Source organism: Coregonus lavaretus (assembly GCF_964263955.1).
Source record: "Coregonus lavaretus genome assembly, chromosome: 11".
In the NCBI taxonomy this organism is placed as follows: Eukaryota; Metazoa; Chordata; class Actinopteri; order Salmoniformes; family Salmonidae; genus Coregonus; species Coregonus lavaretus.
This window is the reverse complement of record NC_139998.1, coordinates 19,159,836-19,304,014: the sequence shown is the minus strand read 5'-3', so window position 1 is coordinate 19,304,014 and position 144,179 is coordinate 19,159,836. Positions and strand designations below refer to the sequence as shown.

The 144,179-nt window shown below is 43.5% G+C and overlaps 2 protein-coding genes across 2 annotated transcripts; both read left to right on the top strand.

The window, feature by feature from the left end:
• Window positions 1–34,035: 34,035 nt before the first annotated feature.
• LOC311137034 (guanylyl cyclase inhibitory protein-like) lies at window positions 34,036–36,821 on the top strand (the record flags this gene model as incomplete). The annotated part of the gene is made up of 5 exons (XM_084171347.1): window positions 34,036–34,106; window positions 35,314–35,446; window positions 35,872–36,021; window positions 36,339–36,444; window positions 36,676–36,821. 5 exons carry the CDS (start codon window positions 34,036–34,038, stop codon window positions 36,819–36,821), a joined length of 606 nt encoding a protein of 201 aa, XP_084027473.1.
• Window positions 36,822–38,602: 1,781 nt separating this feature from the next.
• LOC311136862 (liprin-beta-1-like) lies at window positions 38,603–115,971 on the top strand. Its single transcript, XM_084171167.1, has 26 exons — window positions 38,603–38,834; window positions 57,568–57,652; window positions 67,766–67,977; window positions 70,121–70,210; window positions 70,923–71,036; window positions 71,174–71,299; window positions 73,989–74,081; window positions 85,246–85,363; window positions 90,913–90,974; window positions 91,181–91,265; window positions 91,609–91,754; window positions 92,152–92,264; window positions 92,971–93,031; window positions 93,141–93,173; window positions 93,711–93,879; window positions 102,003–102,162; window positions 102,602–102,739; window positions 102,920–103,070; window positions 104,384–104,495; window positions 104,770–104,858; window positions 110,796–110,918; window positions 113,141–113,266; window positions 113,463–113,651; window positions 113,846–114,010; window positions 114,353–114,418; window positions 114,844–115,971. The coding sequence occupies exons 2-26, from the start codon at window positions 57,589–57,591 to the stop codon at window positions 114,925–114,927; spliced, it is 2,889 nt and encodes a 962-aa protein (XP_084027293.1). The 5' UTR covers window positions 38,603–38,834; window positions 57,568–57,588; the 3' UTR covers window positions 114,928–115,971.
• Window positions 115,972–144,179: the final 28,208 nt, after the last annotated feature.

The window sequence follows — 144,179 nt, the reverse complement described above, 5'->3', positions numbered from 1 at the left end:
TAATCCAATCAATCAATCTCTTATCTTGTAAAAACACTTATGTTTAGTTCAAACTCTGTTCTACCCAGGCTCTCCCGGGCTTGACCTGAAGACTAATTGTTGGACATGACAAGTCTATTTTTTAGGTCACCTAAGTCTTCTGTCTAGCAACAAAGAATAAAAATCTCTATGTTCATGATTAACCCAGTTATATCTAATAGCCCACCAAAAAACCTCATCATCTGTAAATCACTACCAATGTCATATCCCTCGTTACTCTCTACCATTTGGATAACATCCCTGATGTATGTATGCCTCCCTAGAGTTCCAAATTACTTTACCATGGGCTACCATTGCCTTCCCATAGATAAGATCACTTAATTTACCCGTATGCAGTACATAATGGAGTATCCAAACTTTACAGCACTTTATCATTACCAAAAAGCTCATCATTTGTTTTTTGTTTTAACGGTTTTGGCGCTTCAAATATAGCAGTTTTCCTGGATGAGTTTAACATTCGCCCCTCCTGTGTTATAGTGTGTCCTAGGTAAATGACCTCGCTCTACCAAAGTTGAAGTTTCTTTTTGCTCACTTTGTGTCCCTGTTCTGCCAGGAAGGTTAACAATTGGATTGTATCCCTCTTACATCCCTCCTGAGTGGGATTAGCCAATAGAATATCATCTACATAAACTAACATTTGCTTCCTTCCCTAGGTTCAAACTTTCCCAAATTCTTAGTTATAGCCTGGGCTAAGATTGTAAGACTTTCCGAGTAGCCTTGAGGCATCCTAGCCTAAGTCCATTTCCTTCCCTGAAAAGTAAAGCCAAACCACCCCTGACTATCCGGATGAACTTGGATACTAAAGAAAGCATTAGCTAAATCTATCACTGTAAAATAGGAGTTCTCTGGTTTCAATTGGTTCAGCAATGTATGTGGATCTGGTACACATGGAACTCTGGGAATGATATTTCTATTAACCCCCTGCAAGTCTATGACCATCCTCCAGTCGGCGCTAGGTGCCTCCTTTCTAACAGGAAATACTGGAGAGTTGCATTGTACCTCATTTCCAGGAATTATCACCCCTCCCTTAAGTAAATGCTCAAATGTGGGTGTTATCCCTTTTATTGCTTCTGGTTTCATAGTATATTGCTTTTGGTATGGTCTATTATCGAATCGAGGAATCACTTGTACTGGAGCTAACCCCTTAATTAGTCCTACATCTGCTGTCCTTGTGACCATAATTTGAACGGAATTGCTTCTAACTCAGCCTCCTGTTCCTGAGTTAAGAAAATCTATTCCTGTCATCCGTTAAAACTTATCTCCAGATGGACACTGGGCTGGGTTTTTTGCTCTCCAATTTAACTTTCTTCTATATCTCCCAGTGGAGTGGCCATACTGATCCCCATTTGGTGTATTCTGCCAGTCAGTAATGCTTTTCCCCTGTTTTATCCATTTACCTAGTGATAACCATTCCTCTGAATGTTCTTTCACTAGGGCAACATGGGGGCTCCACCTTTCTCTGTACAGCCTCTGGCTCTGTGAACCCATTTTAACCCAATTTGAAAAAACAACAATCACAAATAGCCAGGCCTCACTCAATTTGATAGCTCACTTTTATGACCTAAATACTGCCTAACTGAGATGAGCTAATCACTTTCTCCTAGTTATAATCTAAAGATGGTAGTACACACAAAACATGATAGATATTCCCAGTCTTAACCCATCAATAATTGTTTGTATCATTCTAATTCCTCCTAACTAATCCATTAAACCACTCAAAATTCCTCGAGTATACAATGATTATTTAATTGATTACCCTAACTCTGCTACATGTGATCTCATCTCAAATGATCCATTTATCAATTATTTATTCAACCCCCTAGGAAAATCTGTCTCCCCTTATATTGTTCCTGTCTCCCCTGTAAATGTCATATTTGAGTTTTTAGCCAATACAATCACGGTTACATCAAATGTTCCCTCATTTAATGGTATTTTCTTCCTAATATAACTTCCCTAAATGAGATTAAATCCCCTGCCTTCCTCTACTATCCTTATATCATTACTGGATCAATGATAATAACTATAATAACTATCAATAATAATTGTAATAACTATTTCACATTAAATTGTGTCTTTTTTCTGATAATGTTATAGTTATAGCCTATTCCATCACTTTAATTTAAAATATAAGTTTATGTAACAAATCCATAACCCACCACAGGCTGGCGCTATTCCCCAGCACAACAGCCAATGCATACTTGCATCCTAACCAAAATATATTATCGTTCTAATGGTCCATCTATCTTGTATTTTCCCGCTAACCCATTTCAGTTCGCTATTCAATTTATTTAACTGTTCTCTCTGATTAGGCCCTAATTAATAAAACAAATACTTGCTATCGTTGGTCAGCATACGCTTAATGACATTCCTACCATCTGAACTATACTGTCTCTCACCCTCCCCTTGCTCCTTCGGGGAGAGCGCATGGTAACCTTATAACATATTTTCATAGACTTTTCTAGAATACTTCTATTTAAGCTATCTAATTCAACCTTTCACATTTCTCAATCCACATAGTAATCTAGGTATATAGCCCCACTGCGAAAGCTTTGTCTACTGTCCCTACCTGTGTTCGAACCAGGGACATCGGCAGTCACTCCACACCATCTGCGATGCTCTCAAAGTAACTACTCCCAGTTCATAGAGCAAGTGACGTCACCAAATGAAAATCGCAGTAGGTTTCACCTCAACAAAAAACTCTCTCTCTCTTACCCATTCCCTATTGAATACGTGAGTTTTTCTATTTAACCCCTATACACGCTACAAATAGTCCATTCAACATTACCAAACTAAATACTCCATCGTACTCATTCAATCAACACATCAGCCGTGGAATTTACACTCATAAATGCAGATTGTTACTCCATGCCTTGAAATGATAAATAGATTTCCACCAATAGTACCATTAATGATCTCATCTTAACCTCTGACACAAAATGAAGTTCCCTCACTGTACTACGTTAGCTCTACCATGATAATTAGTTCAATTTAACCCTCTATTTGCTTTGTACTATATTATACATTACGTCTAAAACAACATTACTTATGGTCAGTTTATTCCAATCACATTATCCAACAATGCCACAATCTTAAACTCATATGGGGCGGCAGGCAGTTTAGTGACCAATAGCGCCGCGCCAACAACCGAGAGGTTCCAATCCCCGAGCCGACCAGGCGAAAAATCTGCCGATGTGCCCTCGAGCAAGGCACTCAACCCCAATTGCTCCCATAAATCGCTCTAGACAAGAGCGTCTGCCAAATTACCAAAAATGCAAATGTAAACATTCTCTACTTTCTCACCCATGACACTCGGGTGAGCAAGTTTAGAACATTTCTCGTCAGAAACCCACTTGCACCTCTCAAATAATCACCCCGTGGTGTTCCCAGCCAACTGCCAGTCTTTTCTGGCTCCAAAAGCCACACTTTCGCTCTCTCCAGCCCCTCCCCTCGCAACTCTACTTTTTGAGGAGCTGTGAGGAGCTGCTTCTCGTCCCAGCACGCCTCCAATATTCCGCCGTTACTCAAAGTACTCCAGTCCATTTATTTAAATCAAATAATTCCCACCTAATTAGTTAAAGTTGGTGCACGTTTATAAACCGAATTATTTCGGTCTAATTGTTTAACCAGTATTTTGCACGGTCAAACATCAAACGTTAAATCAAATAATAAACCAAATAGCCCAAACCAAGCACCTATAACCAGTATTATGCTATGTCAAACATCAAATGTTATATTTCAAATATATCAGTTCAAACGTTTTAGTTCAGTCACACTCATTCATCACTTTTCATTTCATATTTTCGATTGTCACTGACGGGTTATATGGTTTGAATAACCACAAATCCAACATTTATTCCCAAATTATACCGTTTGGACAGCCACAAACGTCTTTTGATTCCCAATTTGTTTTCTATCAAGGTATACAGGTTTATCATTCACACTTTCATGCATACGACAACACTCGCACTGTCTAACTTTTTTAGTACCTCCTATGGGTGTCTTTTGTTAACGTTTGCACACTTTAAACTTTATTTCCTAATTGTAATTCTCATTATTTACTGTTTTAAAATATTCTTTGTATTCACAGTCAAAAATGGTACACAGTTAAACGTAGTATACAGTTATCACACAGCAAAAATAGTACACAGTTATCGCCCTCACTCACAATACACAGTCATAATCCTATCATACAGTCAAATATGTCACACAGTCATAAATGACACCCATGTCACACAGTCATAAATGACACCCATGTCACACAGTCATAAATGACACACTTATATTCCACACACAATCTATTTGGGCACACAGCCTCTTCTACTATCTTTTAAAAAATACTCCGCTGAACCTAGCCATATCCTCGAAGTTATGGACCTTGCCAGTCGCTAGTATTTATCTAAAATTTCCCGAACATAGCCATATCTCAGTTACGGACCTTGCCGGTGTAATTCTTCGAACCTTAGTCGTACTGTCGTAGTTACGAACCTTGCCGATAGCAATTACTTAAACCAATTATTCCCTATATCTTCTGAACCATAGCCGTATTGTCGCAATTACGGACCTTGCCGGTAGATGTCAGTATTGTCTCCTGAACCTAGCCGTATCTTAACGGACCTTGCCGGTAGAACCAACACTCTCTGGTACCATGGTTTTAAACATCACATTTAGCAAAGGTTTGCATGTCACAATATTGTGCTTATCTACTCATAATAGTTTCATAATTTAGTTCACTTACATCAGACAGTTGTTTCACAAAATTAATTTGGATAAAGCCAATGTGCAGATCTTCAGTTATTTAACAATAGGTATCTGCTTACCTTTTTAGAAGCCTGGGCAGTTTGTGAAACATACGGTTCGATGAAAGAGGTGACCAAATGTGCCGGACATTACCCAGCGAAGTCCCTTCTACCAGACCGCGTCGGGGTCACCAATTGTCAAAGTCGCGTCAATTCAAATCTGGTATTAGGAACAAAAGAGGTCAACACGACTTCTAAGATATACTAGTTATTTTAATTAATGCAAAAACCTTCAATGGTAAATATGATGTTTCGTATATACGGGCTCTCTGAGATGCCTCGCAGGACACCCCAGAGAACTAAAAGACATTGTTCCAGATCCAATACTCAAATACTCTGACAGAGGGAATTTCCCGCTTCTCTGCTGGCCAATTAGAGTAGAGGCTTGAGCGTGGTTTAAACTTTACTCAGCCAATCCGTTGTTTCAGGGGTTGGTCCCATCTCCTCGGCGCCATTTGGTGCACACTTCAGCCAGGCACAAGTTTATCATAGCAACCTGTCATAGTGAGAAGAGCCAGCTCCCTTAGACATCATTCCTACGTCCAAGGAAGGTTCACAGATCACAAAGAACCAGTATAGTCTAGCATTTGAAGACACAATCCTTATCTCATTTTACCCCCTAAAACAGCTCTTCACATCAATCACAGCCTTGCCAGGTGTCACAACCTACATTAGCCCAGTCAAGAATGCATTCTTTCTAAGTTAGTCATCCCATCAATTTAGGAGAATAATAAATCCCCAATACCTTCCACAAGCTTCCCACAATAAGTTGGGTAACTTTTGGCCCATTCCTCCTGACAGAGCTGGTGTAACTGAGTCAGGTTTGTTGGCCTCCTTGCTCGCACATGCTTTTTCAGTTCTGCCCACAAATGTTCCATAGGGTTGAGGTCAGGGCTTTGTGATGGCCACACAAATACCTTGACTTTGTTGTCCTTTAGCCATTTTGCCATAACTTTGGAAGTATGCTTGGGGTCATTGTTCATTTGGAAGACCCATTTGCGACCAAGCTCTAACTTCCTGACTGGTGTGTTGAGATGTTGCTTCAATATATCCACATAATTTTCCTTCCTTATGATGCCATCTATTTTGTGAAGTGCACCAGTCCCTCCTGCAGCAAAGCACCCCACAGCATGATGCTGCCACCCCGTGCTTCACGGTTTGGATGGTGTTCTTCGGCTTGCAAAACACAGCCTTTTTCCTCCAAACATAACGATGGTCATTATGGCCAAACAGTTCTATTTTTTAAAAATCAGACCAGAGGACATTTCTCCAACAAGTACGATCTTTGTCCCCATGTGCAGTTGCAAACCGTAGTCCGTCTTTTTTATGGCGGTTTTGGAGCAGTGGCTTCTTCCTTGCTGAGCGGCCTTTCAGGTTATGTCGATATAGGACTTGTTTTACTGTGGCTATAGATACTTTTGTACCGGTTTCCTCCAGCATCTTCACAAGGTCCTTTGCTGTTGTTCTGGGATTGATTTGCACTTTTCGCACCAAAGTACGTTCATCTCTAGGAGACAGAACGCGTCTCCTTCCTGAGCGCTATGACGGCTGCGTGGTCCCATGGTATTTATACTTGCGTACTATTGTTTGTACAGATGAACGTGGTACCTTCAGGCGTTTGAAAATTGCTCTCAAGGATGAACCAGACTTGTGGAGGTCTACCATTATTTTTTCTGAGGTCTTGGCTGATTTCTTTTGATTTTCCCATGATATCAAGCAAAGAGGCACTGAGTTTGAAGGTAGGCCTTGAAATACATCCACAGATACACCTCCAATTGACTCAAATGATGTCAATTAGCCTATCAGAAGCTTCTAAAGCCATGACATCATTTTCTGGGATTTTCCAAGCTGTTTAAAGGCACAGTCAACTTAGTGTATGTAAACTTCTGACCCACCGGAATTGTGATACAGTGAATTATAAGTGAAATAATCTGTCTGTAAACAATAGTTGGAAAAATTACTTGTGTCATGCACAAAGTAGATGTCCTAACTGACTTGCCAAAACTATAGTTTGTTAACAAGAAATGTGTGGAGTGGTTGAAAAACAAGTTTTAATGACTCCAACCTAAGTGTATGTAAACTTCCGACATCAACTGTATATATCACTGGTCACCCCCAAAGCCAACACCTCCTTTGGTCGCCATTCCTTCCAGTTCTCTGTTGCAAATGACTGGAACGAACTGCAAAAATCTCTGAAGCTGGAGACACTTATCTCCCTCACTATCTTTAAGCATCAGTTGTCAGAGCAGCTACCGATCACTGCACCTGTACACAGCCCATCTGTAATTAGCCCACCCAACTACCTCATCCCCATATTGTTATTTACATTGCTATTTATTTTGCTAATTTGCACCCCAGTATCTCTATTTGCACATAATCTTCTGCACATCTATCACTCCAGTGTTAATACTAAATTATAATTGTAATTATTTTGCACTATGGCCTATTTATTGCCATACCTCCACAACTTACTACATTTGCACACACTGTATATAGATTTTATATTGTGTTATTGACTGTACGTTTTGTTTATTCCATATGTAACTCTGTGTTGTTTTTGTTTTTTCCACACTGCTTTGCTTTATCTTGGCCAGGTCGCAGTTGTAAATGAAAACTTGTTCTCAACTGGCTTACCTGGTTAAATAGGTGAAATAAATCAAATAAAATAAAAAATGTAAAAGATCATAAAGAAGTTCCTTGTCTTCGTGTTATTGTTATGGGCAGGCTGAGGGCTGCAGTGTGACAGTTATACAATATCTAGGTCAAACAGCAACACTTGTTCTATATCTATGTTAAGGTCTCTCTCCCCTCAAGCTAAGGTCTCAGGAAGTTTTGTGCACTTATGTACAGAATTGAAACTTTGCTTAGGCTACCATTTTCAACATTCAAATGCTCTAAAACGGTGGAATTGTTGACAACGTTTTGTGGGGAATATGTTAGTGTCACGCCCTGACCTATAGAACTCTTGTTTGTTGAGTCAGGGTGTGGGAAATCTATGTTATATATTCTATGTTTACGTTCTAGTTATTCTATTTCTATGTCTGGCCGGGTATGATTCCCAATCAGAGGCAGCTGTCGCTCATTGTCTCTGATTGGGGATCATACTTAGGGAGCCCATTGCCTACTGTGTATTGTGGGATCTTGTTCCGGTTAGGCTGGTATGTGTATAGCCCTTTGGACTTCACGTTACGTTGTTTCTTGTTTTGTTGAATGTTTATTTAGTTAATAAACATGTACGCTTTTCACACTGCACCTTGGTCCGACCCGTCTCTCAACGATCGTGACAGAAGATCCCACCACAAAAGGACCAAGCAGCGTGCCGAGGCGGAGCGAATAGCTTTGTCACAGGTGGGCAAATGGTGGTCATGGGAGGAGATATTCACTGGGAAATGACCCTGGGTGAAGGTACAGGCCCTGGCAAGAGAGGATCAACGACAACGCCAACGGGACCAACCGCTGAGGAAGCCCGAGAATCAACCCCAATAGAAAAATTGGGGGGGGGCTAGAAGGGTGGTCGGGGATCGAGAGAGAAGAGCCCTGACCACTGCACCCGGTGGGGTTCCAGTTGGAGTCCCTACGAACATGGGAACAGGAATGGGAACAGTTTTACACTGAGGAGTCGGAGGATGACGACGACGATGAGTTTCTGTTCCCTAACTCGTGGGGGCTCCCGGAGGAGTCCTCACTGGAGGAGGATTGGCGCGGAGAGAGAAGGACTGGAGCAGTCGTACATCTCCAATGCCAGTTCCCAGCCCGGTACACCCCGTGCCTGCTTCTCGCACCAAGCCAGTGGTGCGTGTTCCCAGTCCGGCACGGCCCGTGCCTGCTCCTCGCACCAAGCCAGTGGTGCGTGTTCCCAGTCCGGCACGACCCGTGCCTGCTCCTCGCACCAAGCCAGTGGTGCGTGTTCCCAGTCCGGCACGGCCTGTTCCAGGACAGAAACACGCACCTAAAATGGAGTCAGCAGGTACAGTCGGTCCGTCTGGATCTTTGGAGGAACGTATCCAACGGCAGGCGAGCAGGATCCAGGCTCTCGGCAGCGCAATGGAGCGCGTGGTGAGTACATTGGAGCGATGGGAGAGAGGTGGCGTTTCTACACCTCCTCCAACCACACAACTCGCCTGACCTCCAGCGACAGTCCCCTGCAGGGAGCACTTTAGCGTGTCGGTGCCCAGTCTGGGGCCGGCAACCAGCCCAACTACAGGGTTGGAAACCACCTCTGTGTCGGTGCCCAGGGTGGGCACGACGTACAGCCCCGTTTTGGAGCAGGAGCTCCTAAACGTGTCGGTGCCCAGTCTGGGGCCGGCAACCAGTCGTACTACAGGGCTGGAATTTTCCTCTGCGTCGGTGCCCAGGCTGGGCACGGCATTTAGTCCTGCTCCAGAGATGGGGATGGATACGGGTCCGGAAGTTTGCTCCACGCCAGAGCAGACCGCTCCACCGGGGTCCAGTTCAGCTCCGGTCAGCTTCTCCACTCCGGAGTCAGAGCAGTCTACTCCACCGGGGTCTAGTCCAGCTCCGGTCAGCGGCTCCACTCCGGAGCCAGAGCAATCCGCTCCACCAGTGCCTGATCCAGCTCCGGTCAGCTGCTCCACCCTGGAGCCAGAGCATTCCGCTCCACTGGGGTCCAGTCCAGCTCCGGTCAGCTGCTCTACTCCGGAGCCAGAGCAATCCGCTCCACCGGTGCCTAGTCCAGCTCCGGTCAGCGGCTCCACTCCGGAGCCAGAGCATTCCGCTTCACCGGGGTCCAGTCCAGCTCCGGTCAGCGGCTCCACTCCGGAGCCAGAGTAATCCGCTCCACCGGTGCCTGATCCAGCTCCAGTCAGCTGCTCCACCCCGGAGCCAGAGCATTCCGCTCCACCGGGGTCCAGTCCAGCTCCGGTCAGCGGCTCCACTCTGGGGCCAGAGCATTCCGCTTCACCGGGGTCCAGTCCAGCTCCGGTCAGCGGCTCCACTCCGGAGCCAGAGCATTCCGCTTCACCGGGGTCCAGTCCAGCTCCGGTCAGCGGCTCCACTCCGGAGTCAGAGCAGTCTACTCCACCGGGGTCTAGTCCAGCTCCGGTCAGCGGCTCCACTCCGGAGCCAGAGCAATCCGCTCCACCAGTGCCTGATCCAGCTCCGGTCAGCTGCTCCACCCTGGAGCCAGAGCATTCTGCTCCACTGGGGTCCAGTCCAGCTCCGGTCAGCTGCTCTACTCCGGAGCCAGAGCAATCCGCTCCACCGGTGCCTAGTCCAGCTCCGGTCAGCGGCTCCACTCCGGAGCCAGAGCATTCCGCTTCACCGGGGTCCAGTCCAGCTCCGGTCAGCGGCTCCACTCCGGAGCCAGAGTAATCCGCTCCACCGGTGCCTGATCCAGCTCCAGTCAGCTGCTCCACCCCGGAGCCAGAGCATTCCGCTCCACCGGGGTCCAGTCCAGCTCCGGTCAGCGGCTCCACTCTGGGGCCAGAGCATTCCGCTTCACCGGGGTCCAGTCCAGCTCCGGTCAGCGGCTCCACTCCGGAGCCAGAGCATTCCGCTTCACCGGGGTCCAGTCCAGCTCCGGTCAGCGGCTCCACTCCGGAGCCAGAGCAATCCGCTCCACCGGTGCCTGATCCAGCTCCGGTCAGCTGCTCTACCCCGGAGCCAGAGCATTCCGCTCCACCGGGGTCCAGTCCAGCTCCGGTCAGCTGCTCTACTCCGGAGCCAGAGCAATCCGCTCCACCGGTGCCTGATCCAGCTCCGGTCAGCTGCTCCACCCCGGAGCCAGAGCAGTCCGCTCCACCGGTGTCAAGTCCAGCTCCGGTCAGCGGCTCCACTCCGGAGCCAGAGCAATCCGCTCCACCGGGATTCAGTTCAGCTCCGGTCAGCGGCTCTACTCCGGGTCCAGACGTCAGCCCCTCTCCAGGGTCGGGGCCTCCCACACCAGGGTCCAGACAGGGCTTGGTGTATCGCGGGAGGATGGCCGATCCAAGCCCAGACGTCAGCCCCTCTCCAGGTTCGGGGTCTCCCACACCAGGGTCCAGACAGGGCTTGGTGCATCGTTGGAGGAAGGAGAGGGGAAGCATCGTGCCGAGGTCCAGACCAGACCAGGGGCGCAACGGGGAGGCAGAGAGGGAGAGGTCGTCACGCCCGGAGCCGCCACTGAAGCGGGAAGCCCACCCGGACCCTCCCCTGTCATGTCAGGTTTGTGCGCACCTTTGGGGGCGGGTACTGTCACGCCCTGACCTATAGAACTCTTGTTTGTTGAGTCAGGGTGTGGGAAATCTATGTTATATATTCTATGTTTTACGTTCTAGTTATTCTATTTCTATGTCTGGCCGGGTATGATTCCCAATCAGAGGCAGCTGTCGCTCATTGTCTCTGATTGGGGATTATACTTAGGTAGCCCATTGCCTGCTGTGTATTGTGGGATCTTGTTCCGGTTAGGCTGGTATGTGTATAGCCCTTTGGACTTCATGTTACGTTGTTTCGTTTAATGTTTATTTAGTTAATAAACATGTATGCTTTTCATGCTGCACCTTGGTCCGACCCGTCTCTCAATGATCGTGACAGTTAGCTGGAAAAGAATCTGCCACTTAGCCTTTCAGGGTAGCCTACAACATCATATTAAGTTTAATGGAGCCATTGTGGCGCCATACAATGGCTCAGAACCTTAATGGGTGCTTGCTCACACACTGCACATGAAATACAGGCCAACTTGGGTGTTTAGGACATCAGTCCTTTAGACATTCATCTATAGGCAACGTTAAAACGACCCTCTGTATGTTGACAGTAGCTGGTCAGAAGGTAAAGGCAGACATTGATGTCATAGCCTTGCAAAGGTATCATGACAGGGAGCACAGCTGTGGGTATAAACACCGCTGTCGTGACTTAACATTAATCTGATTACTGTTATTTCTCTAATTAATGAACTATGTTTAATTGTTACCCGATTAAATTAATCATATAACAATTAACTCATTAGGATTTGAACAACCACCTTGCATTTTGATAGACCGGGAGGACCTTTTACTGTATTACTTTAACTGATCCTTTCAAATCTACAAGCGTGTGGTTAGTGGGAAGGTAGCCTCAACCCAGACGGAATCACTCCATGTTTCACCATTGTTAGTGTAGTAAAACAAACGTGAAACTGAGTTGAAATCTGTCTGGATTTCCGGGATAGGGGCTTGGGAGGTTAACTTTGGCATGTTGTAAAACTTTGGTTTAAAGTTTGGTAATGTGTTTAGGTTGACTTTTTAAAAGTCTTCTTCCACTTCAATAAAACTTAAACACATGACAAATGTGTATAGAAAAAGGCTTGGTGTTATTTTACACTTGCATGTTTATTTTCAGGCAAAGGTCCCCCCCCCCCCCACCACCACCAAAATATGCCCCGAAGCACCAGAAAACCTGTGCCACTGCTACCAAGAAGTAAAAGGCTAAAACGCAGCACAAGCCACCAAGTAATGATGGTGAGGACGACCCTTCACAACGTAAGCCAACTCCGTATTCTTGATCAGTGTATTTGAGAAAGGAATTCTAATTGTAAAAACAATTAGAATAGAAATTGTATTTTATTTGTGATAATCATCTTGGTCTCTCACGTCTTAACCCTGGAGCTGAGGGCTTGAGGTCTCCTTCTGTCTTCATACTGTAATTGAGGGATCCCCCTCATCAAATCGCTGGAAAGGATCAGACCCTTTTCCTGTGACAGACGCAAGTATGAAACTCTCCATTTAGAATTTTGGTTTAAACATTTGAAATTAGATTGTGTTGCCTTTTAGGTTGCCTTACAAATGTGTGTAGAAAAATGCTGGACGTTATTTAACACTTGCATGTGTTATTTTTTTAGGCTTACCCAAGCCCCCGCTGTAATATGCTCCGAAATGCCAGAAAATAAGTAAATGGCTAAAACGCCCTGCAAGCCATCAAGTCTTGGTGGTGAGGGAAAATGGCTAACTAAAACACCACACAAGCCACCAAGTGATTATAGTGAGGAGGACCCTTCACAACATAAGCCAACCCCTTATTCTCATTCTTGATCGATGTATTTGGGAAAGGTATTCTAATTGTACCAAGAATTGCGATAATGTTGTCCAATATTTTACTGCAGAGAATCTTGAACCTTCATGCTCCAGGAATAGGTAATGTGGGAGACCGAGATCTCCTTCTGCCTCTTCAGATGAGAGATCCCCCTCACCAAAGTGCTGCAGACACAGACCCCTTTCCTATACCGGAAGCAAGTATGACATATATTTTTAAACCATTTTTAATAATATGGAAATTAGGCTGTTATACTTGGAAGTGAACAAATGTAAAATGACTTTGTTTAACTTTTTTTTTTAATCGTCCTATATCTCCTTTGTGAGATCCGTGACCTTTTAAAGGACAGATGCCTGAGCCGGTTGAGGAATTCGACAACAACCTGAATGAGACGGAGGAAGATTTACTCAAGATGGAAGTGCAGCTAATGGAGAATTATTTTCGAAAATACGAGAAATTGAATGTTTCATTGGTATGAGTTGAATGACATTATATTGACATGTAGTACTGGATGGAAAAATCCTGTACACTTGAAATGCATTAGTGTCCTTCTGTAAAATTACAGATATCTCAGATCTCAAAGCTGGGGGGAAATACTGTACATCCCGGACTGGGTGAAGAAAGCAATTTACCGGTAAACTATTACCATATTTGTTTCACTTTTAAACTAGGTCATGGTGTGTTGCTTGTAAAGTACATACTGTATTTTGTGTTCTATACAGAACTCTGACAAAATGTGACTTGTTTCAGGAAACTAGGAGCATGTCGCGCGTCACTACTTCACAGGAGAGCCATTTGAACGTAAACTTTTTTGGGCAGAAATGCCATATGGAACATGTGAACTTTCATGTGCCTTAATAACAAACTTGTATGCCATCTGTAAATACGAATAAAATTGTTAAATTACAACCCTAGTTGGTTTAGCCACAGAAAAAGGCAGCAACCTTGCCACTAGCCATGATTGGCTGAGATAATGAGTGGGCTGGACATGCCGAGAGATGAGTTCGGATTGGTCTGCCATATAGCACGCTTCTGTCTATTTGAGCTGGTCAGTATGTGCAGCAGCTTTTTTTTAAAAATATATCTTGTAGTAGAACTGCATAAGTGTTGCTCTCCACCTTCTGGAGGACCGAGTTTTGAAATCAATGGAATTAGAGTATGATAGCTAAGGAGAGGGAGAAAACACCTGTCTCCGGATTACATCTTCAAACTAAGGGCATCCATGAGAGAGGGAGAAGCGTCCATCCATATATACGGGTAAGATAGTCAAGCTAACTACATTTTCAGATATTACATGTTTCTAATTTAGTCTAAGTTGTTTTCATTTCAAGTTAAAGTGTACTGTTAGCTAGCTAGCTAGCTAATGTTAGCTGGCTGGCCTGCTACCTAACGTTATGTGTATGATCTGTGTAGGAATATTATTCGTATCTCAGAGCCATTGCTTTGCTAGTTATAGCCTAATGTTAGCTAGCTAACATTGAACCTGGTTGGTTAGCTACCTGCAGATTCATGCAGGGTAGTAACGTCATGAGTTGGGGTTATGGTTCATTGTTCATTGTCTTAACAAAAGACTCCACTATGCAAGTATCCATTTCAATAGGGTGAGTAAAATGGTCAGAGTGAGCTGTTCTCTAATTTGTGTCTGGAAGTAGCTAGCAAGCTAGCCAACGTTAGCCAGTTAGCTTGGGTGCTTGACAGCTGCTGTTAGGTCAGCTAGCTAACATTACATGTATGATCTGTGTAGTAATATTATTTGTATCTCAGAGTCATTTGCTTTGCTGGTTATAGCCTAATGTTAGCTAGCTAACATCGAACCTGGTTGGTTAGCTACCTGCAGATTCATGCGGGGTAGTAACGTCATGAGTTGGGATTATGGTTAATTGTTCATTGTCTTAACAAAAGACTCCACTATGCAAGTAACCATTTCAATAGAATGTTAATGATGTCACAGCGACAACTGTTGATAGATGGAGTTGATAAATTCACTCTGGCTATCTACTCCGATTTCAGAGCACTCTCGTCTGAGTGTGCAAGAGCACAGAATAACTGACAAATTTACGAACGCTCAACACCCGTTAAATATGGCTGTGTCAGTAAACATTGGCAAAAAAGCGTAAAGTGTTGCCAGCAGCACAGTTGCAGTCACCAATGCTCTGGATAACATAAAAACAGCATAACCAGCTCTGCTAGGGCGAGTAAAATGGTCAGAGTGAGCTGTTCTCTCATTTGTGTCTGGAAGTAGCTCGCAAGCTAGCTTGGGTGCTTGACTGCTGTTGTTAGGACAGAAAGCTCGGATCAACCCTTAGAGATGGGTGGGGCTAAAGCTTAAGAGGGTGTGAATGATGTTGAATGGGTGTAGACAAAGAAGAGGTACCAAAACATTCAAAGGCCATTTTCTCAAAAGTGAGGTTACAAGTTTATCAACTTTCAAAGCAGAATTACTTTCCCATTGTTCCTCAACTGTAGTGTACCATTTTCTAGAGTCTCTACTTTTATCCAATGTAAAAAATTTCAAATTTTGCTACATAAGACCGAATCGAGCCGGTCGGTCACAAATGGCCTCATGTCAACAGTGAATATGAAAGGAAAAAACATGAAGAGGGCCTTTGAGGACTCCAACCTTTGCAGCAAATAGAGTCAAAATCATTTCATTTTACATGACATTTGAATACTTTCTCTAGCTAATATTTGTTTTCCCCCTTTACAGCAGGTGTGAGTCTTGGCAAATCAAAGGCTACAGAGGCAGAAATACTACAGGCGACGTCAACCTCCCTGAAATATGCACCTGACTGTAAGTGGGGCAGTGGGAGGGCCAATGAGTAAGGTGATGAAAGAGTTCTTAAGAAGTTAAAAGCATCAAAGCGTGTTCCAACAGTGCCTTTTTTGGTTTAATGTACTGTATATCTATTTGTGTTTCCAGACGTCTATGCCAGGAATGCATTTTCTGACTTATTTAAGAAAATTAGTTTGTCCATCTATTTTGTGATGCAAAACTTTTTCATTTCAACCATTCTTTAATTTAATTTAAATGTTTCTATAATTTGTTTTTGCATAACAGTTTTTACATGGACAAAGGTTTACACAATGCTGTTCCAAGTTACTGGTCTAATTGTGTTACACAGAATGACAATAGCCGTATTTGTCACGACTTCCTCCGAAGCTGCCTCCTCTCCTTGTTCGGGCAGGCTTCGGCGTCCGTCGTCACCAGCCTTCTAGCCACTGCCGCTCCTCTTCTCATCATTCCATTTGTTTTGTCTTGTTTTTTACACACACCTGGTTCATAGCCCCTCATCAGTCCCTGTATAAGTATTCCCTCTGTCCCCCATGTCTTTGTGTTTGATTGTTTCCATGTGGAGGTGTCGATAGCTCGTTGGAGCATTATGTACTTTATCGCCGGGATATTCACCCGTGTGTTTTGTTTTTCCTTAAGTCGCACTGTAGTTGTTTTATGCATTGCTGCGAACTGCTGTATTGGCCGAATAAACCATTATTCTGTGATTTACACCTCCTGCGCCTGACTCCTGCACCCGCTACATAATCACACACTCAACAGCATGGAGTCAGCAGGAGCAGGGAATATGCCTGGAGTCTTTGAGCGGGTCAAGGAGCATTACAACATGTTAGCCAGCTTGGGGGAAGCGATGGATTGGGTTCTCCAGGCCGTCCAGCGCCTGGAGAGGAGAGGACCCGACCCTGCGGAACCAGCTGAGGGACCGGATCCAGCCACCCACACCCCAGCACCCAGAGGTATTCACCTGTCTCGACCGAGGGAATATGACGGGACAGCGGCCCGCTGCCAGGGTTTCCACCTGCAGCTGGACCTCTATTTCACCACCATCAGCCCTGCTCCATCGGATCGGGAGCAGGTGTCCGCCCTCGTATCCTGCCTCTCGGGGAAAGCCCTGGAGTGGGCCAACGCGGTCTGGAGTGAAGGAGGAAACGCGTTGGACAACTATGGAGAGTTCGCTCGCCTCTTCCGGGCAGTCTTTGATCATCCCCCCAAAGAAAGGCGGGCAAGCGTCTGGTCCATCTGAGGCAAGGGACGAGGACCGCGCAAGACTTTCCCTGGAGTTTAGAACTCTAGCGGCTGGGTCCGGGTGGAACGAGCGGGCCCTCATCGACCACTTCCGATGCAGCCTGCGTGAGGATGTCCGAAGGGAGCCTGCCGGGAAACCACGTTGAACTTCAACCAACTGGTGGACATGGCCATCCGGTTGAACAACCTGCTGGCTTCGAGAGGACGTCCTGGAAAGGGTCTGCCCATTTCACCCCCCTTCAACCCGGATCACGTTCCAATGGAGCTGGGTGGTGCAGCGATGCGGGAGAACAGAGGACGACAGATCCAGTGTCACTCTTGTGGCAAGAGAGGACATTCTGCTGCATGATGTCGTCAGAGTTCTTCTGGTTCTGGAGGCGGCAGGCAGGGCGCTCTCGCATCACCCCAGGTAGCGCAAACTCACACTTGTTCAGAGCCCCCTGCTGTGCATTTCACCATCCACGTCAACTTCCCTGTTTACACGGTAGTTCCCCTGTGTAAGGCGCTGTTAGATTCAGGCGCAGCTGGGAACTTTATGGACAGGTCTTTAGCTCTTAGTCTACATATTACATTGGTTCCCCTGTCCATTCCATTGCCCATCAAAGCACTTGACAGTTGACCATTAGGGTCAGGTTTTGCTAGGGAGGTTACAGCACCAGTCACTGTGATTACGCAGGAGACCCATAGGGAGCAAATCACCTTTCATGTTATTGAGTCCCCTGATTTCCCTGTTGTATTGGGCCTTCCCTGGCTAGCACTACATGACCCTACCTTTTCATGGCCGCAGAGGGTTCTCACGGGGTGGTCATGAGAGTGTCAGGGTAGGTGTCTAGCTGTTTCCGTTGGTGCAACCACAGTGGAAAGTCCATACACTGCCTCCACCGTGCGCATTCCCCCCGAATACCTCGACTTGGCGCACGCTTTTTCCAAAACGCAGGTGACACAAATTACCACCCCATCTGGCGGGGGATTGCGCGATAAACCTGTATATCCCCTGTCGCAAGCTGAAACGGAGGCTATGGAGACATACGTCTCCCAGTCCCTGCGTCAAGGGTTCATACGTCCCTCCACTTCACCCGCCTCCTCGAGTTTCTTTTTCGTGAAGAAAGACTGGGGTCGCCCTTGCATTGATTACCGTGCACTTAATGAAATTACCATTCGCTATAGTTACCCTCTACCCCTCATTTCCTCTGTTATCGAATCAATGCATGGAGCGCGCTTCTTCACGAAAATAAATCTCAGGAGTGCGTACAACCTGGTGCGTGTCCGGGAAGGGGACGAGTGGAAGACAGCATTTAGCACAACCACGGGGCATTATGAATACCTGGTGATGCCGTACGGGTTGATGAAGACATCAGTCTTCCAGTCTTTTGTGAACGAGGTGTTTCGGGACATGCTTGGTCGCGGTGTGGTGGTCTACATCGATTACATCCTGGTGTATTCCGCTACATGCGCCGAGCATGTGTCCCTGGTTTGCAGAGTGCTGGGCCGACTGTTGGAGCATGACCTGTTTGCCAAGGAAGAAAAGTGTCTGTTCATCCAACAATCCGTCTCCTTCCTCGGATACCACATCACCACCTCAGGTGTGGAGATGGAGGGAGACCGCATTTCAGCCGTGCGTAATTTGCCGACTCCAACCATGGTAAAGGAGGTGCAGCGCTTCATTGGCCTCGCCAATGACTATCGGAGGTTTATCCGGGGCTTTAGCAAAGGTTGCATCTCCCATCACCTCTCTGTTGAAGGGTGGGCCGTCCCGGCTCCGCTGGTCTGCTGAGGCTGACAGAGCTTTCAGTAACCTGAGGGCTCTGTTCACCTCAGCCCCGGTACTGGCACATCTCGATCCATCATTGCCGTTCGTAGTGGAGATGGATGTGTCTGAGGTAGGGGTAGGCGCTGTCCTATCCCAACGCTCGGGCACGCCACCCAAGCTCCGCCCCTGTGCCTTCTTCTCTAAGAAGCTCAGCCCGGCGGAGCAGAACAATGACGTTGGTGATTGGGAGCTGTTAGTTGTTGTCAGAGCCCTGACAGCGTGGAGGCACTAGCTCGAGGGGGCAAAACACCCTTTCCTCATCTGGACTGACCACCGTAACCTGGAGTACATCCGGGCAGCAAGGAGGCTGAACCCTTGCCAGGCCAGGTGGCCCTTGTTCTTCACCCGGTTTGATTTCACGCTGTCCTATATACCAGGCACAAAGTACGTGAAGGCAGACTCACTGTCACGGCTGTATGACACAGAGGAGAGGCCCATAGACAACACCCCCATACTCCTGCATTGTGGCGCCGGTGGTGTGGGCGGTGGACGCTGACATAGAGCGGGCGTTACGCACAGAGCCATCTCCACCTCAGTGCCCAGCTGGGCTGCGGTACGTGCCGTCTAGTGTCCGTGATCATCTTATCTATTAGGCACACACGTCCCCCTCCTCTGGTCACCCAGGCAGGTGCGCTGCCTTACCGGGAAGTACTGGTGGCCTATCTTGGCTAAGGACGTGAGGGTGTATGTCTCCTCCTGCTCGGTGTTCACCCAGAGTAAGGCACCTAGGCACCTTCCAGCGGGTAAGTTACATCCCTTACCAGTTCCACAACAGCCATGGTCCCACTTATCGATTGACTTTCTAACTGATCTTCCCCTCTCTCAGGCTAACACCACTCAGGGTCTGGAAGGCGTTCATGGAATGTCTGGGGGTCTCGGTCAGCCTGACCTCTGGGTTTCACCCCGAATCTAATGGGCAGGTGGAATGGGTGAATCAGGATGTGGGTAGGTTCCTGCGGTCCTACTGCCAGGACCGGCCGGTGGAGTGGTTGGTGTTCTTCCCATGGGTCGAATATGCCCAGAACTCTCTCCGCCACTCCTCCACTAACCTATCACCATTTCAATGTGTTTTAGGGTATCAGCCGGTCTTGGCACCGTGGCATCAGAGCCAGACCGAAGCTCCTGCGGTGGATGACTGGTTTCGGTGCGCGGAGGAGACGTGTAACGCCGCCCACGTCCATCTCCAGCGTGCCGTGCGTCGCCAGAAAGCCAACGCTGACCGCCAACGCAGTGAGGCCACGGTCTTTGTACCGGGTGATCGGGTCTGGCTCTCGACCCTCCGCCTGCCCCTCCGCCTGCCCTACCGGAAGCTGAGCCCACGGTTTGTGGGGCCGTTCAAAGTCCTGAGGAGAGTTAATGAGGTTACGTATAGGTTGCTGCTCCCTCCTGATTACCGTATTAACCCCTCGTTTCACTTATCTCTCCTCAGGCCGGTGGTGGCTGGTCCGCTCCAGGAGTCTGAGGTGCGGGAGGTCCCTCCGCCCCCTCTGGACATCGAGGGGGCCCCGGTGTACCCCGTCCATTCCATCCTGGATTCGAGGCATCGGGTGAGGGGCCTTCAGGACCTCGTGGAGTGGGAGTGGTACGGTCCGGAGGAGCGGTGCTGGGTCCCGGTGAAGGATGTCCTCGATCCCTCCCTGTTGCGGGATTTCCACCGTCGCCATCCGGCCTGAGGAGAGATACGAACTCACCCTGGGAGCAAAACATTTTAGCTTGACAGTGGAGAGAATAAATTTGAAGTTTTAAAGATCATTTCCTGCAATTCTACACATTTTGCCATGGAGCGTAGAGAAAATGTTGCAGTTTTAAAACAAGTTTGCTGCAATTGTACACATTTTGCCATGGGGCAGAGAGAGTATTTAGCAATTTTATAACTAATTTCATGCAATTCTACTAATTTTGCCATAGGGTGTAGAGAAATATTTAATATGATATCTGAGTGAGAGTGACTAACAAAATCAATGGGGGCCCCCCGGTCAGTAATTTGACCATGATTACTACAAGTTTAGATAGCTGGTTAGACTAACTTACCAATCTAAAAAAATGTAGCTGACATGGGCTAATTGAGTGACTGTCAGTGACTAACATAACAAGAGAATGTGATGCACACCTACATTTGTCGTAGTAAATAAAATGTTATAGCTTGGTCTGACTAAGGGGCTGTGCAAGACCCATTTTGTGTTAGGAGCTTGTTTTCAATCAAAGCTGTTCCTATGCAAGAACAATGGACAGAGGACCTGGTGGCCAAGGACAACACCCACGCCACAGGCCAAAATCATTGATGCTCCCCACGAGTTTTCCTTGAGACATACACACACTCACACACACATGACGCACACTCATTCTCATGCCTCACGAGTTCTTAGACACACAGACACTTCTCTGTGGACGAACACACAAACTCCACTTCTGTCTACTGGTCGGGTGCCAAGGGCAGAGGACTCTGCCGTGCACCAATGGGGCTTCTGCTCTGGACAGAGCAGACCCGCCTCCTACGCCTCGGGAACCAATCAGGGACTAGAAGAAGGACCCCTTCCTTTGTGTTACATTGTATAAAGTATGCTGTAAACTCTGTTTATCTATCCTTCTCAACTGTCTCCATAAGAGGCAATTGATTGGGTCCATGCATGTTAATTAGCAGGATCCCATGCATGTAGCTTGAGCAGTACCAGCTATCTCTGTGTTTAATAAACTGCCTTTTGCTTAAGCAAATTCCTCTCTGTCTAGCGTCGTTGGTTTTGTACTTCCTCTCCAATTATGGTTTCACCAACAAATTGGTAGCAGAGGATGGTTTTTAATTCGATCTAAAAGTTGGTGCGAGAGGAAAAGGCAAATCATCGATCTAAAAACAGACGGAAGAGTGATCTGAAATCCAGGAGAAATCAACTATTCGTCTTGCCTCAGGAACCTGATCAGAGAGCTCTCTTCTAAAAAGGTAAGCAGAGCCTGTTAAAACAAAATCTTGCATATTGTATTGTAGACCAATACCAAATTATGATCAGTAGTACTGAGCGTGAGTATGAATACTTGTTAAATAATTTCCATCCTAAATGAATTAAGGCATAAATGAGATATCTGGTACTGTGAACATTGAATACTGATGGTTGCATATTATGAGAGTCTTACCAGTGGCTGAAGACTGAGATTGTATCTTATGGGTTAAATTGCGATTTAACACAGTATGTGGATAAGATTTGACCCACAACTAGATTCCTAAAGGGACCCAGGTTGAACTGAGACTTTTTGCATAAATCCTATTAGGGGAGGTCCTACCCTATAGGTTGCGAGGAGGTTGAAGTCAAAACTGTGGCAGAGTTCTAGACATTAGGTGGGGGAGAATCACCGAAATTGACCAGAGGTACTAAATTCCCGGGGATGCCAGTTATCTTTGTGATTTCACAATTATGGTTGTGTGAAAGGAACAATTAAGCTGAGACTAAGTCTTTCCTAGTGATTGAGTTGTCTAAAAAAAAAAACCCAAAAAAACAAAAAAATTCCCTTGATAGGGATCCAGTTGCTTCTGTGACTTCACATAATAAAGGAGCCTTTTAAGGTTGTGTGAAGGGTGCAGGCGAACTGAGACTATGTTTTAGGACGCTCTGGTAATCTAAATTCCAGTTGCTTCTCCGACTTCACATTTTAAACCGGTCCTTACAAAAGGACGTGTGAAGGGTGGTAGTCGAACTGAGAATGTATTCAAGGACTCTTGATAGCCTGAATACATTCTAGCATTGCAATTCCAATTGGCTTTTGGCTGTGTGTTTTCATGTATTATAACGTGTAATTTTTGGCTGTGTGTTTTGATGTATTATAACGTGTAATGAATGATGGGAAGTTATAGTGAGACTTATGAAACTGAACACCAATCTGTGGAATTGAGTGAATTTGACCTAGGGTTTCAGGAACCGGGGACTGGGGAGACTGATATTGAGGTTGTGCATGATTCTAGAACAAGCGTTAGATAACTAGAGCGTGGTGTGTGCTGTGTGTGGAAATTACTGCATTGGTGTACGTGATTGGAATTCTTATTCTTATGATAAAAATTGCATTACAAATTATATAAATTAGCCTCTTTATATGCGAGGGTGTCATACATGAGATAAGTCTGTATTTGATACCGATAATACATCCTTGGAAATAAAACACCAGGGACGGGATAAGTGTATAAAGATAGAGAAAGCAAGATGGCAGGGCCAAACATAACTAAACCCAAATTTTATGAATACCTACAACAACGAATGACAGAGAGAGCAGGGGGAAAAGTACAGTATAAGAAAGTTAAAAAAGTGTGGGAGGAGGTAAAGTTAAGATGGACACAGGCAGGTTACCTTAGAGGGGGACCTCCTTCAGAGGAAGAACTCAAGATTATGAAGAAAGGACTAGAGGTGGCAGTTGAGAAAGCCGAGGAAGAGCTGAGAATAGGGACATGGGCAATAGTGGAGAGCAGGAGGGTGCAGCCAAAGACGATGTGTGTGGCCACTGAAGCAGCTTCCCCGGAGGCCAGTACCAGCACCACTCCTGGCCCCACCTCACTATACAGCCTAAAAGGCACCATGACTTTTGGCCCACAACCACAACCATGGCCTCAGCAGGGCACCCCATTAGGTCCTCCAAGAGGAGGGAACTACCTGTGTTACAATTGTGGAGGAGCTGGACATTTTAGGCGTGATTGTAAGGAACACCCACAATTTAACCATCAACCCCAATGGAGGGGAAGAGGCAGAGGTACACCACAATGGAGAGGTAGAGGAAGGGGAGGACCCCCACAACAACCATAAACCCACCTGTCTGAACACCAGGTGCCCGAAGGCGTGATCCTCATCCAATACTACTACCACCGACATCACAGATTGAACTCAACCAAGGCGATATAGCACAGTTACAGAGCTCAGCAGGACCATATGAACACTCAGTCTGGGCCCAGGAGGGGGCGGCAGAGGACAGGACGAACTCTGGAGGTGCCCAGTCCCACACATCTGGTGGCACCCTCACATGACAGAAACTGTAGACAGGTTTTCAAAATGGGTAGAGGAAATTCCTACAGAAAACTACAGAATTAGAGGATGATAGGTCAGTCATTAAGTGGCTACAAACTAAGTTAATACCCAGATATGGTATACCAAGGCAGATAAGATCTGACAACCACACATTTTAGCAACAAACACCTGAAAAAGGTGGAGGTAAGATTCGGAATCATGCACAGATTTCAGTTCAGTAACATCCACTGTCCCAACCAAACATTTAAAGCTAAAATAACAAAGGTTTGTGCAGGAACAAAATTAACATAGGTCCACCAAGGGAGGGAGGTCATATGCCCTCCCTTGATGTACAACAGATAGAAATGACTGATTATGAGATGAAATTGACGGAGCTTTCTGCAGCTCTCTTCTCAGGTGCGGAAGGCCAAAGAAGGAGAGCTGACGGGAAACACGCCACCACTGAAGGTAAAAGTGGGAGACTGGGTGAGGGTGAAAGTCCACAAAAGAAAGTGGCTGGAACCCAGGTGGACTGGACCGTACGAAGTGAAGGAGGTTACTTCACACTCAGTCCAGGTCAGAGGTAAATCAGGAGCACCCTGGCACCATCTAACACATTGCACTCCAGCCCCCACTCCTTCCAGACCATTGTCTGAAGTAAGAGCTGATTTGAGCAGCGAGAACCAATCCTGACAACACAATGAAGAAACCCTTATGGGAACAACAATCTCACTCAGGGAGAAGGAGAACTTTTTCCCCCTGGGAGAGATTGGGAGTGTCTGAATGTTTGTATGTATGTTTTCTGATATGAATTGGACTCCTGCTGGGCACTCCTTATGAGGTGTTGTTGTGTGAAGCTATTTTGAATTACTTGTTAAATTGACTTGTAATATAGAAGAGATGGCTAAGGGATTTTTAACAGTACCAACCATGGGGGGGGCAAATCCTCACAAGAGGTCCCAGAATTTACTGGGGACGAGAAATGCTTGATGTAATTAAAATGGAATCCAGGGATAGAAGAAATCTCCATTATATAACCAGGTGGAGGGAGAGGTATGGTTTTGAGGGACGTCTGGACGCAGATAAACTCGAATCCATGCTTAAAACAGATACATAAGGTGTGTAAAGGAGAAATAAGCAGTGAGAGAGAGAGAGAGAGTAGGAGGGGGCCAGTACCCACTGATAGCCTTACCTAATCTATTGGCGGGGAATGAAAGGGGCCCCAGCAACCTTTGATGTATACAGTAATAATAATAATATGCCATTTAGCAGACAGGCCATGAACACAGAGGACGTGGCCAGAGCGGTAGAAAGAATGACCCACCTCAACACAGGAATAGTAAGGTTTTGGCTGCCGTTAGAGGGCAGTGGGTTTCAGGGGATGCCCAGAGGACACTTTTGCCATGGGCCGATTACGGAGAGTATGTTGGGAAAATAACTGAATTGTGTAATAGCCTCAGAAGGACATGCAATCCATCATGAGAGAAAGTCAGACAGGAGTGAGTGGAAGTGTTACAATTGTGACAAAACGGGACATTTTGCTAGAGAATGTGAGGAACCGTGTAGTTACTGCAAGGAAAGGGCACCAGTTAAGAAACTGTAGGCAGAAGGGGAAGAGAGAAATCAGGAGTCCTCATGACCTGGCTGTTTGGTTGTTGTTTTTTAATTGGGGTTTTTCAAGTGGAAAACAACACACCTAGTATGATGTTTATAAAGCCTTGTTGTTTCAATTTTGGAGGGTTTTCAGCAGGTCAAGGGTGATAGGTCTTAGAGGAGCACACAGTGAATTTTATGGAGTTTTTTAGCTTTTGGCTGAGTTTGGGGTATATATGATTTCTTATGAGAATGAATGTCATGAGGACTTAATGAACACTTGGGATAACTAACATTTATGAAATATTTAGAATAATGGTAATGTTTAGTATACTATGGGATTAAACAGTTCGTTAAATGATTTCAATTGCCTCTGAACTCTGTTTTAACATTCTGGTGTTAATTAATCATCCACACTAGTAAATTCTAAAGGCATGAGAGGAGGACTTTAAGATAGTTTATTTTACTAAGTTGAGGGTAATTTGTAATACTGTGCAAATTGTGAAGAAGATTATAGTTTGGTAATAGTATATTTGATTTGAACCATAAAATAACAGAAGAGAGAGTGGAGGAATGGCAATTGGATAATGAATTACCAATATTACCAAAGTGATTGTTTAGGTAGGTGGTAATATTGACACATGGCCAAATCATGTGTCAAAAAGGGGGATGGATGGATTAAATATTAAATATATACGAAGGAGAGGACAAAATACTTAAAAAAAAAAAAAAACAGAAAAACATGTATGATAGTTTATTAACCACACCTGTATGTCAGAGGTTTTGTGCCCCCACAGGTGAATTAAAGGAGAAGGTGACCCACTCTATCTAACCAGGAGACTGAAGCAGGCCTGGCGGGAAGGGCCCTACCAAGTACTGCCTTTGCCAGCAGAATAGCTGAGAGATCCATCTGGGTGCAGGTCACACACTGTAAAAAGGCAAAACCAGCTACACCTGACGAACAAACACAGAGTTAGGAGAAAGATCCGATCACCACTAGGGTTCGGGGGTTGCCTCCTTAACGAAGATTCCCTTACCCTGTCTGATCATCCCTGTGTGAGTTCGATAGAAGGTAAAGCAATGGGTTGGCCTCTGGCATCTGACATGTTCTCAGGGCAAGGGTGGGGATTCACAGGTCTCCCGACGGTAGGTAGCTGTCTGATTGTGGGGGGGCCATATTCCTAACACACACGGACCCTCCTGTTTCAGCCAGAAGTGGTAGTTAACCTAACACAAGTTGAAAAGGCATAAGAGACAGCTAGACGTAGGGAAAGGGGAAATACTAGGGATTTTAGGGAAGGACATCACCAATCTCCATACACAGTTTAGGGTTGTGAAGGTAGGGAATTATCAGAAAATGGCAGTGCGACCCATATGAGGGTAGGTACTGTCTGAAAGTCTGAATTATGCTAAAACAGATTACAGACCTGACAAGTGAGATATCTTCTTCAACTGGAGAGTCTTATGGTAACTTGCACTATCTGTTTCCCCCGATAACAAAGTCATTCCGACCTGGGTTGCCTCAGTTTGAAGTCACAGGGGATTCTAATTGTTTTTCTAGGACTAGTAAGACAGGATACAGGGTAGGGCCTTTTGGCTCCTGCTCCCACACAGAGAATGTCACACCTAAAGAGACCATGACTAATCTCTCCTCTTTGTTGCAGCCAGAGGATTTTAGGAGCCAAAAACCAGACCCGTGCTGACATCTGATTGATGTGTGGTGATAACTGATTGTGAACTCACCTAAATACGCAAACAATCTAACGTGTCAGAGACTGGTGAGTTGTCACATAGAAAGTAGGACCTCCTCCCGGGATCCTTTGATGAAAGGATATATATTGATGGGATCCACAATCAGATCGCAGCTGGGTTTGAATCAAGTCTTTTCTGGTGGTCAACAATTAATAAAAATGTAGATTGGATAAATTATATTTAATATAACCAGCAAAATATTTATAAACCACACTCGTGATGCAATAAAGGGATTAGCTGAGCAGACAGCGGCAACTAGCTTAATGACATGGCAGAATAGAATAGCTTTAGATATGCTTTTGGCTGAGCGGGACGGGGTTTGTGTTCTGTTTGGATATATGTGCTGTACTTTCATCTCCAAACAATACTGCTGCAGATGGAAGTTTGACAATTGCTCTAGAAGGTTTGAGGACTCTTAATGGCAGAATGAAAGATCATTCTGGGGTTGATACCTCTATCTGGGATTCCTGGATGGATGTTTTTGGTAAATATAAAACCCTTATTTCATCTGTATTGATTTCTATTGCTGTTTTTCTATCAATTCTTACATTGTGTGGATGTTGTTGTATTCCCTGTGCTCGCACTCTGATTAACCGTATAATATCCACTGCTATTGCACCAATTCACAATGACCAAGCCCAGATGTATCCGCTTTTGGGAACTAATGATTTGGAACTGGACGATTTTGAAAGTGACTATCCTCCCTTATATAATATTAAAGGTGGATGGGCCTGTCATGATTACAAACCTGAACAGCGACAATTGGAGCTTAGCGATTTCGAAGACCAACTCTGATTGTTGTAGTCACTCACTAGAGGGGGACTAACATTGTTTAATTAACTAGCCATATAATCACTCACTAGAGGGGGACTAACATTGTTTAATTAACTGCCCATATAATTAGTATGCTAGAGGGGGATGGTTGAAATTTTTTACCATTGCATTATGCGTTATCAAGTTTTGTTTTCTTTCCTTCATTACTGTTTTTCTTTTAAGACTGATTCAATTATGCTTAATGCCAACATAATTAATGGATCACGTCTAGTAGACGTGAAGAGGGGGATTTGTCGTAGTAAATAAAATGTTATAGCTTGGTCTGACTAAGGGGCTGTGCAAGACCCATTTTGTGTTAGGAGCTTGTTTTCAATCAAAGTTGTTCCTATGCAAGAACAATGGACAGAGGACCTGGTGGCCAAGGACAACACCCACGCCACAGGCCAAAATCATTGATGCTCCCCACGAGTTTTCCTTGAGACATACACACACTCACACACACATGACGCACACTCATTCTCATGCCTCACGAGTTCTTAGACACACAGACACTTCTCTGTGGACGAACACACAAACTCCACTTCTGTCTACTGGTCGGGTGCCAAGGGCAGAGGACTCTGCCGTGCACCAATGGGGCTTCTGCTCTGGACAGAGCAGACCCGCCTCCTACGCCTCGGGAACCAATCAGGGACTAGAAGAAGGACCCCTTCCTTTGTGTTACATTGTATAAAGTATGCTGTAAACTCTGTTTATCTATCCTTCTCAACTGTCTCCATAAGAGGCAATTGATTGGGTCCATGCATGTTAATTAGCAGGATCCCATGCATGTAGCTTGAGCAGTACCAGCTATCTCTGTGTTTAATAAACTGCCTTTTGCTTAAGCAAATTCCTCTCTGTCTAGCGTCGTTGGTTTTGTACTTCCTCTCCAATTATGGTTTCACCAACACATTTCAATATTGCTCTTTACTATTCTAACTCTCAACAGTAAGTTGAGATGCCGACTGAGTTCCGATTTTTAAAAAATAAATACAATGATCTTTGGAAATTGATCTGCAGGCATACAAAAGGGGTATGCCAGTTTTCCATCCCTGAAGTGGTTAGTACCGCTACACTGGATGTATTGTTTCCATTTGGCATTGTAGCCACTGTACCAATTCAAAGCAGTAACAAACCTCAGAAATGCCTGAGGTGTGATTTTGAGTTTGGTACCCATGACTGCAGATTTGGTCCCTGAAAGGTTGAATTTGACAGCTAGGGGTTTACCCTCGCACGTGATTATGACTATACAGTTGGCGATTGCGTTCTCTACGAGAGGGTTATATACATATACTGTAAGTGGCACGAGTTCGGGGGTTGGTGTCAGGTTATTAAAGGAGTTCCTTCTTTTCAGAGCTCTTTGGTGGACATTTTGATGTTCATGCAAGAAATTCTTGAGCAGGGCCTTTCTTTTTCCACATTGAAGGTTTATATGACAGCCATCTCAGCGTGTCATGTAGGGATTGACGGCCCCAGGGTCTCATCCTCTGATGGTGCGGTTCCTGAAAGGCGTGTGTCGACTCAGACCAGTAAGCTTATGGCACAGACCTGGGACCTGGCTTTGGTCCTGGACACTCTGTGTGAGCCTCCGTTTGAACCATTGGAGTCTGTGGACCTGAAGGTCCTTTCCTACAAGACTGCCCTGCGCATGGCCTTGGTATCAGCCAAGCCCGTTGGGGATCTCCATGTGCTATCAGTACACCCTTCCTGTTTGGAGTTCTCGCCTGGCGACGCCAAAGTGATGTCCTAATGCAGCATTTGCTCCCAAGGTTATGCCTATGTCTTACAGGTCCCTATGTCTTACAGGTCCCTGGCTTTCGAGCTGTTCCCTTTCTCACCCCCTCTGTTTGCTTAAGTGAACAACAGAGATTGCATGTCCTGTGTCTGGTGAGCGCTTTACACACGTATATGGGTAGGACCAAGGATAATCGAGTTTGAGACCAGCTTTTTGTCTGTTTCGCTAATCCAGCTCAGGGCAGGGTGCTTTCTAAGCAACGTCTTTCTCATTGGATTGTGGAGGCTCCCTGGCGTATGTAAGCAAAGTACAATGGTTGCCTAGCATTGTGCGTGCTCACTCCACTTGGGGTGTGACGACTGCTTGGGCATTGTTCAGGGGCATGACGATTGGTGATATATGTGCTGCAGCGAGTTGGGGTTCCCGACATGCCTTTATTGCTTGGATGTAACTGCTCCCAGTGTAGCTGATCGTGTTCTTATGGCTGGGTCCGGGAGTGGGTGTTAGGAAGCGCGCAGTTTGCGCATTTATCCTGGTTACCACAATTCCCTGTGGGTTTGAGCCGGGCTGCCTTGAGGTGTGGCAGCTCGTAAAGTGTGCATTATCAGGGTTACCACAGCTTCCTGTGGGTTTGAGCCTTGGGCTGCCGTGGCAGCGTGCGAGTACACAGTTTCCAGGTTACTGCAGGTTTCCTGTGGGTTTGAACCTCGGGCTGCCGTGGTTAATCGACTCTGGTCGATGCTATGCAGAGTGCGTCAGGTCACGACAGGTGTTCTGTTGTTTTGGACTTGCGGTTCCTTGTATGAGTTCTGACATTTCAAGCTCGCAAGGTAAGTATTGTTCTTGGAACCGTGGGGCTTGGATGCAGTGCAGTGGCAGTGTGTCAGTGTGCATAGCCAAGTTGCAGCAGGTTCTGGTTCCCTATATGGGGCTCTGACAGTTAAGGCCTCATGAGGCTTTGACGGGGGAACCTGTGTGTGCTTGGGCTGGTGTAGGCCTCCTAGTTTGGTACCCTCTGAGCCTGCTTTGGGTGTGATTTTATGTCCCCATAGTATGTTATACTGAGTGACCGACTGAAAGGGAATGTACAGTTATGAGAAAGCAACTGTTCCCTGAAGGAGGGAACAAGGTATAACATATTTTGGCCCCTGCGCCGTCAGGGGATTTGGGCTCGCTGAAGAACAGTACTGAATTAAGGAAAGGGATGCGAGCCCCGGTATTATAGCCAGGAAGGTGGGGCTTCCGAGGACGGACCTAGGAAGAAACCTAGAGCGGAACCAGGCTCTGAGGGGGGGAGATTATAAGAGTACATGGCCGTTAAGGCCAGATTGTTCTTCAAGATGTTGAAACGTTCATAGGTGACCAGCAGGGTCAAATAATAAGCACAGTGGTTGTAGAGGGTGCAACAGGTCAGTACCTCAGGAGTAAATGTCATAGCCGAGCATTCAGAGGTCGAGACAGCAGGTGCGGTAGAGAGACAGAGTCGAAAACAGCAGGTCCGGGACAAGGTAGTATGTCCGGTGAACAGGTCAGGGTTCAATAGCCGAAGGCAGCACAGTTAAAACTGGAGCAGCAGCACGACCAGGTGGACTGGAGACAGCCAGGAGTCATCAGGCCAGGTAGTCCTGAGGCATTGTCCTAGGGCTCAGGTCCTCTGGGAGGGGAGGTAGAGACGGTGAGAGTGAGTACTAGAGGGAGCATACTTAAATTCACACAGGACACCAGATAAGACAGGAGAATTACACCAGATATAACAGACTGACACTAGCTCCCCGGCACATAGAATATTGCAGAATAGATACTGGAAGCTGAGACATGGAGGGTCAGGGGACACTGTGGCCCCGTCCGACGATACCCCCAGACAGGGCCAACCAGGCAGGATATAACCCCATCCACTTTGCCAAAGCACAGCCCCAACACCACTAGAGGGATATTAACAGACCACCAACTTACTACCCTGAGATAAGGCTGAGTATAGCCCACGAAGATCTCCTCCACCGCACGAGCCCAAGGGGGCACAAAACCGGACAGGAAGATCACGTCAGTGATTCAATCCACTCAAGTGACGCACCCCTCCTAGGGATGTCATGGAGGAGCACTAGTAAGCCAGTGACTCATCCCCCGTAATAGGGTCAGAGGCAGAGAATCGCAGTGGAGTGAAGGGAGCGGGGGCGGTTCGTCGCTCCAGTGCCTTGCCATTCACCTTCGCACCCGTGGGCCAGACTACACTCAATCATAGGACCTACTGAAGAGATGAGTCTTCAGTAAAGACTTAAAGGTCAAGACGTGAGTCTGCGTCTCTCACATGGATAGGCAGACCATTCCATAAAAATGTAGCTCTATAGGAGAAAGCCCTGCCTCCAGCTGTTTGCTTAGAAATTCTAGGGACAATAAGGAGGCCTGCGTCTTGTGACGTAGCGTATGTGTAGATCTGTACGGCAGGACCAAATCGGAGAGATAGGTAGGAGCAAGTCCATGTAATGCTTTGTAGGTTAGCAGTAAAACCTTGAAATCAGCCCTAGCCTTAACAGGAAGCCAGAGGCTACCACTGGAGTAATATGATCAAATTTTTTGGTTGTAGTCAAGATTCTAGCAGCCTTGTTTAGCACTAACTGAAGTTTATTTAGTGCTTTATCCGAGTAGCCGGAGAGTAGAGCATTGCAGGAGTCTAATCTAGAAGTGACAAAAGCATGGATTAGTTTTTCTGCATCATTGGTGGCCTTTAAATATTATTGATATGTTCGTCAAAAGAGAGATCAGGGTCCAGAGTAACACTGAGGTCCTTCACTGTTTTATTTGACACAACTGTACAACCATCAAGATTAATAGTCAGATCTAACAGCAGATCTCTTTGTTTCTTGGGACCTAGAACTAGCATCTCCGAGTTTAAAAGTAAAGAATTTGCTACCATCCACTTCCTGAGACTCACAAACCATCAATCCCACCTCACTTCTCAACACATTGAATAGAAGGTCATTTCCCCTATCGACTGTTTATTGAATCATAGGATCATTCAGAGATGTTACACGATTGGTTGCAACTTGCACGTCAAATCCAGCCAATCACAAGCCTGATCAGAGATTATGGCACGAACAGTAGAGCCATGGTAGAGCCTTATTCAACAGTGCTCATTCTCAACAAGCAAACAAACTGCGAGCTGTGAAAACATGTGCCATAAATACAGGCTGTTCCTAAGAAAGGCAAAATATTTGATTATATCTGTTTTAGTTTTAAATCTGAGTTTTTTTTCTAAAATCATTGTACTGTATTTGTGAATGCCCTGAATTGAGACTGTTTAAGTGTGAGTTTGTACAGTAGGCCTACAGCCCACCCTATTGTTGTTGTGTGGTGGCACTGAGTGGAAGTGAAATACTGTTCTGTGGTTTGGTTAGAGTCAACCTCAATTGCTCCTGTCCCAGTTTGAAATATCAAATCTTATCCAGGGTAGATTTTTAGATGTAGTTTTTTTTTCGTTCCTTTTCTGCCCTGCTCAGCTATCTCATTGCATGCAGCTTTTCTATCCTTTTAATTGTTTGTTTTTCTACTTTTCTTGGACAATGATCGGACTAAGGTGTTTTTTGCCATTAAGACAGACAGGTGTGTGTGTGTAGGCGTGTGAATGAGTAGCCTAACCATCAACCATAAACTGTTGTCTGTGGATTGATAAGGCTACTGGTAGCCTGTTAGCCTAGCCACACATAAGCGAGGCCATTTACCTGTGGGCTCTAGAAGCGCTATTTGTTAGCAAGGGAGGCTAGTCAGTGACACATTCACATGTCATCTACATCTTCACAATCACCGTTGTCAGTTTGTATTTATTTTTTAGATCTGTTTTGTTTGTTTTATTGGTGGGCTTATTACGAGACACTTAAATGTTCATGGCATTATTGCTGCTACAACAGTTATGGTTTGTGGCAGAGAAGACATCTCTCCAAGCTGTCTTGTAAGAAAGGTTTTTAATAAACATTAATTTCCATTTACTTCACAGTGGTGTTTTGGTACACGTGCACACGTGCACACTACATATGAAATCAATGTTGTTGTTTCCTGTCTGTACAAATGTCCTCTTTCAATCCATAGCCTTACTTCATCAATTTCCCTGTAAAGCTAATGACTAGGTCACTCATGACTACAGCTGCTTTTTGGGTAATTACATTTATCTCAACCTTACTCATTCCCACTCCTCCTTTTTGCCCCCTACTAGAGGGATTACATGTCCCTAATTTCTCAAATGTGATGATAGGGCACTGGTAAGTGTGATTAAGTGTGCCCAGGGTAAGCTGGGATAGTCCTGTATTCATAAAGCATCTCAGAGTAGGAGTGCTGATCTAGGACCAGTTTTGCCTTCCAAATCATGATGAATACAATTACATAGACGGGAGGGACCTGATCCTAGGTCAGCGGTACTACTCTAAGATGCTTTGTGAATACAGGCCCAGGTGTATATATAAAGTCGACACTGTGGAGGATCCATTCTGTTGAGGATGGGACAAGCTGCCTCTCTACCCTGCAGGAGAGGAACCACCTATGTCACAGAGCTCTATGAGTGGTTTAGGTAAGACTTGTATCTCATTTTATCTACATTCAAAATATTAATTTGTGTTTTAAAGATCTTAATTGATTGTTTTTTTCTAAACATCCTGACGTGTTTTACAAAGACTGCTGAAGTTCAATATTGAATTTGTCTTGTTCATGAATGATCGCAATCAACTATAGATGGGTTGGTTGTTTAGCAACAAAACTGATGCGTGCTCAACTATGGGGCAAAACAGACAGGATTGGCTTTGATTGTTGACAACATGTAAACTATATTTAGTCTCCAATGTTTATTGAAAACATAAATAAATGTGCACAATGAGCACTTGTTGTCTCTCAAATACATCGTTACAGTTGTTGGTTAGCTAGCTAGTACATTTTTTGCCATATTAGCATAGATGTGAAATCAGTCAAAACACCTCAAAACAAGACATGGTATCAAGAACAACAAAAAACGAGCTAAAACTAGCTACCTACGAGTCTCCACCTTGCAACTTCTTGTCATTGTTGCTAGCTATCTGGCCATCCAGAATCACAACAACACACAGACTTCTGCCCCATTGAAGTGTGTGCATTGTTTTCGTGACTTTGTCAGCTAACCCGTCTATAGATAACCACTTAGAAAAGTGACCATAAAAGTTCATTCAACTAAAGGCAAGAAAAGCAATCTACTATATTACACATTGAAACTAATGTAAATTTAGAAATCCATTGAACATTTTTAGGACAAAAGTATTTAAAAGGATAAAAGTCTATTTCAGAGAATGCTTTCTACGCTTCTGTTAAAAGTCTCAAATAGCTACCATTGTTTGACATTTTCGATCAATCTTTTGCTGGACGGCTTAAGTAGAAGTGTCCTGAAATGGCTTCCCACTGGGCACACACTGGTTGAATCAACGTTGTTTCCACTTCATTTCAATGAAGTAACGTTGAACCAACATAGAATAGACGTTGAATTGACGTCTGTGCCCAGTGGGTTATCAGTGATAGTTTAGCCTAATTACCCTGACACTCACCTGCTAGGATGTAAACAAGCTTTCAACCATATTAAACCACTCCAAGTTATTAAAGAATCACTGTTAAAGCTGTTTTAAATCCATTACCCACAATACAGCTGAATCTATATAATTTTACACGACTGATACCTTTATAATTTAGAGGAGAAACTATTTTAATTTAAAACATTTCTGTCTGTGTTCTTCTTTGGTTGTTTCTATTTGTGATAGAACATTTATGAATGAGTGCCCCAGTGGACTGATCACTCTGCATGAGTTCCGGAGACACTTCTGTAAGGGTACTGTGGGCAATGAGTCCGCTGAGTATGCAGAGCAGATATTCCGCACCTTGGATAATAATGGGGTAGGCACCAAAAACAAACTTTTCTCATCTTTAAGTCTTTATATTTACGTTTCTTATCTTTAATTTTTTTCTGTCATAAATCTGAAAAGCATTGGCCATACTTAAAACACATCAGCACTGTATACGTGCACTGTTATTGGCATATTTCTTTACAAAATACTGGCAATAATTTACATTGTGTACCTATGTAGGATCACACTAACTATTCTATAACAAAATTGTATTAATATGTTGCCAGTAAGTTAGAAATGTACTGCAGATCATTTCTTGGTAATTGCATAGTAGTGGAATTAAACATGATTTGGTTAAACACAAGTGGAATAGGGAACAGGCATTTCAACACAGGTATAAGAGCAATTTAATGCAAAGTGTTACTGGAATGCTTAACACTGTGTGTGAGACTGAGGTTCTGTGGTTATCCACAGGATGGGGTTGTTGACTTCCGGGAGTATGTGAAAGCCATCAGCATGCTGATTGAAGGTACCCCAGTGGAGAAACTACGCTGGTCCTTTAAACTCTACGATAAAGACAAAGATGGTGCCATATCACGCGGGGAGATGCTGGAGATCATGCAGGTAGGTCCTAACCATAGATATACGATATAATACATTATATTTCATTATGTGGTTCCAACAGGCAGGTGCAATGCTAGGACACAGGTGAGAGGATGCAAATTGAACAGTGTTACTGTTCTTTGCCTTTCCTCAAAAATCTTTGCTCAAGATCAGATTACCTATCAGGATAATTCATTAGTGGAATTTGTGTGGGTGCTGTGGGAGCCTACTGGCACTGCATTGCACTGGCAGTGGCACTTGCCCTAGCTGCACTCGTAGCAGACATTACTGTGCTAGATGTCCAATTTCACAACAATGTGTATGGTCTCTGTTTACAGGCTGTGTACAAGATGAGCGTGGCAGCCTCACTCACCAAGCCTAACCTGCTTACAGCTGAGGAGTGCACCAACAGGATATTTGCAAGATTGGATAAAGACAACAATGGTGAGGACTACACAGAAACCATTCCAAAATACACATCATCCTAATTGAAGGTTATAAAACCTACAGCATCCTCAGCTGGTTACCTATTGTTGCAGTTATTCTGCTTCTACTGTAATCATCCAGCCCTACCTTGAACTCTATGTTCTGGGACTTGTGATTGTAACTTAGTCTTGTGAGTGTACAGCCAATACAAGGCTGTAAACATAATTGTTATTATTCTATTCTATTCAGCCATCATCAGTCTGGAGGAGTTCATCGAGGGGGCCCTGGATGATGAGTGGATCAGGGAGATGCTGGAGTGTGACCCCAACACTGTGAAGGTTGAGAGGCTCCCCAAGGGCCACATCGTGCTTGAGGAAGGACAGACAGAGAGGTGATGTGGATCCAGAGCTTCATTTCATTCTACCTGGGATGTCAGCTGATGAATTGAACTGGACATATGAGCTGAGACAATACCTGTATTCTAGCTATCTTTGTGATGCTTCAACAGTTTCCAAAAGCCAAGACTACATCAAAGTGTTTATATGGTGTTACAGGTCTTGAGCGCATTACTATAGCCTACTCCAATTTCTGAACAAAATGCCATTCTATTAATTAGGTCTAAGATGTGTTTCTTTCTTACTTTGTGTAGGGTATACATATTTATTAGATTTTTTGTCGTTTTATTCTCTCCTCACATTATTTTAAAAAGCTCATTAATGTTTTCTAGCTCACATTTCTTTCACATTATGTAGTTTACTCTGTCCTCTTGTATAACAACACTTATTTTAGCAGTGGCTGAGTCTGAGACATAATAAAAGCCAAATAAAATGTGTGGGAAAGGGCATCTTAGTTATCCCTTATATTTATGAGTGGAAAGAAGGACAATAAACTTGAAAAGTAATGATGAAATACATTTAACAGACAATTTCACTTAGGCTACTTGTGTGCCACCTACAGACCACATGGGAACATCTCGCTTTTTCAAAAGTGATTGGCAGGCACCTCCCAAACTCTGAAAAGATCCCAGAGAAATTCCTCTTCCCAAACCAATCCAATCGGGATTGTGGGAAGTAGATGTTGTAGAGATGAAAAATATTCCTGGAGTGATTGATGCACGTCGGATAAATCGTGTGGTGAATGAAGAAAAAGTGAAGAGTCTATCTGTTCTTTTGTTTTTTGATATGGAGTCTCTCCCTACTCAAGTGCAGTTAGCGTATATTAACTACAGAGTCAGAGCATTTATCCCAAGACCAATGCAGTGTGATCATTGTAAAGCTTTTGGTCATGTCAAGTGTTTGCAGAAGGGAGAAGCCGAGATGTCCAAGTTGTGGAAAAGATAATATTATGTGTTATAAAAGTGATGGAAATGTGACATGTTGCAATTGTGGTGGGAACCATGAAGCCACGTCTTTCGAATGCCCCACAAGGGTGAAAGAGAATGAGGTGGCCAAAGTCAGGGCTATCCAGAGCATATCATATGCAGCAGCTGTTAAAAGGGTTGAGGTTTGAATGGTGCTCCTGAAGAGTCCATGGTGGTGGATAGGCCTTCAATGCTAAATGGCATATTATCATATTATTAATGCAAGCTGCAGGGGTTGCCTTTAACCAAGATGATCCGGACATTTTAAAGGTTAAAAAGGTGGACTTTGTGGCTGTAGGCCTTTATCGCAATGGTGATTAATGGCACTGCCAAGGTGGAGAAAATATGTAGGAAGATAGAAATCATTATGGTTGCGGCTGAACGGTTCCTGGGGCTGAAAGATTTCTCAGCAAAAGAGTTACATGGAATATTGTCAAAAGCCGTACCACCATCTCAGGCCCTAGAGACTGAGAAGGGAGATATGGAGATTTAAAAGAAGGAAGAAATGGGAGTTTTGTTTTGTAAATGTACTATTTTATTTGGGTGGATTTAGTTAGTTTCCCTATTCTTTTGTTACATGGAATATTAGCAAAAGCCGTATCACTCTCTCAGGACCTAGAGCCTGAGAAGGGAGATATGGAGAACTAAACGAAGGAAGAAATGGGACTTTTGGTAATGTACTATTTTTATTAGGGTGGAGTAAGTTAGTATCACTATTAAGTATGGATGTATTTTTTATTTTATATATTTTGTGGTTTCAAACCATCCAGTTGGTGGCGGCAATACAACTTTAGGATGTAGTCCGCCATAAAACCCACAGAAGAAGAAGAAAAAAGCAGCAGCAACAGCAGCAGCAGCGTCGTTTCCACTTTCCAACTTTCCACTCCACTCCCATTTTCGACATGGCATAGGCAAGAGGCAACGCAGCAGGCTGACATTGTAGTGGGAAAACCGTGATAAGTTGATAAAGTAGAGAAATGTCTATGTCTTTATTTCAGTAGGTTGATATACATTTACAAGTTGTAACGAAGATTCAAGCAAAGTTTAGGTAAGTGCGACATTTACGCAGTTTTGTATCTAACTCTGTCTCATTGCGTAGCGTCTGCTGTGATTCAACGTAGAAGTTGGCAACAACGTTGACAGACGTAATGGTACTTTTATCCAACTCATTGTAATCTTTGCCATTTTAATCATGACATTGTTGCAATATTATCTTTGCACGTTGATTTCGTTGCAAGGGAACTTTCGAGTAAGTGCTTCTACAGTTATTTTCCTTCAGACAATTTTCAGACAGCATTTATTTTGTTCCAGTGAATGCATTTAGCCTAGGTCAAAGGAGTTTGTTCCAGTGAAACGTTATAATAATTAAAACCTAACAGATACAATGTAGCCAGCAACGTGGCTTCTCCCTACATTGTAACTTTTAGGTTTGAAGTATTATAACATTTCTCTACAGAGGGCTACAGACAGCTGTGTGATGCTTTCAAACACTTGCTGCCATTCATCAATCGCATGTTTCCGATTTCGCAACACAAACAACAGCGTTTTTACAGATTGCCACGAATGTTCTCACACAGATTCAGCTTGATAAATAGTTTTCTCTAACCTTACAGGGTATAATTTACAGACCTAGACACTCGATCTCAACTGTAGCTAATGCTTTTCATGGTTTGTTTTGGTTGATTGCTCATTGCGCCTATCCTCACAGCAGACGAGTCAACTGTGAAATTGACTTTGTCTATTCTGTTCTATTTTAAAAAACAAAAACATTTTTCTTCTTTTAACATAGGCTTTTCTGAGAGAGAATGCATCTTAAAAGGAGGCTACTGCAGCTAATAGCCAAATAGAGTTAAAGACAACACACTTTTGTCACTCACAGATTTAGGTAATGATTAGTTTGCCCCTTGTTCAGAGCACTGCTCTCCTCTTGTGTTTTTCCACAGATGTTCAACCCTGGTTCAAATGTCAGGGAACCCCTTGAGCCCTTCTTGTCAGAGCTTGCGCTCCTCTCCAATGCACAATAGCAAACATCTTACAATGGAATAGAAGTCGATGGTAAAATCAATCAGTTTATGAATGTTCAGTGGCATCATTGGTATGTTCTCTTCTTATCAGGCATAGGTTACTTGGCTTTTGAGTATGACCTGTTCTAGAAAGGACCAAATTGGAATGCTATTTTCTTATTCCTAGCTTGAACAACTGCTGAGTAATGTTAAAATAATGTGTGGTTCATGCTACCTAAAATAGGAACTGTAAGTCCTCCAACCAACTGAACAAGGCATGCATGTGGCGAAACATGGACACTTAAGAACTTCATTAAAAAACGTATTCAGATGCTTGTAATCACATTCAAACTATTTATTTTAGCTCACAGCAGCCTTTGATTGTGTCTGAAACTTCATACTTTTTTTCCTTGTTGCTCTTGTCTTGCACCATGTGCATATAAAAATGCCATAGAGATGCAGTATTTTTACAGTAAGCTAAGATATATATATATATATATATATATATATAGACATAGGGGAAGGCCCCTTTGGCCATTCGCTTTTAACCATTCACATAGTTGTGTGGGGTATAAAATGTGTGATATGTTTTGCCCCCTCACCCAGACCCAGGTTTGAAATAGCTGGGGGTTTATTTCAGATCAGCCAGAGGCTGCCTGCCCTGGATGGCTCAAATGCATCTGCTGCCTGTGGAGAATAGGAATGCCATGATCACATGCAGGTGGGAATAACTCTGGACAGCTCTGAACTTGAGGACATCACGTCACAGGTGTAAATAGCAACGGGTTGGCATACTGACACTGTGTGTGGCACGTACATTGACATGTATAAATGGGGCATGTACAATAGAGAAATATAATAAAGAAAATCACATTGATTTATTGGGGAACCAAACGTACAGTAAAGACATAGAGCTAGACCACAGCTAATACTGCATACTAGAAGAAGATGCTGCAAGAGGATGGCACGAAGTGAAAAATAACTTTTCTGACAGTCAAGATCCAGGTAACCTCTAGTGCACTGTCACGTAATATCGCGATTACCTTCTCTGTCATTCATCCTCAGTACAGCAGTCTGTCTTTGCTATTTCCTGTGCTGGGGTGTACATTCCTGCTTTGAGCTAAGAGGAGACGATCATATGGTAAGAAAGCAAGGCTCAGAATGGTTCAAACAGATTGCGTGTTCTCTGTTGTAAAAGGGGCATAACCCATGAAGGTGAAAAGGGGTTTAGTCAAGGCATATGACTCAAGAAATCAAATCCTATGAGGAAAAGTCAAGCGACTCTATGAGCAACGTCTTTGGTGGATCCAGCTCTGGCTGAATCAGATGTTTATGATTGTCTTTAGATTTTACCATTGATTGGTAAACAGTACTGTCTGTCCCTCCCTCCCTGGCTGTCTGGCAGAAGACTGTGCTGCACACATGGGGATCGGTGCCAAGATCGTAAATTCCTCTCGCCATGGCGAGCTCTTTATTGCCAGAGAAACAACACATCGCAATGCGTTTCAGCTTGGTCTCTTGGGATTCAGAGCCAGCTCCCAGAGTTGCTTGGCTGCCATAAATGCTTATTTTCTTCCTAGACGAGTGGCCCTCAGGCCAGTGTTTTTCTGAAGCATGTGCCAGGAAAGGGTTTTCTGTTAGTCAGGCAGGCAGGCAGAGTTCAGCATAGGACAGGAGTTTGTATGCCAGGGTCGTGCTCATCAGGGCACGCAGTGGAAAACGTTTTAAAACGTTTCGCAAATGAAATTAAAATGAGCATTTCTTATTGTCCAGGTTGTCCCTTCTTGTTTCAATCCATTTTCTTCCGTTTGGTGCCTAATGAATACAACCCAGGATGAGCTTAGTGCTATTTGATGTGCAGAGGATGGGTTGTGATGCTTTCTCAGCCTGAAGGGCCCAAAGCTGATGGATCTCAAAAGCCATTAGAGAGGCTCTCCCTTGAACTCATTACTCTGTCCCAGTGGATTACATGCCTGACGTTGCCTCTTGAGGACAATAGTGTTTGTGAGTGACTGTTGAGTAATGTTTTTACTCGTACAGTAGGTCTGAAAAGCATATTCAATCAGACAACTGCCATTATTGTGCAGTGTGTTGCGGCTTGATATTGTCATTTGATTTCTTGCAACCGTCCCTACAGTCTTTCTGTGTTTTTCAGTTCAAACCCCCTTCAGCATCAACAACAGCTGATTGTGTCTTCTTGCACTTAGTAGAAATGGCGCTTATGGAACACACTGGGTGTTTCTCAATATGCATGCTACCGTGCACCACACTCTCATTCTCCGAGTACGTTCTCTTGAGTACGTTCTTGTGAGGATGAGAGTGTGGAGAAAGCATAAAACATTACATTTGAGAAGCACTCGCACTCCCCCTACTGTATTACCTCACTCTGCACCTCCCCATTCACTGGGTAGCCAGATACCAATTATTTGTGGCTAGCCAGTTAGCCCTATTGACTTGCTATGGACTTACCCATTCACTGAACCTTCTTCCAGCCAGGACAATGGCAACAATAGAGACAAAACATTATATAGACAAAGCAAATGTTTTACTTCACAACTATCAGCTAGTTATATGTGAATCGTAATAAAGTAGCTAACCAGATAGTTTAAAAGGGAAAAATGACCTAAAACGAATGTTATGCAAGGTAGATGTCAATTCTTCGTGGGTAGCTAACTAACAATTATTTGTGGCTATCTGGCAAGCTAACAGTAGTAGCTAGCCAGTTAGCCCTATTGACTTACTATGGGCTTGCGTTCTACGCACAATACAGTGGGTATTGTAGGCAGGTAAAGATGTCAAAATTTAAAATGGCATGTATTTATGAACATATAAAGATCAAATATTGTAGTCAGGCAACATATGAGATGTGAATAGGCAACATTTCATTCCGAAGTCGGAGTGTATATTCTCTCGCTTAAACTCAAATAATGGCCGCCATTGATTTCAAGAAATGTTGCGTCATTTTTTACGTGGTTTAGTCATATTTCTGGGCATACTTTCCGTTGAAGTTAGAATCAATGCTTGCTTCAATATGATCACACTCAGTACACATTCGAGAATTGCCCTCCGTGCGCTGTTTCGCATACTTTGGTTTGGACTCGTACTCCGACCCGCCCGTGCTCCAATTTGCGTGCTCGGAGCACGGTAGTATGCATTTTGAGAAACACCCGCTTAGGCTTGATATGGTTGGCTACTAAATTTATCTTTTCAGACATCCTTTCTGAACATTCCGGTTTGATGTCAAGATGCGTTACCTCAAAGACCTTACAGACGCATAGACAACTTTTAAATGATTTCAAATAGTATTTGAACCCATGTCTTGTAAAGGCTGGCTGCAGACAGTTGTTTATGAGCAATGAGTGGAACATAGCTGCAGAGTAAGCATTACTGCCATGCAAGGCCAGCCATGCTCAGTTGGAGTACACCCTCTGTTTACACATGACTAGACAATGGAGGCATTCCAAGACTCCAAGACCAGGGCTGAGAGCTGTGGTTGTCTGTAATTAAACATGCTTTGTTAGGAAGTCTTGTCAAATTTGTCGAGCCGTTGCGTACACAGCACTAACACGTTGAATGCATAGAGGCCTTGGAGGGTGATGCAATGTCCGGACCGCTCAGATTAAAGTGTTCAGACATGATTCCTGAACCTGTGAACTTAAAGTGGATGACAAGTGGGCAGCAGGCTTCAGAGCAGTGAGCACATCTGGTGTGGAGATGCCTGTCTGTTTGAAGTGTGTTGAGGGGCCAAGTGTTTGGCAGGTGTCAGCTAGGCATGCCACTATTTGTCTTCAGGGATGTGCTGAATTAGGCTAGGGGTTTTGAGTGGGGTTGTAGGGCTACATCTCAGATAGTGTCTTTGACTTTGATTGAATAGCATCATGAGACGCTGTAAACAAATTGCTCCTGCAGAAAGGATGCAGGACATGTGTAGTCTTAGCTGTGGATTGTTACGGCTGTTGGTTTTGTGATGTTCTGTGACGTTGTGGCTTAATAGATCATAGCCTTACTGTTAATCGTCCTGATTCTAGTTTTTCCATGGTTCCTCCAATGCACTGCGAGAGCACTGCTATCACTAACAGAATATTTGCCTCAACCTTGAAGATTTCATGGTCTTTCTGGATTGTGCTGAGTCGAGTGCAGTCTATCATCTACGTTGGCTGTCTAAATGTGAAAAGACAAAATAAAAGCAGACTTGTGGACAATTTCCTCGATGAGACAAGTCAAGTTGTGGTCCTCTGTAGCTCAGCTGGTAGAGCACGGCGCTTGTAACGCCAAGGTAGTGGGTTCGATCCCCGGGACCACCAATACACAAAAATGTATGCATGCATGACTGTAAGTCGCTTTGGATAAAAGCGTCTGCTAAATGGCTTATTATTATTATTTATTATTATTAAGTTAAATCTCCACTTTCTCTCCGATCTCTGAAGCCTTGAATGTCTGCAGCTTAGGCTACATCAGTGAAGATGCAACTTCTTACAAATAAACAGGACTGACTTTAGTTTTATGCTTTATCGACCGTTTTGTGTCACTGATGTTGATTTTCTTTGGCTCTGCCATATGATTAGTCCTATTTTTGGCCACCTGAGTTTTGGGTTATTTTTGCTTTTGAAATTACTTCAACCATGGGCCTAATACAAATCCAAACTACACTGCTCAAAAAAATAAAGGGAACACTTAAACAACACATCCTAGATCTGAATGAATGAAATAATCTTATTAAATACTTTTTTCTTTACATAGTTGAATGTGCTGACAATAAAATCACACAAATTATCAATGGAAATCAAATTTATCAACCCATTGAGGTCTGGATTTGGAGTCACCCTCAAAATTAAAGTGGAAAACCACACTACAGGCTGATCCAACTTTGATGTAATGTCCTTAAAACAAGTCAAAATGAGGCTCAGTAGTGTGTGTGTGGCCTCCACGTGCCTGTATGACCTCCCTACAACGCCTGGGCATGCTCCTGATGAGGTGGCGGATGGTCTCCTGAGGGATCTCCTCCCATACCTGGACTAAAGCATCCGCCAACTCCTGGACAGTCTGTGGTGCAACGTGGCGTTGGTGGATGGAGCGAGACATGATGTCCCAGATGTGCTCAATTGGATTCAGGTCTGGGGAACGGGCGGGCCAGTCCATAGCATCAATGCCTTCCTCTTGCAGGAACTACTGACACACTCCAGCCACATGAGGTCTAGCATTGTCTTGCATTAGGAGGAACCCAGGGCCAACCGCACCAGCATATGGTCTCACAAGGGGTCTGAGGATCTCATCTCGGTACCTAATGGCAGTCAGGCTACCGCTGGCGAGCACATGGAGGGCTGTGCGGCCCCCCAAAGAAATGCCACCCCACACCATGACTGACCCACCGCCAAACCGGTCATGCTGGAGGATGTTGCAGGCAGCAGAACGTTCTCCACGGCGTCTCCAGACTCTGTCACGTCTGTCACGTGCTCAGTGTGAACCTGCTTTCATTTGTGAAGAGCACAGGGCGCCAGTGGCGAATTTGCCAATCTTGGTGTTCTCTGGCAAATGCCAAACGTCCTGCACGGTGTTGGGCTGTAAGCACAACCCCCACCTGTGGACGTCGGGCCCTCATACCACCCTCATGGAGTCTGTTTCTGACCGTTTGAGCAGACACATGCACATTTGTGGCCTGCTGGAGGTCATTTTGCAGGGCTCTGGCAGTGCTCCCCCTGCTCCTCCTTGTACAAAGGCGGAGGTAGCGGTCCTGCTGCTGGGTTGTTGCCCTCCTACGGCCTCCTCCACGTCTCCTGATGTACTGGCCTGTCTCCTGGTAGCGCCTCCATGCTCTGGACACTACGCTGACAGACACAGCAATTCTTCTTGCCACAGCTCGCATTGATGTGCCATCCTGGATGAGCTGCACTACCTGAGCCACTTGTGTGGGTTGTAGACTCCGTCTCATGCTACCACTAGAGTGAAAGCACCGCCAGCATTCAAAAGTGACCAAAACATCAGCCAGGAAGCATAGGAACTGAGAAGTGGTCTGTGGTCACCACCTGCAAAACCACTTCTTTATTGGGGGTGTCTTGCTAATTGCCTATAATTTCCACCTGTTGTCTATTCCATTTGCACAACAGCATGTGAAATGTATTGTCAGTGTTGCTTCCTAAGTGGACAGTTTGATTTCACAGAAGTGTGATTGACTTGGAGTTACATTGTGTTGTTTAAGTGTTCCCTTTATTTTTTTGAGCAGTGTATTTAGAAATGCGTATGCTTCTGAAAGTTAATCATTTGAGTTACCAGAAACGGGGGGAGATGAAAGGGTTTTACGCTCTTAAAGTATTTAAAGTAATTCAAAGGATTTCTGTCAAACTTGCTGATTAGCCCCAAATTACAGTGCCTTCAGAAGTATTCACACCCCTTGACCTTTTCCACATTTTGTTGTTACAGCCTGAATTTTAAAATTGATTGATTAAATTGAGACATTCACCTTTCAGCAGGACATTAACCTAAAACACAAGGCCAAATCTACACTGGAGTTGCTTACCAAGACGACATTGAATGTTCCTGAGTGGCATAGTTACAGTTTTGACTTAAATCGGCTTGGAAATCTATGGCAAGACTTGAAAATGGCTGTCTAGCAATGATCAACAACCAACTTCACAGAGCTTGAAGAATTTTTTAAAAGAATAATTTGCAAATATTGTACAAACTAGGTGTGCAAAGCTCTTAGACTTACAGCTGTAATTGCTGCCAAAGATGACTCTAACATTTATTGACTCGGGTGTGAATACCTAATGTAAATGAGATATTTCTGTATTTCATTTCAATATATCTGCAAACATTTCTAAAAACATGTTTTCACTTTTTCATTATGGGGTATGGTGTGTAGATGGGTGAGAAATCAATTTAATAAATTTTGAATTCAGGCTGCAACAACAAAATGTGGAATGAGTCAAGGGTTATGAATACTTTCTGAAGGCACTGTAACACTTTTTCTGGGGGGGAAAATAGTTACTTTGGAGGTGACTACAACTTGAAAACAGATCCTAAAAAAGTACTACTTTTTTAAAACGATTTGAATACAGATCTCAAAGTGACTACTTTTAAAAAACACTTCCCTAAAACTATTGGATTAGCTGCCTTCAACTAATGGCAGGGCTGTATCTGCATGTTGAAGATAGAAATATAATGAATAGAGCACACACAATCCCCTATACTATTCCAATCTATCTGTCATAATGGATCTACACAATACGTTTCTATTCTCCTGAATGTCCATTGCCCCAGGTGTAAATAATCAAGTCTAACCAGTTATATTTTGTACATATACGTATAAATAAGTTGTGACGCTCAACTACTGTATGACTCTTTCAACATGCCACTGAAAAGGTTGAACGCTGCAATACTGCAGAGTAATTCAAAGCCATTTGCAAACATTGCAAATAGCAAGTTGGATGCTTAGCAAAAACAACTTTGAATGTCTTTGTCCGTCTGAGGGTAAGTGTTCTTCTTTCAAACACACACTGTACCATCTTTAAAGGGATAGTTTACTCAGAATACAAACTAACATGATATTCCACCTACCTTGGCTGTAGTTGATTCAATAAGGCAGTTTTGGGATATTTAGTTTCCTTTCGACACTTAATAGCCATATTTTGTTATGTTAGCATTCACAGTAACACTTAACATTAACCTGTTCTTGTGCATGTTACAATATTTTTGTAATTGCATTTTAATACCATAATAATGAGCTGAGTTGTTACTACTGAGTAATAGTGACTGTTCCTTATACCACATGTAATAACTCCATTATTATGCAATAATAAAGCAATTTCCAAAGTCCTATGTAACAACAATGTTGATATTGTAATAATCAGTTACTACACATGTACACTACCGTTCAAAGTTTGGGGTCACTTAGACATTTCCTTGTTTTCGAAAGAAAAGCAATTTTTTTGTCCATTTTAAAATAACATCAAATTGATCAGAAATACAGTGTAGACATTGTTAATGTTGTAAATGGCTATTGTAGCTGGAAACGGCAAATTTTTTTATGGAATATCTACATAGGCATACAGAGGCCCATTATCAGCAACCATCAGGCCTGTGTTCCAATGGCACGTTGTGTTTGCTAATCCAAGTTTATCATTTTAAAAGGCTAATTGATCATAAGAAAACCGTTTTGCAATTATGTTAGCACAGCTGAAAACTGTTGTGCTGATTTAAAGAAGCAATAAAACTGGCCTTCTTGAGACTAGTTGAGTATCTGGAGCATGAGCAATTGTGGGTTCGATTACAGGCTCAAAATGGCCAGAAACAAATAACTTTCTTCTGAAACTCGTCAGTCTATTCTTGTTCTGAGAAATTAAGGCTATTCCATGCGAGAAATTTCCAAGAAACTGAAGATCTCGTACAACGCTGTGTAATACACCCTTCACAGAACAGTGCAAACTGGCTCTAACCAGAATAGAAAGAGGAGTGGGAGGCCCCTGTGCACAACTGAGCAAGAGGACAAATACATTAGAGTGTCTAGTTTGAGAAACAGACGCCTCACAGGTCCTCAACTGGCAGCTTCATTAAATAGTAGCCGCAAAACCCCAGTCTCAACGTCAACAGTGAAGAGGCGACTCCGGGATGCTGACCTTCTAGGCAGAGTTGCAAAGAAAAAGCCATATCTCAGACTGGCCAATAAAAATAAAAGATTAAGATGGGCAAAAGAACACAGACACTGGACAGAGGAAGATTGGAAAAAAGTGTTGTGGACAGACGAATCGAAGTTTGAGGTGTTCGGATCACAAAGAAGAACATTTGTGAGACGCAGGCCAAATGAAAAGATGCTGGAGGAGCGCTTGATGCCATCTGTCAAGCATGGTGGAGGCAATGTGATGGTCTTGGGGTGCTTTGGTGGTGGTAAAGTGGGATATTTGTACAGGGTAAAAGGGATCTTGAAGGAAGGCCATCACTCCATTTTGCAACGCCATACCCTGTGGACGGCGCTTGATTTGAGCCAATTTCCTCCTACAACAGGACAATGACCGAATGCACAGCTCCAAACTATGCAAGAACTATTTAGGGAAGAAGCAGTCAGCTGGTATTCTGTCTATAATGGAGTGGCCAGCACAGTCACCGGATCTCAACCCTATTGAGCTGTTGTGGGAGCAGCTTGACCGTATGGTACGTAAGAAGTGCCCATCAAGCCAATCCAATTTGTGGGAGGTGCTTCAGGGAGCATGGGGTGAAATCTCTTCAGATTACCTCAACAAATGGACAGCTAGAATGCCAAAGGTCTGCAAGGCTGTAATTGCTGCAAATGGAGGATTCTTTGACGAAAGCAAAGTTTGAAGGACACTATTATTTCAATTAAAAATCATTATTTCTAACCTTGTCAATGACTACATTTCCTATTCAAACTAATTTCATGTATGTTTTCATGGAAAACAAGGACATTTCTATGTGACCCTAAACTTTTGAACGGTAGTATGTGTGTGTGTGTGTGTGTGTATATATATATATATATACACACAGTAGATGGAAAAATATACTACTAACGCCTATATTAAGTTCTACAAAGGGAATACTTGCATATGGTGTGTTTGGGTGGTGCAGTGAGGTGTTCGGAGTCACTTTGCTACAAGGGCAGACTGTTGTTATGGGGCCTTTTACATCTCCTCTTGAGTCATCAACTTTGTATTCAAGCGGTATTGTCTGTGTGAGAGAAACGAAAATGCTATTAGACATAAATGGGTAGTTGTGTACTCTGTATTTCTACTTTAGCAGTATGATGTAGAATGAGACATCTCACAGACACGTTAGCTAGCTAGCTACAACACACAGGTATAGTTACTCAGACTAATATCAAATCAAATTTTATTTGCCACATGCGCCGAATACAACACGTGTAGACATTACCGTGAAATGCTTACTTACAGCCCTTAACCAACAATGCATTTATTTTTTAATAAATAAATAAATAAAACAACAACAAAAGTGTTGAGAGAAAAAAAGAGCAGAAGTAAAATAAAATAACAGTAGGGAGGCTATATACAGGGGGGTACCGGTGCAGAGTCAATGTGCAGGGGCACCGGCTAGTTGAGGTAGTTGAAGTAATATGTACATGTGGGTAGAGTTAAAGTGACTATGCATAAATAATTAACAGAGTAGCAGCAGCGTAAAAAGATGGGGTGGGGGCAGTGCAAATAGTCCGGGTAGCCATGATTAGCTGTTCAGGAGTCTTATTGCTTGGGGGTAGAAGCTGTTGAGAAGTCTTTTGGACCTAGACTTGGCGCTCCGGTACCGCTTGCCGTGCGGTAGCAGAGAGAACAGTCTATGACTAGGGTGGCTGGAGTCTTTGACAATTTTGAGGGCCTTCCTCTGACATCGCCTGGTATAGTGGTCCTGGATGGCAGGAAGCTTGGCCCCAGTGATGTACTGGGCCATATGCACTACCCTCTGTAGTGCCTTGCGGTCGGAGGCCGAGCAGTTGCCATACCAGGCGGTGATGCAACCAGTCAGGATGCTCTCGATGGTGCAGCTGTAGAACTTTTTGAGGATCTGAGGACCCATGCCAAATCTTTTCAGTCTCCTGAGGGGGAATAGGCTTTGTCGTGCCCTCTTCACGACTGTCTTGGTGTGTTTGGACCATGATAGTTAGTTGGTGATGTGGACACCAAGGAACTTGAAGCTCTCAACCTGTTCCACTACAGCCCTGTCGATGAGAATGGGGGCGTGCTCAGTCCTCTTTTTATTTTTCCTGTAGTCCACAATCATCTCCTTTGTCTTGGTCACGTTGAGGGAGAGGTTGTTATCCTGAAACCACACGGCCAGGTCTCTGACCTCCTCTCTATAGGCTGTCTCATCGTTGTCGGTGATCAGGCCTACCACTGTTGTGTCGTCGGAAAACTTAATGATGGTGTTGGAGTCGTGCTTGGCCATGCAGTCATGAGTGAACAGGGAGTACAGGAGGGGACTGAGCACGCACCCCTGAGGGGCCCCCGTGTTGAGGATCAGCGTGGCAGTGTTGTTACCTACCCTTACCACCTGGGGGCGGCCCGTCAGTATGTCCAGGATCCAGTTGCAGAGGGAGGTGTTTAGTCCCAGGATCCTCAGCGTCATAAGGCCAAAGTCATTCCTTTACTCTTCATCAACATTCTTATCCAGTTTTGCTCCTAATGAGATGCACTTAGGCTAGTTGGCTAGCTAGCTATAACGTTAGACTACAGTACATTTTAGGTATACAAACTAAGCTAGCTAGATAAGCTTGGCTTGTAGTGCTACTAGCAAGCCCCGTTACGGCCGAATCGATCACAAAATTGTACTGTACTGAACAACACTGCCTCGTATAAAAAGAGGGCTTATATTTCTAGCTAGATACCGACTGCAAAACAACTTACACTGCTCAAAAAAATAAAGGGAACACTTAAACAACACAATGTAACTCCAAGTCAATCACACTTCTGTGAAATCACTGTCCACTTAGGAAGCAACACTGATTGACAATAAATTTCACATGCTGTTGTGCTAATGGAATAGACAACAGGTGGAAATTATAGGCAATTAGCAAGACACCCCCAATAAAGAAGTGGTTCTGCAGGTGGTGACCACAGACCACTTCTCAGTTCCTATGCTTCCTGGCTGATGTTTTGGTCACTTTTGAATGCTGGCGGTGCTTTCACTCTAGTGGTAGCATGAGACGGAGTCTACAATCCACACAAGTGGCTCAGGTAGTGCAGCTCATCCAGGATGGCACATCAATGCGAGCTGTGGCAAGAAGGTTTGCTGTGTCTGTCAGCGTAGTGTCCAGAGCATGGAGGCGCTACCAGGAGACAGGCCAGTACATCAGGAGACGTGGAGGAGGCCGTAGGAGGGCAACAACCCAGCAGCAGGACCACTACCTCCGCCTTTGTACAAGGAGGAGCAGGAGGAGCACTGCCAGAGCCCTGCAAAATGACCTCCAGCAGGCCACAAATGTGCATGTGTCTGCTCAAACGGTCAGAAACAGACTCCATGAGGGTGGTATGAGGGCCCGACGTCCACAGGTGGGGGTTGTGCTTACAGCCCAACACCGTGCAGGACGTTTGGCATTTGCCAGAGAACACCAAGATTGGCAAATTCGCCACTGGCACCCTGTGCTCTTCACAGATGAAAGCAGGTTCACACTGAGCACATGACAGACGTGACAGAGTCTGGAGACGCCGTGGAGAACGTTCTGCTGCCTGCAACATCCTCCAGCATGACCGGTTTGGCGGTGGGTCAGTCATGGTGTGGGGTGGCATTTCTTTGGGAGACCGCACAGCCCTTCATGTGCTCGCCAGAGGTAGCCTGACTGCCATTAGGTACCGAGATGAGATCCTCAGACCCCTTGTGAGACCATATGCTGGTGCGGTTGGCCCTGGGTTCCTTCTAATGCAAGACAATGCTAGACCTCATGTGGCTGGAGTGTGTCAGCAGTTCCTGCAAGAGGAAGGCATTGATGCTATGGAAGTTGGATCAGCCTGTAGTGTGGTTTTCCACTTTAATTTTGAGGGTGACTCCAAATCCAGACCTCCATGGGTTGATAAATTTGATTTCTATTGATAATTTTTGTGTGATTTTGTTGTCAGCACATTCAACTATGTAAAGAAAAAAGTATTTAATAAGATGATTTCATTCATTCAGATCTAGGATGTGTTGTTTAAGTGTTCCCTTTATTTTTTTGAGCAGTGTACTAGTTTGTCATTTGCCCTCCTGGTCCAGTTGGTCTTGGCTGCCGCTGCCAGTTGATCTAGGAGGTTCTAATTTAACTAACTGTTGTAGTTTTTGGTTCTTCATCAAATATTTGGCAGCCATCAAATACATGTTTTTTCGGATTCAAATAACTTGCATATATTCAAATACTTTCAAATGATTTGTTTTTCTGAGACCTGTATTTGAATGTCAAGGAAAATTGTAGCCTTTTATTTGAAACTATATATAAACTATATTCGACTACCTCAAGCATTTGAAGAGTTGGTATTTTCAAATTAACTACAACTATTTTCTGCCCAGGTCTGGTGCCAAGTAGTCGGACAAAACGAGTATCGTACTGGATATGGGCAATTGTCCTGATACCATTATGATCAGAGTATTTTTTTTTTGTATTGTCGTTGATCAGGATAAAAGTAATTTTCGTGTGCTAGCGTGCGTCTTTCAATCAAGTGTAAGGTGATACGTGGTCTAAAATAACTCAACTGGCTAGTTTGCCTGTCTGTAAAGAGAAGGGCAGGCTGTACGTTGATCCTGCTACTCTGATTAGATAAAGCGAAGCTATATTTCTCTGTCCACTCGTTTCGCTTCGTAATTTCACCTGATCACTTCTCCTCGCATGTTTCGGGCTGATCATTTTGATTGCTGCTGCCTCCTTTTAGCCTGCTACTATGATACAACAAATGGTGAGGACATTTGCTAGTAGCAAGCCAAGCTGTCAATGTGCATAGTATCTAACAAGCGAGGCAAGGTTAGGGAAAAAGATAAAACACTGACTGGGTGACAGCAAACTTTTCTGCCCGCTGGAAGTTGAGGACACAGACACTCCGCGTGCTGTTCTTAATCCTCAGCTTCCTTTTTTAAATCTATAAACGTGCAGGGAGAATATTTTGCCAACATCTATTTAGGCATATTAAAACACTTCTGTGTTTTACAATCATGAGTGTCATCCAATCCGACTATCAACTGTCATTACGGATACGATTACGAATATGAGTATGGCTAGGTCGAGACACCCCTAGTAAGGCAACAGCCGGTGAAGGAAAGCTCTCAGGACTGTGTGACTCAGGAGTGGAGTTTACCTTGGCCCAGGCTCTGGAGAACACTGCACTGTGTGAGTGGGTCAGTGGGATGATTGTCTAAGAGGTGGGCAGGACCATATGGACTCAAATTGTAAAGCAGTTTCGTACTCATGCTGGACAGTTGTAGCTGAAAATGTGAGAATGTATTTTGACATAGAAAGGCCTGTATTGTTACTTGCATTGATGAAGATTGTCAGAGCTGATCTATCGTGTATGTGTGCAGCCTTTTGATCGAGAAGCTAGACTGAAGAATGGACCTGCTGTGCTTTTTGGGCATTTGTCCAATCTACAGCCCAGAAGATGTTAACTCACTGGTCTCCAAAACAAAGTGTCCAGTGTCCATAGCGGCAGCTCACTCTCTGTGCCAATAAGTGGGGTAAATGGCTTAATTATTATTCTAAATGTGTGTCCAATGACCCACACCTGACAGGGTTACCTAGGGAACACAGGAAGGGCTTAACATTGGCCAACATTTCACCCCAAGCACAACAAGGCAATCATATTTCTCATTTGCATATGAACCACACCTGCTGCCTGTATTAAAACAAATGTATGCATGTTTGGATAGAAGCAACCACTACAAAAGTGGGGAGAAAAGGGGGTACTTTTGATGTTGCCTCACGACACTTACAAATTGTGTTAAATCCTCCTTATGTGAGGGTCTTGCTCCAGCCAAAACAGTGTGCGAGTTTTCGTTTCCTTTTTGATTAATTATGATTCTTAAACATGCGCACCCGTTGAAAAAAAACTCCCTATTACTGATTTGTTATTATATGCAGTCTAATTCAACCTGGAGTGCTTCTCACAACACTACACGTCTTCTCTTCCTTGCCTAACTCTCTAACAGTATAGCCTACACTTATGTGTATACTTGTTGGCAATGGGCATATCAGGAATACACCACAATCATGAATGTATTTATTGTGGTGCTGAGCGATTGGTGCATTTTGAGGTCGGTTCTGTTTCGATTATTACAAAAGAATCACGATTTCTATCCCTCTCAATCGTGCGTTCTTCTGTCTCTTCACTCCCCCTCCGTGTCTGCTCCACACAGACTAGACAAGTAGGCATTCAATGGATTATGGTCATTGTACTTAATTACCATGTTTTCTGTGCTAAACTATGTAGAATATTGGCCTGTTGGAAACTACAACCCACTTCACATTGCACATTTCGGGCTTGATCTGATTTATTTCTAGAGAAACTGTGCAGCTCACAGAAAATAACAGAACAAAATGTAATTCAAATAATTGAACCATTGGCTGAACTTTTTTTGCAAGAGCACTTGTGGGCCTAAGTTGAAAAATGTAGGTGCTCACAAAGAACATTTGGAGCACAATGAAAAATGATTTAGGTAATAAAGCTAGACTCCTTCATATTTCTTGGCGCACTGGTGCTCCTAAATTAAAATTCCAGGTCGCACAGCAAAATATTTTGGCACATATGCGAGTAAAACGGTCGCACTGTAGAGCCCTGTGTTGTGGAGAAAATTCCATGTGAGATGCAGACTAGCTATGGATGACCTTTCTCTAACTTGATGATGCTCCATTTGTCATGTCTCCGCCATGACATGCCATTATTAACTGCAAGTCTGCACTTACATCTTTTTGTCCCCTCAAGACTTTATTCCAGACAGTTAATGTCTGCTTAGTGTAAACTATTATACCCAACCATGTCATTTCATGACAGGCTATATTGTCAGTAGGCATGTTTGACCAAGAGGAATAGTTTAAGTTCTTATTGTATTCTTCTTGCAAGGCTATGTCCAGCTAGGTTTCTTGGCTAGGTTTTGGCTGTGTCCTTGCATATTCTGTCTCTTCGTGATCTCATAGAATGGCTTTTGTGTCAGCAAGCCAGTAATGAGATTTTCCTGTGAAACACTGAGCCGACTGTTGATAAGAAACAGTCACACATTTTAATGCAGGGTTTTCCTCTACTCACTTCCTACCCTTTTAGACTCTAGCTTAGCTTCCCCAGGGTTTGTTTTCATTTCATTACATTATTTTTTACTTTTGCTATAAAATACTTCAAAATCTATTTAAATGCTCTTGCTCTAGTGATGTAGAGATTTCATTTTTAAAGTAAGTAGGTGTAAGTAGGCCTACGAGCCTATACTTATGACCAGCAGTTTTTTCTGATCACAGCTCAGTTGATAAGAGCATGACACTAGCAATGCCACGGTCATGGGTTCTATTCCCACAGGGATCACACAAATGCAAAACATTTATGCACTCACTGCAATGTAAGTAAATAGTGGCATGTATTACCTAACCCTAGTGGGTCAGGAAAAATGCCTATCCCTAATTATATGTATCCTAAAGGCGTCCACATGCTTCACATCCGAAACATTTCGTGCACATATAATGACATTCTGTGACGTTTTGGTCTTCGGCAAGGTTTTCTTCTGCAGTTCGTGCACACTTTCTTTTTTTTCTTGAGGCAAGCTGAAGTTCGGAGCCGATGTCTACACCCCTTCGTCAGTCGTTGGTCAACAGTAGGGATTCTTCAATGAAGTGTTTGTCATTTATTGATAGACGACTCGTTTTCATGCAAATTTTTTCGCTTGAGAAATACTGCACCAAACATACTTTTAGTCATGTAGTGTATGTGGACACCCGCTCGTCGAACGTCTCATTCCAAAATTATGGGCATTAATATGGAGTTGGTTGCCCTTTGATGCTTTAACAGCCTCCACTCTTCTGGGAAGGCTTTCTTGAAACATTGCTGCGGGGACTTGCTTCCATTCAGCCACAAGCATTATTGAGGTCGGCACTGATGTTTGGCAATTAGGCCTGGCTCGCAGTCGGCGTACCAATTCATCCGAAAGGTATTCGATGGGGTCAAGTTCTTCCACACCGATCTCGACAAACCATTTTGTGCACGGGGTCATTGTCATGCTGAAACAGGAAATGGCCTTCCCCAAACTGTTGCCACAAAGTTGGAAGCACAGAATCGTCCAGTATGTCATTGTATGCTGTAGTGTTAAGATTTCCCTTCGCTGGAACTAAGGGGCCTAGCCCGAACCATGAATAACAGCCCCAGACCATTATTCCTCCTCCACCAAACTTTACAGCTGGCACTGTGCATTGGGGCATGTAGCGTTCTCCTGGCATCCACCAAGCCCAGATTCGTCCGTCGGACTGCCAGAAGGTGAAGCGTGATTCATCACTCCAGAGAACGCGTTTCCACTGCTCCAGAGTCCAATGGCGGCGAGCTTTACACCAATCCAGCCGACGCTTGCTATTGCGCATGGTGATCTTAGGCTTGTGTGCGGTTGCTCGGCCATGGAAACCCATTTCATGAAGCTCCCGACAAACAGTTATTGTGCTGACATTGCTTCCAGAGGCAGTTTGGAACTCGGGAGTGAGTGTTGCAACCGAGGACAGACGTTTTTTTACGCGCTTCAGCACTTGGCGTTCCCGTTCTGTGAGCTTGTGTGGCCTACCACTTTGCGGCTGAGCCGTTGTTGCTACTAGACATTTCCACTTCACAATAACAGCACTTCCAGTTGACCGGGGCTGCTCTAGCAGGGCAGAAATTTGACGAACTGACTTGTTGAAAAGGTGGTCACTGAGTTCTTCAGTAAGGCCATTCTAAAATGTAAATGTAAATGTAAATGTACTGCCAATCTTTGTCTATGGAGATTGCATAGCTTTGCTCAATTTTATACACCTGTCAGGAACGGGTGTGGCTGAAATAGCCGAATCCACTTATTTGAAGGGGTGTCCACGTACTTTTGTATATATTGTAGTCAAATGTAAAATTGCATGACTAAGATCTCCTCAAAACGTCAACTCAAGAAATTGTCATTAAATGTTATCTTAGACGAATTCTGACTATTTTGAAGAAGTCTCAAGATGAACAAACAGTATTATTGCCGCTTTTTCAAAAATGTCAATGAAGGTATTTTTAAGGGAGTATGCTAGCACACTCGTTCTGTTCGCCAAGCCGACCCGAAGCATATTAAAGCCTTAATGGTTCATTGTCCTTTCTTTTTCTCTCCCAGGGTGCCCACTAAGTGTTGAAGATGATGTCTGATGCCAGTGACATGTTGGCAGCAGCCTTGGAGCAGATGGATGGGATAATAGCAGGTAAGGATCTCTGTCGCATTGACATGAGGAAGAACAAGGACTGATCTCTCAACATCACATTCACTGGCGCCACACTATCAGAATTGGATAGTAAGACTTGGGACTGTATTCACAAAGAGTCTCAGAGTAGGAGTGCTGATTCAGGAATGTTTTACCTTTTTAGATCATCATGAATAAGATTATATGGACAGGGGGGGACCTGATCCTCTCTAGATCAGCACTCCTTCGCTGAGAAGCTTGATAAATACGGTTATTAATTTACAGTAAAATATGCGTCTCAATGCTCACTTATGGCTTGTTGGTCATACCTGGCCAAACCAATGTAGTTCTACAACACATATTTCAACATGAGGAAGAACATTTTCAGACTGATAAATTAACCTTTTTACACGTGAGTTCCAAATATCTCTAACGGTCGCCTCCAGTGTGAGTTTTTTTTTTTAATGAGCGTGATGTCAGAATACACTGTTCCATAATGTGATTGTTAAGCAACAGGACAGTTAACCCACACTGCCCTCAAGCCAAGGCACGCTGCCTGCTTATTATCTATAGGCTATGTTTCAACTTGTCAATTGAAAATTAATTTCTAACCATTTGTATTTTCTAATAACAGTTTGAATTGAAGTGTGTTCCAGCTCCTCATTAACACATAGAAGCCCATTTCACAATTTATGTTTGAGGCTTTACTGAGCCAGACAAACTTCTCTCTTCAACAATACTTTTTCCCCCTGGCACATTTTCCTGCTGGCACCCGCATTGCCTTTGTTATTTTCCTTACTAATAATACCTTTGGCATTCCTATCAAAGTAAGTGCCTTATTACGTTATCATTATAATTTCTGTATATCGTGTCGTCGTTTCTACTGTATCACACCATATGTATGTATGGAGCATAATGTATTTACTGACTTATTCACATGTTTTCAAGTACTGGTGACAAATCATGCATTCTTGCATAGATTGTAATAGACATATGATGTGTGTAAAATACTTTTTGAAAGTTTGTAGTGATTTATGATGAGCTAATGCTAAGCTAAATGCCAGCTATGTGTGGCGCCATGTTTGTTGACATCATACAATGCATTCTGGTTGTCACGTACAGTGGGGGAGAACAAGTATTTGATACACTGCCGATTTTGCAGGTTTTCCTACTTACAAAGCATGTAGAGATCTGTAATTTGTATCATAGGTACACTTCAACTGTGAGAGACGGAATGTAAAATCCAGAAAATCACATTGTATGATTTTTAAGTAATTAATTTGCATTTTATTGCATGACATAAGTATTTGATCACCTACCAACCAGTAAGAATTCCGGCTCTCACAGACCTGTTCGTTTTTCTTTAAGAAGCCCTCCTGTTCTCCACTCATTACCTGTATTAACTGCACCTGTTTGAACTTGTTACCTGTATAAAAGACACCTGTCCACACACTCAATCAAACAGACTCCAACCTCTCCACAATGGCCAAGACCAGAGAGCTGTGTAAGGACATCAGGGATAAAATTGTAGACCTGCACAAGGCTGGGATGGGCTACAGGACATTAGGCAAGCAGCTTGGTGAGAAGGCAACAACTGTTGGCGCAATTATTAGAAAATGGAAGAAGTTCAAGATGACGGTCAATCACCCTCGGTCTGGGGCTCCATGCAAGATCTCACCTCGTGGGGCATCAATGATCATGAGGAAGGTGAGGGATCTGCCCAGAACTACACGGCAGGACCTGGTCATTGACCTGAAGAGAGCTGGGACCACAGTCTCAAAGAAAACCATTAGTAACACACTACGCCATCATGGATTAAAATCCTGCAGTGCACGCAAGGTCCCCCTGCTCAAGCCAGCGCATGTCCAGGCCCGTCTGAAGTTTGCCAATGACCATCTGGATGATCCAGAGGAGGAATGGGAGAAGGTCATGTGGTCTGATGAGCCAGAAATAGAGCTTTTTGGTCTAAATTCCACTCGCCGTGTTTGGAGGAAGAAGAAGGATGAGTACAACCCCAAGAACACCATCCCAACCGTGAAGCATGGAGGTGGAAACATCATTCTTTGGGGATGCTTTTCTGCAAAGGGGACAGGATGACTGCACCGTATTGAGGGGAGGATGGATGGGGCCATGTATCGCGAGATCTTGGCCAACAACCTCCTTCCCTCAGTAAGAGCGTTGAAGATGGGTCATGGCTGGGTCTTCCAGCATGACAACGACCCGAAACACACAGCCAGGGCAACTAAGGAGTGGCTCCGTAAGAAGCATCTCAAGGTCCTGGAGTGGCCTAGCCAGTCACCAGACCTGAACCCAATAGAAAATCTTTGGAGGGAGCTGAAAGTCCGTATTGCCCAGCGACAGCCCCAAAACCTGAAGGATCTGGAGAAGGTCTGTATGGAGGAGTGGGACAAAATCCCTGCTGCAGTGTGTGCAAACCTGGTCAAGACCTACAGGAAACGTATGATCTCTGTAATTGCAAACAAAGGTTTCTCTACCAAAAATTAAGTTCTGCTTTTCTGATGTATCATATACTTATGTCATGCAATAAAATGCAAATTAATTACTTAAAAATCATACAATGTGATTTTCTGGATTTTTGTTTTAGATTCCGTCTCTCACAGTTGAAATGTACCTATGATAAAAATTACAGACCTCTACATGCTTTGTAAGTAAGAACCTGCAAAATCAGCAGTGTATCAAATACTTGTTCTCCCCACTGTAAATGTCTATCAGATCAAAGATGTTATAACAAAACAAGGTGAAGGGATGGTTCACTCAACTGACTTAGATTGTATCTATCGTTACTCAGGGTTGCTAGCTCAGACCCCCCTTTCCAGGGGTCTATTTTTATTTAGCTTATACACTTCTCATGTGTTTTTTCCCCCATTTTATAGATAAATCACCCATCATAGTAATATTTCCTGCATCATATCCCCCCACGATACCTTTTCCCATTTCAACCCCCTATGGACTTAAAATCCCCCACAAAATAACTTGTCATGTGTTCCGGTTCTTGTGTATACAGTGGGGGAAAAAAGTATTTAGTCAGCCACCAATTGTGCAAGTTCTCCCACTTAAAAAGATGAGAGAGGCCTGTAATTTATCATAGGTACACGTCAACTATGACAGACAAAATGAGATTTTTTTTCTCCAGAAAATCAAAAATGTATTTGCAAATTATGGTGGAAAATAAGTATTTGGTCAATAACAAAAGTTTCTCAATACTTTGTTATATACCCTTTGTTGGCAATGACACAGGTCAAACGTTTTCTGTAAGTCTTCACAAGGTTTTCACACACTGTTGCTGGTATTTTGGCCCATTCCTCCTTGCAGAGCTCTAGAGCAGTGATGTTTTGGGGCTGTCGCTGGGCAACACAGACTTTCAACTCCCTCCAAAGATTTTCTATGGGGTTGAGATCTGGCTGGCTAGGCCACTCCAGGACCTTGAAATGCTTCTTACGAAGCCACTCCTTCGTTGCCCGGGCGGTGTGTTTGGGATCATTGTCATGCTGAAAGACCCAGCCACGTTTCATCTTCAATGCCCTTGCTGATGGAAGGAGGTTTTCACTCAAAATCTCACGATACATGGCCCCATTCATTCTTTCCTTTACACGGATCAGTCGTCCTGGTCCCTTTGCAGAAAAACAGCCCAAAAGCATGATGTTTCCACCCCCATGCTTCACAGTAGGTATGGTATTCTTTGGCTGCAACTCAGCATTCTTTGTCCTCCAAACACGACGAGTTGAGTTTTTACCAAAAAGTTCTATTTTGGTTTCATCTGACCATATGACATTCTCCCAATCCTCTTCTGGATCATCCAAATGCACTCTAGCAAACTTCAGACGGGCCTGGACATGTACTAGCTTAAGCAGGGGGACACGTCTGGCATTGCAGGATTTGAGTCCCTGGCGGCGTAGTGTGTTACTGATGGTAGGCTTTGTTACTTTGGTCCCAGCTCTCTGCAGGTCATTCACTAGGTCCCCCCGTGTGGTTCTGGGATTTTTGCTCACCGTTCTTGTGATCATTTTGACCCCACGGGGTGAGATCTTGCGTGGAGCCCCAGATCGAGGGAGATTATCAGTGGTCTTGTATGTCTTCCATTTCCTAATAATTGCTCCCACAGTTGATTTCTTCAAACCAAGCTGCTTACCTATTGCAGATTCAGTCTTCCCAGCCTGGTGCAGGTCTACAATTTTGTTCCTTTGACATCTCTTTGATCTTGGCCATAGTGGAGTTTGGAGTGTGACTGTTTGAGGTTGTGGACAGGTGTCTTTTATACTGATAACAAGTTAAAACAGGTGCCATTAATACAGGTAACGAGTGGAGGACAGAGGAGCCTCTTAAAGAAGAAGTTACAGGTCTGTGAGAGCCAGAAATCTTGCTTTTTTGTAGGTGACCAAATACTTATTTTCCACCATTATTTGCAAATAAATTCATAAAAAATCCTACAATGTGATTTTCTGGAAAAAAAAATCTCAATTTGTCTGTCATAGTTGACGTGTACCTATGATGAAAATTGCAGGCCTCATCTTTTTAAGTGGGAGAACTTGCACAATTGGTGGCTGACTAAATACTTTTTTCCCCACTGTAGAAGATTTGTAATATGCTGAAAAGTGGCCAAACTAAGTTCATATTTTTCAGGCAATGGGCGCAGCCATCTTTGACTTGGCATCTAGTGAATGGCATTCTGAGATTAGGCAGTTTTCGCTTGTCAAACATAAACAAACATGGCTGCCATCATAAAGCAAGTTTGGTAGGCTACTAATGACCAGCAGCAGCATCAGAGCTTGGAGAAGCCTAATTACCGTGACTAAATGGTAATGTGGAATTTGACTGTCTTCATGACTAGTGACCGCCGGTCTGGCGGTAATACGGTCACCGCAACAGTCCTAATCACTACACGCAAATACGAGCGTTTCTGCATCTCACCGGTAGAAATGGGTCATATACATTTCCTGGTTGTAAACAAACCACAATATCCAGACTTCATAGTGATTTAAGGACGTGGTACCACCCCGGTGGAGGTGGATCCAGTTGATGTGAATACTCCCGTGGAGAAATATCAAAGTGTACGTGTTTGTAGCCAGCACTTTCAGCCAGAGGATTTATAAACAGACCTGAAGTCTCAACTGATGGGGTTGCCAGGTTGTCCAAAGTTGAAAAGTGATACTATTCATAGATTTTCCCCCTTCACTTCAATGAGTAAGTCATCCGATCAGCCAACATCAGTGCAGCAGAAAATAAGTTGAGCTGAGGTAACGTAGCTAATGTTACCTAGCTAACTAGCTAGCTAGCGAACTACAGTGGTTGATCTAAAACAAAATCTAGCTGGCTAGCTTTCATAATACACTGGCCAGACATTCCAAATCAATGTAATTAGCCAGCTGCTATCAGGTGATGTCATTTGTAACTTTGCAAGCTAACGTTAGCTACAGCCTACCGGACCGTATCTAACCGTTAGCTAGCTAGCTAACTATCGCAGAGGCTAACGTGACTATGTGTTCTATTTAGAGTCTGATCCCATCAACATCAGCAGCGGCATCAACTTAAAGCTCCGCACCAGTAACTAGTGTAAGTCACCTTTACTAAATCTTTCCATGACTCCATGAGCAAGTACATGTACTGGAGCTAGGCATAAACATGTGTTTACAGGTAGGCTACAACTTCTACTGTAGTTTTCTTTCTCTCTGCATTATGGAGTTGACAGTTCATGCAAGGCTTGAAGTCTAAATTGGAGTGAAGCAGAAGTATTAGTAAGGAGGGGATGGTGTCGGTGACTGGTGTATGTTGGGGGTGTATGTGGAGATTAGTATGCATGATCTATTGACAGGAGTGGGTATAGTACCTTGTTTGAGTGTGTATTGATGGGGACAGAGTATTAATATTGGCTAATCACTGACTAATGTGTGTCCTACAGACTAATCCTGCTGCTGCTGATGACGATGACCTTGACACCAGCTTTAGTAGTACAGAGCCTGGAGACCAGGGGTCTCCAACACGTAGCCCACATATGAGTAGCTCGCCAATCAATTCTGAATTCTGTGTTCCATCGCAAACTGTCATAAACATCAGTGTCATAAACATCAAACTGTCATAAACATCAGTGTTCGAGTCCATAACCCACCACTTCAGGGAGAAGCTTATCCAACTGGCTCTGGAGTGCAGAAAGGACCAGACGGTTGTCTACAAGGAGCCAGAGTCACAGCTCCCCAAACCCAACATCCCTGACAACATCGCCAAAGCCTGCTAAACCAGCTACCGTTACCCAACACAAGATGAGGCTAACCAGCTGAAGAACATTCTGGAACTTGCCTGTGACATTCAATCAACACAACATCCGTATAGAATGCCTAGTTTGCTCACAACTTCATTGTGCTATATCGCTAGCTCTTGTACATACAATATGTATATAATGTTGTTTGATAAAATGTTTTATATAATATAATATAATGTTTTACAAGTGTACTGACAAGTGATTAAATCATTCTAGCTGCATCAGAAACCAATAAGTGTTGACTTCAACCTCTGGATCAATTCATTGTGAAATTCATGAAATGTATTTGGATAAACTAGCTCAAATTTGACATTTAAGAAGGCACACCTGTTAATACACATACAATAAACATACATACAGTTGAAGTCGGAAGTTTACATACACCTTAGCCAAATACATTTAAACTCAGGTTTTCACAATTCCTGACATTTAATCCTAGTAAAAATTCCCTGTCTTAGGTCAGTTAGGATCACAACTTTTATTTTTGTGAAAACCTGAGTCAGAATAATAGTAGAGAGAACTATTTATTTCAGCTTTTATTTCTTTCATCACATTCCCAGTGGGTCAGACGTTTACATACACTCAATTAGTATTTGGTAGCATTGCCTTTAAATTGTTTAACTTGGGTCAAACGTTTCGGGTAGCCTTCCACAAGCTTCCCACAATAAGTTGGGTGAATTTTGGCGCATTCCTCCTGACAGAGCTGGTGTAACTGAGTCTGGTTTGTAGGCCTCCTTGCTCGCACACGCTTTTTCATTTCTGCCCACAAATTTTCTATAGGATTGAGGTCAGGGCTTTGTGATGGCCACTCCAATACCTTGACTTTGTTGTACTTAAGCCATTTTGCCACAACTTTGGAAGTATGCTTGGGGTCATTGTCCATTTGGAAGACCCTTTTGCGACCAAGCTTTAACTTCAGGCCAAATGAAAAGATGCTGGAGGAGAGCTTGATGCCATCTGTCAAGCATGGTGGAGGCAATGTGATGGTCTGAGGGTGCTTTGGTGGTGGTAAAGTGGGATATTTGTACAGGGTAAAAGGGATCTTGAAGGAAGGCTATCACTCCATTTTGCAACGCCATGCCATACCCTGTGGACGGCGCTTGATTGGAGCCAATTTCCTCCTACAACAGGACAATGACCCAAAGCACAGCTCCAAACTATGCAATAACTATTTAGGGAAGAAGCAGTCAGCTGGTATTCTGTCTATAATGGAGTGGCCAGCACAGTCACCTGATCTCAACCCTATTGAGCTGTTGTGGGAGCAGCTTGACCGTATGGTACATAAGAAGTGCCCATCAAGCCAATCCAACTTGTGGGAGGTGCTTCAGGAAGCATGGGGTGAAATCTCTTCAGATCACCTCAACAAATTGACAACTAGAATGCCAAAGGTCTGCAAGGCTGTAATTGCTGCAAATGGAGGATTCTTTGACGAAAGCAAAGTTTGAAGGACACAATTATTATTTCTATGACTACATTTCCTATTCATTTTGCTATATTTCCTATTCAAACTCATGTATTTTTTCATGGAAAACAAGGACATTTCTAAGTGACCCTAAACTTTTGAACGGTAGTGTATATAATGTGTGTATACATGTATTTATACATGTGTATATATATGTGTATGTATGTATGTATATACAGTAGAATAAAAATATACTACTAACGCCTATAATAAATTCTACAGTTCTACAAAGGGAATACTGGCATATGGTGTGTTTGGGTGTTGCATTGAGGTGTTCGGAGTCACTTTGCTACAAGGGCAGACTGTTGTTATGGGGCCTTTTACATCTCCTCTTGAGTCATCAACTTCTTTGTATTCAAGCGGTATTGTCTGTGTGAGAGAGACAAAAACGCTATTAGACATTCATGGGTAGTTGTGTTCTGTCTGTTTTCCTACTTTAGCAGCATGATGTATAATGAGAAATCTCAGACACGTTAGCTAGCTAGCTACAACACACAGGTATAGTTACTCAGACTAATATGAGTCATAAGGCCTAAGTCATCACTTTACGCTTCATCAAACATTTCTCCAGTTTTGCTCCTAACGAGATGCACTTAGGCTAGTTAGCTAGCTAGCTATAACGTTAGACTACAGTACCTTTTAGGTATACAAACGAAGCTAGCTAGATATACTTGACTAGCTTGGCTTGTAGTGGTACTAGCAAGCCCTGTTACGGCTGAATTGTACTAAATTGTACTATACTGAACAACCCTGCCTCGTATAAAAAGAGGGCTTATATTTCTAGCTAGATACCGACTGCAAAACAACTAACTAGTTTGTCATTTGGCCTCCTGGTCCAGTTGGTCTAGGCTGCCGCCAGCACCCCTCTATGTGTGTGTCGAAACTTTGATGATCTGTCACACACACACGATCCATGGGGTCTGCAGTGACCCTCTCCAGTAAGAACTGTCCGTGATCTAATTTGTTGCAGCACAGACATTCCTCCTCTGTCGGCATGGCTAGACAGCACCCGCATAGGCCCACCAGTCGGTTTCTGACAGTGGCTCCCCAGTATTAGGAGCGGGGGCGGCTGCAGCGGTCGCTGCTTGCTGGTCTCGCAATTATTTATCTTGCTCCCGTGAACCTGTAGAAACTAGTACTGCCCCCGTTTTTAAAAGCCTGCCTTCAAGGGTGGGAACGCAATTGGACAAGGAAGTAGGGCTCCTGTCAGGCTGTAGTATTTACAAAGGCAGGGAAAATGAGTCAACCTAGATATCCTGCAATGTCCTGGCATATTCGAACATCGTTGCAAAGTCCAATGGCTCTATTGAACAAGTACACCATATCTACTCCCTGCTAGTGTGATTGTGCAATCAGGCGAAACACAAAGGCCACAATAATTGCTACAAAACATGACTCCATTCATTTTTAGATCAGATGGCAGGCTCAATCAACCGATGATGTCATTGGTTGAACTCTCCCTGTGCGAAAACAAAATACCGCTATAGTGCATAATTATGTCTGAAACACCTCTCATCGCTCAGATTTATGTAGGGAGACTGGGAAAAACACCCCAAATAGTGTGTAGCTGTGAAGTTTCCCTTTAACTGTTTTGAATGATTATCATGTTTTCAGGCCAGAACTGTTGTCAGGCTGATTCCCTAAAGGTTTCTCTTCAGGAAGTGGACATTTCCCATTTCTTTGGTTGTGTTTTCATAGATTAATTTAACATGCAGCAGTTACATTTAGTAGCTGATAGGAATGAATGTGAAGCCCATTTCAGTCATGTTAATGCCCAGAGTCAGCAAGGACCTGTTTTTCTGCATTGGGTTAATTATAGGCCTGACATTTCAGTTAACTTTCCGATCACATGAAGTCCACGTTTCCCATGTAACTCTTTCTACTGTCCTCATTCAAGTTCTCTCTCTTTCTCCCTCTCTCTCTTGATCTCTCTGTCTACCGTAGCTGTGTATTCCTGTAGAGTCTTGTGTAAAGCGTTTTAGCTTTAAGTAGCTAGATTTCCTCACTTGTCGTGTCGGCTAATTCCTGTAACAGGGAGCATGATTTAATGGTCTAACCAAGAGTTACTTTCCACTTCATTGATGTTTGGCCTGTGCTTCCTGCATTGATTAGAAATGCAGGGCTGGCATTCACCCATTATATGTACCATACGCTGCAGAATGATTGCACAGAATTTCCTCTTTCTTTGGCTAAAATAAACTCCCCATTGTTATGTGGGTATAACATCGATACTGGGCACAAATAATCAATTGATTAGCTTATACCATTAACCTACAGTAGACCTTACGAATGACTGAACCATTGTCCCTCTTTCATGGAGAGGCTAGTTGCAAATAGAGCATCTTTCTCCATCTTTAAACTATGGAAACTGTCTAATTGAGTGTCCCCACCACCCCAGGCTCCAAGTCCATGGACTACTCCAACGGCCTGTTTGACTGCCAGTCACCCACCTCTCCCTTCATGGGCAGCTTACGGGCGCTGCACCTGCTGGAGGACCTCCGGGGCGTGCTGGAGCTGATGGACACCGAGGAGAGGGAGGGCCTGCGCTGCCAGATCCCCGATGCCACCGCAGACAGCCTGGTGGACTGGCTGCAGCAAGGACACCTGGTGGTAAGACCAGTCAAAAGTAGTGCACTATATAGGGAATAGGGTGCTGTTTCGGATGTATCCACTCATGATCATAATGATAATCTCAGTGGGTCAATTTGGTTTAATGTATCGCATTGTGAGGACTGCAAAGTCTTCCTGGTTTCGCTGGTGAAAGAACATTTACTTTGATATCTAGCACCTACTATAAGCCATGTATATTAACTTTAAATCCCTTGTCACACCTAATGTGAGAGACACACACAAATCTGTGATTAGATTTTTAAAAAAGGAGAGGACTAAGAGAATGTCATAAAGACAGACGTACTGTACACAGACATGGGAGACGAATGTTACATTCCGTTAAAGTTCATGTTCAGCTCTGATGACATCCCCCTTGTCACATCAGTCTCCACAGCGGTGTCGCGCTACGGCTTGTGTTTGTCCAGACATGTCATGGTGTGTGTAAATATAGGCCTGCTGTTGCTGTGTCCTGATTTAGGGTGTGAAAAGGTTATAACCACACAGTGGACATCTTTTGTTGTGGCGTCTGAGTTATTCCCTCCTGTGTCACTACAGACAACCTGTTAGAAACCTGTCTGAGACTGTCGTGGGGAATCTGGGATGGTATCTTGATGAGCTCTACTGCTATTTAAAGGATACGAACGGTATGGTATGAGGGGATACATTATCACAGACATTTCCTGGTCAGGTTTGGTAGCAGAGTAGCAATATAGAAACCCTCTAAATATTGGTGAGGGGCAATGTTGGTTGGGGTTGAAGTGCCATAGGACTGCTAGAGGATCTCGCTGTACAGCAAACCAGCCAACATGCCCTTAACAAAAAAGGCAACTGGTTCGAAATGTTGGGTCTTTGTGCCGGCTAATAATAATAAATTAACGATTAAGCCTATACATTTAGCTCTCTGTGTGTGCTCTCCATTCCATTCGGTTTTGCAGCTGATTTACAGTGAAAATGTTTCTTGAACAGTCTTGGTTCAAACAAACTAGATGAAGCCCATCTGGTACATGATCAGCCTGCTCACAGTTCTTCAGCCTATCCTCACTTTGAATGTTTCAAAAACACCTCTAATATCAGGCTGCGTTGTCCAAGAACAGTGTCTCTGAATGTACAAAGCAAATATCTCCCTGAACTCTTACTGTATGATGTAGTTAGTATTCCCCTGGAAATGTGAGATAAAACCCAGGTGTTGTCACAGACCGCTGTGAGAAACAACCCACTGATATGTTGGGATTGGGAACCAACAACATGTTGCCGAGACAGCACTGAGATTTGGGCTCTGGGCCAGGGAAATGCCTGCGCTTGTGTGTAATCCTATAACTAGTCTCTGAAAATGGTCCCCTCTTCGACCATTTGAAGGTGTTGTTGGCAAAGGAAAGGGAAAATGCAACATCAATCACGCTAGCTGTCACTCGAAGACTCTCATGTTCGATTGTTGTGCGATAATTGTCCGTGTTCAAGGTACTTCAAATATGCCCTGTTCACCCTTGAAAATACTTCCGTGACCAATGGTGCCACAACACCACTCTTTAGGTTTATCTGACTTTATCTTGATACATGAAAGTAACAAAATGTCACTTTTTGGGCGACCCGACCAAATTCACATAGAAATGTGAGTTACAAAGCTATCATTCTACTTGAAAGTAAGTCTCTAAGAAATGATAGATATGTGCTATATCTATGCTTCCCATTCTTAAGTTTTGTTTTTACATCTTTTACTTTCGGTTTTGTACACCAGCTTCACACAGCTGGAACAACAATACTTTTCATTATGGAATATATATTTCATAGCGGTTTAGATGGTACAATGATTCTCTACACTATACTTGCTTTTTTTGTCACATAATCTGAAATTAGGCAAACTATTAAGAGTTTTAGCAACCAGGAAATTGCACAGCGATTTCTGCATAGTGCAACGTTAAGCACTGAGGATGTCACCAGCCTTACCAGTGTAGTAGAGGCTTAATCTTAGAACCCAAAACCACATCTTGCGTCCACGCTGGCCAGCTACTCATAACTTAATTAACATTGATGTTAAGTCTGTCACTAGGGACTATTGGAGTCTGAATGTTAACACTCACAGACCAATCCCATGTGTCACTCTCTCACTGACTCTCCATGTTGTCTTCTCTATGCCTGCCTGCAGTCCAATGGCCACCACATCTCCATGGGTGGTGACCTCTACCAGGAGAGACTGTCTCGACTGGAGGGTGACAAGGAATCCCTGGTGCTTCAGGTACTGTACAGTACACAACAACATGCCGTAGCTAGTAGCTATCCTACCCAGGCAGCATTAATGGCTCATTAAATTATGTTACAATAGTATTAATAATAATAATAATAATGTGCCATTTAGCAGATGCTTTTATCCAAAGCGACTTACAGTCATGCGTGCATACATTTTTGTGTATGGGTGGTCCCGGGGATCGAACCCACTACCTTGGCGTTACAAGCGCTGTGCTCTACCAGCTGAGCTACAGAGGACCAAGTATTGATTGGTCTAGGCTGCCGCCGTCAGTTGATCTAGGAGGTTCTGAACGTCTCCAGCACCCCTCTATCCGTGCATCGATGGTCTGTCACACACGATCCATGGGGTCTGCAGTGACGTTCTTCAGTAAGAACTGTCCTCGATCAAATTATAAGTGGCCTTTTTAGTGCAATGAAGTGAAATGAACGTAGCCTGGTCCCAGATCTGTTTGTGCTATAAGCCAAATCACAACATTGTTTGGGCATGACAACCACCATAGGAGTTGGCTATACAGCACAAACAGATCTGGGACAGGGCTATATAATGAACTTGGTGTAATAACAAAAACTCTATCAACTCCATTACTTTTCAAATACAAAGCACTATGCACCATAATAATGTTAATGTTACAATTGTAATGACAGCGTAACTACACAGGTATTAGAGTTACTTAAAGTGTTACCCTTGTGTTCCTGTGCAGGTGAGTGTGTTGACAGACCAGGTGGAGGCGCAGGGGGAGAAGATAAGGGACTTGGACATGTGTCTGGATGAACACCAGGAGAAACTGAACGCCACTGAGGAGATGCTACAACAGGTCAGTTTGGATGAGAACGGCCCCTGAAAAATGGGTCTCTGTTGAAGTTATATCGTCAACACTGCTGAACAACAAAACCCAGCAAGCAAGCCAAGCTGTGTATGTGTTTATATTTGGCGTGTTTTGTGATTTCACAGGAGCTCCTGTGCAGAACGACTCTAGAGACTCAGAAACTGGACCTAATGGCTGAGGTGTCCAACTTGAAACTGAAGCTGAACTCATTTGAGAAGGACAGACTACACTTTGACCTCAGGGACAGTGAGGTATGGGATGGGAGGCCTCTGTTTAAGGACTGATTCTTCTTACGGTCTTTCTCTCTCCCTCTCTCTTTCTGACACACACACATATACACACACACACTTACCCTTTCATGCTGCCTGACACCTGTGTGGGGGAGGGAAGGCTTGCGTCATCATGTGCTCAAAGCCGCAGTGTGTGTGTTGGGGCAATAAAAGAGACCATTCACTTCCAAGGGAATGCCAGACTTGCTATGGCCAGACGCACTGTAATTGTGTTTTGTTTGAAGGTATGAATGAGTTGCTCTTATAAGAACGTGAAGCTTCAGGGTTTTAATAATAGGAAATTGGAAGTATTTTTCCTCTGGTTGTATGGTTGCAAACAATGAACAAAAGGTTATGTTCATATCTTGTTTACGTGGAAGTTTGGAGCAAGTTTGGGGGGGGGGGGTGTATTTGGACTCCAATGAACTGTGGTGGATTCTTGGACGGCTCTCAAACATGTCATGTTATTGTTGTTATGGCACAGCTTCTCTTCCAGTCCACTGGAACAGTGAGCTGCTGTCCATTATGTTCCACTTCACAGCCTATCTGGGAGAGCAGAGCACAGAGGCACTCCCCACCAGAGGCACTTTCCTCTCACATCTCCAAACCTGCTCTGGGATTTCTACTGTCCCTGGAAAGCAGTCCCTCCAGAACACGATATGTTCTCCATGGGGATCAGTAGTAGGCCTTGGAGAATGTAGGAGAAAATTATAATATGGTTCTCGGGATAGGCTTCTTTTGATAAAAAAAAAAAAAAAAGTAACCATTTACTTTAATAAGGAGAAGCCACACACTAATGGCTCCGATGCAATAAATGTAATAAACTAACGTTTCGACAAATAAGCTGCCTTCATCAGGGTTCAAAATACTTTTTTTTTATAAAATGAAAACCAAGGCCAAGTTTTAAAGTGGAACTGGAATTCTCCAATTAACCTACAACATTGTTTTACATGTCGATGTTAGGTAAACTTGTTGAACGTGATGAAAATGCTTTTAGAACATATTAGATGTTTTTTTGAGCGCCTAGTACAAGCTAAGAGAGATATGGCCGCAGCCATATTGAAACAATGTCATGGTAATGGTAGAGCATCCGCGCACCTACTTTACTCATGGCATTTTAATTAAGACTGATCAAGAAGTGAATAAACTAAAAGCTAAAACTACCAATTTTGAGATGGGAAAAACAATAAAATACTAACAATCATGTTAACAAGCCTGTATAGTCCGGTCAAAAATCCCCTTGCATTCGTTTTTGAGCTCATTCAGCTTTAGGCTACATTACATTGATTTTAACATGGGCAGGGACATCAGATCTACTGTTACCCGACATTAACATTAGTAAGCTAGCTAAATGTCCAAAATAACAAAGCAGGTAGCTAGCATCATCAAGCCTGTATAGTCCAGTCAAAACCCCACTTGCACATGTTTTTGTGTTCATTCAGCAACAAGGTCTAGCTGTGTTAAACATTACAGTAGTTTTGACATGGTCATCGGATCGTATTGTGTTAGCCGAAGTTAGCCAGCAAGCTAGCTAACAGCAAACAAGGTTAGTAAGTTAGCTAACTGCATGGTAATGCCAACAATAATAAATAATAATATGCCATTTAGCAGACGCTTTTATCCAAAGCGACTTAGTCATGTGCGCATACATTCTTACGTATGGGTGGTCCCGGGGATCGAACCCACTACCCTGGCGTTACAAGTGCCATGCTCTACCAATTGAGCTACAGAGTACCACAATAATAGTCACATTTGCAGGCAGATTGTGTACACTATGCATAAAATAGTATTCAATATGGTTTGCAGTGAGGGACTTCAAATGTGCCAAACCTAGGAGAGGCTATCTAGCTTGATGGGCTAGAAAAACTAGTTTTCAGTCAATGCAAGCTAGCTAGCTAGTTAAGTGTCTGTTCTGAAAGAGTTAGCTGCAGACGTGTAGGTATGTTAAGTGTCTACTCCTATTAATTCAATTGCAGCTAGTTGTGATATTTACCAAATGATGCTGCCAATGTCCATAGTAAAATTCATAATCCATTGTAAAATCCTGCGCTGTAGCAAGCTGTTCTGCTAACGTCACTAGCTAGCAAAATATCCATCAATGATAGCAGAGCTTGCCGGGGTTTTGAACTAGTTGGCTAGATATGATAGCCCACCTTGCACAGTATAAATGTTTTTGTCAATTTAGCGTTCATGCCATTTTACAAAGCACTTATTTTCATATTTTTTGTTGTAAAAATAAAGACATTCTCAATGAGGCTACTAACATGCATTGTAATCTGGGCTGCCTTTCAGACGAACCATTCAAGTGATGCCATTGATGACATGTTATCAAGATGGCGGCATGCAGTAGTCAGATGAGGCCATTTTCAAAAGTTTTTACATAAATGAGTTTTTCAGTAAGGGTAGGAACATACTTTATCACATTTGGTTATCAAAATCACCTTAACTTACTAAAATGTTTCAGTTCGTCTTTAACGTATGTTACATAGCACATGATCCCAGAGGAACAAGCAATCTTACTGTATCTTACTGGTTTATCAAGCGATCAGGGTGACTGTTGCTCTATGACTCCTTTTACTTCTGAGAAAATCTCTGATTTAACAAGCATGTATACAGCTTCCCTCCTTCCCCAGTGCACTGTGGGTAATGCAGTCTTTCTCTCCCCTCTTAGGACATGGGTCTGGAGATTAATGAGCTGAGGTACAGAGTGACCGAGATGGAGAGTGAAAGACTTCAGTATGAGAAGAAACTGAAATCCACTAAGGTTAGTTATCATTAAGTAGGGTTGGGCTACCTACACTGCAGTATGTAAGCATAATTCTGCAGATAATTATCTACTTCCAAAAGGAAAACTTTTCACTGTAGCCATTTATTCTTTATACTTATATCCTCTTCTTTTGACTACTTGTCAACTCTTGGGTATCGTTGTGGCAAATTCGTCCTTATACTGATCAAAGAACCAAAGTATTTCCAGAGTTTTTGTAGAATTAAGATAGACTTTATTACAATGGACAAAGCTGAGTGGTCTGCAGAGCATCTCCTTTTCCACCTCCCAGCTCTCAGTTTATATAGTCATTTTACATACATTTTAGCTTAACCCCTCCCTCTTGGGTTGCCCCACCACTGTCTCCAGTTTCCACCTCTTGACCGCTCCGGTCTGACTTCTCTATGTATTCAGTTTGGAAACAATGGTGGTGCGACCAATCAAGCCTTGTCATGCAAAATAATGTTCAGTTTGAACTTTGTTCAACCCCGGCTCACCCTGGCTTGACCTGGAGATTGACTGTGGACATGGCAGGTCCACAATCAATCTCTCAAACATACCCAAGCCCAACCCCTCTCTCCCACCCCGTCTTGCTGTAATTAATCTAGAAGATGCCCAAGGAGAGACAAAGGGTTTAGCCTAAACTCTGGTCAACCCCGGCTCGTTCCCGGAATATGCCTAAGGAGAGCCACAGGGTCACAGTCTGGTTTCAGTCACTGATAAGATAAGACAACTGTAGAATCTGACCAGAACACGAACACAGGTCAGATGCCCATTTCACACACACAAACCCAGTGAGAGGAACCAATTCAGTTCTTGCCTAGCAACAGAGATGTACCCATGTTTAACCCTGGCTCCGTGTTCGTCATGCTGTGATTAACTTTGTTTATCTTATAGTTTACTGAAAAATCCTCATCATATCCCCCCTCTGGGACTTCATAGGTCCCACATCCTTACAAAAGTATACAGTTGAAGTCGGAAGTTTACATACACCATTTTTACTGTTGTTTTGATCAACAGGGATTTCAGCAACGGCAACACACAGCAAAAAACTATTCCCATTACTACCAGTGCTATGCTTATTATCATTGCCAGTTTAGTGAACATTGCTCCCCATTTTCCAAAAGTTAAGTCCAACCAATCCCAGGCACGTGCGTCCTGCCCAGCATTGTTCTTGACTTCCTGTCTCAATCCTTTAAGCTTGATCATTGCCTCAGAGAATGTTCCTCCTGGGGCAGTATTATTAGGAATAAACGTGCAGCACTCGCTTCCAAACATAACACAGACTCCTCCTTTTTCTGCTAGGAGCCAATCGAGAGCCTGTCTATTTTGCCAGGTCATTCTACTTGCTGCCTGTACTTGTTCTTCCAGCGCTGACAATGCTGAGGCAGTATAATTTATGAACCTCTTTTGATTGTAATATATGTAATTGATCCATTCCAAATTTTTATTAGGAATTATCCAAAGAAGTATTGGTTCAAATCCTGATTTAATCTCACTCCTAGCTTTAAATTAATTGGGAATTCCTCTAGGTTGGCCTATAGCATATATTTGTATGTTCAGATTGGCTTCATATGCCCTTTTTGATCTTTGTATTTTAGTATCTTGTATATCAACTTTTAAAGCCTTCCAGTCAACTATTACAACTTTTTGTATTAGCTGTACTCTGGCACAGATCCCTTTCCATCCTTTTGGTAATAATGTCCTTAGTTGCCCCTGACAGACCCAGAATCTGCAATGGCCACTGACTGATCCTCATATGGAGCGATTAGCGGTAATGCCAGTATCTGATTTTCGTATATTTCCGGGGTAACTATTACCCCAGTACTTGACCCTACTGCCTGATAGATTTTTAATTGAGGGGTGTTTGCATTCCAAAGGCTATCTGTATCTAGGTGCCATGTAGTTTCACATTCTCCTTTGAATTCTCCCAAATTATATAACTCGATTGTTTTATTGTAACACTCATATTTTTGCTCATATTCTATTTGATATTTCTCTGGTGCTTCCCTTTTCCTTGTTTCTATTTTAATGTCTAATTGCTTACAGTTCTCTCCCCATCCTGGTTGATTATAAAATTGTTTATATTTAGGATTTCCTAAATATGACAAACATTCTGCTGGGCAATACGGTCTTTCCGAGTTCCTTAGATGACAGAAGTTGTGGTTGAACGTAGCACAGTCCTGGTAACTGGGGATTTGGAACTACTGTTAAATCCTTTAAAGGAGATGAAGTGCATATTCGACAGTTTTCTTTCTTTAATTTTAATGTAGCATATTGTGCCCATCTATACCAGTCATTGTTTAGCACCTCATTCCATTCCCTTTCTTCTGCGTCTGGTGAGGCTCTAACAGGTAAGGGGTTTAGTGCACTTTCCCAAGGAATAACTACTTCAACAACCCTGCCCCCTGGAAATGTAGCACTTATAAGTACTACATTAAATTGTTTATCTAAGTCTTGGGCTGTTATCCTTATGTCTATGATCCACCTGTCTTTTTCTTTTATTATCTTGAGGTCACAGTTAACCCATGTGATTTCCCCATAATCCTTGTGCTGGTTCCTCCCACACCAATAATAATTTGACCCTCGTACTTAATAGCGATCCCTTTCTGTACTTCAGTTGTGGTTCCTGCTTGGGCAGGAATATACATTCTAATCTTGTCTTTCTCTTCTCTGTCTTGTTCTTGTGCTCTTTACTATAGTCAGTATGCCATTTTCCTTATTCAACTGTTCTGGTTTCCAATTTCTGTTAGGGGACTAGTCAAGGGTAGAGAAATCAACGGTGGGGAAATCTGGTGAGTCTTGGTTGTCTTGTAGGTTATTGGAGGTCTGGGATGTCTTGGAGGTCTTTTGGAGGCCAATGTTAATGTCACCTTTTAGAATCCACTGTCTTTGACTCTCGCAAAGATTCTCCAACCCCACTAAATGTAATACTTTTTCCTGTCGCAAATATAGTCAATTTCTCAGCGTAAGGAATCAGTGATATTTTATCCCAAGCATCTATTAAAAAGTAGTTTGAGACGTAGTCTCCTACATCGCCCTTAACATACATACTGTAGGGGACTTCATCAATCCTGGAAGAAAGAGTCCTACTCAAGACACATCATATAATACCGTGTTCAATTAAGAGGAAAAGACACCTTATAAAATAAACAAACCAAAAACCCCTTTCGGATAATCCAATCATTGCAACCAGTGATCTGGGTCAACAGCATCAATGTAACAGTTTTGCTTCCGTCCCTACCTGGGCTTGAACCAGGGACCCTCTGCACACATCGAAAACAATCACCCTCGAAGCACTGTTACCCATCGCTCCACAAAAGCCACGGCCTTTGCAAAGCAAGGGAAACAACTACTTCAGGGTCTCAGAGCGAGTGACTTCACCGATTGAAACGCTACTAGTGCGCACCGCTAACTAGCTAGCCATTTCACACCGGTTAAACTCACCCCCCTTTGACCTCCTCCTTTTCCGCAGCAACCTGTGATCACAGGCTAAAACATGGAAACTCTTCTATTCTTACTAGTAGACAAAAAATAAAACCCATTCTCAAACAGCGTTCTGCGTTTACCTCTATCGTAGGGTTAAAAAACTAACTTGACAACTTTCACAATCCTAGATTGCTGTTGTAGCTTTATGTTTTGGTTCAGTGTCTCTGTTAGGGTGTTGGGTCAGTAATATTTCTGTAGTGATCTCAGCTAAAAGTTTTTATATTCCTCAGTTAATGGTATCTTTCTCCCTAATATATCTTCGTACTCTGCTTCTTTCCCAAAATGCATTTTTATCCCTTGTGTTCCTTTTTAATATTATTTTATTCTCTGTTCTCTCGTCTCATTTCGCTAGACCACCCCCTATTTTACCCTAATAATATTCACGTTTCCATTTTCGTACTCTAGGTATCCCGTATCCAAATCCCTATACCTTCTTTTCCTGTCCTTCAGTATGTCTATATCATACGTTATTATTTTTATGTTTGCTGTCACTGTGTAATCCGCTATTGTATATCCCCTTATCCTATACTTAAATGCGGCTGGTTCTCGTTCTAATCTTAAAAATAAAAAAATAAAATAAATTGGTCATTTAGCAGACGCTCTTATCCAGAGCGACTTACAGGAGCAATAAGGGTTAAGTGCCTTGCTCAAGGGCACATCGACAGGTTTTTCACCTAGTCGGCTCGGGGATTAGAACCAGCGACCTTTCGGTTACTGGCACAACGCTCTTAACCACTAAGCTACCTGCCGCCCCATCTTCGTCTTGGCATTTATTCCCTAACTTTTCCTTCTTAGTTTTTCTCTTTTACTTGTCTATATCTGGACGCCTAGTTCATATCCTAAAATCTCCTACCTTCTATGTGATTACTATTTGTTTCCTTATTACTGCTCGTTTTGGAATAACCCACTGAAATTCTCTCAATACTATAGACACTTCTAATTGAGCTTCTCTTATTGTTTTCCTGTACCTACATTTTTATATATGTTCTCTCTTTCCTTCCATATATATACCTCATACGCATCCAATCCACCTTTATTGATTTGGAAATAGATCTGACGAGTTTAATCAAATGGATTATGTTTTCCCTTGCGACATAATGAAATCCCTTTACTATTATTATTATTATTTTTTTTTTTTTTTTTTTTTTTTTTAGTCATTTAGCAGACGCTCTTATCCAGAGCGACTTACAGGAGCAATTAGGGTTAAGTGCCTTGCTCAAGGGCACATCGACAGATTTTTCACCTAGTTGGCTCGGGGATTAGAACCAGCGACCTTTCGGTTACTGGCACAACGCTCTTACCCACTAAGCTACCTGCCGCCCTTACCCACTAAGCTACTACACCACCTTAGCTCCGCAATGAGTGACAGTCATATAATGCTTAACCTTATCTCTATCAAATGATCTATGTATTCTTTCCCACCCCTCACGTACGTCTGTTTTGAGTGCGCAAGTTAGTATATTTAATATTATTCCACTTATTACTTCATCAAATCTCTAGTAATCGATTACACGCACATAAAATTCACCATATCGTCATATATTCACATCAACCAATCAATTTGCGTTTTTAATGATTCTCCATTGCCACACATCCACTTATCACAATCTACTCCCAGCCGAACCAAAAACAACACTTCAGATTGCGAATCATTTTCCACATTTATACCACTCCCATATCACATTCACACAATGTTATTCTCAAACACACTTAATCACTATTTGTATAACCTGCAGGAATATATTCTTCTATAAAAGGCCCCAAATTTGGAATGTCAACCCTATCACATTTACCATTTTACTATAATCAATTTTACCATCCTAAATCCCATCTAAGTTTTCCAAATCGAATGGCCGAAACAAACTCTAAAAGATTGGCCGAAATACAATGTCTAGATGTCATACAACCACACCAGTACAGATAAGCAGCCGCTCGTGCCAACATGAATCGAACAGAATGGCCAGCAGGATGAACAAATTAATCAAATGAATTGAACAAATGCACCAGACGAACAACCAAGTGACCTCGATGAATTGAATGGCCGAATTTAGTCAGACCAGTTGACCAAGATGAACGGATTGCTTTCGCAAACTCGAACAGGTCCAATAAAACCAGTATAAAAAAGTATTTGATCCCCTGCTGATTTTGTACGTTTGCCCACTGACAAAGAAATTATCAGTCTATAATTTTAATGGTATGTTTATTTGAACAGTGAGAGACAGAATAACAACAAAACAATCCAGAAAAATGCATGTCAAAAATGTTATGAATTGATTTGCATTTTAATGAGGGAAATAAGTATTTGACCCCCTCTCAATCAGAAAGATTTCTGGCTCCCAGGTGTCTTTTATACACGTAACGAGCTGAGATTAGGAGCACACACTTAAAGGGAGTGCTCCTAATCTCAGTTTGTTACCTGTATAAAAGACACCTGTCCACAGAAGCAATCAATCAGATTTCAAACTCTCCACCATGGCCAAGACCAAAGAGCTCTCCAAGGATGTCAAGGACAAGATTGTAGACCTACACAAGGCTGGAATGGGCTACAAGACCATCGCCAAGCAGCTTGGTGAGAAGGTGACAACAGTTGGTGCGATTATTCGCAAATGGAAGAAACACAAAATAACTGTCAATCTCCCTCGGCCTGGGGCTCCATGCAAGTTCTCACCTCGTGGAGTTGCAATGATCATGAGAATGGTGAGGAATCAGCCCAGAACTACACAGATCTTGTCAATGATCTCAAGGCAGCTGGATCATAGTCACCAAGAAAACGATTGGTAACACACTATGCCGCGAAGGACTGAAATCCTGCAGCGCCCGCAAGGTCCCCCTGCTCAAGAAAGCACATATACAGGCCCGTCTGAAGTTTGCCAATGAAAATCTGAATGATTCAGAGGAGAACTGGGTGAAAGTGTTGTGGTCAGATGAGACCAAAATGGAGCTCTTTGGCATCAACTCAACTTGCCGTGTTTGGAGGAGGAGGAATGCTGCCTATGACCCCAAGAACACCATCCCCACCGTCAAACATGGAGGTGGAAACATTATGCTTTGGGGGTGTTTTTCTGCTAAGGGGACAGGACAAGAAGTGGCTCAAGAAGAAGCACATTAAGGTCCTGGAGTGGCCTAGACAGTCTCCAGACCTTAATCCCATAGAAAATCTGTGGAGGGAGCTGAAGGTTCGAGTTGCCAAACGTCAGGCTCGAAACCTTAATGACTTGGAGAAGATCTGCAAAGACGAGTGGGACAAAATCCCTCCTGAGATGTGTGCAAACCTGGTGGCCAACTACAAGAAAAGTCTGACCTCTGTGATTGCCAACAAGGGTTTTGCCAACAAGTACTAAGTCATGTTTTGCAGAGGGGTCAAATACTTATTTTCCTCATTAAAATGCAAATCAATTTATAACATTTTTGACATGCGTTTTTTTGGATTTTTTTTGTTGTTATTCTGTCTCTCACTGTTCAAATAAACCTACCATTAAAATTATAGACTGATCATGTCTTTGTCAGTGGGCAAACGTGCAAAATCAGCTTGGGATCAAATACTTTTTTCCCTCACTGTACAAATACTATTCCCCGTTCATTCAGTCCTCTGGTTTTTACACCAAAGCTGTATCCACGGTCCTTATATAGAAATACTTATCTTACAATAACACCTACCCGTATAACCCCCTTCCTGATACACACAGAGACGGCTATATCCATAGGACGTCACTTATCTTACAATGCCTACCCGTGCAGTCCGCTATCGATACTTCTTCTAACACAATAGTGCGGTAGCCATAGGACGTAACTCATATACAAAAATCAAAATCAACATTGCATGCATGCTTATTTCTCATTCGAACAAAAACTCTGTACTTTTCCTAAACTTAGCCCATAATTCTGGAGAGACCCGGTACCTGACATTCAGAATCAGCCGAGTGAACCACACAATTTCTATACTAAAAGTAAGAACTCTGCTTACCTCTGTTTACAGTGGGCTCTGTGGTTGTGTGATTCGTTCAGCCTCCTTCCAAATAGCGCAGCAACCCTATGGTTTCTTTTTCCAGTCCCTTCGTGGTCGGCAATTATGTTCAAATTCGTTCTTATACTGATCAAAGAAACAAAGTATTTCCAGAGTTTTTGTAGAATTAAGATAGACTTTATTACAATGGACAAAGCCGAGTGGTCTGCAGAGCATCTCCTTTTCCACCTCCCAGCTCTCAGTTTACATAGTCATTTTACATATATTTTAGCTTAACCCCTCCCTCTTGGGTTCCCCCACCACTGTCTCCAGTTTCCACCTCTTGACCACTCTGCCCACTTCCTTAGTTTATGATAGTGGCAAAATCTGACTTCTCCTCTATGTATTCAGTTTGGAAACAATGGTGGTGTGACCAATCAAGCCTTGTCATGCAAAATCATGATCAGTTTGAACTCTGTTCAACTCCGGCTCACCCTGGCTTGACCTGGAGATTGACTGTGGACATGGCAGGTCCACAATCAATCTCTCAAACATACCCAAGCCCAACCCCTCTCTCCCACCCCGTCTTGCTGTAATTAATCAAGAAGACGCCCAAGGAGAGACAAAGGGTTTAGCCTGAACTCTGTTCAACCCCGGCTCGTTCCCGGAATATGCCTAAGGAGACCCACAGGGTCACAGTCTGGTTTCAGTCACTGATCAGATAAGACAACTGTAGAATCTGACCAGAACACGAACACAGGTCAGATGCCCATTTCACACACACACAAACCCAGTGAGAGGAACCAATTCAGTTCTTGCCTAGCAACAGAGATGTACCCATGTTTAACCCTGGATCCGTGTTCGTCATATTGTGATTAACTTTGTTTATCTTATAGTTTACTGAAAATTCCTCATCAGTATCCCCTCCTCCTTTTTGGTGTCTCTTCTCTTATGACATCTCTCTTTTTCTCTCTCTTTCCTTGGTTTACCTCCCTCTCCACTGCTACTAGTCGTTAATGGCTAAGCTTTCTAGCCTGAAAATCAAAGTGGGCCAGATGCAGTATGAAAAACAGAGGAAGGAGCACAAACTACAGGCACTGAAGGTTGGCTTCTCCCAGGGTTTCTGCTTGTTGCCATCTGATATGGGGTTTTGGTCTTTCTACTTTTTACTTTGGTTTAGTTTTTGTTTTTTGAGCAAGAATCTTTCAACTGGTGTTTTTTGTGTTTTGTTTTTACATATTTCCAGATGAGAAAATGTACAGTCTTTTTTGGTGCCAGTGAAAAAGCCAAAGAACTTAAACATATCAATGTAAACCCTGAAATACACCTTCCTTTAGGTGACACCCACAAGGCACCAGTTTAAGCATACTGTGCATTCGGAAAGTATTCAGACCCCTTGACTTTTTTCACATTTTGTTATGTTACAGCCTTATTCTAAAATGGATTAAATAAAACATTTACCTCATCAATCTACACACAATACCCCATAATGATAAAGCAAAAACAGGTTTTTAGAAATGTTTGCAAATGTTTTAAAAAATAAAAAAAGATACGTTCTTGCCATAAGTATTCAGACCCTTTGCTATGAGCCTCGAAATTGAGCTTGGGTGCATCCTGTTTCCATTGATCATCCTTGAGATGTTTCTACAACTTGATTGGAGTCCACCTGTGGTAAATTCAATTGATTGGACATGATTTGAAAAGGTACACATCTGTCTATATAAGGTCCCACAGTTGACCGTGCATGTCAGAGCAAAAACCAAGCCATGAGGTTGAAGGAATTGTCTGTAGAGCTCCGAGACAGGATTGTGTCGAGGCACAGATCTGGTGAAGGGTACCAAAACATGTCTACAGCATTGAAGGTCCCCAAGATCACACAGTGGCCTCCATCATTCTTAAATGGAAGAAGTTTGGAACCACCAAGACTCTTCCTCGAGCTGGCCGCTTGGCCAAACTGAGCAATCGGGGGAGAAGGACCTTGGTCAGGGAGGTGACTAAGAACCCGATGGTCACTCTGACAGAGCTCCAGAGTTCCTCTGTGGAGATGTGAGAACCTTCCAGAAGGACAACCATCTCTGCAGCAGTCCACCAATCATGCCTTTATGGTAGAGTGGCCAGACGGAAGCCACTCCTCAGTAAAAGGCACATGACACCCCGCTTCGAGTTTGCCAAAAGGTAGCTAAAGGACTCTCAGACCATGAGAAACAAGATTCTCTGGTCTGATGAAACAAAGATTGAACTCTTTGGCCTGAATGCCAAGCGTCACGTCTGGAGGAAACCCCTATGATGAAGCATGGTGGTGGCAGCATCATGCTGTGGGGATGTTTTTCAGCTAGTTAGGATCAAGGGGAAAGATGAACGGAGCAAAGTACAGAGAGATCCTTAATGAAAACCTGCTCCAGAGCGCTCAGGACCTCAGACTGGGGCGAATGTTCACCTTTCAACAGGACAACGACCCTAAGCACCCAGCCAAGACTACACAGGAGTGGCTTCGGGACAAGTCTCTGAATGTCCTTGAGTGGCCCAGCCAGAGCCCAAACTTGAACCCGATCTAACATCTCTGGAGAGACCTGAAAATAGCTGTGCAGCGATGCTCCCCATCCAACCTGACAGATCTTGAGAGGATCTGCAGAAAATAATGGGAGAAACTCCCCAAATACAGGTGTGCCAAGCTTGTAGCGTCATTCCCAAGAAGATTTGAGGCTGTAATTGCTGCCAAAGGTGCTTCAACAAAGTACTGAGTAAAGGTTCTGAATACTTATGTAAATGTGATTTTTCCGTTTTTTATTTTCAATACATTTGCAAAAATGTCTAAAAACCTTGCTTTGCTTTGTCATTATGGGGTATTGTGTGTAGATTGATGAGGTGATATATTTTTTTTACACCATTTTAGAATAAGCCTGTAAGGTAACAAAATGTGGAAAAAGTCAAGGGGTCTGAATACTTTCTGAATGCGCTGTATACTGTAGCACATGTAAACCACAGGTATGTCTTAATTGTAGCTTTCTTTGCCCTCATTTGGAAGTCTGTTTAGCTGTTTCTTTCTTTCTTTTCCTCCCTCCCTTTTTCTCATGGATGAAATGTCATCTGAAAAATCGTTTACTTTATCCATTTCCTGTTTAGTTTTTTAGTTTTTAAAGAATCCATGCTTGGTGTTCTATCCCATGCCTGGTCTCAGATCTGTTTGTGCTGTTTTGCCAACACCTGTTGTCATTGTCACGTCAATTGAGTTGGCAAGACGACACACACAGGCCTGGGACCAGGCTATTTTGACACTGCCATGTAAAACGGCTCCTCCAGCACTTGCTGAGACATCAACCACACCAGTCCATTGCACTAACCACCTCATCCACACCTCCCCCTCTCAAACACACACACACACACCCAGAGCAGGTGTGATCGTCATTGTCAAGTCAGCATCTGAATGATTGTTGTGGTTTGTTTGTGGTGGTGGGTGTTGGGGGTAGAAGAGGGGGAGATGTTAAGTCAGTGGCCACATTCCTGGCTGACTATGTTGCAGACGCCTGCCAGATCTCACAACGCCTGCATAGGTGGTTAACATATCAGTTAACCGCACCATATGACATAGTAATCTGATGCTCTACTGCACAGTCGATGACGTGGCACACAACCATTGGTTGATGCAATGCAACGTCTGCAATTTAGTCGGTCTGGAACGCAACAAGTGTTTTTTGGGAGGATGTCCCTGAGTAACTGTTGTGTGTTGAACAGGAGGAGCTGGCGACGCTGAGGAGGCAGTTGGAGGGAAGGGACGGAGAGCTGAGGAGGTTACACGGTGAGACTGGGTTCAGAGCCATCACGCCGGGTGGCATGGACAGTGGAGACAGAGGTGGGATTATGGACCATAGTTCACTGTTTCTCTCTGTCTGTGTCTTTACTCTATGGGGCGTTTCCCGGACACAGATTAAGCCTAGTCCTAGACTAAAAGCATGAAGGGCGGCAGGTAGTCTACGGTTAAGAGCATTGGGCCAGTAACCAAAAGGTTGTTGGTTCGAATCCCCAAGCCAACTAGGTGAAAAATCTGTCTGAGCCCTTGAGCAAGGCACTTAACCCTAATTGCTCCAGGGTCGCCGTCAACAATGGCTGATCCCTGGCCATGACCCCACTCTCCACGAGTGTTTCAAGTAGTGGGATATGCAAAAAAACATAAAAAATCCAATAGGACAATGTAAGCACCCACCTAATTATTATAATACTGTATTATTATTATTATGTATTTCGAAAGTGGTTCTTTGTCCAAGACTAGCCTAAATCTGTGTCTGGGAAACCAACCCTATAAGACAAACATATACCAGTTCCATTAAGCACAGATGATAACATTTTGGTAACACTTTACTTAAAGCCGACAGTTATAATGCATTATAACGTGTTATAAGCATGTCTTATTATGCTTAAAAAATATTGTCTCTGAAAAATCTGTGTCATATTTTGTAACCAATCAACATTATTTAAAATATTCCAGTCTTGACCGAAGTCGTGATGGACAGTCTTCAGAAACTGCAGCCAGTTTTTGTTTCATACAGTAATTCTGTGTCCTGTTTAGTCTCTCACCCAGATGAAACTCTTAAAAAGAGGCTGAAAGAGAAACGTAAGGTTATGGGTTTTATCAATGCTTGTATTTATTATTATTTGCTCTTGCACAACTGTCACTGTTGCATGTATGGGCATGAATGACCCATCTGAACCTTGCTTGTCCATAACCCATTGGAAAGCTATTTAATACAGTGTATACTCTTTGAAATCGTTTTATTATCAGTTCAGCCACCGGTATTTTAGAACTCAAAGAAGTGAATGAAAAGATGACATCAGTGGTTTATATTGCAGAAAGGTTGGCCTCTATGTACTGTAAGAATGGTAAAGTAAGTTGACTTAATGGAAATATCTTAAAGGTGAAATCTGTTAGTTTTCTGTCCTCCGTGGCAACCAGATGAAGTTCAAATGCAAAGAGTGAAACGCAACCTACACACAACAACAAGAAATATATGCTGTTCAAATTAATTAACCTGCGCCTCTTTGGTATTGTGATTTCAACTGCCTCAAAAACTTTCTACACGACATATTGATTACAATGCGAATCAAACTTCCGGATTGTGCCTTTAAGACTGCCCTAAGGAATAAGAAAGACACTCTCTTACGTATTTATTTGGAAATAAAACGTTTTATTTATACTCCAGCATTTTGGATTTGAGATCAAATGTTTTATATGAGGCGACAGTACAGAATTTCACCTTTATTTGAGGATATTTTGATACATACAGTGCATTCGGAAAGTATTCACACCCCTTGACTTTTTCCACATTTTGTTAGATTACAGCCTTATTCTAAAATGGATTAAATTAATTTTTTTCTCATCAATCTACACACAATACCCCATTATGACAAAGTGAAAACAGGTTTTCAGACCCTTTGCTATGAGCCTCGAAATCTAGCTCAGGTGCATCCTGTTTCCATTGATCATCCTTGAGATGTTTCTACAACCTGATTGGAGTCCACCTGTGGTAAATTCAATTGATTGGACATGATTTGGAAAGGCACACACCTGTCTATATAAGGTCCCACAGTTGACAGTGCATGTCAGAGCAAGAACTAAGCCATGAGGTCAAAGGAATTGTCTGTAGAGCTCTTAGAGAGGATTGTGTCAAGGCACAGATCTGGGGAAGGGTGCCAAAACATTTCTGCAGCATTGAAGGTCCCCAAGAACACAGTGGCCTCCATCATTCTTAAATGGTAGAAGTCTTCCTAGAGCAGGCAGCCTGGCCAAACTAAGCAATCGGGGGAGAAGGGCCTTGGTCAAGTAGGTGACCAAGAACCCGATGGTCACTCTGACAGAGCTCCAGAGTTCCTCTGTGTAGATGGGAGAACCTTCCAGAAGGACAATCATCTCTGCAGCACTCCACCAATCAGGCCTTAATGGTAGAGTAGCCAGACAGCAGCCACTCCTCAGTAAAAAGCACATGACAGCCCGCTTGGAGTTTGTCAAAAGGCACCTAAAGACTCAGACCATCAGAAACAAGATTGTCTGGTCTGATGAAACCAAGATTGGCCTGAATGCCAAGCGTCATGTCTGGAGGAAGCCTGGCACCATCCCTAGGGTGAAGCATGGTGGTGGCAGGATCATGCTGTGGGGATATTTTTCAGCGGCAGGGACTGGGAGACTAGTCAGGATCGAGGGAAAGATGAACGGAGCCAAGTACAGAGAGATCCTTGAAGAAAACCTGCTCAGGACCTCAGACTGGGGCGAAGGTTCACCTTCCAACAGGACCTAAGCACACAGCCAGGACAACGCAGGAGTGGCTTCAGGACAAGTCTCTTAGAATTTTTCAATTTAAATTATTATATAAAATTCTTGCTACCAATAGAATGTTATTTATATGGGGGATACAATCTTCCCAGCTCTGCAGATTTTGCTGCGAAGAGACAATCAATAGGTCATTTGTTTTGGTACTGTCCATTTGTAGCTTGTTTTTGGACACAGGTCCAGGAATGGCTAAAGGATTGCAACATTTACCTGGAGCTAACCCTGCAGATAGCATTACTGGGTGGTCTGAAAAGTCAATCGATCAATAATATAATAATACTTTTAGCAAAAATGTTTATTTTCAATTTACATCTGTAGAAAGAATGAGAATAGAAAGGGTCAGAACTTTTGTAAAACATCACAGTACAGTTGAAAAATATATGGCAAATAGAAATCCAATATGGATGGTGTTAAGAGATGGGTGGTGTTGAAGGATGGGACTTTTAACAACTAACAACAACTAATAACAACAAGATAACTAATAATGTAAGCATACTATGTCCATAATAAGTATATAGGTTATAGGTTGAGAGCTTTTGTGAAAGAGCACAGTTAGAAAGATGCAAAGAAGCAAACCGGATGGACATCATGAAAATGATCGGAGAGGTTGAGGGTAGAGGAAGTTCAGGAGTAAAAACAAACAAAATATAATTATTGTAAAATTGACTGTGTCCATAAAATGTATGTATAAGCTGGAAGTAGAGGCCTAAGCATTGTTGCTTACTCCAATTAGGGAAGGGGTGGTGGGGTTGGAAAGTAATAAAGGGAAATATATTTTTTAAAGGAAATGTATATGTATGTACATTTGTGAGGGGAAAAAAGTATTTGATCCCCTGCTGATTTTGTACGTTTGCCCACTGACAAAGAAATGATCAGTCTATAATTTTAATGGTAGGTTTATGTGAACAGTGAGAGACAGAATAACAACAAAAAAATCCAGAAAAACGCATGTCAAAAATGTTGGAAAGTAATGAAGGGAAATGTATTTAAAAAAAGGAAATATGGGGGATTGGAAGTGATGCAGACAATTACATTGATGGAAGTTACAATCTATCTGCAATATTAGAGCTGATCTACCCCCTAATAAAAATAAAAAAATTAAAAAGTATTTGAATGTCCTTGAGTGGCCCAGCCAGAGGCCGGACTTGAACCCGATCGAACATCTCTGGAGAGACCTGAAAATATTTGTGCAGCGATGCTCCCCATCCAACCTGACAGAGCTTCAGAGGATCTGCAGAGAAGAATGGGAGAAACTCCCCAAATATAGATGTGCCAAGCTTGTAGCGTCATACCCAAGAAGACTCAAGGCTGTAATCGCTGCCAAAGGTACTTCAACAAAGTACTGAGTAAAGGGTCAGAATACTTATGTAAATGTGATCTTTCAGTTTTTATTTTTGCTTAGTCATTATGGGGTATTGTTTGTAGATTGATGAGGGGAATTATTATTTTTTGAATCCATTTTAGAATAAGGCTTTAACGTAACAACATGTAGGAAAAGGTCAAGGGGTCTGAATACTTTCAGAATGAACTGTATCCATTTTACCGTTCAGAAATTAAGCACTGTATGTGGAGCGGCAGGTAGCCTAGCGGTTAGAGCGTTGGGCCAGTAACCGAAAGGTTGCTGGTTTGAATACCCGAGCCGACAAGGTGAAAAATCTGTCGATGTCCCCTCGAGCAAGGCACTTAACCCTAATTTGCTCCAGGGGCACGGTACTAATATGGCTGACCCTGTAAAACAACACATCACTGCACCCATCAGCGACTATAAAACATGTTTTATTATTGTACCTAGTGCCTCCATTTTTGAAGGTATCATAAGTATTTGGACAAATTCACTTATAGTGTATAACATTTTGGAATACGTTTAGTATTTGGTCCCATATTCCTAGCACGCAATGACTACATCAAGCTTGTTTGTGACTCTACAAACTTGCTGGATGCATTTGCAGTTTGTTTTGGTTGTGTTTCAGATGATGTTGTGCCCAATATAAATGAATGGTAAATAATGTATTGTGTCATTTTGGAGTCACTTTTATTGTAAATAAGAATAGAATATGTACCTGAACACTTCTACATTTAATGTGGATGCTACCATGATTACGGATAGTCATGAATGAATCGTGAATACTGATGAGTGAGAAGATGACAGAGGCATAAATATCACAACCGAAACAAACTGCAAATTCATCCAACAAGTTTGTAGATTCACAAGCTTAATTTAGTCATTGCGTGCTAGGAATATGGGACCAAATACTAAACTTTTGACTAAATGTTATACACTATAAGTGAATTTGTCCAAATACTTATGATACCTTCAAAAAGGGAGGCACTAGGTACAATAATAAAACATGTTTTATAGTCACTGATGGGTGCAGTGATGTGTTGTTTTACAGGGTCAGCCATATTAGTACCGTGCCCCTGGAGCAAATTACTGTCCAAATAAACACGTAGGGGAGTGTCTATAAGATGATTTCCTGTCTACATGTCAAAAACGTCCCTTTCTGCCACCTGTCATGTCATGGATGCCAGCTCACTGTTCATTCTGTGCTGTCATCCTCCTGCTTTCTCCTACAACCAACAATAATCACCTCCTTTTAACACAGGCCTCTCCTCCTCACCCTTTCCGTACCCCACTCTCACCACTTGCTCCCTCCATCAACACCCAGCATGCTGTCTGCTAACCCTCATAATCATCCTTGTCCTCTTCACAATGTCTCCTCTCATCATGTCTTTATTGTGACGGCTATAGAACAGCACATTGATATGGCTGTACCCACCAAGTCCAAATCATCCACCTCAAGGTTCCCTCAACTGTGTTAGATGTGGTGCTTATCTCACTGTGAGACTAGGAAGTGGTTAGACTACATGGACAGGGAGCCAAAATGTCCCTCAGGAGCTATCCCTGTCTGTTTAGATAGTACTGTTGCAGACAGAGACCCCACTCTGAATAGAGATATACTGTTGTACCATAGATCACTATGGATGAGTCAGTCAGGGGACCCCAGACATACCTTTGCCCAGAGTTGACCCTGTTGACTGCTATATATTCTCTGGCTGAAATCCTGTTCTTTACCCTCCAGATGTGGAAGTGCAGAGAATGAAAAAAGCGGTGGAGTCACTGATGGCAGCCAATGAGGAGAAGGTACAGTGAACTACAGTTGACCCCCCCCCCCCACCCCATCTCATTACTCTCGGATAGTTTGTCTTGTCAAGTTTAATGTGACAGGCCAAAGAAGAGGTTACAACCTCTCCGAACCTCTGTGCCCCTAAAAAGAAGGAAAATAAACTCTCTGTACCTTGTGACCTGGCTTGACCTTTGACCTTTATGTGACCCCTCTGCACCTGTAGGATCGTAAGATTGAGGAGCTGAGGCAGTCGCTGCTGCACTACAAGAAGGTCCAGGACATGGTGATGTCAGTGCAAGAGAAGAAAGGTTCGAGAAACAATGTTCTATTTCTTAAACCATGTTCTATCACATTGTTTTATCTCTGAGAGAAACACTTGTGTTCATTAGGTTTATGTGTCTAAGATCAAAGAAGTAACTGCAAACAATGCTGACCCTGTGAATGATCAGTCAGTTTCAGTTTAAGTAATGATACAGAAGTGATTTGTAAGAGCAGATAGAAGTGTTCTTAAGGTCAATATGTAAAAAAATGTCAACTTCAAAGCTTCACATTTCTGACAGTGGACTCTAATAGAATGCCCAACTCTGAACTCTCTCCTAGGCTACATAAAAATCTGACTGCTCAAAATAACTCTTTCATCTTCAATTCCAGACAAAACCAAAGATGGTGAGAGTGACGAGAGTAACAGCGACAACTCCCTCTCCATGATGTCAACGACGACCACCCCGGTTGCCCTGGAGTCGGAGAGGCACGCGCTAGCCGGAGTCGAGGAAGTAGCAGGGAAGAGCCCAGACGAGGTACAGGATTACATGATGATTTATAGATTGACTATAACAGGCCAAGGCCCTCAGATCACAGGAACAAATTATATTTCTATGAATGAATGTGTCATCCGCATTAGACCTTTTCAAAAAGCCTTCAGATGTCCTCCAGCCAATGAAACAGCCAATAATGACACATGCTGTGATTTAGATTTCACACTTCTGAACCAGGTGTTGAGTCACTTTGTCAAATTAGTCTGATAACATTCAAGGTAACTTTGCAGTGACACTTTGGATGGTTGTCTGTTTGAATTATGACAAGCACCATTGTCTTGACTGCTCGTTACCCTTAATCTACTAAATCGTGAAAACACCTTGACACGACAGAGAAACGTAACATATGAGGTTGATGGCCCTCTCCTTCAATGCGTAGCTGGAGACGCACTATGGAGCTACTGAAGTGTCTTCGCCCACACCCAGCCCTACAGTCCTGTCAGCCTGCGATCTACAGAGGGGGCCAGAGCTTGACCAAGCTGAACCTGAGAGGTGAGCTGAACGAGATGTTTATTTATAGTCTTTGAAATGGGCTTCGGCTAAACCTGTGGGACAATTCCCACATTTCCTCCAGCACAACATTAGTGTTTGGTTTTGGGTGTCTGTCCAGTGCTGTTTTTCTTTTTACTAGGAACCAAACGGGACAAAACGGGAACGGACCTACGTGAATTTCTCCAATAAAAGCTACTGTGTGCACTAATACACTCCTGTTGATGAACAAAGTTAGTTTGTCCCTGAGCAAAGTGAGCTGACTAGGAAAGAGAGATGTTGTGAATGGTGTGTAAACCTACCTCCTGAAATGAGACCGGGCTAAGGAAAAGGTCAATACCTAGGCAAGATATCATGCCTCATCTTGCCTTAGCGTGGTAAATGGGGCATAATTGATGACATTTGGACACCACAAGGTCCAAGGTGTCCCACAAGGGTGTCTACATCAGCTTGACTGAAAAATAAGGCTTCCTATGACAAATATCTATAGCCTCCCCTCCCAGGTTTGACCAGGTGTCCCACAAGGTGTCCCACAGTGTAGCATGCAGCAGGCAGCTCACAGCATGTCATCCTTTTGCTTCAAGCTTCTGCTTTCTGTCAGAATTCCTTCCTGCCAGTGGTTCAGTACCGTACATTGACCACACCACTTTGGCACATTGACCAGGTCCAAGTGTTGTAGTATTCATTGTGTTGAGCTTTGTCATTTCAGGACCCTGGATATCCCAAAGTCAGGGAGTCAGGATAACTTGTATGTCAGCAACAGCGAAAAGGTAAAGATATTTCTGAATTCCCTTGAAGGGGCAGTCATCATCCCTCAGTTCTAAAGTCATCATTGAATTTCATCATTAACACTAAATCCCATATCATCATCTGTGCCAGATTACATTGGTGATTAAAGAAAAGCCAACAGAGGTGAGTCTATTCTCAACAGTCTTTTTTCCATATTTCGGGGTCAGACACTTCATTCTTTGCTTATCCTCTCTATCATTTACATTATTTTCCTCCTTGGCCTCATCCGTCTTGTTAGAAGGCTGACAATCTATTCCTCCTTCTGAAGGTTAGCATCCTCAGTAAGGCTAGTGTGTGTGTGCACGTGTCATCTTGGTTTCATTGCATGCGTTTGATTGCCTTTTATCATGTTGAATTGAAATTGATCAATCACCCTTTTCACTTAAAGCCAACTCTGCACTGTCAGTTATTTTCAAATGCAATTTCCTACAAATTGTTTTATTTATTACTGCATGTGTGTGATGTGACATGGTTCTGGCATTGTGTGAACTGATTTTGCAGATAGAGGTTTTTACTTGCAATGACTGTGATATGTGTTTGTTTTTTACCTACTGTACCTTAGTTGAATGCACTGATTGTAAGTCACTCTGGATAAGAGCGTCCGCTAAATGACTAAAATGTCAAATTGACGTGTCAACTCTGTATTTTGCTACTGTTCAGAATAAGGCTGTGGAGGAGATCAGTAAGATCAGCGAGCGCCCGCCAAAGTCTCCCTCTTCATCTCGCCCGGAGGACGACAGCTTTGGTACCAAGAAGGCTCGCTCCTCCTTCGGCCGAGGCTTCTTCAAGATCAAGGGGGGCAAGAGGACAGCCAGCGCCCCTAACCTGGGTAAGAGAGGGTGGATGGATGGCCTAGTGTGCGTGAATGGGCTGTGGGTCTCAGGTGGAAGCTTTTTGGGAACAGGTCCCATATTCACAAACGACTGAGGATCAGGTCCTGCCCGTCCATATATACATTTACATTTACATTTTAGTCATTTAGCAGACGCTCTTATCCAGAGCGACTTACAGGAGCAATTAGGGTTAAGTGCCTTGCTCAAGGGCACATTAACGTCATTTAGCAGACGCTCTTAGCCAGAGCGACTCACAAATTGGTGCGTTCACCCTATAGCCAGTGGGATAACCACTTTACAATTTGGGGGGGGTTAGAAGGAACACTTTATCCTATCCCAGGTATTCCTTAAAGAGGTGGGGTTTCAAATGTCTCCGGAAGGTGGTGAGTGACTCCGCTGTCCTGGCGTCGTGAGGGAGCTTGTTCCACCATTGGGGTGCCAGAGCAGCGAACAGTTTTGACTGGGCTGAGCGGGAGCTATGCTTCCGCAGAGGAAGGGGAGCCAGCAGGCCAGAGGTGGATGAACGCAATGCCCTCGTTTGGGTGTAGGGACTGATCAGAGCCTGAAGGTACAGAGGTGCCGTTCCCCTCACTGCTCCATAGGCAAGCACCATGGTCTTGTAGCGGATGCGAGCTTCAACTGGAAGCCAGTGGAGTGTGCGGAGGAGGGGGGTGACGTGAGAGAACTTGGGAAGGTTGAACACCAGACGGGCTGCGGCATTCTGGATGAGTTGTAGGGGTTTAATGGCACAGGCAGGGAGGCCAGCCAACAGCGAGTTGCAGTAGTCCAGACGGGAGATGACAAGTGCCTGGATTAGGACCTGTGCCGCTTCCTGTGTAAGGCAGGGTCGTACTCTCCGAATGTTGTAGAGCATGAACCTGCAGGAGCGGGTCACCGCCTTGATGTTGGCGGAGAACGACAGGGTGTTGTCCAGGGTCACGCCTAGGCTCTTCGCACTCTGGGAGGAGGACACAGCGGAGTTGTCAACCGTGATGGCGAGATCATGGAACGGGCAGTCCTTCCCCGGGAGGAAGAGCAGCTCCGTCTTGCCAGGGTTCAGCTTGAGGTGGTGATCCGTCATCCATACTGATATGTCTGCCAGACATGCAGAGATGCGATTCGCCACCTGGTTATCAGAAGGGGGAAAGGAGATATATAATCGTGTTCATTATTATATATATATAATCGTGTTCATTATTATCTTAAAGGCAAAACTGATCCTAGATCTGCACTCTTACTCTGAGATGCTTTTTAAATACGGGCCCAAATATAACACTGCTACTCAATGGTTTCTGACGGTTATTTTGCTTCTTTTGGGCTATTTTGACTTGTATGGTGTGGTATGTTGTGCATTTTGACCAGTTTGACATGTATAATTAGGGATATTGTAGTCTTTGTGTTATTCTTTGTTTTTAAATATATATACAGTATATATACACAACAACATTTCTTTCTCTGAGCAATTGTATTAGTATAGAATAATGTAATTTCCACATTTGTTGGAGCATAGAATATAGCCCAGTATTTGAATTATTTATTTTATACAGTCATTGCTCATCTTTATCAAGGGTGTCAATAAATTCGGACCCCACATGTTTCTGACACTTAATTCAGACAGTAAGGAAATTAGAGGGGTAGAAAGGCAAGTGGGAGAAACTATGGAAAGGGTTTACACAGGGAGTCATATCTGACATGCAGGGGAGTGGTACCACACCGGCTCTGCACGTTCTTTGTTTTAATGCTGAAGACTGAGCGGTTCTTTCCAAAGAGCTTGGTTTTTCGATGTAGCTTTTAGTTGTTTTTCTATGTTCCCCAAACCACACCCATAGTTAAAATACATACATACACCATAATTACTAGTCCCATAAATTGTTCTCCCTGTCTGATTATGAAAATGTAGTCTAGTAGCCTAGTGTGTGTGCTTTGTATGTATGTATGTATGTATGTATGTATGTATGTGTGTGTGTGTGTGTGTGTGTTATATATGTGTCTTATCTGTCTCCTGCCCCTACCATCATACTATGAATCTCCCCTGTTGTTTTTTCCCATCGGTAACCTTTGGCCTCTTTTTGTGCTTTGTGTAACGCATTGTGAAGACCGCAGCCAGATTGCGTGTGCCCCAATGCTAGGTTCAGAATAATGGAGCCATTATGTCCTCAGGGCAAGGCAGGGCTGCAGTATGGCCTCTGGAGGAATGACCACTACTGGATATGACCCCTGACATAACATTCCCCCCACCCCCTTCCTTCCCAAACCCGCTCAACCAACTTCTCAACCTCAACCAACTGTTGACTTTCTACTTTCACCTAACTCACAAACGTGTTGTGTAAACTGAAGGGTCCTTTGTAATTCAATTTCAGAAATCATGATTCTCCCAATACTTAGAAATACATTGTAGGTTTTGAACTCTCTTGGGTGCCCACTCTATATGGAATATGAGTTGAAGGTGACTTCTATATTCCAAGACGTATTCCATAAGCATGCTTGTGACGTGTTGATGGAAAGTAAGGGTAGGAATTTCTGTTCTCTATAATACAATTTCAGAAATCATGATTCACCCAAGTCTTATAAATCTTGGTGGTGACCTCTTTGTTCCAAGACTTAATGAAACATGATGATTTTGATGTAACTTAGGAGTTCATGCATAGAGAAGAAAGGGTTTGAATTTCCACTCTAGACTTTAGACATTTGAATAGAGGTTACTCTCAGGCCACCATGAACCCATGGCAAAGCACTGTCGTGGCTGCTATTGTGGGCGTCAGTTTAGTATATAATTCTACAGTAGCTACACTAGACTTCCTTGTATACAACCACACCCATGTTACCAGCGGTTGTTCCTCGCCAAACTGCTTTTTACGAGCACCACTGCTGGATAGCATTAAAGCTGATAGACTCATCCCGAGTGGCGCATCGGTCTAAGGCACTGCATCGCAGTGCTAGAGGCGTCACTACAGATCCGTGCTCGATCCCGGGCTGTGTCGCAGCCGGCTGCGACCGGGAGACCCATGAGGCGGCGCACAATTGGCCCAGCGTCGTCCGGGTTAGGGGAGGGTTTGACCAGCTGGGATGTCCTTGTCCCATCGCGCTCTAGCGACTCCTTGTGGCGGCCAGGCGCATGCGCGCTGACTTGGGTCGCCAGCTGTACGGTGTTTCCTCCGACACATTGGTGCGTCTGGCTTCCGGGTTAAGGGAGCAGTGTGTCAAGAAGCAGTGCGGCTTGGCGGGGTCTTGTTTCAGAGGACTCATGGCTCTTGACCTTCGCCTCTCCCAAGTCCGTACGGGAGTTGCAGCGATGGGACAATGTAACTACCAAGTGGATATCACGAAATTGGGGCTAAAAAGTACAAAAAATTATATATATAAAAAAATACTGAGACAGCGTTTTGTATGTTTGTTCTGTGCGTCTGCAAACTCTGCATGTACATGTGCTCTTTTCTATTTCTCCCCTCACACCAAACCATATCTGGGTCTTATGACCAGTTGATTTAATCTGCAATGATGCCCCCCTATACAGTTTCTTCTTGAAGTTCCTTTCTTTCAAAAAATATGATGTTCTTCTTGAGATGTTTTGACTTGTATTAGTTTATCCGCTGTTCACTTTTCCTGATGTTCCTGACTACAGCTAAATATAAAAATAGCCTTTTCCTTAAACCCTCTAAACACGGTCAGATCCTGACTGTTGTTTCTAAAGTTAGACCACCTCACTCTCCCATGTAACACGTTCAGCTCAGTGAGTCTCATTTAGGAATGTGTGTTTGCGCGAATTACCCTCTGTTTAAGTCTAATAATGAAATGTGAATTGTATACATTTCAGTCCTGTTTTGTCTTTACACCAGTGCATAACTAGTCTTTGAATTATGTAAGGCCTACAACTAAAAGAAAAGCACTCTATATATATATATATATATATATATATATATATATATATATATATATATATATATATATATATATATATATTTCTTTTCTTTTTTTTAAGTCTTCGATAAAATTTTTAATTTGGCCTTTAGTGCTATAGCCCAAATAAACACATTGAATAACATTCATAAATGGCACAAATAAATCATAAGGAATAAGGTTTTTGAGTGTCTGTTCTATATCTAGGAGATATAAGAAAGCTCAGGAATATAAAATATTTAACCCCTTTTTGAGGAGGGGACACAAAACGACTTCCATACTTCCATAAATTGTTTTAAACCGGTACCGGATTACATTCAGACGAGTCCCGTGGGTCTTGTGGGGGTCGTAGAACAAAACGGAGAGCACCATCGTGTTCGCCAGAGCCTCATCTTTCCATAGAGTGCAGACCAATATTTTAGAAAATATTGATCAACTTTATTTTTAAGGAAATATATTCCGTATACCCAATAGCAGTAGTGTAAATTTACTGACTATTATAAACAATCGTTTTTAATCCTTGACTCCATCTCCTTCAACATGCTCCCTTTGATGCTATAACGTTAGCATGATCTGTATCTGTAGCCTAGTATGCATAGTGCTCTGGCTATACATTTTATCCGGTTTACAAAGATACGAAAACGATGCTAAAAGCCATAATCTCTGCTGAAATTAACTACCAAATATCATTCTTGGTGAGCTGCACTGCTGCAACTGCGTGATAGTGGTTGGGCGTCGACTCCAAAATAATAAATTCCTTGCCCGTCAAGCTTAGATTCCGTTAGGAATCGACTCCTAAGATTGAGTATTTTTGCAAAAGAGGAAACTATTTGCCCTAGTCTACTTCGAGAACACAAACTCTCTCATTTTTCACAGCAAAGAAAGAGCGAGCTAGTGAGGGAGACAGAGAGATGGGAGGGGCACAGCCAGGTATAGGTAGGCATGTCTGCCAATAGGCAGACAGTCAGAACCGTGCATTGGTAATCAGAAGACGCAATGCTGTATTTCTCAACTTCTTGGCTTGCAATGTCTCGCACAAGTTCACTAAAGTAGGGGCTATCAATGAGTAGGCTGAGCTATTTTACACCCAAAAAGTTTAGCGGGTATGCCCTGCTTTGCAATCTATTTATTACCTAGGACAGAGCTCTACAATCCTGTAGGTTTTCACTCCAACCCTAATCTAGCACATCTGATTCAATAATTAGCTGGTTGATAAACTGAATCAGGTTAGTTACAACTGGGGTTGGAGTGAAAACCTACAGGAAGGTAGCTCTCCATGAACAGGGTTGGAGAGCCCTGACCTAGGACATCAACAGCCATCCAGGGTTTCATTAAATAAACTATAGGCACACTACCTTTTACTGCACATTTAGGCCTAATTACACTGAAACGTTTGGCGATGTGTGTAGAATCGCTCAGCCTACTCATTGATAGCCCCTACTTTAGTGAACTTGCGCGAGACATTGCAAGCCAACAAATTGAGATACAGCATTGCGATAGCCTATAAATCTTTTGATTACCGATGCACGGTTCTGACTGTATGCCTGGTGGTCAACATGCCTACCTATGACTGGCTCTGCCCCTCCCCTCTCTCTCCCTCCCTCGCTCACTCTTTGTTTGCTGTAAAATGAGCAAGAGTCTGTATTCTCGAAAGTAGCCAATGGCAACTACAGTGGATATACAGTGAGGGAAAAAAGTATTTGATCCCCTGCTGATTTTGTACGTTTGCCCACTGACAAAGAAATGATCAGTCTATAATTGTAATGGTAGGTTTATTTGAACAGTGAGAGACAGAATAACAACAAAAAAATCCAGAAAAACGCATGTCAAGAATGTTATAAATTGATTTGCATTTTAATGAGGGAAATAAGTATTTGACCCCTCTGCAAAACATGACTTAGTACTTGGTGGCAAAACCCTTGTTGGCAATCAGAGGTCAGACGTTTCTTGTAGTTGGCCACCAGGTTTGCACACATCTCAGGAGGGAAAATAAAAACCTTACAATAACCTGGTTGCATAAGTGTGCACACCCTCTTATAACTGGGGATGTGGCTGTGTTCAGAATTAACCAATCACATTCAAACTCATGTTAAATAGAAGTCATTACACACCTGCCATCATTTAAAGTGACTCTGATTAATCACAAATAAAGTTCAGCTGTTCTAGTAGGATTTTCCTGACATTTTCTTAGTTGCATCTCAGAGCAAAAGCCATGGTCCGCAGAGCTTCCAAGGCATCAGAGGGATCTCATTGTTGAAAGATATCAGTCAGGAGAAGGGTACAAAATAATTTCCAAAGCATTACATATACCATGGAACACAGTGAAGACAGTCATCATCAAGTGGAGAAAATATGGCACAACAGAGACATTACCAAGAACTGGACGTCCCTCCATAATTTATGAAAAGACGAGAAAACTGGTCAGGGAGGCTTCCAAGAGAACTACAGCAACATTAAAGGAACTGCAGGAATTTCTGGCAAGTACTGGCTGTGTGCTGCTTGTGACAACAATCTCCCGTATTCTTCATATGAATGGGCTATGGGGTAGGGTGGCAAGACGGAAGCCTTTTCTTACAAAGAAAAACATCCAAGCCCGGCTGAAGTTTGCAAAAACAAACATCAAGTCCCCCAAAAGCACGTGGGAAAATGTGTTATGGTCTGATGAAACCAAGGTTGAACTTTTTGGCCATAATTCCAAAAGGTATGTTTGGTGCAAAAACAACACTGAACACCATACCCACAGTGAAGCATGGTGGTGGCAGCATCATGCTTTGGGGCTGTTTTTCTTCAGCTGGAACCGGGGCCTTAGTCAGGGTGGAGGGAATTATGAACAGTTCCAAATACCAGGCAATTTTGGCACAAAACCTTCAGGCGTCCGTTAGAAAGCTGAAGATGAAGAGGAAGTTCACCTTTCAGCACGACAACGACCCAAAGCACACATCCAAATCCACAAAAGCATGGCTTCACCAGAAGAAGATTAACGTTTTGGAATAGCCCAGCCAGAGCCCAGACCTGAATCCAATTGAACATCTCTGGGGTGATCTGAAGAGGGCTGTGCACAGGAGATGTCCTCGCAATCGGACAGATTTGGAGCGCTTTTGCAAAGAGTGGGCAAATATTGCCACGTCAAGATGTGCCATGCTAATAGACTCCTAACCAAAAGACTGAGTGCTGTAATAAAATCAAAAGGTGCTTCAACAAAGTATTAGTTTAAGGGTGTGCACACTTATGCAACCAGGTTATTGTGAGTTATTTTTTATTTTTTTTCTCAAATATTTCAGTTTGTTTCTCAATTGAATTGTTCATGTTATAGGTCACATTAAAGGTGGAAAAAGTTCTGACATGATTTATCTTTGTCTCATTCTTTTACATCACAAAAACCTGGCATTTTAACAGGGGTGTGTAGACTTTTTATATCCACTGTAGTTATCTCCTTTGCAAAAATACTGAATCTTAGGAGTCGAGGAGTTGATTCCTTGCGGAATTTCGAGTAACAGTTCCTTGCGGAATCGACGCTTGACACCCAGAAATGGGAGTCGACAGGCAAGGAGTCGAGGAATCTATTATTATGGAGAGTAGAGGAGAAAATCAGAGTGCCTTAATTTTGCTATTTGAATGGTTATACCAGTGACCGTGGACATTTGCCTGACAAATAACTGTTACTCGAAATTCCATAACTGTCACAGCCCTATCGGACGCTACAGACGTTTTTGTGACATGTCTCCTGGTCTGACAAACAGCGCTGTAGCTCTGCCACTTTACACCGCAGGTGCGGAAGGCCGACATCGGCGGATGCGATTGATTGAGACGTAGCCCATGCAAATCTCTAGTTTAAACAGACAGATTTTTATGGGGATTAAAAACACGGGTGCGGGTGCGTCAATCAACTCTAGGGGGTTATAACAGACCAGACTGTCAGGGTATTAGTGTTGATACCATCCCCATGATCTCGCTGTCTGGGAGTTGTCATGTGGCTGGCTTTAGGGTGTTTCTTGGTCACAGCCTCTGGCCCTGGGAAGCAGATATCTGTGCATGGTTTTGTCTGAAATGGCACCCTATTCCCTATATTGTGTACTACTAACCAGAGCCCTGGACAAAAGTAGTGCGCTACACAGGAAATAGGGTGCAATTTTGGACGCACCCCATGGCTGTCACCTCAGTCACCATGGTAGTATGGCGGTGCTGATGCCCTGTGGTCATTGCTGATGTCCTGTTTGTACAGCTGAGACCGAGCGAGAGGGGGGTACTGACCATCTGGACCTGGCCGGGCTACCCCAGAAGTCAGCCATCAGCGACAGCACCAACACACTGACCAGTGTGACCTCCAATACCTTTCCCGAGGGCAAGAAGAAGTCCAGGGGAATCAAGGCGCTCTTTGGAAAGTGAGTGTTAAAGATGATTGGTACAGAACTCTTGATGACACTGGCCTAAGACATCAAGATTGAGTTTGGGATGCCTGGGTCATATTCATGATGCACCAAACAGAAAGAAACTAACTGAAAGGGAGCGACTACTTGAACTTGTCCAATACAAAATGCTTGTTTTCGTTTTCTGTTGCAAAACAATTAGCTATGGTGTGCGCTAATGAATACAACCCTGGTTAATCTTAATCTGATTTAGCACTCTGAAATATATCAGACTTTTGAAGAGCCTGATCAATTAAGCTTGCAATATAAGAAACAGAAACATGGGGATGTATTATTTTATTAAAAATAGCTTTCAGCAGTGGTAACCCCACCACTACCATTAGTTTGGAGTCATAAGTGCACAACTTTCAACCATGACTAGACTTAATTTATGTATCGTTTTTTTCCTTTTAAGGCTGAGGAGAAGTCAATCCACAACGTTCAACCTGGATGACAACCTATCAGAGCCGGTTGAGTTCAAGAGAGGCGGAGTCCGAGCCACAGCTGGTCCCAGACTGGGCTGGTCCCGTGACCTACAGCAATCACCCAACAAGTTAGTGTGCATGTGGACTCACCTTGAATTAATGAGAAGCAAAAAGTTAGTGTGCGCAGTGCACTCCCCTAGAATAATGATGATAAGGAAGTTAAGTCTAAACTAGTTGGGTGTTGCGCACTACAATGTTCAAGTCATTCAGAAATATAAGCCAGTGTGTCCTAATTATCTCGCTTGTAGTGACCTGGACACCCCGTTTGCCCGCTGGTCCAAGGAGCAGGTGTGTGACTGGCTGCAGGAGCAGGGACTGGGGCTCTATCTGAACATGGCACACATGTGGATCTCTTCTGGACAGACTCTGCTGCAGGCCTCACAGCAGGATCTAGAAAGGGTGAGTACTGAGCAGGAGAGATTGTATCTCAATGAGACTAACCTGTATGAATAAAGGTTAAATGAAACAAAAAAACACCTGGACACTGCAGTACAGCCAGATGTCATTTGTTATTGATCCCCTGAGACATTTTCGCCCCATTAGACTCAGAGTTGACGCAACCCTGGTTTAAAACACCTATAGGTGAAGTCAAAGCCAGAGTCTATGTATTATTGTACCGTACATTAAGGGCCTTAAAAATCAGACAAATAATCCTGTAAGGCAGCAATTCTCAACTGGTGGGTCAGAACCCAAATTTGAGTCGTGGGACATTTTGAATGGATCGCGGGTGTTTGAGTAAAAAGTTAGAGTATTAAAAGAATACTCCAGTCTGAACTTAGACTAAACAACTAAAACCAGGAAGAAAGTGATTAAATAATTGAATCTCTGAACTATTTTTCTTCAATCACAGTATTTTCAATATACACTGAGTGTACAAAACATTAGGAACTCCTTTCTAATATTTAGTTGTCCCCCCTTTTGCCCTCAACAGCCTCAGTTCGTTGGGGCATGGACTCTACAAGGTGTCGAAAGTGTTCGACAGGGATGCTGGCCCATGTTGACTCCAATGCTTCCCACAGTTGTCTCAAGTTGGCTCGATGTCCTTTGGGTGGTGGACCAATCTTGAAACACACGGGAAACTGTTGAGCGTGAAAAACTTAGGAGCGTTGCAGTTCTTGACACAGACCGGTGCGCCTGGCACCTACTACCATACCCCGTTCAAAGGCACTTTAATCTTCTGTCTTGCCCATTCACCCTCTGAATGGCACACATACACAATCCATGTCTCAAGGCTTATAAATCCTTCATTAACCTGTCTCCTCCCCTTCATCTACACTGATTGAATTGGATTTAACAAGTGACATCAATAAGGGATCATAGCTTTCACCTGCATTCACCTGGTCAGTCTATGTCATGGAAAGAGCAGGTGTTCTTAATGTTTTGTATACTCAGTGTAATTCATTCATTCATATAAAAGTATTCTATATTATGGCAGAATTGTTGAAGCATGGTGCATCTCAGCATCAGATTTCATGTTCAGATTCCATACATGCCATCAAATATTCACAGCACTTTATTTTGAACCTTCCTCTGTTTGAACTATGTAGCCACTCTGGCAAAACATACTGTACTTGGTAAGCTGTTGAAAGCAGTTCATCAAATGGATGGAAATAATCCTTGTTGTCAAGCTAACTGTGTCTCTGTTCTGGCCTGGGGGTGTGGGGTATAATACACTGACTCTGGGTGGTTGTTATCTGTGTGTGTGTGTTTAGGAGCTGGGCATCAAACACCTGCTGCACAGGAAGAAGCTCCAACTGGCCCTGCAGGCTCTGGGATCTGAGGAGGACGACAACAAGGGCAAACTGAACTACAACTGGGTGACCAGTGAGTAGATGAATGGCAGTCAAGGTTTTATACTGGGGTTTCACTATGCCTTACGTCATCTCATGTTGTCTAAATGATATGGTGGGCGTTTCGAATGAATTGTAATCTAGTTAACTAGTTATACATTTGATTAAAGTGCTCTCAAAATGCAAGTTTGATTGTTTGATTTCTAATGGCGAAATTGACTGGCAGGTTGGCAGATCCCCTCTCACCCCCTCACCCTTCCTCACCCTCTCTCTCGCCTCCTCTCCCCTTCTCTCGTCTCCTTCCTCAGGGTGGCTGGATGACATTGGCCTGCCTCAGTATAAGACCCAGTTTGATGAGGGGAGGGTGGACGGCCGCATGCTGCACTACATGACAGTAGTGAGTGTCACACACACACAAACATTCCTGTCCTCAGGCCATGCATGGATGGGTCTGATCAGAGCCAAAGATAGAGATATATACCGTATGGCTCTGGGCCTAATGATCACACTGCTAGTTCACATTAGGCTGAACAGACTGTACAGCATGGATTAGTAACACTGGAGAAGGCCTCGTCTCACCCTGTATGGACACAATCACTACACAATGGCTTGATATAAGACGGCTCACAAAAACACTAGCCATGCACCACACTACAATTCGGTTTTTTTTCAATCGCTTTCGTTCAATTTTCACAAGTATGTGGTGCATTTTTACAACGCTTAATACAAAACTCAAAACAGATCATCAAACCGTCACTTTTTCACCAAACTTAATCATTGTTTCATCTAGAAATACATGTTTCACATTGCAATACATGTTCATATAAAGTTATTACTTTTCGCAATGCTCACATTACTTTTGATATGATTGTCTTCTCATTTGTGAAAATACATTTTGCTATTATTTAATCTGACTGCTCTTAAAGCTGTAATATGTAACTTTTTGGGCGACCTGACCAAATCCGCATAGAAATGTTAGTTATAGATCCATTCTTCTCATTGAACGAAAGTCTAAGATGTGGTAGATCTGTTCTATGTGAGCTATTTCTATGCTTCCCTTAAGTTTCGTTTTTGCGTCTTCTACTTTTGGTTTTGTACACCAGCTTCAAACAGCTGAATTGACAATATTTGTAGTTATTAAAAAGGTATTTCACAGTGTTTTAGATGGTACAATGATTCTCTATACTATACATTTCTTGTTTTGTCACAAACTGAAATTAGGCAAACTATTAGAATTTTTGCAACCAGGAAATGGCTGAATGATTTCTGCATATTACACCTTTCACCTTTTAATTTATAATAACTAAACCACTTGGTAAACATATTAGGCTTGGGTGGTATCCAGATTGTCATACATTCATACAGACCTTGTGCCATACTGGGATATTTGGTAATACTGTCACTGAACACAAGGGGCGGTGTTTTCAAACAACTGAGTCGCTGTAATCCAAAGGTTAGCAATGCTAATAGGTACATGTAAAATCCCATCGAGAATGCTAACTAAATGCTAATGAGTGCATTGTGAACATTTTATACAGTGGGGGAAAAAAGTATTTAGTCAGCCACTAATTGTGCAAGTTCTCCCACTTAAAAAGATGAGAGAGACCTGTACTTTTCATCATAGGTACATGTCAACTATGACACACAAAATGAGAAAAAAAAATCAAGAAAATCACATTGTAGGATTTTTTATGAATTTATTTGCAAATTATGGTGGAAAATAAGTATTTGGTCAATAACAAAAGTTTCTCAATACTTAGTTATATACGCTTTGTTGGCAATGACACAGGTCAGACGTTTTCTGTAAGTCTTCACAAGGTTTTCACACACTGTTGCTGGTATTTTGGCCCATTCCTCCATGCAGATCTCCTCTAGAGCAGTGATGTTTTGGGGCTGTCGCTGGGCAACACGGACTTTCAACTCCCTCCAAATATTTTCTATGGTGTTGAGATCTGGAGACTGGCTTGGCCACTCCAGGACCTTGAAATGCTTCTTACGAAGCCACTCCTTCGTTGCCCCGGCGGTGTGTTTGGGATCATTGTCATGCTGAAAGACCCAGCCACGTTTCATCTTCAATGCCCTTGCTGATGGAAGGAGGTTTTCAATGCCCTTCACTGATGGATGGGTTTTTGGCCCCATTCATTCTTTCCTTTACACGGATCAGTCGTCCTGGTCCCTTTGCAGAAAAACAGACCCAAAGCATGATGTTTCCACCCCCATGCTTCACAGTAGGTATGGTGTTCTTTGGATGCAACTCAGCATTCTTTGTCCTCCAAACACGACGAGTTGAGTTTTTACCAAAAAGTTATATTTTGGTTTCATCTGACCATATGACATTCTCCCAATCCTCCTCTGGTTCATCCAGATGGTCATTGGCAAACTTCAGACGGGCCTGGACATGCGCTGGCTTGAGCAGGGGGACCTTGCGTGCGCTGCAGGATTTTAATCCATGACGGCGTAGTGTGTTACTAATGGTTTTCTTTGAGAATGTGTTCCCAGCTCTCTTCAGGTCATTGACCAGGTCCTGCCGAGTAGTTCTGGGCTGATCCCTCACCTTCCTCATGATCATTGATGCCCCACAAGGTGAGATCTTGCATGGAGCCGCAGACCGAGGGTGATTGACCGTCATCTTGAACTTCTTCCATTTTCTAATAATTGTGCCAACAGTTGATGCCTTCTCACCAAGCTGCTTGCCTATTGTCCTGTAGCCCATCCTAGCCTTGTGCAGGTCTACAATTGTATCCCTGATGTCCTTACACAGCTCTCTGGTCTTGGCCATTGTGGAGAGGTTGGAGTCTGTTTGATTGAGTGTGTGGACAGGTGTCTTTTATACAGGTAACGAGTTTAAACAGGTGCAGTTAATACAGGTAATGAGTGGAGAACAGGAGGGCTTCTTAAAGAAAAACTAACAGGTCTGTGAGAGCCGGAATTCTTACTGGTTGGTAGGTGATCAAATACTTATGTCATGCAATAAAATGCAAATTAATTACTTAAAAATCATACAATGTGATTTTCTGGATTTTTGTTTTAGATTCCGTCTCTCACAGTTGAAGTGTACGTATGATAAAATATACAGACCTCTACATGCTTTGTAAGTAGGAAAACCTAATGTACTATTATGATGATGACTATTATGATTTTACTGGTTTAAAGAAATCTGATATCAACAAGATCTTTATGTAACAAATGCATCCCCTATACAGTAAACATCAATCCAAAATTGAGTTGCTGGGGTGTTTTTGATGGGGGGGTTTACACTGCTTTACTCAAATGTAATTGGCCAATACAGTACTTTAATACTGTAAAATATGCCATTTACTTAGGAGATGCTTTTATCCAAAGGGACAACAGTGAGTCCATACACTTTCGTATGGAAATCATAAGTACAATACTGTAAAATACACTGCTCAAAAAAATTAAGGGAACACTAAAATAACACATCCTAGATCTGAATGAATGAAATAATCTTATTAAATACTTTTTTCTTTACATAGTTGAATGTGCTGACAACAAAATCACACAAAAATTATCAATGGAAATCAAATGTATCAACCCATGGAGGTCTGGATGTGGAGTCACCCTCAAAATTAAAGTGGAAAACCACACTACAGGCTGATCCAACTTTGATGTAATGTCCTTAAAACAAGTCAAAATGAGGCTCAGTAGTGTGTTTGGCCTCCACGTGCCTGTATGACCTCCCTACAACGCCTGGGCATGCTCCTGATGAGGTGGCGGATGGTCTCCTGAGGGATTTCCTCCCAGACCTGGACTAAAGCATCCGCCAACTCCTGGACAGTCTGTGGTGCAACGTGGCGTTGGTGGATGGAGCGAGACATGATGTCCCAGATGTGCTCAATTGGATTCAGGTCTGGGAAACGGGCGGGCCAGTCCATAGCATCAATGCCTTCCTCTTGCAGGAACTGCTGACACACTCCAGCCACATGAGGTCTAGCATTGTCTTGCATTAGGAGGAACCCAGGGCCAACCACACCAGCATATGGTCTCACAAGGGGTCTGAGGATCTCATTTCGGTACCTAATGGCAGTCAGGCTACCTCTGGCGAGCACATGGAGGGCTGTGCGGCCCCCCAAAGAAATGCCACCCCACACCATGACTGACCCACCGCCAAACCGGTCATGCTGGAGGATGTTGCAGGCAGCAGAATGTTCTCCACTGCGTCTCCAGACTCTGTCACGTCTGTCACGTGCTCAGTGTGAACCTGCTTTCATCTGTGAAGAGCACAGGGCGCCAGTGGCGAATTTGCCAATCTTGGTGTTCTCTGGTAAATGCCAAACGTCCTGCACGGTGTTGGGCTGTAAGCACAACCCCCACCTGTGGACGTCGGGCCCTCATACCACCCTCATGGAGTCTGTGTCTGACCGTTTGAGCAGACACATGCACATTTGTGGCCTGCTGGAGGTCATTTTGCAGGGCTCTGGCAGTACTCCTCCTGCTCCTCCTTGCACAAAGGCAGAGGTAGCAGTCCTGCTGCTGGGTTGTTGCCCTCCTACGGCCTCCTCCACGTCTCCTGATGTACTGGCCTGTCTCCTGGTAGCGCCTCCATGCTCTGGACACTACGCTGACAGACACAGCAAACCTTCTTGCCACAGCTCGCATTGATGTGCCATCCTGGATGAGCTGCACTACCTGAGCCACTTGTGTGGGTTGTAGACTCCGTCTCATGCTACCACTAGAGTGAAAGCACCGCCAGCATTCAAAAGTGACCAAAACATCAGCCAGGAAGCATAGGAACTGAGAAGTGGTCTGTGGTCACCAACTGCAAAACCAGTCCTTTATTGGGGGTGTCTTGCTAATTGCCTATAATTTCCACCTGTGGTCTATTCCATTTGCACAACAGCATGTGAAATGTATTGTCAATCAGTGTTGCTTCCTAAGTGGACAGTTTAATTTCACAGAAGTGTGATTGACTTGGAGTTACATTTGTGTTGTTTAAGTGTTCCCTTTATTTTTTTGAGCAGTGTACAATGCATGATTACAATCCAGGTAGAAGGTGTATGATTGCCATCCCTATTAGCGGGCGACCCTCCTCCAGGCCATGGGTGAGGCATGCAATGACATCAATCCAGATCAATGTCAGGCTTGGATTCGCCATGCCAAAAGGTTTTTCCCCAGGTGAATGAACAATGTGGACATTGACTGCAATGTCGATGAGAACCTATGGCAGAGAGTAGCGTTAGAGTGCTTGATGCAAACTAGTGCCTGCTAAACGTTATGTTTCTTTCATTCCTTTCATTTGTTTAATGTGTTACAGTACACCTATGTTGCAATTATACACTAGGTGTACAAAACATTATGAACACCTGCTCTTTCCATGACATAGACTGACCAGGTGAATCCAGGTGAAAGCTATAATCCCTTATTGATGTCACTTGTTAAATCCACTTCAATCAGTGTAGATGAAGGGGAGGACACAAGTTAAAGAAGGATTTTTAAGCCTTGAGACAATTGAAACATGGATAGTGTATGCATGCCATTCAGAGGGTGAATGGGCAAGACAAAAGATTTAAGTGCCTTTGAACGGTGTATGGTAGTAGGTGTCAGGTGCACCGGTTTGTGTCAAGAACTGCAACACTGCTGGGTTTTCACACTCAACAGTTTCCCATTTGTATCAAGAATGGTCCACCACCCAATGGACATCTCATTAGGAAGGTGTTCTTAATGTTTTGTACACTCAGTGTATCTGAACAATACATCAAAAAAATTTGCATCAATGATTGTGAAAGATGTCTTTAAAGACCACACGTTTGATCACACATGGGATAGAAATTATGGAAATTATATTTTCAGTCAATTTTGATGGGTAGTGCAAGTGTATTGCCTACAGTGATAACAGTGTAATATACTATAAGTTGCAGTACTGTAGCATGTTACATTCAAAGGGCAATTTTCAAAGATGTAGCTTTTATTTTTTGTTATTGGATTAACTCGTTAAAACAACTAAATTGAGAAAATTGTTGTGTTTCAGTGACTAAATCAATCTTCTCATGGTATTTCACAGTAAACCTATATTTTGAACATAAGACTCGCTGCGTTACAAGTGTTACCAGTTTGGCATTTTGTACTAAGAGTTTTGAAGATTCACCGAATACTTGTGAAAATGGCACCAAAGCGATTGAAAAAAAACGGTTATCTTGATATTACTTCGGTCAAGACAATCAAGTAGAATCTCATCAGATTATATGACTTTACCTGCTGGGTGGTTGTTTTTTCTTTGCACAATGAAAAACTCATCACTAACTCCTGACAGCTTTTTCCGTCTGACCTGACATATTACTCTTGTTAACATTTCTTGTTCCTGTGTGTCCTCTGTCAGGATGACCTGCTGTCTCTGAAGGTGGGCAGTGTGCTCCACCACCTCAGCATCAAGAGAGCCATTCAGGTGCTGCGCCTCAACAACTACGAGCCCAACTGCCTGCGCCGACGGCCCTCCGATGAGGTAGGGCCACTGGACCACTGGTAGTTTTCATTAAGCAACAAACCAAAGAAAACGGACTGAAACAGGGCTGATTTTTGCTTTCCGTTGCAAATGTTTTAAATCGTTTTCTGGTGTGTGCCCTAATGAACACAACCCTGGTTCCAGGCATTCATGAACACTTGTCAATGCTACTGTTACTGTTGTGAAGGCTCATGTCCTCACCCATAACCTCTGGCCATGTCCCTCCCTTGCCACTCACCTCACCTGTCTTCACTTTGCTCATTAGCACCCTTGACTATTTAAGCAGCAGTTTCTCCCTCCAGTATTCCTTATTACTGTTGGTGAATGCATGGGGCAGCCAACTTGTTTTTTCCTTTTCTATGTTGTGCGTGATGGACAATAAACATGTTGAGCTCCTGTTGGAGAAACTCCCCACTGAGCAGTTTAGCGAATTCAAGCATTTAATCTGTATATCCAACACAGGTGCTATATCCTACAACCTACCAGACTTTGCCACCTGGCTCCAGGCAGAGGTGCCTGCATAGACACAGAACAGCGTCAGGTCAACAGCGTCAGGTCAACAGCGTCACTCAGGGCAACACCATCACTCCCCTCGCAGGTCCATCCAAGGCACTAAATCTTCCATACCAGACTGGTCAGCCATCATCACCCCGTATACCCACATGTGCACACTGCTATTCTGCTGATCACCTCATTAGTAGATGTGCACACTTCAGCCAGATGACCAATGACCAGAAGGAAAACTGCATCCAGAACCTCAAGAGATGCTGACGCTGTGCCCGAAACCATCAAGCTTCAAAATGCGACCTATCCACAACATTATCCTGCATCCTTTAAATGAAATCAAAAAAAAAAAAAAATTGCCACATGCGCCGAATACAACAGGTGTAGACATTACAGTGAAATGCTTACTTACAAGCCCTTAACCAACAATGCATTTTTTAAAGATTTTTTTATAAGTGTAAAGTAAAAACAAATTAAGCAAATAACTAAAGGGGGGGGGGGGGGGTTACCGGTGCAGAGTCAATGTGCGGGGGCACCGGCTAGTCGAGGTAATTTAGGTAATATGTACATGTGGGTAAAGTTAAAGTGACTGCATAAATAATAAACAGAGTAGCAGCAGCGTAAAAGGTGGGGGTGGGGGGGCAGTGCAAATAGTCTGGGTAGCAATGATTAGCTGTTCAGGAGTCTTATGGCTTGGGGGTAGAAGCTGTTGAGAAGCCTTTTGGACCTAGACTTGGCGCTCCGGTACCGCATGCCGTGCGGTAGCAAAGAGAACAGTCTATGACTAGGGTGGCTGGAGTCTTTGACAATTTTGACACTGCCTGGTATAGAGGTCCTGGATGGCAGGAAGCTTGGCCCCAGTGATGTACTGGGCCGTACGCACTACCCTCTGTAGTGCCTTGCGGTCGGAGGCCGAGCAGTTGCCATACCAGGCGGTGATGCAACCAGTCAGGATGCTCTCGATGGTGCAGCTGTATAACTTTTTGAGGATCTGAGGACCCATGCCAAATCTTTTCAGTCTCCTGAGGGGGAATAGGCTTTGTCGTGCCCTCTTCACGACTGTCTTGGTGTGTTTGGACCATGATAGTTCGTTGGTGATGTGCACACCAAGGAACTTGAAGCTCTCAACCTGTTCCACTACAGCCCTGTCGATGAGAATGGGGGCGTGCTCAGTCCTCTTTTTTTCCCCCTGTAGTCCACAATCATCTCCTTTGTCTTGATCATGCTGAGGGAGAGGTTGTTATCCTGGCACCACACGGCCAGGTCTCTGACCTCCTCTCTATAGGCTGTCTCATCGTTGTCGGTGATCAGGCCTACCACTGTTTTGTCGTCAGCAAACTTAATGATGGTGTTGGAGTCGTGCCTGGCCATGCAGTCATGGGTGAACAGGGAGTACAGGAGGGGACTGAGCACGCACCTCTGAGGGGCCCCCGTGTTGAGGATCAGCGTGGCAGATGTGTTGTTACCTACCCCATGTGCTCATGTGTTTGTGTGCAATAAAACCCCACTATTTGGATTCCTGCGTCATCTCGTTTCATCTGCATTCTTATCGATGCGCCATGGTGGCACTTTGAACCTTCCACCGTTTCTATAGTTACTGTACCGTCCCCTTTTTGTCGTTCTCCACTTCTTCAAGCTACACAAGTGTTATCAAATCCTGTCGCTCAGTCATTTGTTCTGTTGATAAACATTATTTTCTCTGTCTCCTGATTGGTCAGAACAACATCACACCAGCAGAGATCTCCCAGTGGACCAATCACAGAGTAATGGAGTGGCTGAGATCAGTAGACCTGGCGGAGTACGCCCCCAACCTGAGGGGCAGCGGCGTCCACGGGGGACTCATGGTGAGAAAGAATGATCCAATTCTTTTTTCTTTTTTTCTTTTTTTACTGCTTCAGTTTAAACTTTAATGACTAAAACCAGATAGACTGCGTAGAAATTACAGTGGGTTATTTCATCATTGAAACGTTGAATATTTTTTATTTTATCTTACAATGAGAAAATCTATCCCACATCTCACAATGTTGCCTCTTCCCCCAGGTGCTGGAGCCTCGGTTCAACGTGGAGACCATGGCCCTGCTGCTGAACATTCCCCCCAACAAGACACTGCTGCGGAGGCACCTGGCCACCCACTTCAACCTGCTGGTGGGCTCTGAGGCCCAGGGGCTCAAACAGGAGTGTCTGGAGAACCCTGACTACACCCTGCTCACCGCCACCGCCAAGGTCAAGGTAGGGGTCAAAAGTAGTGCACAATATAGGAAATAGGGTGCCATTTTGGATGCAGCCATGGTTTTACTGTAGGTGAGGAGTGATGGAGAAGGGGAAGACGTCGGTTTGGCTGTGGTAAGAATGGTTCTCATGTGTTTGATCTGGTTTTGGTTATGAACTTTAGTCTCAGTTGAGAAATAATCTGTTCCCACCAGCCGAGGAAGATGTCGTTTGGGAGCTTCGGCAGCCTGAGAAAGAAAAGGCAGGATGACAGTGAGGAGTATGTCTGCCCCATGGACGTGGAGATGCCAAAGGGACGTAGCTTCCAGAAAGGCTATGAACTCCAGCTCTACGAGGATGACCTGGACCGGCTAGAGCAGGTCAACTACTGGTCTGGTCCCAGATCTTTTTGTGCTGTCTTGCCAACTCCTATGCTCATTGTTGGCAAGACATTTCTCTGTAGTGGTGGCATTGTGCTCAGTACACATAACAAGTCATCACATCAATACTTACATTCAACCTCCACCTTTAGATTGTTCTCTACTCAATGTTTAGAGTTTGCCTGTATTACATAGACCTTTCTGGTCATTCACTACCGTGACAGGAGATGGCAGCACTGTGCCTAGTTTGTGTATTCTTTCAGAGCAGCTGAACACTAACAGGGTTACTAACAGGTCTTCTTAGTAGTGGTGTTGAGTGTCAAACCTTATCTGTTATTATAGATGGAGGACTCAGAGGGAACTGTGAGGCAGATCGGAGCCTTCTCTGAGGGCATCCAAAACTTGACGGTATGAAGGAATCTATCTTATTTTTTTCCTGTTTTAACTGTGCTTGAGTGTTATGCTGATATGGTTTGTGGCTAACAGTAGGTCACACTATATTTGGATAGTCCCATATAGATGATCTACAGATGTTCATACAATCAACAAACTATCTGTTGATAAGCAACTGCTTGCTAAGGTAACGGTTAAGTTTAGGGTAAGGGTTAAGGTTGAGGCTTAGGGTTAGTGGATAGTTAGTTCAAATGTTGTTGACAGAGTATTGAACATCTCTAAAACATCTAGGGACTATCCAAATAGTTGTACCTAACAATATTTTAGGGTATAAGAGGCCTTTGTGACATAAATATAACTATGGGCATATTTCAGTGGGGTTCTTACATTTCTTCTCTAGTATTAATTCCTCTTTTCCTGCATTTCCTGACTGTTTCCAGAGCATGCTGAAAGATGATGAATTCTTCAAAGAGATCTCTAACTCTCCCAACCCCAGCGTAACAGATGACGATTCCAACGTGTGAGGCCAGCGCCATGGGACTAGCAGACCGGGATTAAAATACTATTTGAAACAATTTAAAATACTTTAGCTGTGCTTGATTGAGCTTGCCTGTTGGAATGGAATGCAATGGGAATAGAAAAGTCCCAAAAGTGGCACTCCACTCAAAGTATTTGAAAGAGTTCATGTATTTGAACCCAGGTCTGCCACTAGCACACACTCAGACTCCACCGTACCCCCCAACAAGCACCAGATCTCCTTTTAGTATTTTAGATTAGGCATAATATTTCTTAATTTTTTAAGGAATTAAAAAGTCCATGTGAACTGATACACTCCTCTTGTTTTTTTTAAGGTGCTGTCAAAGCTAAAATACCACCACTGTAGGATTAACAATTCAACTCGCCCCTGCCTACCCAATAGCAGGTCAGTTATCAATCCTCATTAATCCCTACAGATCTGATAGATGCCGCTCTGCCTTACCACTGAGCTAGCCTACAGCTAGGGACTGTTCCTCAAGCTCAACAGTAAGGGCCTTACAGTAAAGTGGGCCATCCCCGAAGTAGAGTGCTTATGCTCCCTAACCCTGAACCTTATAAACCCGGCGCCTTCTCAGGATCGTCCGGGCCAGAGTGTCAACTTCGGCACACTATGAGCAGGTCACCATCCTCTGGGTTGGCTTTTAGCCCAGAGACCCCTCCCTACAACTCCTACCAATGAACTCAGTACCTATAGTCCCAATCAATCACAAATCAATAATAAGCAAAAATTGACAGTAAATTAAATTGATAGACAACCTTCAGCGCCCTTAACTAAACCCCTGTTGGGGTGTGCCAATAAAATGTTTTTTGTCTGTGACAGTTTTATGAGAAGCACAATATTTAATAACAAGAAACTGTTTTTTACCTAAACAGTTTTTTGACTCCCCCCTCAGGATGATCAGTCCCTCAGACGGCATCTAGAAACTCTAACAGCTACTTTACCACACCTCTATCAATGAGGTAACCTTAAGGATTCCTCCTAGAATTTTACTTTTAACTGGGTATAATACAAATGTCAATATAAGTATACTAAAAAAAAAAACATTGTAGGCTAAAAGGCTAAAGCAAAAATCTTCTTCCAGCAGTCAACAGACTATTCTGGCAAGCTCAAAGAGAGTCCTTCTCTCCCAAAAATCATAGCTGTTTTATACCCTCCCTTTTTCTTTCTGCTAACTCATTGTGGTTAACGCCTACCCCAATGACGCATCCAGTGGTTAACACCTAATGCGGCCATCGTTAAAAAAGGTGCTTTTTCAGCCCCCTTAACTCCCACTTTTTTTTTCACCTAAGCAGGACGTCCATCCGCTTCACCCCTAACCGTTCTAACTTGGAGATTTCCAGGTCAAGCTAACATCCTTAATATACCTTATTAACCTAACATTTTTTAACATTACCATTCCCCACTTGGCCCCATTACAATCCCTCTCCAACCTAACTAATTACTCCCATTACCTCTTAAATATCCAACAAATTGAACATTTAATCATTACAACATTTCAACATTATAGCCTTCCATTATCAACCTCCTACAGGCCCTAAGGCCTTGTTCCTCTAAGCTTAACAAACAGTCTGTATGCATCATACCTTAAAGCAAACAACATTATAACATTAACTATTTTACTGCATTACTTTAATCACACATTGTTAACCCTCTTACTGCATTACTCTAATCACCCTTTAATAATATCTTCCACTATATATTTCCCCATGATTTCAAAATGTAACATATTTAACCTTTAATCATCAATTTATTTATTTTACTTATTTTCCTTAGTCAATGTCAATTCTCTCTCAATGTTCATCCTTTGTGCTCTGTGTGAGTGTGTGTGTGGGCGTATGCAAATGTCTCTCTAAAATGTCACAGAGAACTGGGCCTTAGCCTACTACTCTTGACAGTGCAATTCCATTTTAACTGGCCTGTTGGGAGAGGAATTATTTCAGAGCAATATGCCACCATAGTTTGCCTACCAGCTGGATACTGGAGACATTTGTACTCATTGTTTTTATACTGGCCATCTTTCTGTGGAATTTAAATATTAAAGTGAGCCATATCAATATCTGAAACCCTTTTTTTACATTAAGATGTACTGTAATTTTAAAGAATATGTTTGGCTTTTTAACGGAGTCACTGTCAGAGAAAAAAAATATAGTTATATGCTGGCAAGATTTGCCCAAGTTAAATTAATGCCCCAAAACAGCTGATATTTATATTTAACTAGGCAAGTCAGTTAAGAACAAATTCTTATTTACAATGATGGCCTACACCGGCCAAACCCGGACAACGCTGGGCCAATTGTGCACCGCCCTATGGGACTCCCAATCACGGCCGGATGTGATACAGCCTGCAATCGAACCAGGGGGTCTGTAGTGACACCTCAAGCACTGAGATGCAGTGCCTTAGACCGCTGCGCCACTCGGGAGCAGAAAATAAGACTAATTTAGCTGCAACATTTCTTTCAACATATCCTGCCATATCCTAGACAATCACAGTAATGGTATTTCTTTGAATGCATTTGCACCGATAATGTACAGTTCAATGCATATAATTCCTTTTTAAGTCTCATCATTGCATGTTATTGAAGCCTTTCTTGTAGCCAAAATGTAGTACACCTGCTAACGGAATATGGACTTTTGGTTTATTATCATTTGTACTGAGATAACTATTCATAAATATTGCCAGATAGCATAGTTATTTTGAGAATACTGTAGCTATCTTAGGTGCCAGTCTGTTTCTGCTCTCTTGCCAACTCCTTATGGAATTGGATTGGCAAGAGAACAGAAAGTGACTGGCACCCAGGCTAAGTTGTAGCATGTTCAAAGAGTTGAGCGATGAAGCAATGCAAGAATGTCTCAAAAGCAATGACACTGTTATGCAACACCCTAACCACATGAGAAGAAAGTTTGTACTATACTGGTTGAGTTTTTACCCATTTCTAAGTCAATAAATTAATTTAAACGGTCTGATGTTTGTCTAATTTCTCAAGTAGGCTTGGAAATGTAGAACATAACGCATATAGGTTTGTTTTGCAGTGCAGATTCATTACCATTTAAAAGCCTTTGCCTCTCCATGTTTGTACCGACCCTTATTTTTGTTAACACCAAGCAAATAAAGGGATACTTTACAGTCGCAGAACATTTGTACAGTAGTTGCCCAACTTGAACAACTTTGTATGCTGTTTCCTACTCTTTGTGCACTTTAAGTTAAAGGTTTGACAAGCCACTATTTGCAGAATGATGAACAGATGAACATAAACACATCTACACAGATATTAAAAGCAAAATAGAGGGTCAGGACAGGAGCATTGCAGCTCTCTCAGTTCTGTTCAGGCAGAAGTAGAGAAGGCTGCTTGCTGTGCAATGTTCTTCATGTAAAACTATAACTGAGCCACCTCATTCACAGCTGGCTGCTCTTGATGTAGTCTGGACAATGTATTTTACATGGCAATCACCTTGATCTTCCATCATGATACAGTGGCTTGCGAAAGTATTCACCCCCCTTGGCATTTTTCCTATTTTGTTGCCTTACAACCTGGAATTAAAATAGATTTTTTGGGGGTTTGTATCATTTGATTTATACAACATGCCTACCAATTTGAAGATGTGAAACAAACAAGAAATAAGAAGAAGAAAAAACAGAACTTGAGCGTGCATAACTATTCAAATTGATTAATTAAATGAATGTTTGAGTGGTCTGTCCTGATTTATTTCATTTGGCAATGGGTTAAGAATAAAACTGTGAATGAGGATTCATACCTGTACTGTATTATAGTGGTGGAGATCAGCCATTTGCCTTGCATTTGAACAGTTGTTGAATTATGTGAAAACATGGGTAAGGCCAATTTACTGTAACTGATTTTAATGTGTTATTATAAGTGCTCTAAGTAAAGCATTCAATTTCAAATATATATTATCTGTCACAATGTGTTTTCCCAAATTTGTACAGATTATATCAACAAGTTAAATGTTACTAAATGTAATCGAAAATGTAATCTCCAAAAGTAATTATTTATAATGAGAGGGCCATAAACAATAATTCGCAATGCTGCACACTCAAAGAAAGGGTAAAATCTAAACTTTCTGGTAAAAATAGTTATAAATTGCTGAGGTGTAGTCACTTTTGAGGACACAAGCTCAACTACACAGTACAAATATGATGAAAATATGAAATATTTGATGTATTTCCTATTCAACAAAACTGTATGCATAAGGCTTGAAATTACTTAGTGGGGAGAACAAGTATTTGATACACTGCCGATTTTGCAGGTTTTCCTACTTACAAAGCATGTAGAGGTCTGTAGTTTTTATCATAGGTACACTTCAATGACCATCTGGATGATCCAGAGGAGGAATGGGAGAAGGTCATGTGGTCTGATGAGACAAAAATATAGCTTTTTGGTCTAAACTCCACTCGCCTTGTTTGGAGGAAGAAGAAGGATGAGTACAACCCCAAGAACACCATCCCAACCGTGAAGAATGGAGGTGGAAACATCATTCTTTGGGGATGCTTTTCTGCAAAGGGGACAGGACGACTGCACCGTATTGAGGGGAGGATGGATGGGGCCATGTATCGCGAGATCTTGGCCAACAACCTCCTTCCCTCAGTAAGAGCATTGAAAATGGGTCGTGGCTGGGTCTTCCAGCATGACAACGACCCGAAACACACAGCCAGGGCAACTAAGGAGTGGCTCTGTAAGAGGCATCTCAAGGTCCTGGAGTGGCCTAGCCAGTCTCCAGACCTGAACCCAATATAACATCTTTGGAGGGAGCTGAAAGTCCGTATTGCCCAGCGACAGCCCCGAAAACTGAAGGATCTGGAGAAGGTCTGTATGGAGGAGTGGGCCAAAATCCCTGCTGCAGTGTGTGCAATCCTGGTCAAGACCTACAGGAAACGTATGATCTCTGTAATTGCAAACAAAGGTTTCTGTACCAACTATTAAGTTCTGCTTTTCTGATGTATCAAATACTTATGTCATGCAATAAAATGCAAATTAATTACTTAAAAATCATACAATGTGATTTTCTGGATTTTTGTTTTAGATTCCGTCTCTCACAGTTGAAGTGTACCTATGATAAAAATGACAGACCTCTACATGCTTTGTAAGTAGGAAAACCTGCAAAATCGGCAGTGTATCAAATACTTGTTCTCCCCAATGTATGTGTATATATATATATATATATATATATATATATATACACACACATACATATACACACACACTACATGACCAAAAGTATATGGACACCTGCTCGTCGAACATCTCATTCCAAAATCATGGGCATTAATATGTAGTTGGTCCCCCCTTTGCTCCTATGACAGCCCCCAATCTTCTGGGAAGGCTTTGGAACATTGCTGCGGGGACTTGCTTCCATTCAACCACGAGTATTCGTGAGGTCGGGCACTGATGTTAGGCGATTAGGCCTGGCTAGCAGTCGTCGTTCCAATTCATCCCAAAGATGTTTGATGGGGTTGAGGTCAGAGCTCTGTGCAGGCCAGTCAAGGTCTTCCACACTGATCTCGACAAATCATTTCTGTATGGACCTCGTATATCATCAGTGCGGATGGTGTGGCTACAGATCCTGAGAAAGCCATTACAGGTGTGACGGAAGCTGACCTGATGGAAGACAGAATTGACATCCCCTCAGAAGAAACAGAGGTCCTCGGGATGGTGATGTATTACCAACAGTTCATTGAAGGCTACTCGACCATCGCAAAGCCTCTCTTTGGGTTGACAACTGGGCACAAGCTCCACCCTGCAAGATGAAGCGACGCTCACCTGTCAGGAAGTTGACTGTAGCTGACTGGACAGAGTGCAAGCAGGCCTTCCTCCAGCTAAAGCAAGCCTTGCTGGACAAGGTCGTTGGCCCATCCCAACTTCGACGAACCCTTCCTATGCTCTGTTGTTGCGTCCAGCAATGGCCTAGGGGCTGTGCTGTACCAGGTACAAAAAAGGGGGATCTACAGCAAGACCAATAGCCTTCGTGAGCAAGTCACTCAGTTATGCGCAGTCAATGTATCCTGCACACAGTTTGAGTTCTTTGCCATGAAATGGGCTATCTGCGACAAGTTCCACCATTGGCTACGGGGGCAGCAGCTCACCATTTAGACAGATAACAATCCCCTGATATACATCCTGACAAAAGCGAAGCTCGATGCTTGTGAGCAAAGACTGGTTGCCAAGCTGGCATCGTACGAGTTTGACATCAAGTACGTCCCTGGTCCCCAAAATGTTGTTGCAGATGCCCTGAGCAGAGAGCCCTTCGTACGACCCAGTGCACTCCATTGCCTGATGAGGGTTTCATACGAGACATTACTAGCCGAAGCTAATGCTGTGCGCACAGACCGAGTGCAAGATTTGTTTCGCTGGTCCATCCATCCCTTTGACAAAGCCTCAAATGCCAACGAGGTAGTCATTAACTGCCAGTCTGCTGTTGACATCCCATCTGGTGCTTTATCAAGACAGGAAGTTGCTGCTGTTCTTCACTCACACAGGCGCTGTGTGGGGGATGTGAGTTCCTGTGCACTGCTGTTGCCACAGCTTCCACAGGCTGTGATGCCATCAGAGCAGTCCGATGTCGATGTCCTGCCACACGACCAACTGATGAGTAAGCAGCGTGATGACGACGTGATAAGCAGAGTGATCTTCTTTGTGGAGAAGGGGGCGAAGACCACCACGGAGAGAGCGTCCTCACGAGTCTGTTGAGGTTACGCGTCTTCTCAGAAGTTGGGACACGTTGACCATTAAGATGGATGTATTGCATTGTGTTTCGAAGAACGTGGTTACAAAGAGGAAAACTTACCTGTATGTGGTCCCAGTCTCCATGAGAGCAATGGTGTTGAATGGTGTCCATGATGAAGCTGGCCACCAGGGACAACAGAGGACTATGTACCTGACAAGACAGAGGTTCTTCTGGCATGGTCTGGAGAGGGATGCCAAGGAGTATGTGTGGTGCTGCAGGAGATGTGTCATGAGCAAGACTCCTGATCCGGAGGCCAGAGCTCCACTTGAGAGCATAATCGCAACTGAGCCTCTTGAACTAGTGTGTATTGACGTTTGGTCTGCAAAAGATTCCATAAACAAGTCCATGGATGTGCTCATTGTTACTGACCACTTTACCAAGTTGTCTCATGCCTAATTTTGTCAAAACCAGTTTGCTAAGTCTGTGGCTCACCAGTTCTGGAACAACTACTTCTGTGTCTACTGGTTGCCTCACCATATACACTCAGATCAGGGAGCCAACTTTGAGAGCATACTAATCGCCGAGCTTTAGAGCGTTGCAGGCATCCAGAAGTCCCACACCACACCATACCATCCGATGGGCAAAGGGTCCTGTGAAAGGATGAATAGGACTTTGGGGAACACGATCCAGGCCCTGCTGGTGAGAGCAAAGCACAGATGGCCTCAGGCGCTGAAGTCTCTTATGTTTGTGTACAACTGTACAATCAATGAGACCACAGGCTTTGTCCCTTTCCTGCTGATGTTCGGGAGGACACCAAGACTGCCTGTTGATATAGTCTTTGGCTCTGTCCTAGGGAACCTGGAGGTTGTCAACCATGACCAGTATGTTCAGTCCTTGAGGAGAGATCTGAAGGAGGCCAGGGATATGGCACAGGCATCTGCAGTAAAGCAGTTGAAGAGGCATGCTGACCTGTACGTCAGAAGAGTCAGAGGAGTATCAGTGGAGATTGGTGATCGAGTGTTGCTGGCCAACAAGGGGGAGCGTGGAAAGCGGAAGCTCACTGACCGCTGGGAGAATGCTGACAGTCACACTTTTAAGATTCAGAAGAGCTCCACTGGCCAGGCAAAGACGGTACATCGCAACCTGATAATGCCAGTCAACTTCCTCCCTCTTCCCCATGCTGCATCCGATAACGAAACAAACATGTCTGGATTAACCGAGTCTGAGGACATAAATGATGGCCTTATGGCCTCAGCTGCCATTGACGCTGCAGTGGATGATGATGCTGCTGAGTATAGAACAAAAGTGTGGGTGTCGGAGCTGCCCTCTGAAGGAACAGGTGACATGAGCCTGGAGGATGATGTGCGATCCTTGGATGCTCAGGACATTTCACTTCTTGATTCTGTTCAAGCTGTATTGCAGCCTGAGGGCCTGCCTCATTCAGAGAGTCCTCGAGACTCTGGCTCAGAACTTAACAGTGTAGTGAGTGAGCACAATGACCAGTCTCATTCTAACCATCCCCATACTGACCTACCAAACTCTGACCATTCCTTACCTGACCAGTTACACACTGACTGTGTTGACGCACCTACTAATATCAAGGCACACAACACTGTCACCCCTTGTGTAGTTGAAGGTTCTCTGGGTCGTATTAGGTCAAGGGCAGGGAGACTACTTAAACCTGTGTCAAGATTTGAGATTATGAATCAGCAGAGAGTTAGAGATTGAAAGGTTTTCATACCTATGTGGGGGTATCTCTCTTATGAGTATTTTGTTTTCTTAAAGGCTAATATGTGGATACAGAGGGTCAAAGGTATTTACATATTTTATTTGTGGTTGTTTTTCACAACACTGTGGACATGGTTAGATGTCACAGGACAAGAATGAGACGAGTCTCTTATTGTGTTTTTATTTTTATTTGAGGTCCTTTCAAGTCACTGAGTGTACTTAACATGTGACAGACATATTTACCTATGAGGGCTAAGGGGACTGATCAACCTCTTTTTACTCTAATTCTCGTGGAAATAGTCTGACGACTGGAATATTTAGTGACTGTTTTAGAAGCAGGGTCTGCATCCTCAATACACATCTCTACCTTTTGTTTTTCTCTTCTAAGTGGTCCCCCAAAATATCTGCATAATTCTGTACATAAACTCAGCAAAAAAAGAAACGTCCTCTCACTGTCAACTGCGCTTATTTTCAGCAAACAAAACGTGTAAATATTTGTATGAACATAAGATTCAACAACTGAGACATAAACTGAACAAGTTCCACAGACATGTGACTAACAGAAATTGAATAATGTGTCCCTGAACAAAGGGGGGGGTCAAAATCAAAAGTAACAGTCAGTATCTGATGTGGCCACCAGCTGCATTAAGTACTGCAGTGCATCTCCTCCTCATGGACTGCACCAGATTTGCCAGTTCTTGCTGTGAGATGTTACCCCACTCTTCCACCAAGGCACCTGCAAGTTCCCTGACATTTCTGGGGGGATTGGCCCTAGCCCTCACCCTCCGACCCTCCGATCCAACAGGTCCCAGACGTGCTCAATGGGATTGAGATCCGGGCTCTTTGCTGGCCATGACAGAACACTGACATTCCTGTCTTGCAGGAAATCACGCACAGAACAAGCAGTATGGCTGGTGGCATTGTCATGCTGGAGGGTCATGTCAGGATGAGCCTGCAGGAAGGGTACCACATGAGGGAGGAGGATGTCTTCCCTGTAACGCACAGCGTTGACATTGCCTGCAATGACAAAAAGCTCAGTCCGATGATGCTGTGACACACCGCCCCAGACCATGACAGACCCTCCACCTCCAAATCGATCCCGCTCCAGTGTACAAGCCTCGGTGTAACGCTCATTCCTTCGACGATAAACGTGAATCCGACCATCACCCCTGGTGAGACAAAACCGCGACTCGTCAGTGAAGAGCACTTTTTGCCAGTCCTGTCTGGTCCAGCGACGGTGGGATTGTGCCGAAGGGTGACGTTATTGCCAGTGATGTCTGGTGAGGACCTGCCTTACAACTGGCCTACAAGCCCTCAGTTCAGCCTCTCTCAGCCTATTGCGGACAGTCTGAGCACTGATGGAGGGATTGTGCGTTCCTGGTGTAACTCGGGCAGTCGTTGTTGCCATCCTGTACCTGTCCCGCAGGTGTGATGTTCGGATATACCGATCCTGTGCAGATGTTGTTACAAGTAGTCTGCCACTGCGAGGACGATCAGCTGTCCGTCCTGTCTCCCTGTAACGCTGTCTTAGGCGTCTCACAGTACGGACATTGCAATTTATTGCCCTGGCCACATCTGCAGTCCTCATGCCTCCTTGCAGCATGCCTAAGGCACGTTCACGCAGATGAGCAGGGACCCTGGGCATCTTTCTTTTGGTGTTTTTCAGAGTCAGTAGAAAGGCCTCTTTAGTGTCCTAAGTTTTCATAACTGTGACCTTAATTGCCTACCGTCTGTAAGCTGTTAGTGTCTTAACGACCGTTCCACAGGTGCATGTTCATTAATTGTTTATGGTTGATTGAACAAGCATGGGAAACAATGTTTAAACCCTTTACAATGAAGATCTGTGAAGTTATTTGGTTTCTTTTTTTTGCTGAGTTTATGTTGAGTGTTCCTGTACCTGGTATGTTTGCATAGTGCAGTTGTGTATTTTCTGTTTATTGGAATTCAGTAGGAGGGAGTGTAACGGAGTTATTATTGGTGATTCCCCTTGCACTCTATTGTAAGCCCATAGGTTTTTTTGTTTTTGTTTTGTCTTGCCTTCACTTACTCAACATGGAATCTTACTGGCTGGTTTGCGTGGCTTGCTTACGAGGGGCGGTGTTTGAGTTAGAATCGTCCCAGTCATCAAGCGCCAAACCAGAGCTAAGTTAACTGTTGCAAAGCATTGTACATCAAAAGTGATTTGTATGCTCTTACGGTGCATTCGGAAAGTATTCAGACCCCTTGACTTTTTGCACATTTAGTTACGTTACAGCCTTACTCTAAAGTTGATTAAATTGTTTTTAATCTATACACAATACCCCATAATGACAAAGCAAAAACAGGTTGTTGTTTTTTTTGCAAGTTTATTTCAAATCAAAAAATTGAAATATCACATTTACATAAGTATTCAGACCCTTTACTCAGTACTTTGTTGAAGCACCTTTGGCAGCGATTAGAGCCTCAAGTCTTCTTGGGTATGACGCTACAAGCTTGGTAAACCTGTATTTGGGGAGTTTCTCCCATTCTTCTCTGCAGATCCTCTCAAGCTCTGTCAGGTTGGATGGGGAGCATTGCTGCACAGCTTTTTTCAGGTCTCTCCAGAGATGTTCGAATAGGTTCAAGTCTGGGCTCAGGCTGGGCCACTCAAGGACATTAAGAGACTTGTCCCGAAGCCACTCCTGCATTGTCTTGGCTGTGTGCTTAGGGTCATTGTCCTGTTGGAAGGTGAACCTTCACCCTAGTCTGAGGTCCTGAGCGCGCTGGAGCAGGTTTTCATCAAGGACCTCTGTACTTTGATCCATTCATCTTTCCCTCGATTCTGACTAGTCTCCCAGTCCCTGCCGCTGAAAAATATCCCCACAGCATGATGCTGCCACCATCATGCTTCACCATAGGGATGGTGGCTGGTTTCCTCCAGATGTGACTCTTGGCATTCAGCCCAAAGAGTTGGATCTTGGTGTCATCAGACCAGAGAATCTTGTTTAACATGGTCTGAGAGTCCTTTAGGTGCCTTTTGGCGAACTTCAAGCGGGCTGTCATGTTCCTGAGGAGTGGCTTCCGTCTGGCCACTCTACCATAAAGGCCTGATTGGTGGAGTGCTGCAGCGATGGTTGTCCTTCTGGAAGGTTCTCCCATCTCCACAGAGGATCTCTGGAGCTCTGTCAGAGTGACCATCAGGTTCTTGGTCACCTCCCTGACCAAGGCCCTTCTCCCCCGATTGCTCCATTTGGCCGGGCGGCCAGCTCTAGGAAAGCCTTGGTGGTTCCTCCTGTAGCTCAGTTGGTAGAGCATGGCGCTTGCAACGCCAGGGTTGTGGGTTCGATTCCCACGGGGGGCCAGTATGAACAATGTATACACTCACTAACTGTAAGTCGCTCTGGTTAAGAGCGTTTGCTAAATGACTAAAATGTAAATGTAAAAATTTTCCAAACTTCTTCCATTTAAGAATGATGGAGGCTACTCTGTTCTTGGGGACCTTCAATGCTGCAGAAATGTTTTGGTACCCTTCCCCAGATCTGTGCCTCGGAGCTCTATGGACAATTCCTTCGACCTCATGGCTTGGTCTTGGCTCTGACATGCACTGTCAACTGTGTGACCTTATATAGACAGGTGTGGGCCTTTCCAAATCATGTCCAATCAATCGAATTTACCACAGGTGGAATCCAATCAAGTTGTAGAAACATCAAGGATGATCAATGGGAACAGGACTCAATTACGAGTCTCATAGCAAAGGGTCTGAATACTTATGTAAATGTAATATCCGTTTTTTATATATATATATATATATATATATATATATATATATATATATATATATAAAAAACGGATATTACATTTACATAAGTATATATATATATATATCAATGTGCAAAAATTTATAGAAACCTGTTTTTGCTTTGTCATGGGGTATTGTGTGTAGATTGACAAGGGGAAAAAAGAATTTAATCCATTTTAGAATAAGGCTGTAACGTAAGAAAATGTGGAAAAAGTGAAGGGGTCTGAATACTTAACGAATGCACAAGTTATATCAATTTGTATGTAAACACCTTCTCTGCTAGCAGGTCCTGTTTGTTCAAAAAGAGGAGGACAGGACGGTCCATTTTCCGCATGCTGTTCCAGAGGTTCTTGAAGAGGTCTAGTGCCTCCTGCAGTTGGTTGGTCTGATTGTCTTCCTGACACACCATATCATAGCTGCTGCTGTCCACCACTAAAATATACAGTGAGGGAAAAAAGTATTTGATCCCCTGCTGATTTTGTACGTTTGCCCACTGACAAAGACATGATCAGTCTATAATTTGAATGGTAGGTTTATTTGAACAGTGAGAGACAGAATAACAACAAAAAGATCCAGAAAAACGCATGTCAAAAATGTTATAAATTGATTTGCATTTTAATGAGGGAAATAAGTATTTGACCCCTCTGCAAAACATGACTTAGTACTTGGTGGCAAAACCCGTCAGACGTTTCTTGTAGTTGGCCACCAGGTTTGCACACATCTCAGGAGGGATTTTGTCCCACTCCTCTTTGCAGATCTTCTCCAAGTCATTAAGGTTTCGAGGCTGACGTTTGGCAACTCGAACCTTCAGCTCCCTCCACAGATTTTCTATGGGATTAAGGTCTGGAGACTGTCTAGGCCACTCCAGGACCTTAATGTGCTTCTTCTTGAGCCACTCCTTTGTTGCCTTGGCCGTGTGTTTTGGGTCATTGTCATGCTGGAATACCCATCCACGACCCATTTTCAATGCCCTGACTGAGGGAAGGAGGGTCTCACCCAAAATTTGACGGTACATGGCCCCGTCCATCGTCCCTTTGATGCGGTGAAGTTGTCCTGTCCCCTTAGCAGAAAACACCCCCAAAGCATAATGTTTCCACCTCCATGTTTGACGGTGGGGATGGTGTTCTTGGGGTCATAGGCAGCATTCCTCCTCCTCCAAACACGGCGAGTTGAGTTGATGCCAAAGAGCTCGATTTTGGTCTCATCTGACCACAACACTTTCACCCAGTTCTCCTCTGAATCATTCAGATGTTCATTGGCAAACTTCAGACGGCCCTGTATATGTGCTTTCTTGAGCAGGGGGACCTTGCGGGCGCTGCAGGATTTCAGTCCTTCACGGCGTAGTGTGTTACCAATTGTTTTCTTGGTGACTATGGTCCAGCTGCCTTGAGATCATTGACAAGATCCTCCCGTGTAGTTCTGGGCTGATTCCTCACCATTCTCATGATCATTGCAACTCCACAAGGTGAGATCTTGAATTGAGCTCCAGGGCGAGGGAGACTGACAGTTATTTTGTGTTTCTTCCATTTGCGAATAATCGCACCAACTGTTGTCACCTTCTCACCAAGCTGCTTGGCGATGGTCTTGTAGCCCATTCCAGCCTTGTGTAGGTCTACAATCTTGTCCCTGACATCCTTGGAGAGCTATTTGGTCTTGGCCATGGTGGAGAGTTTGGAATCTGATTGATTGATTAATAATATAATAATATGCCATTTAGCAGACGCTTTTATCCAAAGCGATTTACAGTCATGCGTGCATACATTTTTGTGTATGGGTGGTCCCGGGGATCGAACCCACTACCTTGGCGTTACAAGCGCCGTGCTCTACCAGCTGAGCTACAGAGGACCACATTTCTGATTGCTTCTGTGGACAGGTGTCTTTTATACAGGTAACAAACTGAGATTAGGAGCACTCCCTTTAAGAGTGTGCTCCTAATCTCAGCTCGTTACCTGTATAAAAGACACCTGGGAGCCAGAAATCTTTCTGATTGAGAGGGGGTCAAATAATTATTTCCCTCACTGTAAGCCGACTGCTCACAAAACACTCTCCGTCTGCATCCCCACCCACCTCTGACATTAAACAAATAAAGAATGTATTCGTCTACTCTGAAATATGTCTCAGAAATGCCTGAAGCTTTTTTGTGTTGCAAGTATTGCATTAACTTCTCCTCCGCAGTTCATTCTGTGTCCAACAATCGCATCTGATTGAATATTGTGCTTTTCCCCGAGTCACCAGCTCCTAGTAGTAGGAGCCTGTGAGATTTACGGTATTGCTGTTTATCTTTTTTAAGCTGTTTCTCAATCCTTTTGTTTGCTTCTCTCCGTGCCTTCTCCTCTTCTTCTCCACATTGGTAGTTGGTCTTATTCCCAATGCCAAAACAAGCCATCTTCCTAAAATAATACAATAAAAGGAGGTAAAGTAATAAGTAGCCTTGTCTGAGACAGAAAGGCCCATAGGGCAGGAACCTGTTTCTGTAGTGTGAGGCAGCTTGATGTACAAGTACACCCCGGATAGGACGCTAGTCTATTGCAGGGCCTTCCCCCTAATCCATTTAATGAGTGCCAAGCAATAAAAGGGAGGGGAGATAGTAAATTAATAATACTAATTGCTAGACTGGTCCAAGAAAAAAACACCTTCCTCAAAATTAGTGACAGGCGTAAAAGAAAAACATGTTCTTCAATCAGATTATGAGGAATTGAGAAAATGGGCCAAAAAAATTACAACAGACCCCACCCTCCCCGACAATATCACTCCGGAACACTGTTTGGGTGTAAGACGTTTTCACCAAAGATGTTCTATTCTTCTTTAGAATTTTTTTTGTAGTTCTAAAAACCGATACGCCCTCCACCACATCCAGATAGGCAAAACAACTGGAATATCACAGCAGGTGAATTAGACCTAACGGTATCTTTCTCTGTTCCGTACATATGTGGGCAACAGCGGCATTCAAACTAGGCTGCAATGAAAACTAATGGGACAGTAGCGATTGTTTTGGCATCAAAATCCGGGGTGTGAACTAAGTTTCTATTCAGCGATTATTGACATGGTAATGGACCAATCGTATTGGAGAAAAGTTGAAAAAACTGACCCCGCTGACGCTGTACGTTAAAGTGTGACATGTCACGACGTAACGTGCGGCACGCATTATTCAACTCATTCTGTGCCGTACAGCCTCTTTCCACCAGGTGTAGCGCTTCTCTCGCAGATTAAAAACAATAAATGATCAATGGTGAGTGTAAAGTTAATTACTCGTGAGTTCATCAATAGTTAATTCAATCAATTGTAAATGTTTTGCGTAATCACTGCGAGCCATCATGACTCTCAAAAACTGTGACACACACAGTTTAATTGTGAAGATACATTTAGCGCCGCCCTAAACACCCTATTCAAATTCTACACAAACCTTCAAATAGGTATGTAATGAGACATTATATAAACTCTTTATAGTGTTTAATTAACATTTTAGAGGTGATAAATTGGACAAATCTGGTGAAAAAAGCTGGTTCCCCACACAACATATCTCCCCCTTTTACTATGACGCAGTAGCTTTCGCTTCCCCACCCGCCATTTTGAAAAAGACCCGGCGGAGCTCCATTGCTTTCGTCAGTCATGCAGAGTCGGGCAGCATTTTGCTGGAAAGGGGAGAAATTGTGCTTTACAATGGTATTCATATTACAGTTGACCTGGAAGTACTACATTTTTGGGGCGCTAAAATGAGGTCAAATGTACAGAACAGCGCGATGTACAAAAGTGCCTTAGCTACCGTTAGCTCTAGTCCAGGGCGCCGTTTGGCTGCGCTCTCTCACGAACAGAGGCAATTTGTTGTTGTTGTGGCGCAATGTACCAAAGCAAATTTTGACCAAGCTTCCTTCTTCTTCTGAATGTTTTGTTGTAGCCTAACCTCGTCATCCTGGTTAAGTCACACTTTTATTTCCACTCCTTGTCACGTTGTTTGATTTTGGGATTAGTCTAGAAGCGGTAATTGTTTTAGAATATGAATCAAGACATATGGTCCAAAGTAGCCTGTGTACCAGTCTGTTTAGCCACTATAACATTCAACTCCTTGCTCTCTGTGTCATTTGCTCTCTCATTTATTTAACATATTTAGAAATGCAATGGCCTTATTCAAAATAGCCCATGTTTTGGTCCTTAAATGCAAGTAGGCCGACTGTATAACAAATAAAACATCAAGAAATGTCTTATCTTCAGAACTTTGGCGGGAGAGGGCAATCCATTTGAAATCTCATAGATGTGCACGCTTCAATGGGGCAGAAGTCTGTTAGTTGTTGTGATTCTGGATGGCCAGATAGCTACCAACAATGACAAGAAACTGCCATGTGGGGAATCGTAAGTGACTCGTTTCAGCTAGTTTAATCTTGTTATTTTTTGTGTGTACTTTTTACCCCATTTTCTCCCCAATTGGTAGTTACAGTCTTGTCCCATCACTGCAACTCCCCTACGGACTCAGGAGAGGCGACGGTCAAGAGCCATGCGTCCTCCGAAACACGACCCTGCCAAGCCACACCGCTTGTGAGTGCATACATTTTCATACTGGCCCCCCGTGGGAATCGAACCCACAACCCTGGCGTTGCAAGCGCCATGCTCTATCAACTGAGCTACAAGGAGGCCACACTTCTTGACACACTGCTCGCTTAACCCGGAAGCCAGCCGCACCAATGTGAAGGAGGAAACACCGTCCAGCTGGCGACCGAAGTCAGCTTGCAGGCACCCGGCCCGCCAAAAGGAGTGGCTAGAGCGCAATGGGACAAGGAAATCCCAGCCGGCCAAACCCTCCCCTAACCCGGACGATGCTGGACCAATTGTGAGCCACCTCATGGGTCTCCCGGTCACAGCCGGCTGTGACACAGCCTGGGATCGAACCCGGGTCTGTAGTTACGCCTCAAGCCTTAGACCGCTGCGCCACTCGGGAGGCCCGTTTCATCTTGTTCTTGATACCATAGCTGTGTTCGAATACCCATACTAACATACTGTATACTTAATGAGTATATACTATATACTATTAGTTCATTTTAGTATATTGTAAACGAACAGTATCCTTTCAGTTGAGTGTACTAGTGCTTCGCCTGTCTACCGGACGTTTATGCTGTTGCTATGCAACTTCTTGCTAACTTGTTACAACGACTATACCTCTTAGCTAAGCTAAGAATGATGTGAATAATCAAGTTAATAAACGTTGGGTAGTTAGTTAGATAGCATGTAGTTAATATACTGGCAAGCTCGATGTATTAGTAGCCAACTAACGTTAGGTAGCTAGCTAACATACCGGTACATACAAGCAACTGCTTTAATGATATGCAATGCAGTTCGTAAGGCTAGCGTAGCTAACAAATTGTCAGCCAACATAACCTGCAACGAAACTTATTTGAGAAGTCGTTAATTTATTACATTGCACAACATTTTCTTAACGTGTCCTAATTAGTTAAAGCAAGGAATTTGTATCCGCTCTCGTCGGACTTCAGCTGCAAATTTTCTAAAAATCTGAACATGTTGTGAAGTCACGCCCATTAGCTGTACATTTCTGTCTGGTCTTGGAACTGTGACAACAGGCAGCCTCTCCCTGCTTGGCTCATGGGATATGTAGTGATTTTGCCAACACAGCCAAATATGTACACAGTCTTGTACCCTTACCCTTTTTAAACCGACTATATTTGTTTACTGATTAGGACTTTATTAATATAATGAGTAATCCAGGAATGCCACGAGTTAATTGACATGAGATAACTCGAGAAAATAGCAACTCTACAGAGCGCAATGACGACAATGAATGGATAAATTACTTTCGGACATGAAGGGTCCGCTGAGCTCCTCCTCTTCCCCACTTGCATACTGTAAGCGCTAGTCGGACAATTTTTATCCTCATAATGCAACACACTTTGAAAGGCGACTTGACAAAAGTGATCTGATCGAACGGGCTCAATGAATTGTCTCTTACAAAATAATTGACAACAGAGCCTACACTTCAGCCTATGTTTTGTTTGCTCTCGAGAACCCTTATCTCAAGGGTTCTCAGCTATAAGCACCGTTTACCGTTGGGACGATAAATTACAATCCCAACACTCTGTTTTAATGTTTAGAAACGTAAATAATCATCACTTACTTTACAGTTTTCTAAATATATGGAACTTATCTTTCATATCAACAAGAAATAATATTTCAAATAAAAAAGATGCACAGATTCATCGAACTACGCTTCCGCTCTACATCCTGCCCAGTTAGGCTTACACACAGGGGTGTATTACTTACTTCTTCTTCTTCAGTGGGGTTTATCGGCGGTTGGCATCCAACGTTATGGTGCATTACTGCCACCTACCGTACTGGAGTATGGGCCAGAGACAGAGATAAACTAAATCCTACCTGCCAACCCCGTTTCTCTTCAAAAAGATAACAAAATATTTGAGACTATATCTAATGACGCTCTACTCAATATACTAATTTTCTGTTTCCCATTCTCCCTCATACTAAATATCATCCTCTCTCTTTCCCTCTGATACTGCCCACACTGTAGCAATACATGCTCCATAGTCTCTATTTCCTGACAATAATCACACTTTCCTGATGGATGCTTTCCTATCACGTTTAATGTCTTATTCAACTTGCTGTGTCCCACCCTTAATCTTGTAAAAAATAGCCTCCTCTCTTCTGACCCTTCCTGCCGTCCTCCCCGACTTTCCTCTGTACTTGAAATAAATGCCTTCCCTTATTATTTCTATTCCACTGCTCCTGCCATCTCTTCACAATAACTCTATATATATCAGTATTTTTGCCTCTGCCTTGCTCATTGACACTTTAACATCAACATCCCCACTACTAAGTGCCTGTTCATCTACCGCCTCGTTCCCCTCCACCCCCACATGGGCTGGAACCCAAGTAGATCTTATCTGAATACCCATCTGTTTAATCCTGCCATGGGTTTGTAGCACCTTATAAACCAGGTCTTGTCTGCTACGTGAGCTAAAGGACTGGAGACTCATTAACACTGCACATGAATCAGAACAAATAACTACTCTGTCTGGCTTAACTTCCTCCACCCACTGCAAGGCCAACAGTATGGCCATCATCTCCGCCGTATATACAGCCAGATGATCTGTAATACGTTTCCTGACTTCCACCCCACATTCCTGCACTACAAATGCTGACCCAGTACGTCCTGTCCTTGGATCTTTTGAACCATCTGTGTAAATGGCCACAAAATCCTGATACACAGTTTCCAGACGTCTCTTAAAGAAATCAGCTGGATCAACACCCTCCCTATCTTTCTGTAGACTCTCCAACAATTCTAGATCAACTACTGGAGACGGGAGTAGCCATGGTGGTTTATAGGAATAACTACCGTTGGACTAAACTCCCTTCCATACAGTCCCATCTCCTTCGCCTGGGTATTACCCACCCACCCACCCAAAGCTTGTGTTCGGTCTTTGCTCATGTTCCCAGCATGCCTGTAAAATCCCTTTTGCAGGATGAGACACCCCATGTCCTTGTAGGTTGACGCAGTAATGAATTGCCAGCTGCTGTCTCCTAATCTGCAACGGCATATCCCCCATCTCCACCTGTAATGCAGCCACTGGGGACGTCCGAAAAGGCCCACTACATATTCTGAGTCCTTTCCCCGTATGACATCTAGCCTTTCCAGTGAGGTCCAGGCTGCCGAACCATATGCTATACTTCCATAGTCTTATTACAGATCGGATCAATGCAACATACGTGGTCTTCAATGAGGAACGCCCAGCCCCCCACTCCTTCCCCGTCAGACAGCACATCGCATTTAGCACCTTCTTACACTTTCCCACCACTCTCTCAATGTGTTCTGCCCAGGTCAGTCTAGTATCAAAGTATACCCCAAGGAACCTGAAGGCCCCCACCCTCTCCATGTTTTTCCCATATAACCTCAAGCATACCTCATCTCCCACCTTCCTCCTGGTAAAGAACAGTGAGTTTTCTCTACAGAGAACCTGAATCCCCACATTAATGCCCACCGCCCTACCTCATCAATTGCTTCCTGTACCTTCCTGACTATGTATGGCACATTTCTTCCCCTCTTCCATAAGGCACCATCATCTGCAAATAACGACCTCCCTATATCCGGCTGTACCTGAGAGTAAACATCATTGATCATGATTGAGAACAACAGAGGACTAATCACGCTCCCCTGCAGTGTACCATTATCCACCAAGTAGCTGCCTGATAAAGACTTCCCCACCCTCACCTGGATAGACCTTCCAAACAGGAAATCCTTTATCCAGTTGTACATTCTTCCTACTACCCCATAATATCAAGCTTGATTAACAACCCCTCCTTCCACATCATATCATATGCCTTCTCCACATCAAAAAAGACAGCTACAACAGTCTCCTTGTTCACCTGAGCCTTCCTGACCTCTGCTTCTAAGCAGAGCACTGGATCCATAGTTCCCCTACCCTTCCTGAACCCACTCTGATGTGGCGTTACCAGCCCTCTGCTCTCCAGGAAGTAAGTTAGCCTCTCCGTAATCATACGTTCCATAATCTTACATACATGTGATGTTAAAGCTATTGGCCGATAGCTTGTTGGCTTCGTTGGATCCTTCCCAGGCTTCCGGATTGGTACCACTACTGCCTCCTTCCAACTGCCTGGTAGTTTCCCCTCCTCCCACACTCTGCTGTACAACACCAATACCTTATCCAGTGCCTCATCACTAAGATGGGCCAACATAACATAGCACACCTCATCTTTCCCAGGTGAACTTAACCCACCCTTACCTATTGCTCTTTTCACCTCTGCCCTGGTAAATGGTGCACTCAACGCATCATTTACATCCTCCCTCCTTTCCAGCACTCTAGGATGCTCTTGTGTTCTCTCTCCCCCTCTGCCCCTCCTCTGACAGATTTGCGGAGCTATGCACTTGGACAAATGCTTTGGCCATCATCTCTGCTTTCTCCTCATATGTTACTGCCACATCCTCCCCACTCGTCAACACTGGATAATCCCACTCCCTTCTGATCCCACTCATCCTCTTAATCATCCCCCACTCTTCTCCCACAGGTGTCGCCCTTCCAATGGTGTCACAGAACCGATGCCAACATGACCTCTTTGCCTGACGGATAGTTCTCCTCACCATGGCCTGGCCTGCTTATACTGAATCAGATGTTGGAAGTTATGCGTCCTTTTCAGTACTCTAAATGCCCTGTTCCTAATCCTCACCATTGCCCCACATTCCTCCGTCCACCATGGGACTGCTTTCCTCCTCCTCCTCCCTGAACTCTTAGGTATAGCCTCAGTAGCTGCCCCCACTAACGCTGTTCGCCCCCAGTTATTCATACTATCTACATCCCCTCTCATATCCACCCGAGCCATCACCTGCTCACTCAGCTCCTGAAACTGATCCCACTTTGCCCTTCCAAACACCCACCTGCCTACTCCATCCACTAACATCTCCTCCTCCCTCCGGCCTACTGTACATACAATAGGGTAATGATCACTCCCTACTGTCGACTCCTCCCATACCTCCCACTCACATATTCCTATCATCACACTAGATACCAGAGTAAGGTCCAAGGCAGACTCTTTCCCTGTGGCTACATCAATCCTTGTCCCTCGGCCATCATTCAGGCACACCAGATCTTTATTTTCTATCAAATTTTCCATCACTTGGCCATTTCCATCCATCCGTCCCCCCCGTCCCCGTCCCCGTCCCCCCCAAAGCATGTTGTGGGTGTTAAAATCCCCACACCACATTACCTTACTTATTTTCTGGTCCTCCACCCTCTCCAGCACTTCCATGTCCAATATCTGACACGGATTATAGTAATTCACTACCACTAGCACCCCTCCTCTCAGCCACACCTCCTCCACCACATACTCCTGTTCAATACCTTTGCCTATCATCTTGTAGGGAATTCCTTGCTTTATCTCTCCCTTGAACCTGTATCTTCCTGGACCTGGACCACCCTCACTGCCTCAGCATATGACACCCTTCTCTCCACTCTCACTTGTTGCACCCCCACTGCCTTCTTCATAGCCTCACACCCACTATATGCCACACTATGAGCACCCCCACAGTTGCAGCACTTTGGTTGTACACCATCTCCACACTTCCCATACTTATGCTCCCCTCCACACCTGGCACACCTCTTTTTCTCTTTACAGACTGTTGCCACATGCCCAAACCTCTGGCATTTATAACATCTTAAAGGCTTCGGTACATAAACCCTCACATAATAACTCATATATCCTATTGTTACCTTATTTGGCAGTCCCCGGTCCTTGAAATGTAACAGAATAGACGTGCTATCTACCCTATCTCCATCCCTTGTTGCTTGCAATCTTTGTACATTCACTAGAACGCTTCCTCTCAAATTGTCCCTTACCTCTTTAATGCTAACACTCACAGGCACTCCTGTTATCACCCCTTTACTCCACTGCTTCCCTGCTTGATCAGTCCAGCTGCTCGACTCCACCTTACACTTCCCTATTTGCTTCACTCCGATAGCTTTTTCCCTCTGAGCAATGTCCTTACAGAACACCAACAATCTCCCATCTCTTAACACTTTAGCATTAACAACTTCCCCAATCAACTCTTTTATCACAGCCGTCAACCTTATCGGACTCATCGCCCCAACTCCCCCTTCCTCCCTAAACTTAATAATCACTTTATGCTCCTCCTCACCTCCATGTTCCTCTCGTGTCTTATCTTGCCCTTCCTCTGCACTTTCTACCTCCGAACTTCCGCTAGCGTTGGAAGCTAGGTTTCTCTCCTCAAACTTCCTTTTCTGCCTCCTCTCTACCTCCGTAGACCTCTCGCTCCCCTTCATTCCCCTACTCCCTTTCTCTCCCGCTTTCTTTTTCTCTTTCTTACTCCCTCCTTTATTTGTACCACTATGTTCCATACTTGCTTCCCTTTCCTCTCCATCACTATCTCCTACCATCTCTGACCCATTCACAGCACGGCCGTGCCGAACCTCCGCCACACCGAGTAAAGTTTGTTTGTTTTTCAACGATTTCAAAAATCCCTCTCGATTCACAACCGTCTGTCGTGGTTCGTCCGCGTGCCCATGTCCTTGCGCATCAGCCTCCCCTCACCAACTCCCCGGCCCTGGATCGCTACCTGTCTCAGGACTCGTAAGAAAATTGTGCGGCCTTTCGGAAGTAAAGCTTTGAATCGGAAGTGACGTAGCAACCGTGTATTCCTTACGGAAACCTTTTACTGTTTAAAAACCAAACGGAAGCAAACAGAGCAAAACGAGAGCTTCTATTGGACAAATACAGGTAGGTCCCCGTTTTGTTCAGTTTGCTTTCGTTTAGCAACAGAACAGGCGGAATGAATACGCCCCTGGTGTTAGGGCACGCTATATAGCTAATTAGGGCAAGGGGATACCTAGTAAGTTGCATTCAACCAAAATGTATACATTCAACTAAAATGTGTCTTCCGCGTTTAACCCAACACCTCTGGATCAGAGAGGTTCGGGGGGCTGCCTTAATCATCGTCGCAGTTGTTGTAGGGGGTTAACTGCCTTGCTCAAGGACAGAACAGCAGATTATTCCACCTTGATGGCTCAGAGATTCGAGCCAGAAACTTTTTGGTTACTGACTTAACGCTCTTAACCGCTATGCTACCTGCCACCCCAGTGGTGCATCTCTGTCTTTGGTCTGTCTTCCTTAAACAAGTGCTGTATAACATGGAGATATGGCCATGTGGGAACACTAACTCTATACAGTAAATGTGTGTAGTAATTTAACCTTATGTTTTTTTTTATTATTATTTCTCGCTGATATGAAAGATACTTCCTTATGTTTCCAAAACCGTACCGCAAGCGATGCCTGTAAACGTTCAGAACGAGCGTCAGGGCTCTTAACAAAACACCCCCGGCCAGAAGATACCTTCATCAATAGATACAAAAGGTAGTTAGCGTCTATGAATAGGCTAAGGTTTTGGTAGCTTAGGTTTGGTCAGTGGTGTAGTGGAGGGTATACGCAGGTATATGCCATATACTATATTTGTCAGTGGGCTTTGCCCTATACTCACTTCTTAATCCCCACGATGCATATCAAAGTAGTGTAGTGGAGGTATATGCCGTATCAATTAAAAAGGCTGATGGAACAGATCAGAATGTTTAGCTTAAAATGTTGATAAACTATTATTTCTTCACATTTCAGGCACAGCAATATGCACAGGGCGGTAGTCCTACATGAGAATGTTCCAAATTGCAATTCGCACAAACACCGTTCTAAAATGTGCACTGCACATGCCAGTGGTTTCATAGACAGAGATGGAAATATAAATTAGAAATTTAGAAAGAGGGGAGATCTAAAGATGCAACAACTATCAAGGGTTGCTAATATGACTAGGATAATGCCTTTGATTGCTAGACAATGACACAAAGTTTAAAAGAAATCCAATAGAACAGGAGAACTCACATGAGGAAAACGTTATAAAATAATAGCCTCCATGTTTCAATGGAGGGTTTTGGCTATAGGCTACTTTGAAGCAAGGTAAGACATGTCTCAAAATATGAAGTTAAACGTCCAGATTTCAAACAGGACAAATATAGCGTTGCTAATGATAGGCCTAACTATCTTCTGGTAGATGGAAAGGCTTTCCTAAAAACCTTCTCAATTAAATGTTAACTATCTACAAAGTAGCCTCCCACTGGGCACAGACGTCAATTCAACGTCTATTCCACGTTGGTTCAACGTACTTGATATCATGATTTTTTGCATCAATCTAGAGGCCATTTGTTTTGCAAACTCCATCTCATGTGCTACAGAAACACTGCTAACCAAACAACAGTGCTAGGTGCTTGTGCACTTGAATTAAAGGGTAACTACACTCACAAATCAACATTTCTTAGATTTTTCCCAGACCTCAAAAGTGGTCTCCTAATGAGGTTTAACCATTGTTTTGGACATAGAACATCCAATTTTGTTGTTTTCCTACATAAAAAAGTGACCTGAAAAAAATGGGAGAAATCAGAAACCTGTTAATTTGTGGCTCAGTTAATAATAATAATAATAATATGCCATTTAGCAGACGCTTCTTACAGTCATGCATGCATAATTTTTTTTGTGTATGCTTCTTACAGTCATGCATGCATACATTTTTTTGTGTATGGGTGGTCCCGGGGATCGAACCCACTACCTTGGCGTTACAAGCGCCGTGCTCTACCAGCTGAGCTACAGAGGACGACCCATTTGCAGTTGATACTCATTTATCTGTTTCAATAGCAGGCCTACTATTAGCCCACTTGCAGACAGTGGTGAGGTGCTCTTTTTTTAGGTGAGGGAGCGCAAAAAAAAAAGTAAATGAACGCATAATTTCCTCAATCAAAGTTTGTACCAGCAGATGTTGCCAATTGAATAGCCTATCATATAATATGCATAAATGCATCTTCCAATTGCAACGTCTGCCAATGCCCACACGCATTGTCTCAAGAAAAAATCGAATAATAATACCCAAACACCGAGTTAGGCATAAGCTACCTAATTCATCACTGTCAATTGTGAATGATCATTATTCACGTTTTACCGGTGAAATGTCCAAACTGCATCTCCATGCCAATCATTTGATTGATCTCAATCAGTGTCATGGGAATATGCATTTAGATCTTCTTGAATTACTGTTTCCTGGCCGAATTAGAGCAGATGGTGTTAACGAACTATTATCCTTTGTTGTATTTTGTGTCAATCAAATAATATATCCTGCCTTGTGGCGAGCTCTGTTGAGTTTTGGCGCATGAGAAAAACAATTCGACTATTCAGCTTCAGCTAACTATCCTAAAATCTCATTAGAAATGAGTAGGTGTTTTGGTGTAACGGTAACGCTATAGGCCTACTATGCTATGGTATTATATTCGGTTCTGTTATGTAAAATGCAAATGAATCATTATGTGATCTTGCAAGACATTGATATAGCTTTGATCTAACTTTACTAAAGGAGCACCATTGTGAGAAGTGCTAATCTTCTATTTGTAATAATAATAATATTTGATGAGTAGGACTATTAGGCGTATGCAACAGATCTTGATGAGATGTCATTTTAAGCCATTGGAGCTCCCTTCGTGGTGCTGAAAGGACAGCGCCAGGATCGCGCAATGATGTTAAAGAGGTTGAACCAACATGTGGTGCTGAAGGATAGCTGAAGGGCCGCTCTGCCATTCCGCCAGTTCAGGAACAAACAATAATCATTTTCAGTAGGCTTATAGCCTAATAGGCCTACGACTGAGTGGTATATGTATTTGTAGGCTATAGCCTAACGTACAGTAAATAAAATTACATATAGCTTAATATCATTGCACTGTTTGCGAGGAGAGCTTTATTGTGAGTAGGCATTTTATTGTATTGTGTAGCTTACACGCTGTATCATAAATAAACTTTGATATGATTAGCTTGAACACATGGCTACAATATAGCCTATTTCAGAATAAAATAGAGATGAACTATCAATTCATATAATTTATTTGCATAGATTAAACATCCTATCAAATCAATTGACCAAGGAGTGAACATAAATCATTACTACATAGAATTGTAGGAAAAACAGCCATAAAATCATGCCTTGATGTGGTGTATTCCTGCATCTCAATACACTATAACCTAAATGCATTATTACCTCCAACTTGGCCCAATTCACATTTCTAATTGCCCACCCTGACATACCAAGCTAGAACAGGCCTTGCGTCTCAACCAATAGCCAATGTAGGCTAAATATCCCGAGGAAAGGCTACAGCAACTTCCAGAGAGGGTCAGGCTCCTTGGGCTTTCCGGTGGCCACTCTGGTTTGGGTGTCCTCTGCAGAGCTTTGTCGTCGTAACCAAGTGGTCACATATCGTTCTGGGTTCCACTGCGCAAGAGTGGTCCGTGGAGTTTTATGAACATCAAGGCACACGGGGAATTTAGATTTTTTTCAACGTTCTGAATTGCCAAAGTGGTCAAGTCTCCCACGGGCCGCCGCAGTGCACACACGTAGCCTATAGTTCTTCATCATTCTCGCCACCACCAGAGAGAAGACAGGGAAGAAACCACCATTTACCTACCTCTAGGCTGATATACATATTTATTTGGTTTGTAATTTTTAATGGAATTAAATATATATGTATATTTTAATTGATCAGAATACATTTTCCAGAAATAGCTTTACCAGCTCCAATGAGTAAATAGTTTCAACCAGCTCAGATTGAAATACATTTAGTGAGCGCCGCTCCTCCGCGCTCCTGAAGCACTACACCCCTGCTTGCACAGTACAGCTTGGCCTGACTGTGAAAGACCAATATGGGATTCATCATTTTAGTTAATTCCGAGTGTATGTAACTGTTTCTCATATAATTTTTCACACAGGGCGCCTTTTCTGCCGTTTGGGACATTTCAAATCAAATCAAATCAAGTTGTATTTGCCACATGCGCCGAAAACAACAGGTGTAGACCTTACAGTGAAATTATTACTTACAAGCCCTTCACCAACAATGCAGTTTTAAGAAAAATAGATAAGTAAAAAAATACAAAATAATTGAAAAGCAGCAGTAAAATAAAATAACAGTAGGGTGGCTATATACAGGGGGTACAGGTACAGAGTCAATGTGCGGTGGCACAGGTTAGTCGAGGTAATTTAGGTAATGTGTACATGTGGGTAGAGTTAAAGTGGCTGCATAGATAATAAACAGAGAGTAGCAGCAGCATAAAAGAGGGTGTGGGGTGGGGGGGACAGTGCAAATAGTGGGTAGCCATGATTAGCTGTTCATGAGTCTTAGTGCTTGGGGGTAGAAGCTGTAACATTTTGGGCAAGATTAGAGTATAGCCACTTCTCCAGGCACCACACCACTGGGTTTGGTATTTCATATATGTTCTATTTAGCTAGCCTGTCTGTTTGTTCAGTGTTTTTAGCTTTTTATGACACAACAACAATCACTTTATTATGTATCTTCATTCTAAATCACACTCAAAGTGATTGTTGTAAAGATTATTCCAAAAGAAACACCATCTTGAGGTGTTGTAGTTTTTGAGCCAGAGGAATTAACTAATCTAATGCATATAAGGTACATACAGATCCGTGTGACCAGGTTAGTAGTATTGGCAAGGATTGGGGATTACTGATAGCCTACCTGGAATTTGACTCCGGAGCCTGGTTACAAATTATGACCCGCAGAGATTCCAGCCTCAAGCTGCAGTTGGATCGAAAGAGTTTCTGTTATACTTAAAATGTATATGAAGTCTCCTGGACATCAACTATGCAAAATTACTGTCACACCAAGAACAATAGATATACAGCCACCACCATCACATCTGCACTAGCCATCATATTCATACCCAATATCTGCAGCGTCACCTGAAATATCATAGGAGGCCAGCAGATGGCAGTGCAGCCTAAAAGCCTCTGTTATAAGTTTCTCTCAATTTACATATTTAGCAGACGCTCTTGTCCAGAGCGACTTACAGTTAGTGAGTGCATACATTTACCAATATTGCCCCCCCCCCCCCGTGGGAATCGAACCCACAACCCTGGCGTTGCAAACGCCATGCTCTACCAACTGAGCTACACAGGACACTCATGCCAATAAGTGAACCCTCAAATTCAGTTTTCACTGTTCCACACAGTTTACATACCAGTCCAATGAGCAGTATCCAGTAAGTAGCCTATGACTGGTAGCTAGTAGTCCTGATTGTTGAGTGGTTGAGTTATTCAGGTTGTAACATTTTTGAAGATTTTCCAGAGTGGACCATATTGAAAATTGAGACGAGCATGAACAGGTGACCAATGACCATCGTGCTTAATCTTACACTTTCAACCTCCGTTTCTTCTACTGTCCATTCACATTTGGTTTGAGTGTTGCCTACAAGCATTATTTGTTTGTTAAAAACAATAGCTTCACTTTTGTGATGATTTATCAAATACCAACAAGCCAGTTACTGCTCTTTCTGTCCTATAACTACAGAGAGCAAGAACATCCATGCCTTTTATTAATTCTGCTGGCGGTACTTCATTAGAAAAGTAACTGGACAAGAGTCAGAGGTGGTAGTAATTTTTTTAAACTTGGAAAGCACACTACTAGGCAACACGGCTCTCCCCCACCCAACCTTCCCCCCCTCTCT

What these genes read in the sequence shown, in the direction of transcription:
- LOC311136862 (XM_084171167.1), top strand. Translation starts at nt 57,589, where the DNA reads ATGATGTCTGATGCCAGTGACATGTTGGCAGCAGCCTTGGAGCAGATG. An exon ending in AGGAATCCCTGGTGCTTCAG is followed by an intron (nt 70,211 to 70,922) that starts GTACTGTACAGT and finishes GTTCCTGTGCAG; the next exon opens with GTGAGTGTGTTGACAGACCA. An exon ending in ATGTCAGCAACAGCGAAAAG is followed by an intron (nt 93,032 to 93,140) that starts GTAAAGATATTT and finishes CATCTGTGCCAG; the next exon opens with ATTACATTGGTGATTAAAGA.